General features: G+C 33.3%; 1 protein-coding gene across 2 annotated transcripts; it reads right to left on the bottom strand.

Moving 5' to 3' along the window:
- Positions 1-44,446: 44,446 nt before the first annotated feature.
- LOC149564139 (uncharacterized) lies at positions 44,447-46,532 on the bottom strand. 2 transcript variants are annotated; one of them, XM_089824114.1, is made up of 2 exons: positions 46,444-46,532; positions 44,447-45,967 (listed from the first exon to the last, which is right to left on the bottom strand). In XM_089824114.1, the coding sequence occupies exon 2, from the start codon at positions 45,874-45,876 to the stop codon at positions 44,572-44,574; it is 1,305 nt and encodes a 434-aa protein (XP_089680240.1). In that variant the 5' UTR covers positions 45,877-45,967; positions 46,444-46,532; the 3' UTR covers positions 44,447-44,571. The 2 variants fall into 2 exon arrangements, with proteins under 2 accessions (XP_089680240.1, XP_089680239.1); XM_089824113.1 differs by lacking the exon at positions 46,444-46,532 and adding an exon at positions 46,273-46,390.
- Between the last annotated feature and the right edge of the window lie 97,647 nt (positions 46,533-144,179).

The raw sequence follows: 144,179 nt of genomic DNA, 5'->3' as shown, positions 1-144,179 counted from the left end.
TTCTTCAAAGTGAACACTCCTCTCAAAGAAAATTTCATGTATCTCTAGATCCATGAGTTTGTATGCCTTAATATGTTTAGGATATCCAACAAATATACAAGGTTTACTTTGATGTTCTAATTCCTTCCTTTTCTTTGGAGGTATCCTTGCTCGTGTTGGACAACCAAAAACTTTATAGTGTTTCACACTTGGTTTTCTTCCACATGAAGCCTCAAAAGGTGTAATTCCATCTAATTCCTTATAGGGACTTTTTTTTGGATGTAATTGGCACAACACATAGCTTCTACCCAAAAAACTTGATCTAGAGACTTATGTTGTAGCATACAAGTGGTCAAGTCCTTAAGGGTTCTATTCTTCCTTTCAGCAACACCATTTTTTTCTGGAGTGTATGCAATTAACTGTTGAAGATGAATACCCTCATGAGTACAAAATTCTATAAGCCTTGAGTTCACATATTCCCTTCCATTATCTGTTTAAATAATTTTGATGGATTCCCCCAATTGCTTCTCAACTTGAGCTTTGAAGGTGATAAAGTTATCAAACACTTCACTCTTATGAGAAAGAAAGAAGACCCAAGTGTAGTATGAAAAGTCATCAATGAAGGAGAGAGCATAGCAAGCATTTCCAAATGATGACACTAGAAATGGGCTAGCTACATCACTATGAAACAATTCAAGAACAATAGTAGCTCTCCAAGACTTCTCCTTGTCAAACTTCTCTTTGGGATGCTTTCCTACTTCACAACTTGTATATACACCCTCTAAATACTTGACTCAAGGTATACCTATGACCATATCCTTGTTGCTAAATTGTTGAAGGTAGTAGTAATTGAGATTTCCAAACCTCTCATGCCATAGTTTACTTTGTGAATTTGAGTAGGTCAACAAGGAAAGGAAGTGGACTTAGGCACAAAATGAGAAAAAGAATAAATTCTTGTATCATGATTAGCCTTTCCAATTGCTACCATAGAATCATCCTTTAGATTTTTCACCACAACTAAATTAGGAAGGAACTCTACTTTTTTGCCACATCCATAGTGAGTTATTTTGTAGATTGACAAGAGATTGGTGTTAAGGTTGGGAACATGAATAACATCCTTGAAAACTCCATTGTCCAACTCAACATTTCCTTTTCCTTCAAATTCCACTTGTGTGTCATTTCCCACATAGATTTAAAGTACATTTGATGGTTTCAAAGAGGAAAAATGCTCCCTTGAAGCACCCATATGATGTGTAGCTCCTAAATCAAGAACCCATTCCATGGAATTATTTGTAATTTCTACCAAAGCTTGTCCCATACCTTTTGAAGTGGATGGGGATCCCTTATCCTTATAGGCATTTGGCACATCAATTTTATGTTTCCTCATGTTCATCATGACCATTCTTATTACAATGGGCACAATTTTTCTTCACCCTTTTGTTGAAGTTGTCCCCCTTCTTATTATTGTTGGAAAAAAACATGCCTTGTTGTGAGGAAGATTATTGTGTGGAGGAAGATTGATGTGTAAAAAAAGATTGTTGTGTGTCATCTTGTTGTTTAGCCTTCCACTACTTTTACTTCTTGTTGGAATGTTTACCACGTTGATTCCCTTGATTCCCCTTATTAGCCACCAAGGCTTTGGACTTGGAAGACTAGAGAATTTTCATACTTACTAACTTTTCATGTTCTAAGACCAACATTCTTGTAAATGACCCAAATGAAGGCTTAGTGAAGGCACTTCCGATTGTTAACTTGTAAGTATTATAACTTGAGACAAAAGCCACACATTCAAGAGAAAGATGAGTCATCACATGTTTGATGAACTTTCCATCCTTGATGGGTTCACTACAATCCTTAAGTTGTGACTTATACATGTCTACTTGGGTAAGATAATCTTTGATGTGTCAAAATTCCTAGGAACCAATTTGATAAGATTGTCCTCAATGGTGTAGGCCATATCTTCATCTACTCTCCTATACAATGCTTCAAGTTTATTCCAAACTTCTATTCAATTGGTAATGTTCCTAATGTGATATTTGATAGGATATGAGATATTCTTTAGCAAGGTTCCTATGGCCATCTATTTTTTTGATTCCCAATCTTCTTTATGAGACTCATCAACATCACCATTAGGGTCCTTTGTAGCACTAGCTACATAACATAGTAAACATTTTTCAACTAATGGTTCCTTTATCTTTTCTTTCCAAGTAGCATAATTATGTGGTGTTAATTTAGAAAAAGAACCCATAAAGCAAAAGAAAGAGCACAATATCAAGTAGATGGAAGAACACAAGACACACCCCCCCTTTTCACTCAATCAAAGAATCCCCACCCAAAAAAAAAAATGATTAGGCACTTTATACTTAATGCAGGTACAATAGCCACTTGCCAATTTTGGGCCAAAGTGGAACTTTGATTTTTGATATTTACAACTAAAAATATGAAGCTATATATGACTCAACAAGATAAGATGCAAGACCTCTCAAGGATCTAATGAATTGCAAGTGCCAAAATAGGCCAAACATGACCAAATGTTGGAACTACTATGTCTACTCAAAATTACTCCAAATTGATAATAGATCTAGAAAGTAGACAAAAAATTATGCACTTTCAAAAAAATAGCACCTGAATGTGTGTCCATATGAGCCTGAACGAGGCCTCTAAAGTTGTAAAAATTGGGATTGGCAATTGTTAGAATAATTCAAGAATAGATATCACAAACAACCTACATCAATGTGTAGATCACAAAATTCTACCCCAAAACAAAAAAAAAATGCTCAAAAAAGGGAGTCTGTATGAGGGAGATATCACTGTTTGAAAATCACCTCTATAATTATTTTTTCTGGATCAACTGTTGCACCTCCAAAAATCAAATGACTCTAGATTTCACCTCAGATGTCTGATTTTTATGAAAAAAAGTTTGTTTTGGGGTTTTTTTGACCTTTTGAATGTGATACCAACATCTTATTTGCACTAGGAAGCTCCAATCTTGACCCACAAAAAAAAAATCCTCTCCAATGACTATTCAATGAAACTCCTATGGCTTTGATACCATGTAAGAATTTTCCTAAGGTAATAATTCAATGCCAAGATCAAGAAGCTTAGTAGATAGCACATGAGAGAAAAATGAAAATCAAATGAGAATGGATATTAGATGATTGGATATGAGATAATTGGATATGAGATGAATACACACTAGAATTGCCTTATATATAAAGGCATCTAGAATGAATAGGAGATAGCAAAGAGATAAGGGTTACATCTTAGCACATGTCCACCAAATGTGAATTATCCTCCATTGAGCACAAGAGTTTGTGCGATGATGAGAGGATAAGTTTACATAGGTGTATCTCACAAAGAGATGTTGTAGACACCATGTACTCTAATAAGTTTCTAACTCCTATGTTGTCAACAAGAAAACTCATATGTCTAGGCATATTTCTAGGTGTCTACATGAAAAATAATATAAAAATACATTATCCTAGGTAAAATTTAGTAAAGTATAAATAGTAAATACTTATTTACACCAACAATTATCATGGATGAGGGTTTTATCATGTGCAATATATTTCTACAATGCATCCATAATTTGGAGAATCACACCAACAGTTATGATGGATGAGGGTTTTAGCATGTGCAATATGTTTCTACAATGCATCCATAATTTGGAGAATCATGCCCTATATGTTTACTAGTGTAGCTCTTATTTTGGATTTCTCTCTTAGCAATTTTGCATACATATCAATTAAAAATATGATCATTGTGTAATAGGCAGAGTTGTAACTTAGGTCAAGTTGTAACTATTTTGCACTTTCCTTTAGATCTTCATTAATCTTTGAAAGTTTATCATTTATTTCCTTGGTGAAAATTGAAGTATCACATAGTTTACCGAATAATGAAGTCAAATTATTGCAAGAGGTCTCAAATGAACTTAGAATAGAAAAATAGATCTACTTGATGAATTGCAATCTTTTGTGCAATTAACTCCAAATCTTCATTCCCAAATTTCATCTCTACTCTCTACAAAAATTTCTCCTATCCATTTAAATCTTCATTAAATTTCTAGACTGCCTCTACTATCTAATCCAAAATTAGTTGAGAAGTGTCAACCTCTATGCTGAGTACCTCTAGTAGAATATTCTTTGCATCTTCAAGCACTTGAAAGTCTTGATTTCTTTCTTCTCCAAGCCTCTACTTCTTAGCTTTTTTCTGAAGTAGCTCCCAAAATAATTTTATTTAATCAAGATTAAGATTGGAGATGTCCCAATTTAGAATAACAATCTCCTCATCAAGATCAATTTCCTCTTCTTTCTCTTTGGCTTTACTAAAAATTCTTGTACTTGATTGAGGCTTTGTCTCAACTATCTTTGTACTTATTATTTGCATGCTAGGAATGAAAAATTGGAAGAAATAGTAGGATTAGCTTAAAAAGTAGATATTATACTTATTGACAAAATACCTTGTATAATCAAAATTGATGGAGCAAGTGCTAACTACCCAGTAGATAAAGTGCTTGTCACTTCTATCAATGAAGCATTGAGCTGAATATGTGCAAAAATTAATTGAGTGTTGGTACTTGCAATTTTTAAAATAATCAATCCTACAATAGCTTTCTATGGGCTTGATGTTTTTAATGTTTTCCTCAGAGAATGAGGAAGTGAGGCTATGACCAATGCTACAATTTTCTCTAGGTCGATCTCCTCTATGTTCTAAACTTTAGGTAAATCTTCCTTGGTAGTTTCATGTTCTTGTTCCTATTCCTCATCATCTATGTTATCATAATGTGTTACTTCATCATCATTATTACCTTCTTCTTTATCATCATCCTTGTTACTAACATTAACAACAAAAATACTCTTCTTATGAAGATTATAGATGTTTTTCCATGTTTTGGTAGCATTTTTTACTACATGTTCAATGCTATTGATCAAAATTAGACAAGTGTTAAACTTCAAGGTAATCTTTTCTCTATTCTTCTTTAAGGATTCTTTTACCTCCTTGTCACTTAAGCTTGGCATGAGTTGCCTCAAGGTCTGCTTATAAATGTCTTTAGCAGTTTGCCTTGCATGGTCCCATCTTGGCTTAACTTTCTCCATTAATTCACTTTGAATCTGCTAAACAAGATGGTTTGGAGAATATTACCATTTTCCCATCTTAGACATAACCATGTCTTCAATTTTCTTCTACTCCTCTATAGTTCTTATTTCATACCTTAGTGCTTTGAAGTTTTCCATACCAACTCTAGTCTTAATTTCTTTCAACTTTTATTGGAAAGAGGGTGGGGGCTTTTTGAAGATTACATCTCCACGTTGTTTCTTTGTGGATGCCCTCCTTGTGAATATAGTAGTAGATGGTTTGGTATGTTTGATTATAATAACCTTACCTTTCTTCTTTATATGTTCTTCTTCTTTTGACTTTTCTTCATCTTTTGCTTCATCATCCTTAATGTCATCTCCTTTGGCTTTAGTTAATAGAAGAGTGGAGCTGATTTTCAATCTTCCAATTCTCTTCTTTCCTTTGTTGACTACCTAAGGGATTTTTATTTCAAGTTCCATTCTTGTCTTTGCTTCACCATAGGTGCTAAATTATGCAACTTTAGAGTCAACAAGATCATTTAATAGTGCTTCAATAATGTCTTTGGTTTCATCAATGTTAACCTCATAACCTAGAGGCTTGACCCATACATTTCTCAGTCTAACTGCTTGAATATATACTTTATCATAGTCAACCATATAAAAATATCATCTTTGTAATCATCAATAAGTTTCTTCAGTATCCTAAATTTGTTATTCATCTTTTCCTTAAATGCATCAAAGTAATTATCCATAATGCTAGTACAATTTTCTCCCATTTCAGCTATATATTCATTGATCTAATAAAGAATAGGTACATCCTTCCTCCATACAATGGTACCTTTAGATGGGAAAAAAATTTTCACATAGACAAATATACAAGTTAAGAGTGAACTAAACTTACAAGAATTGTTCTTTAAAGTTCTTATACTCTCCATCTTTTTGTTGAACTGATTCAACATCAACTCAACAAGCTCAAGTGACAAGTTATTTTGACCACTTTGTATGTGAGATCCACTACTTCACATGATACATTGTTGACTCTACTCAAGCTGTATATTTTTTTCATGATGAGATGTACTCTAAACTTCAATTCCATATTTGTAACATAGCTAATCTTCATTCCCCTTCCATCCCACTCAATAAGTGTTTTCTTTTATAGTTTGACCTAACTTAGGGTTTTGGTCATTTTAGCTTTTGCCAACATTGGAAGACTAGTGATCCTATGGATCATCTTCTTTGTTATCATAATGGGTTGCTCCAACCACAATTGACCATTATGCATATAGCTGAGGATAAATTTGATCCATTTGATCTAAAAATTTTGTGGCATGTGCAAAATATGAGTCAAACCTTTGGCTTCAAGGTGTTGATGTTTTGGTTTTATTATGCCATTCACATAGCTTCTCCAAGGTTTCATCCATTTCTAGGGTTCCATTATATTGGATAGCTCAATGAAAATGTGTATGAATATTATTTATCAATAGTACCTTTGATGGAATTCGAGATTGTTCTCTACTCAGATCTAGGGTTTCTACAATAGCCAAACTTAGTTTGAAGTTTGGTGCATTTCATTCCACACCTTGAACCAATACATCCGATCCTTTCTTTGATTTTCTACTAATGGATGCCATTTTTCTTAGTAGGGTTTGAGAGAAGATGAAAAACTATAATATTAATTTGCACAAATAACTTGGATTCACTAAGAACACTCTATATAAATAGCTCTCAAAAATTTATGATGAGAAATGAATTCAATTTTACCCTTTTTATCAAAATTTTCCTTCCAAATGCCATAAATGCCTAGTACAATCACTTTGATCATGATAGTCTATCTTCCACTCAGCTTCAATTAAATGCTCAATAGAGTCATCCATGGCTTGGTGTCCATACAATAGTCTTAGTAACTCCTAACTATGCTCAGTAGGGTCTAAAACCTGACCTTGCTCAGTAAAGACTAACATTTTCTTGAATGCTCGGTGATCCCTTTGCATCCTCAATGTTGATATGGATCTTTTCAATTTTTAGACAAGAACTAGTGTGAGATGTCTTCTTTAGAATCCTAGTTCTAGTTCTCCTTGTGGGAGATCAAGTAGAAATGCTTGAGTCACCCAATTCTTGATTGACATGTTCATCATTGCTCAGACTTAAATTCTCAAAAGATTTTAGAATCCACTGCTGTCTCATCTACTTTTTGATGTTATAAAATTTTTATTTTCATCTTCAATTGTTCCTATATTCATATAGTTCTTGGCAAGATGACCAAGTTTCTATACAAATGAAACATCTTCTGGTAGTGTCTCTTATCCTCATGTGATGTTTTACACAACTCATTCCAATGTGTCCAAATTCTCCATAGTAATTACATTTGCACCAAGTGTTATAGTCCCAACCAAATATGACTTTTACAACATGTTTTGATGGTTTCAATAGCTTTGTTTTGCATTCTGAAAATTTGTGCCCATGCTTCTTACATTTGTGACATTTTCCTTCAAATTTAGGTTTCTCTTTGCATTCATTAGCTTTTTGACCATGCTTATTGTAATTGTAACATTTTCCATTGAATTTAGGTTTCTCATTGTTCCAAAATTTTTTTGATGTATGGCCTATCTTACCATATTGAATGCAAGTAGGCCTTTGATTATTTTGAGCTCCTTGCTTCAATGATTCACCTTCTTCTGTATATCCAATTCCTACTTTTCCTTTTTGGTTTGTAATGGCTTTGCTCATTCAATTGATCCATGTCTACTTGAGATTTCATCATCCTCTCATTGATTTTCTTTTCAATGTTTAGGTCATTCAGAAATATTTCATTTTCTAATCTTAGATTCATGATTTCTTCATTTGTATTAGTGAGCTAATTAATGAAGTCTACTTGCTGAAGGGATAGATGTTGAATTTCATTGTTCTTTCCTTCTATCTCTTCTTTTGTTTTATTTTTATCTTCCATGAATTTACATAATCTTATTGACTAAATTTCTTACTCTCTTCTCATTTTTCCTACTTCTTCTTGAATGTTACCATTTTTCTCTAATAGCTTTTTGATTGCTTCATTGGCTTCATTTGACTTGTCTAAATGGATGTATTCAGTTCTTTCTTCAATGTAGAGTTTTTCATTCATCTATATTGCAATATCTTTTTTCCTTTTCAGGGATTGAGAGAGCTATTCCTTTTCTTTCTTAAGTTGCCCAATAGCTAATTCCAAATCTAGCTTCTCATTGTCAATAGCCTTATCAGGTCTGAATACCTCCATAGCCTCTAATCTTTGCTCAAGATGTTACACTTCTTCCTTGAGAACCACAATGCTCTGATGCCAATTATTAGAAATATATGTGATAGGCTAAGTTGTTGAGAGGGGAGGGGTGAATTGGTAACTTATAAAACTTAATCCTTTATTAGTAATTAATCCTTCTTGTATATTATGATCTAATTGCATGCATACAAAATTGAAAGCATCAAAAATTCATAACACTTTTGAAACACAATATGGTGATCCAGAAACCTTCCAAATAGAAAGTAAAACTAGGGTGGGGATGACACCCACAAGCTTTAGTACTATAGTATAAAGTTGGCCTATTAAGGCTTATAATGATCACTTATCTACCATGTTAGGAGCAATAAGGACTACTAGGTCCACCTTGCAAAATAATTTACAAACATACAATGAAGCATGCACTTGGTAAAGAGATTTACAAAAGACTATTACATCTATCTTGTGAAAGGATTTAACTGACCCACATATTATGATGAAATGGTGGCTGATCTCTAATCTACAAATTTGTTTTTTGAATGAGATTCTTTTAAGTTTAATGATCACCTTTTTGTGATAGATAAATCTTTGCTACTCCTTATACTGTTATAGCCTTTGTACTTCACACTTATGCTCTTCTCTTCTAGTTACATTACTTCCATATAATATTTTGGATGTGATACAATATGTTACATTTATACCAATCCAAATTATAATTCAAAAAATTTAGCTACAATACAAGTTTACACAAGATACACAATGTTGGCCCAACTACAAGAACTCAAGTTCTAAAGACTAGCTTGGTGAGGTTCTGATACTTGGCATCTACTGTCAATGCTTGACATCATCATGAATTTGGTAGATGTAGAAGCTCAATCCATACTATTCACTTCCAAGTAGTCTAAACTTACTCTACACTGGTGACTTAGTGAATACTATGAAACTTGACATATAAACTAAATCACTTGATTCACATTGCATAGCTTTGTCAGTGCTATCACAACAAGCTTGGTATAAACTAAATCACTTGGTTAGCACTAAGTGGCTCCATTAACACCAGATTCACATCATTGTAACTACAAACTTGGTAAGCACTGATGAACTTGGTTTGCATTAAGGAACTCAACATACATTGAGATGCTCAGTTTGCACCGGTGATCACCAACTTGGTAGAAACTACTTAGCACAAACTAAATATTATTCCTTGAACTTGGTAAAAATTGTAGAACTTGGTAAAGCCTAAAATGGTTGGTTAACACTATTAACTATACAATAAGCTTGGTAGATATTATCTATCTAAATAAGTGTGTGTCACTACTAACAAACATGATTATAAAGTCAACAATCCCAACCAAATATTTTGTTCACAATTTGTTTTGTTGGGTTCCACTTCTTGGTCTTACACTCTGAAGATTTGTGTCCCTGTTTGTTACAGTTTTGACACTTTCCTTCAAACTTAGGTTTCTTTGTGCATTTACTTTCTCTATGACCATGCTTATTACAATTATAAAATTTTCCATTCAATTTTTCTTTTCCATTGCTCCAACACTTATTTGATGTATGGCCTATCTTATTGCAATGATTGCAAGTAGGTCTTTTATTCTTTTGAGCTCCTTGTTGAGATGATTCACTTCTTCTATATATCCTAACCATCTTTGTCTTTATGTATATATTGAGTTTTCTCATTCAATTAATTCATGCTTTCTTGAAATTTCATCATTATCTCATTGGTTTGATTCTGCATGCTGAGATCATTTTGCAGTCTTTCATTCTCTTTCCTTGGATTGATAAGCTCTTGATTTGCATTATTGAGTTGATCGATAAATTATGTTTGCTGAAGTCTAAAGGGATAGTTGTTGAGTTTCATTGTCCTTTTCTTCTATCTCTTCTTTGGCTTTTTCTTTTCCTTCCATGACTTTACATAAAATGACTAGTTGAATTTTTTGTTCTCTTTTGAGATTTCTAACTTCTTCTTGAAGTTTAGAATTCTTCTCAAATAGATCTTTGATTTTTATATCGGCTTCATTTAAATTTATTTCTAAGCATAAGTCTTCAATTTTCTCTTCAATGTAGAGATTGGCATCCATTAATACCACAAGATCTTTCCTTCTTTGCAATGATTGAGAGAGTTTCTTCTTTTCTTTCTTGAGTTATCCAATGGCTAATTACAAACTCAAATTTTCATTCTCAATAGTATTTTATAGCCATTATAGCTCCATTGCCTTTGATCTTATCTCAATTTGTTAAACTCCTGATGTGAGAACCCAAATTCTCTGATACCAATTGTTGGAAATAAATGGTAGGTTAGGTTACTGAGAGGGGAGGGGTGAATCAAGAACCAATAAACCTTTAACTCACTTCACCAATTAGTCCTTCATATATTATTCTAATCTAATTGCATATATCAAAGAATGAAAGCAATAAAAAATTCATAACACTTTGACACAAGATATGGTGACCTAGAAACCTTCCAATTATAAAGTAAAAATGGGGTGGGGATGATACTCACAAACTTTAGCACTACGGTATAAAATTGGCCTGTTAAGGCTTACAATTGACCACTTCTTGTGATCTACCCTATTAGTAGCAATACGGTTTGTTAGGTTCACCTTGTCAAAGGATTTATGAACATACATTAAAGTATACACTCTATTAGGAGATTTGGCAAAAGACTGTTAAGCCCACCTGATTAAAGGATTTGACTGATGCACATATTAGAATGAATTAGTGGTTGACCTCTAATTTTCAACTATGATTTGTTGAATGAGATTCCTTGAATTTCAATGATCGCCTAATTGTGATAGATAAGTCTTTGCTTTACCATATACTACTTCTAGCCTTCTTTGACTCGCACTTGTCTGCTTCTTACTTCTTCACATACTCATACTATATTTTATTTGGATATGATATAATACATTTTATATATATATATATATATATATATATATATATATATATATATATATATATATATATATATATATATCCAAACAATACAAAATTCATCATAATTTACAAAGTTGGCCAATTGTTGTAACTTGGGTTCTGAAGTCAACTTGGTGATGTTCTAACACTCGACAGACACTGTGAACACTCAACAAATTCTAGCACTCGGTTGAAGTTGAAGCTTGGTCCATACTAATTACTTTGAGTAGTATGAACTTGGTCAACATTATGTGACTTGGTGAACACGAAGAAACTTGCTAGATACAAAATCACTTAGTTAACACTGAATGACTTGGTCAACACTGCATTCTCTCTATTAACACTATGATCTTAGTAGACACTACAAAAATTAGTTAACACTAAAGGGCTTGGTTAGCACTTGAGATCTTCATTACTTCTACTAAATAACTTGGTAGACTTTTCTATGCTCAAGTGATATAGTAAACTATCTCAGATGCTTGGTAGACACTATTAAGCTTGACATTAACTACAATCTAACTACTTATCTAAGTAGTAACTAAAATACTTGGTAAACACTAGTAGATGAATGATAAGCTCAATAGCTACTACAGAGCTTGATAGCAATGAAACCTATAATAGATAAATTGACCTTAATGTCAACAAAGAAATTAGATAAGAAAGCTATGCCAAATTAAGAGAGATGAAAACCTAGTCATCCTAATGAAGTGTCTTGAGCCCTATCTTAGGAACTAGACAAGAGCTATATTGATGATGGGAGTTAATTATCAAGAAGTCAATAAAGAGGTAGAAAAGGATATTGTGAAAATGATGGTAGATAAAAATAAGTAGTTAGATCACCTCAAGTCCTTATAGGAAAGGATTAAATGTAAGTTGATAGAACTAAAGTGATAGTTGATACAACTAAAGATCCTTTTAAGGATTATAGTGCAAATATTGTTGGAAATTTCTCTACTAGCTTTAAAGAGGATGCAGATGAATAAGAATGGAAAGAGAAAGAGGAAGAATATAAAGGAAAGAAAGAAGAAAAGAAGAAGAATAAAAGAAGAAGAAGAGAAGAATATGAAAGAAGAAGAAGAAAAGAAGATAAAAGAAGAATAAGAGAAGAAGAAGAGATAAGAGGAAGGGAAGAAGAGGAGAAGAAGAGGAAGAGGAGAAGAAGAAAAAGGAGGAAGAAGAGGAAAAGGTTAGTTTACCTAGATCATCTAGTACACCTTTAACTATTACAACCCTTACAAGATCAAATGATGATGATCAAACTGGGCTGATCTCATCATTGAGAAAAATCATTAAGAAGAAAATAAAAATGAAGAGCCTGCAAAAGTATCTAATGGATGTGATAGCAAAGTTACAGATCACCCTTATATTTAGGATGATAGATCTAGATCAAGAGGATAGAGAAAAGGATATGATCTAAGATTTTAATGTTGAATTCACTAGTCTATTTGATATAGTAGTAATTCAAGCTCAAACAAGGCATGATGCTCAATTGTTTGACACTCTATGTTAGAATATTAGGAATGATCTAGGATCTCTTGATGCTTGTATCAGGAGATGAGGAGGTGTGAACAAGAAGGAAAGGCACTATATGCCAAGTGTGCAAGATCATTCATGCTTACCAAGGATAAAAAAAGATGAGCTAAAGAAAAAGCATGAAGATCTACAAGCATTAGTAGATCACCTTCAATAGCCTAATAAAAAAATTGAATATATCAAGGCTTAGATAAGGAAGACTTATAATGAGATAAGTCTTAAATAGACATGAATAGAGAAAGAACAAAAAAGGTTTCTCACTTCTGAGAGAACACTTATCTTTGAATATTAGTACACTTGAGCAGAAATTGGAATAATGTCTTAAAGGAAGGACATATTTTGATAAGTTTGTTTATTTAGATTTGAATGTTTTGGAAATAGCATCCAATGGGTTGTGCACTCTACTTAGTATCCCAGAGGGAGTTAACGAAACATGGGAGAAGAACTTGAAGAATTTGAAGGCAAGTTGTGATGATTGCAATCCATGCCTAACCTAAATGTTGAGGTAAGGATCTACAATTTTTATTGTATATACATTCTAAGACCTTTTTCTTGATGTCAACGAGGGAGTAATATAGGAAAATTGTATAAATATAATGAAAGGGAGAGTAATAGAATAAAATAAGAATATGATGTATATAGAAAGGGGGAGTAGTAATTATGTGAAGGATTATAGGAGATATGAGGAAAGATGGTTATAAATGTAATGATCCATAAGTTTTGAAATTTTGTAAATTTTGGAAAGGCCAAGTTTTGTTAAAGTTTTTACACAACATTTTGGGACTTAGCCAATTTTCCCATATGTTGCCATCAATTCAAAAGGGGGATATTGTTATAAATTTGGCTAAGGATAAGCCAAAATAGTGCTAGTGTTGTCATTAATGACAGCATATACTATGTGTAAAGAAGATACTATGTACAAATGAAGATTCTATAGTTAGACATGGAAATTGTCTAAGTATCAACTTAGTTATCTAGGAGAACAAAGAAAATTTTGATGCGTATGGATCATCAATAGATTATGGGCACATGTGCAATTGGGTATGGACAATACAAAGTGTCAAGACGACATACATCAAAGTGCAAGGCTGTACAAATAGTACAAAAGGAGTTATGGGAATTTTACTAGTTGCAACAATATACAAGAAACACATAGTATAACAATGAATGAGTTATTATGAGTTAAGGAATAATTTTGTTTACAAAAAAATAATTGCTTGAGAAATTAGCGATGAAATCTTAGATGTTAGCCCTAAGAATGAAAGAGTTAGTATTATATTTTTCCAAGTGTGTGGAAGCTTGAAGGCCAACTAGACAGTTTTGTAAATTGTAAAGGTATAAAGGAAATATAACAATTTCCAAAGTTTTGTGCAAGTTACAAGTGATATGAAGACTTATGTGAAATTTGCATGTATGATATACAAACTATATGTGATGTGAATTGTTATTTATGATTAGAGGTATGCAAAGAGCAGAAAAGGATACATCAGATATTGAAAACATTAGCATTGTAAAGTGGATTTTTGTATCTGTCTCTTTTTGTATAAAGAACTATATTATGGGTAAAAGCACAAACATGTGTCACCTTTTATAAAGAAAAAGGATATCAAAGTGTGATTGTTCAACTTTAATGACTAAAGAAATGGTATTTGTGTTTTAGAATTTGAAGATGATTTAAACTGATGAAATGTGTAGAGTTGGATGAATTTTATGTCTATAATTTTTAATAATTTTTTGAGTAATATTTTATTCATTTCTAAATTTTAAAGTCCTTTTTTAAACTGCAAACAACATAGGGTGTAGTTCCTGTGAAATAAGTATATGCAAATCATCTTTCTTGTTCTAATTTGAAAATATCTTATAGATGACATGTATAGTAGGAATTTTTTTATAAAAAAGAATTGATGTATATTTTCTTTGCTATAAGTACTCAAGATTGACCTTATCAGAATACAACAATTTTTTCCTCCCATCAAAAGCTCCCTAGCAAATCTACACCTTTTTGAAAAAAATCACATATTCCTAAAGAAGACTCTCTCCTCTAGAGATAAATATAAATTTTGAATTTTTTTGATATGATTGACTATTTTTTCTTGTTTTTAAAGGGAAAATCTTCTAAAAATGTTAAAATATCAACTTAAAATATTTTGAAATTATAACATATTATAACTAATCAAAACACTCTAAAATTTATATAATGATGATATAAAATCCAAGATCTATAAAAGGGTATTTTTAGTTTTTGAAAAAAATTGAGTTTTGATATTGAAATGAGATTTGACCAAAATAGGTTTAGGTATCCTAAAAGGTGACACAGATGTATGCTTTTACCCTTGTATGATTGCATGTTTGGGTAGTGGGCTCATTTTGCATACATTTTTTAATTAAATATATCAACTCCTAACAATGTTGAGGCTTTTGATAAGGCCTAGTCCTCTAACAAGGACCAAACCATTATTTTCATGTAATTGACTCCTAACAGGGTCAACATACTTAACCTAATACTTTTTCTAATGGATCATTTTGTGGGAAACATCCCCACTAGGGTTTTCCCTTGGCCAGGGTATCCCTAGTTAACAAAATATTGTGTTATGAGTTCTCTTTGGGTATGGTTACTTTTACTATTCATCATAGATGGTTTACTTTCATATGCAAGTTATAAGGAAATTAATAATATTTAGTTTTGGACTAAAGTTTGTATAATACCGATTCACACCTCTCCCACCTCCCTTCCTCTTAATATTCCCTATTTCTCACAAGAATATGGTCTGTGGTATCTTTACAAAGGTAATTTTAAACTTAGTGTCTTTATAGATGTTAATTGGATAGGAAACAGAGATGATAGAAAGAGCACAAATGGAGGTGCATTCTTCCTTGGAGGAAGAATGCTGGCTTAAACTAACAAAAATTAGAACAACATATTGTAATTGATCATTGAAGCAAAATATGTTGTTGCATCTATGAATTTCACTCAAGTCTTTTGGATCAAATAACTACTCAAACGAATTCAAGAAAAAATAGAGGAATTGGTAGTTATCAACTATAATAACACTAATGCTATCAATATATCCAAAAATCTAGTCATGCACTTGAACACAAAGAACATATCCATCAAGTACCATTTTCTCATGAAAGAGATGCAAACAAAAGAGGTCAAGTTGGAATATGTACTAACTAAGGGGTAAGTGCACCAAGTTGTGGTGCCAAAAAGATGACACCCATTTTATGTTTTCTAACTTTGAATAGCACGTACATGTTATGGCTTGAGTATCCTAAGCCATAGTGTGTACACACTTTTTAAAACCCCAAAATATTATAAATGGGCTACAAACCTATAGCCCATTCATTTTTTCATCATTTTGCAACTTCCTCTCCTCACAGCATGTACGTGAATTCAACAAATTGAAGATTTTTCCCACCCACATCATCAATATGCCTCCTCATCATCGAAGTTTGAGATCGTGATCATGCCGTATGTTTTCTAGCCTTCTTTTTGTATTTTTTTGTAGGGCTTTTTAATTTTTATTTAAATTTATTTATTTATTTAGATTGCAATTGGTTTCTTATCAAGAAATGTGAATAATGAACTAGAAAATTCCCAACAAGATCAAAACCAAAACCCTCAACAAGATCCAAACCAAAACCTTCAACAAGATGAGAATCAAAACCCTCCATAACAAGAACAAGAAATTCCACAACCTACACCGATTAGAAGACCTCCTCTTGGCACACAAGACAACATAATAAATGAAATAGAAAGGCAAAAATGAATTAGAAGCATTGATTGGTAGGTTGAAAGATTTTGGACAAACCAATCCACTGAGAGCTCAATTGGCATCCTCCCTTGAGTCCATTATGACCCACATAGCTTTTTTTAGTGGTCAATTGGATATTTGGTAGGTTAAGAGGGATGAACAAAAAAGATATTATGCAAACAAATTATCATATCAAGATGTAAAAAAAAAAGATATACCAAAAGGTAGCATTTGTGCATTGTTTAGAAAGCCTAGTAAACAAAATACTATTAGTAAGACAAACAAATAGTTCCCCATCCATTGGTGCATATATGATGGTATTAGAAATAATTTTTGAGATAGATGGTGGATGGTTTTTGATGCCCCTTCGTACAATAATCACGAGGTCCCAATGTATTTCTTACGAAAATTGTATTATGAGTTTGTCCTTGGGGAGATCTCCAATTATTTTGATATATTAGAATCTCAAGTTAGAGGTGGGGGGTAATCATTTGAGAGGTCGGGGGCACGTCATGACCCTAATGTAGTTAGAGCACCTGTGGTCAAGCCATAGGGTGAGCATGTGACTATTCCTTCAATTGTGAAGGAACATGTAGAGGCCAACACTCTAGGGACTATTAATGCTTTGACACAAACCCTCATTCATTGCATGAGTCCATTAGTTGAGGAGGAGCCTTTTGTGCATCACGGTCACATGTGCACATCATGTAGATCCTTATGCACATTTGGCAGTCATGTTGGAGATAGTGTGGATGTTGGGCTAGTCACTGATTAGTTCCTAAATGAGACATTTTGCATTGAAACATAGGTAAATTACAATTATAATAAACTAATTTGATTACATCTCATATGTATAGTGAATGACTAATTAATTAGCATGTATTGACATTGTTCAAAATTTAGGTTCAGAGTGTTGGTGGCCCTAGTAGTGATCCCCCAACCCCATTTTTCATCCCATCGACAAGTCCATAGGTATATATCAATTTAATCATTTAAATTAATACATATATTTATTAAGTGATCATATGAAGGATTGAAAAAAAATTATGCATGTGCATCAATTCTCTACAAGACTGTCAACATTCACTAGGGACTCCGAGCCTAGACGTGATATGGCGAGCCTAGACGTGATACGAGCTTCGTAGAGGTTTCATGTTAATTTAATTCATTTCATTATATTTGTTTCATGTTTCATGTTACATGTAACCTATATTGTATGACATGTAGCTCTTCACATTTGAGACTCCTCATCTTTGGTAGTCCATTGATCATGAAGTAGCTACAACTATAGCTAGTTCATAGCCATTGACTGAGGTATGAAAGAATTTTCTTAGTTTTAGTTGTTGTTTATAATATTAGTATCAAAATTTCTAATGTTATTTATAAGTGATTATATTGATTGAATTGTTGTAGGGTCTTGTTACACCCGATCATCCATGAGCCTTTGAGGTGGACTTGCAAAGTGACTATTTGATGGTGGTAAGAAAATAATTAATTTTGTGTACATTTATTTGATTTCAATGTATAATAATTATTGATTCATATGTACATTTTTTGTATCAGATCGAGTTAGAGAAGAGCCTCAACAAGAGGATTAGTGAGCATGCGAGGAAGACCCCATCATCCCCATCATCTCCTCCACAAGACAACTGAAGACCTCTAGAGATTTGTTTCCTTCCCCTCATGGGAAGGAGAAGATATAGTTGATAGACACACATGTATAGGCATCAACAGACATACATGTTGGATTTTATGTCAATGGACATATTCAATATACATTTGATGTATATATGACATTTTATATTTGATGTATGACATTTATTTCATGCATGACATTATTAGACTTATGATAGTATTGGCTAATAGATGATATGTTTGTTCATGTATGACATTATTGGTTATCATAATATATTATATTTCCTTCATTTATGACATTATTTTTTAACATAATATATTATAAGTTTGTTCATGTATGACATTATTGTTTATCATAATATATTATATGTTCATTCATGTATGACATTATTGGTTAGCATAATATATTATGAGGTTGCATGGGTACTTGTACCCACACCCTTAGTACTCATACCCATGTATCCAAGTACCAGGTACACATATCCCAAGTACCAGGTACTCGGTGGAGAGCATCATAGCTAAGGACCTTGACAGAGATTTTGGATTTTTTTTTTTTGGTTTTCTGTTTGTGTATCAGCTCATTATTTATCAAGCTTAATTCAATACCTAATTAGTTCAAAACTTTGATAGAATATTGATTAACAATAAAATTTATCACTATTCAAGCATAAGTTTATCATTTCCAATATGTCATCATCATATGATTTATGATCTTGTTCATGTTTAAAATTTTCCTTATCTATTATTTGTTTATCTAGCTTAATTCAATACCTAATCAATTTGAAACTTTGATACAATATTGATCAACAATAAAATTTATTAGTGTTAAAGCCAAAAATTTATTATTTGCAATATATCATTTTCATATGATTTATGATCTTCTTGTTAATGTTTAAATCCTTCCTTCTATGTTATGCATCTAAACATTTATCATAAATTATTATTACAAACATATAACAAATCTAAAACTGAAAACAATATAGTACATTTGCAAACTTTATCATTGTTCTTGATTTGAAAAATCATCGTCATGACTCATAAACTTAGGTTTTCTATAAATATAAAAGTATAATTAAAAATAAAGTTTGACATACCCAAGTACCCTCGTTCCTTATTGTACAAAATAGTTGTACTCGTACATGTACCCTAAGTATCCCAAGTACCTTTTTCCTTGTGCAACCTTGTATATTATATGTGGATCTTGGTGTTTTCTCTACACCTATTCTATAGGATCTCTTTCTACTTAGAACATCTACTAACCTTGCCAACCTCCTTAGTAGGTTAACTAATCCAAACTTGCAGAATCACTCCCTTACTCTTATAGGAACGATATCCCTCCAAAGGTCTTATAGGTCTACTAGGGTACCATAGCACTCCATAGTCCAACCAAGATTTCCATGATGTCCTAAGGTGTTACTGGAACAATTGTACTATGCTTGAATGGATAACAAAAATGGGTTTGTACCCAATTTCAAGATTTGTTCACAAAAAAGCTGCAAGGAGAGCCCCTAATTAGGCCTCCACCTAGATTTCTAGGGAAAATACCTCCTTTCTCTTAGAGTTTCAACACCTCTAGCATTAAGAACAATTGATACATATGACCCATGCTCAAGGATTTTTATGGTCTCAGGGTGTGTATAGGTCATACAACAAAAATAGCAAAATTGAGGGTTTGGTACGATTTTCTTGGCTGCCTACTATCCCCACTTCTAAGAAACTTTCCATACTTCATCAAGACTCCTCCTCCACAAGTTAGAACCTCCTCATACCCCTCTTCAATCCCTCAGAAGGGAAAGCCTTCATTCTTCATGCTTTTCTCTCGAGAGCTCTTTCTTTGCCGATAGTCCCTAGCCAAGCATTGGCTAGCTCACCTAGGGCTTCGTCAAAGAATTCTTTGCACTCACTTTTAGGGCCCTTGCTTGCATAATATAATACATTAGGGTCTACAACCTTGAAATCCAGAAGACCATGGAATTTCCATGGTGGAGACAAGACTTACAACCCTTTCATGATATACAACTCCAAAACTAGTAGTAGATAGGTATCTTTGAAGAAATTTAAAAAACCTTTCAAAACTTGGTCACAAAATATAACTAATGCATGAAAATGGAAAAAAAAATAAGACATCTAAAATATGCAACAAAATGATAATAGCCACATTATTTTCCTCCAAACAAGATTAAAAACTAGTAAAATTTGTGCTAAAACAGTCACAGTTTACTGCATACATTCCAACAATAAGGATTCATACAAGAAATGAGTTGCCAACCCTTGATTAGGGTTCCTCCAAGCATAAATAAGTTGCTCCTCAGGTTAGAGATAGGTTTTATGGATTTTTCAAATCTTATTTACAAAGTACATGAAAATATTATACCTATATTGGAACCCAATATTCGTTTCCATGACAAGAAAGAAGATATTCTTAGTTAGTTAAATATTCTTGCTTGGCAGTCTAGGAGAACTCAAGAATATTAGCATAGAGCTAGTAGAGTTCTTAGAGAGGAAGAAGATATAGATGATATTCTTAGACAACTACAATAACAAAGTCAAAGACAAAACCAAATAACCTCTAGAAACCAAGAATCCAAAATATCTTAGTTTGTGAACCGTTGTTGGGAAAATTGGAGTTTGTATTCTCTAGACAATATAGTAGATCTCAAAAAGGGGAAGGTATCCCTAATTTTATATTTCAATAATTACAAAACCTTAATTTCTCACCAAACCTTATAGTGTCTAAGAGAAAAGAAAAAGCTAGTCCTTCATCTCCTTTGAAGGAAACCCAGTCAACTCCCATCCTACTATTTGGAAAACTTAAACTTTACATGGGAAAAATCTTCTCCCTAAAGTCACTATCTCAACTCTAATTGTTGCAATGGCTCAACCATGTGGAGCGTCCACCCCTTAAGTGCTAATTTAAACAACCTACCCAAAGGAGATAAGGAAATATTGCCCAAGTTCAATGGTAACTCCTATCAAGAGATGGTTGAAAATGTAGGAAATCCTAAATTTCTATTGACTCTATAAATTTTCATCTTGAATATAAATTTGATGTAAAAAAAAGGGCAATATCCTAGTAATGTTAGAATATCCTTCATGCACTATTCCAACAGAAGTTAACAGATCCTTAAGATTTAGGGCAATACTTTGTGCCCAAAGTAGCTTAGTCCAATGACTCCAAAATCTCATTTACTAAAAAAATCCATACTTTTGTAAGTCATCCAAAAGTTAAAATCTCCCCCCTATGAGTACCATAGATCAAACCTTAACAAATTGGACAAGTTGATTGAATATGTCAAAGGTCATCAATTTGTGCCTAAAGTTGTTGATAAATAATTAACTAATGTTTTATCTTTAGAAATTGGTCAAAATTATGCAGTTCATTCCTCCATTGTTAAATTTGAGGCTAAAGTTGGTTCATATGACAATTATGTCTCATTAAATATGAAGCTCAAACCATTCTATATTTCTATGTTCATACACAACCACAAGATCAACAATTGTATAATTGACTCTAGGGCCTCTGACAACACAATGCCTTGTATGTTCTAAAATCCTAAGAACCACCCCCCTCCCCCCTAAATAAAATCTTTGGTAAATGGTCTTTTATGGATTATAAGAATGCCCCCCTAGTACAACAAATAAAAAATGCTCAATTTTCATTAGCCACTCATCCACGCAAGACACTAAAGATAACTATTTTGGTTCCTAATATCCTAGTTAGTAATGACATGTTGAGAAAGAGTTTTGTAGGGACCTAGGAGGAAAAGTTAAATTGAATTGGTCCCAAGATAGTATACTAGTGGGTAAGGAAATTGTGACACTCCAACCAAATGGAAAGTCTATGTACATTCCTTTTATCAGAAGATCCCTAAGCCCAAATTCTATGCACTAGGTGTTAAATTTCTAACTACATTATTTTAGGAGGGGAACAGGTTGTTGAATCTAAACTTAATAATAAGGATTCCCTATAGTATATTGAGTTCAATGGTATATATTCATCCAATAGTATAAGAGTTGTAGTGTTGATATCACCACAAGGTGATAAATTGCCTTATTTTTTAAAACTAGAATGAAACAACACAAATAAAACAATGGAGTACAAAGCCTTGTTGGTAGGAATTGTCAATGCTTTTTCTTAGGGGAATATTAAATGTGAAAAACCCAAGGTTGAAGAAGTGTCAAAATAGAGCATGGGATGAAGCAGAAAGATTTGAGGATTACCTTATTACCATAAAAAAAAAATGTTCACAATGATGTGTATGATCACCCCTTTACCTTCTGTCAGAAGTCTCCATCATTGGATGAGATGATATATCTAGTTGCCATAGTCAAAGATTGTTTCCATATGGCATTTAGTGACCCTTACGGACATTTCAGCTTAGCATGCCCAAGAATGTTTGAGCACTCAACAGGATGGGCTAAGCTTAGGTCTAGTGTTTACATAGCCACCTAGAGCTAATGGAATAGACATTTTGATCCCACGACGAAAGGTGAGAGAGATTTGGAAGTTGGCAACTTTGTACTATCCATAACTACAAGTTTCAGTATCACCCGAGATGGCATCACAAAATCAAAATGGAGTAAGATCTCTAAAAAGTGAGAGAGGTTATTGTAGGTCTCCATAACATGGTCATATAGGACCTAGAATCACATCCATACCTTGCACAAGCTCTAAGATATTCCCTATCAAAGATCACTGCCCTATGGCATTTAGTGACCCTTAGGCACCTTTTAGTTTAGCATGCCTGAGAACATTCAAGCACTCAATGAGATGGGACAAGCTTAGGGCTAGGGTTTATAATAGCCACCTAGAGCTAAGAGAATAGACAGTTTGATCCCACAATGAATGGTGAGGGAGATTTGGTAGTTGTCAACTTTGTACTGGCCAAAACTACAAGTTTCATCATCACCAAAGATGGCATTGCAAAATCAAAATGAAGTAATATCTCCAAAAAGTGAGAGAATTTATTGTAGGTCTCTGCAACATGGTCCTATAGGACCTAGAATCACATCTATACATTGCAAGAGCTCTGAGATATGCCCTATCAAAGATTGCTACCCTGTGGCATTTAGTGACCCTTAGGGATGTTTTGGTTCAGTGTGCCCTAGAAAGTTTGAGTGCTCAATGAGATAGGTCTCTGCAACATGGTCCTATAGGACCTAGAATTGCATCCATACCTCACACGAGCTCCAAGATATGCCCCATCAAAGATTGCTGCCCTATGGCATTTAGTGACCCTTAGGGAGGTTTTGGTTTGGCATGCCCAAGAACATTTGAGCACTCAATGAGATGGAATGAGCTTGGGGCTAGGGTTTACCTAGTCACTCAGAGCTAACACAATAGATATTTTGATCCCATGATGAACGATGACGGAGATTTGGTAGTTGGCAACTTTGTATTGGTCAACACTATGAGTTTCTACATCACTCAAGATGGCATCACAAATCAAAATAGAGTTAGATCTCCAAAAAGGGAGAGAAGTTATTATAAATTTTTTTAACATAGTCCTATAGGACCTAGAATTGCATCCATACCTCACATGAGTTCCGAGATATGCCCTGTCAAAGATCATTGCCCTATGGCATTTAATGACCCTTAGGGATGTTTCAGTTCGGCATGCCCGAGAACATTTGAGTTCTCAATGGGATATGATGAGATTGGGGCTAGGGTTTACCCAACTAGTTAGAGCTAATAGAAAATATAGTTTGATCCCACGACAAACAATGAGGGAGATTTGGTAGTTGGCAACTTTATACTGGCCAACACTATGAGTTTCAGCATCATCTAAGATGGAGTCACATAATAAAAATGGAATAAGATATCTAAAAAGTGAGAGAGTTTATTTTAGGACTCCACAACATGGTCCTATAGGACCTAGCATGGTATCCATGCCTCACATTAGCTTAGAGATATGCCTCATCAAAGATCGCTACCCTATGGCATTTAGTGACCCTTAGGGATGTTTCAATTCAGCATGCCCAAAAATGTTCAAGTGCTCAATGGGATGGGACACACTTGGAGATAGGGTTTACCCATCCACCTAGAGCTAATAGAATAGATAATTTGATTCCATGATAAATGGTGAGGGAGATTTGGCAGTTGGCAACTTTGTACTGGCCAAGACTATGAGTTTCAACATCACCCAAGATGACATAGCAAATCAAAACGGAGTAAGATCTCAAGAAAGAGAGAGAGGTTATCGTAGGTCTTAGCAACATGGTCCTATAGGACCTAGAATTGCATCTATACCTTGTACAAGCTTTGAGATATGCCCCATCAAAGATCATTTCCCTATGGCATTTAGTAACCCTTAGGGATGTTTCGGTTTGGCATGCTTAAGAACATTTGAGTGCTCAATGGGATGGTATGAGCTTGTTGCTAGGGTTCACCCAACCACTCAAAGCTAATAAAATAGATAGTTTGATCCCACAATAAAAAATGAGTGAGATTTGGTAGTTGGCAACTTTGTACTGGCTAATACTACAAGTTTCAACATCATCTGAGATGGTATCACAAAATAAAAATGGAGTAAGTTCTCAAAAAAGTGAGAGAGGTTATTGTAGGTCTCTACAACACAATCTTATAGAACCTAGAATTGCATCCATAACTTGCACAAGCTCTCAGATATGCCCCATTAAATATTTCTTCCCTATGGCATTTAGTGACCCTTAGGAACATTTTAGTACAACATGCCTGAGAATATTTGAGCACTCAATGGGATGGGATGAGCTTGGGGCTAGGTTTTACTTGGCCACATAGAGCTAACAAAATAGACAATTTGATCCCATCATGAATAGTGAGGGAGATATGGCACTTGGCAACTTTGTACTGGCCAAAACTATGAGTTTTAGCATCACTTGAGGTGGCATTGCAAAATCAAAATAGATTAAGATCTCCAAAAAGTGAGAGAGGTTATTGTAGGTCTCCACAACACAATCCTATAAGATATAAAATCACATCCATACCTCCTATGAGCTCCAAGATATGCCCCATCAAAGATTGCTACCTTATAGAATTTAGTGACCCTTAGAGACATTTCAATTTGATGTGCCTGAAAATGTTAGAGAGCTCAACAAGATAGGACAATCTTGGGGCTAGGGCTTACCCTACCACCCAGAGCTAACAAAATAAATAGTTTGATCTCAGGATGAATGGTGAGGGAGATTTGGCAATTGGCAACTTTGTACAAGCCAATAGTACGAGTTTTAGCATCACCCAAGATGGCATCACAAAATTAAAATGGAGTAAGATTTCCAAAAAGAAAGAGAGGTTATTGTAGGTCTCCACAACATAGTCCTATAAGACCTAGAATCACATCCATATCTCACACAAGCTCCAAGATATGCCCTGTCAAAGATTTCTACCCTATGGCATTTAGTGATCCTTAGGGACATTTTAGTTCAACATGCCCGAGAATGTTTGAGATTTCAATAGGATAAAACAAGATTGGGGCTAGGGTTTACCTAGCCACCTAGAACTAACATAATAGACAGTTTGATCCCATGACAAATGGTGAAGGAGATTTGGCAATTAGCAAGTTTGTATTGGCCAACACTACATGATTCATCATCACCCATGATGGCATTGCAAAATCAAAATAGAGTAAGATCTCCAAAAAGTGGGAGAGTTTATTGTAGGCCTCTACAACATGGTCCTATAGGACCTAGAATTGCATCCATACCCTGTATGAGCTCCGAGATATACCTTGTCAAAGATTGCTGCCCTATGGTATTTAGTGACCCTTAGGGATGTTTTGGTTTGGCATGCCTGAGAATGTTTGAACACTCAATGTGATGGTAAAAGCTTGGGTCTTAGGTTTATGCATCCACCTAGAGCTAATGGAACAGATAGTGCGGTAACACGACCCTTTTCCCACTAAGTTGCAAATTTGAGTAACTTTTACAACTTTCAACAATGCAACTTTGCACAAAAAGTGCAATTTTTACATTTTTCACTTGATTCCACTTCTATGACTTGGAAAAGGTTTGGCAACACTAAAATTTTTTATTTCCAAATGCTTAGCCTTTAACCAATTCTCGAATTCCTACCATTCACAAATCAACATAGTACAAGAGGTCAAATCCTTCATGGTACTTGACCTAGGGCTTGATTGGAAAAATCACAAAACACATCCTCTAGTCTTGAAACCCTGGAATCTGAAAAAGGACCCTACTAACTACCATTTTCCAAGTAGGCATGAAATTTCAACCAAGGAAATTGTAGTTAGAGACCCGTTTTTGCTATGTGCACCAAAATGTTGTCCTGAAAACCTAGTTTCACTAAAAAAGCAATAACTTGAGTTAGAAAACACGTAGAACAATGAGACTAGAAAAAAAAAAAAGCTAATTCAAAGATATATCTCAAAAATACATCCCATTTGGTCTAAAATTTCATACATTTCATGCATCATGAAAAAAATAGTAAAAATGATTCGAAAACTGAATTTCTTTCTTTGCAACTTCTTCCAATCCGTATATTATTGCCCTCTAGACGTCACAAATGAGGTACATATATCTCCTATGTATATTTTAATGGTTAGAACCAATATTTAAATATTTATAACCCTTTTCTCATTAATTTACAAATTCGAGCAACGTTTAAAACTTTCAACAATGCAACTTTGCACAAAAAGTGCAATTTTTACATTTTTCACTTGATTCCACTTCTACAACTTGGAAAATGTTCCAACATACCTAAAACCAGCTAAAAACAACTCATTCCTATGATTTCTTGACCAAAAAATTAAAAATACTGAATTTTCCGAATGAGAAACTTTTTCTTATAAATTACATAAAGTGCCTTAAGCATACAAAATGGTGTCTTTCTTTGATAACCATGGACTTCTCATCCAAGGGTTGTTTATTCTAGCCTAAGTAGGTAAAAAAAACATGAAAATGAAAATATAAACCAAGTTGCAAGCACCTATTAGCTTATTGGGTTCAAATTTGGTATAACACCTAAATTGTAGGTTAATGCTTTTTCCTATTAGTATGATGACAACTCTACCATGGTTGTCTATCATTCCATTAAATTATAGGAAATATCATGATGTATTTGAAGAGGCCCTTTGATACCTTAGTATGTCTCTATGAACTTTGTAAAAATCACTTGATTGGGATAGTATCTAAGATCATGGAGGGAACATTGTGTTTACTAATCCTATTTATCATTATGATGGTGTATATTAGCATGTGTATCTTTAGACTAATGTGTATTTTAGACTTGATGATCCATTTGCCTTGGTGCCTTGCACCAGTTTCCTTCAAGAAAAATGGTGTAACCATCCCCTTTCTAATCTAACTATGACTCGAGGATAGATTACTAACATGTATCATATGTAATTATGCATGCTAATGCAAGGAACAATTAGAGGATGTAGATGATTGGTGCAGATTCTATAGCCTTAATCCACCAAAACCTTACTAAGTGCCTATTAGCTACCCAACCCACTGCAAGATGTGAAACAATATTTCCAACCTTTACCCAATGCTAACATATATCTCTTCAAGTGGACTCCACTTCTCCAAGCTCTTACCCTCTCCCTAGGGTTCTTAGCAAACTTGGGCCAAAATAAGGCTTTAGGTACACTAGCCCTCAATTAGGCGAAATAGAGAAAATTAGGCAAAATGCTTTTAGGGGTTCAAACAAAGACTTTTTTTTCATACTTAGTCCTATCCCATTGAAATTCATCCACTTTTAGGGTTCCCACACCACCAATAGACCTATTTCCCAAATCTAGGCCTAAAAATCCTAATAGGTCTATTTTTAGTTTTCCAAGGTTAACTCCCAAACTCCCCAAACAATGTGGCAAAAAAAAAAACCTTTTTGGATACCCTTTTCTAGACTCTTGAAGATTCCAAAGACTCATGGGCTGATCCTACTCTAGTATACCCAAACACAAACTAGGTTCATAGTCCTAATAGGCCTAATTAGACTGGCTTTCCAAGGCAAGTGTCAAGAGATGGGGTCATAGAATCAACATAACCACTTAGGAATCATCCTCACCGTGGAAAACATCCATTCCACCCTTCACCAGGGTCATTATAGCAAGTTTGAAAGTTTTACACCAATTTCTCTTCAAAATCAAGCTGAACACATGATGATGTTCAGCCTAGGGCCTGCAAGAAAAAATATTAAACCAATATTTCTACCCTAAAACTCTATCATATGTAATAATACACCCCTAACTTGATTCTTGAAAAATGGCATCAATATCCCACTATTGGATTGCAAGTTAGAGGGCCATAAGTGCAATCTAGTCAATTTATAGGCTTACTCAAGAAACCCTCAATAAAATAGCAATATCTTAAAAAAATGAATAGATCAAAACCTGAAACAAAATAAAAATGAAAGATACTTCAAATACCTATCCAACCATATCAAATTTTCACATGTTCCAATCTGTACATGTTCATACAACAAAAAAGTATAGGAGAAATGGTAGAAAATCAGGTTTTTATTGCTTCAAAAGACATCAAATCCATACAACCATCACTCACTGAGGCTTGTACATTCATTTAATACATATATTATTCCATTAAAATGGTTATAACCACATTTCAAAAAAAATTTGTAACGTACACTTGATTTTTCAACAAAATTGCATAGTTGTCTACAGTTTTGCAATTTTGCTTTGACAACTTTTGTAATTTTTTGCAATTTTTGACATCTTAACTCCTAGACACCTAAAACTTAACACAATGACCCTAAGGACCTTTATAACCTTATAATAAACATAAAAATCCTTTTTTTACTTAAAAAATCACCTATATTGCTCATTTTTGACCTCTAAGTTCAATTTGGCACTCTGGCTTATAATGGCACCTAGAGTCCAATTGACTTTACATCTTGGGTCTTATTAAATAATTTTTCAACCTTGTTCCTAATTCACAACAAGGATGAGACCTATCTATTTTACTTGGTGCCTTGCACCAATGATCATCCAACTGGACAAGTTTGGAGTGCTTGGGTGCATGGAAATGCATTAAATTTGATGTCATAGGTATAGCAATAGAAGATATACCTAAAGGAGGAAATGGTTTTATATAAAAAAATAAAATTAATCATCATAAACATGGTGTAGGATCAACTAACAGTTCTTGGAAGTGATTTCTTGGTCAAATTTGAAGAGGCCTAGTTTTTGGCCTTGTTTAGCGAGGGTTTCATAAAAAGCACATATAGAGAGTTGATGGGTTCAATCCAATTGAATAATCATCACTTTAGGATCATATTAAGATAAATTACCAAGTTTTATTGTTGGGAAATAATTATTCCATATAGCTCCTTTGTAAATGGAGGGGTTTTTATGCTTAAAAAGTGGCCCATAGTGTAACAACAGAGACTTGGTCCAAAACAACCATACCTCATATTTTTATATGTGGTAGATAATAAAAATGGGTATCCTAATCCTTAATTTATTTTCTTTATGTTATGGAAAAATGTGGAGAAAAATGCAAGAGGACAACATTTAAGGGTTAATTGGGGCTTATAGGCCTAGTAGGCTAGGATTATTGGTTTACCTTAGAGATAGGCTCTTGGTATTTGGTAAACTGGTTATTTATGGTATATTAGGGTATTCAAAACTATTATATTACTAAGAAGTCTTTGGATAAGTCATTTACCTAATTTGGGAAACTTAAGCCTTAAGGTTGCATTCGGAAACAGGTACCTTTAGGTAGATATTTCTTGATGTGTCTCCAAATTGTGCTAGACATATAAAAATATATTAAATATACAAATTATGGTAGTATAGGGATTACACCTTTGAGATTTCAGATATATTTATACCTTTCAAGGTTTCTTTGTCCCTTGTGAGATTGTTTGAAGACTACTTTTCACGTCACATTTTTTCTTGAATAAGTGTTTTTTGAAAAAAATCTTTTTTTTTATTGAACTCAAATATTGTCATATTGTCAAAAATTACTTAATTAATCAAAATGGCAAGTCAAGCTACGTTTTTTAGGTCAAACTCTAGGGCATCTTGCACTTTCAATTTCTTTTGTCAAATGCAATTTTGAGTTTGATTACATAATTCATCATTATATAGCTTGCCAATCTTCTAGACTATCACTTGTATTTTATTGATTTATCACCATAGTTCACCATTAATATGCTTTCTAAGAAGTCTAGTGCCTATCTTCTAGTGATTTATCATGTTGTTGTCATTTTTTCACCTAGTTCACAGATAATTATCGAATGACAGTTGTTCCAAGCCTCTAAAACTTCAAACTTGTTCTTGGTTGGTTGGGGAAAACTATACTTGGTGTTTCTAAATTTTGGTCTATAGTAGTTAGTGGGGTGATAACTTGTCCATCTTTCTTAGAATAACTTTTATTGCTCTTTTTATCTTATTTTTTCTTGCTTCACAAGTTTTGTACATAGGGCATTTACCCATGACTTAAACACCTTTGGACAAGTTATCTTTTCTCTTTTTGCATCATCACTTTGGAAAAGTGGAAATATTAATAACCTAGTTTGAAAATCAAGTCTATTCTAGTTATCCTATTGAATTATTGTATCTTCTTTTATGCCAGTTACAACTAGATATAAGATTTGCCAAGAAAAGTGATCTAAGGCTATCTTTGACATATCACCTAGAAGAGAGTAAGAATTTTTTAGTTTTAATCCATTTTCTACTAACTTTATTGAGTATACACCCTCTTTACCTAGATTTGAAAATAGTACCTCATTGACATTATCTAGGGAGGAGCATGAAAAGAGGATTGAAAAAATCCTATCTAGGATGGTAGAAAAATGGTTATATCATACAAAATGAGGAAAACAAGACTATATGGAAGAAGCATGACAATTTTCTCAAGGATTTACCAATTAAATTTCTATAAATTGTTCACTTTCAACAAGATAAATATTAACAAAAGCTCATGAAAATGAAATTGGATCAAGAAAAAGATAAATTCTTCATGCACTTATTCTCTCAATGAGTAAAATTTTCACACAACCTCAATGTTGACAACTTGATTCAAAAGGAGGAACCTTCACCTTTAGAAGTTTGTTATGAAACAAATGGAAGAAATGAGGAAGGATATGTTACACATGAAAAATGAGCAAGAGAAACCTAAGACATCTTTTTCACTTGAGCCTATATGTCTATTTCCTTTTGACAAATACTTATAAATGTATCCTTTTACTTGTGAGGTTGAATTTTTAAGTACGAAAAATATGATGGTAGTGGAGATCCTCATGATCACATTAGGGATTTTTGTGCACTAAGTATGAAATTCTTACATGAACTCACTTATCTCATAAGCCTTTTTTTCTAGAAGTCTTAGAGGGCAAGGTATGGAATGGTTCACAAAATTATTTCCTCTACTTATGTCATTTGATAAAATGGAAAAGGGTATTCCCAACATTATTCCTATAGTATTCAACATGTGATCACTATGCTAGACTTATGTAACATCAAACAACACCAAGGAAAATATTATATTTCCTTTCTTTAGTGATGGATGAAGCTTTATTCATGATATCCAAGGCAAATCCCTAAAGCTAAAAAAATTGATATATTTATCAACAACCCTATGCCTTAATTGGAACATGAACTTAGAAAACAACTATTTTCCAATTCCTTACAAATTGAGGATGTTTTAGTTAAAAAGGGTGAAATCAATTTGTAAAGGACAAAACCAACAAAAACAATCAAAATAACAATAATGTAAAGGGTAAATCATACTCATGGAACAAGAAAAAGAAATGTGGTAAGTGATGTTATAGTGGACACACCCAAACCTAAGGAGCCTAAAGTGATCAACTTGACAAATGACATTCAAACTATAAAACAATATGCTTCTCCAAGAATATTAACTCAAAAAAATCTAATGACTCTAGTAGAGGTAAACCATTATGGGTTTCCAAATCTAAGCACACTTGTACACCTCTAAGAGACTCACTTGAACTGGTGTTGAATACCTTGATATCAAATAAGATCATTACACTACCATATAACTATAAACCTTATGAACCCAAGGTTAAGCCCAAATTTTGGAATGAGAATCGCTATTGCATCTATTATTGGTAACAATTTTTCAAATGCAAAGAATTATTTGTTTGAGCTTCTAGCAATGATCAAGCAACTTACTAAATGGCTTGATGAGTCTTGGAAACTTCTCCCATTATATCCCTGCTTTAGCTAGTTTCAAGTTTTTGGTTACATGCACACAATCATGAATTTACATCACAAAGCATTCACATTCTAACAATTTTCATGTTCTTTCATTAAATTTTGATCTAAACAAAAAATTCTAAACTTTCACTTATTCAAATGACTAATCTAAAAATGGGTCCTATTAAAGAATCTAATATAAATTCAAATAATGTATCTAAATTCTAAACAAAACAAAAAATAAAATCTGTGATTTAAACTTATCTCATCACTTACACATAATAACAATACCCACCTTGTCATGTGGACAGTCTTGGAGGAGAGGTTGCAACATTGTATTTGGATCCAATTGATCTCTCTCTCTCTCTCTCTCTCTCTCTCTCTCTCTCTCTCTCTCTCTCTCTCTCTCTCTCTATTCAATCTAATGAACCAACTGGATCTGCTCTACCTTTTAATGTCTCAAGTATTGCCTCGTGGTCTGACTCATAAACTTTCCAAAAAATATTATTATGTGGTTTTTGACCATATTTTATCAAGTGGACATTTGATGCGACAACAAGGTTTGAATATTGAAGAATCTTTCTCTCTATTTGCCAATCCTTGAATAACCACAAGTTAGGGTTCTTCATAGAATATTGTCCAAGCCATGTGTTGGTTACAACCACCACACTAATATGGTACTCTAAACCTTCACTATGTATAATCAAGTGATCCAATTTTTTTTTGGCTTGGACACAATGACAAAAATAATAATCTATCCCTTCTTCATTGTCTTTAGGTGCAATAATAGCAAAAACATGTCCTACAATGACAAATGTACAAAATATAGTCATTAATTTAGAAAATACTTAGGTAAAAGTTATAAAGTTACATATTGAAATTACAAAGGTATATAAATATATATATTACCAAGTTGCACTAGATTAGACAAGGGGTCAAAGTCAATAGACGAATCCATCTCTACCATTTCCAGTGCTTGTGTTTGACGATAGGTGTCAATTGGGTCCAAAACCCATATATCCCATTTGTCCACCCATTCAGTTGACTCACTGTCATCCCAAATTTCCTCTACACATGATGGACAATAGCATGCCATTCTTCATGTGTGGATACTCAATGAACCTGCATCAGAGCTTCTAAAAGAGTGCAACTCACTAGATCCTGTTAGTGTGCAACAATCCTCATATGGTGCAATGTTAGTATAATTTATCAACCAAAAAAATCTATGAACTGTAGACTCACCTTTCTTACATGGACCCATTGTAGTGTTACACCACTAGATGATGGATTTTGCATTTGTCAGTACTGCTCCATCTTTGTACTTTAGTTCTTCACGAGTTAAGGCTCTTTTGGTGCATGCACCGAGACCATTGTACTTTCCCTTTCTATGACCAACCTTTGTGAAATTCCACATATATTGAATTCTACACAACCCATGTACGCTACTTAACCAATATAAAATCCATACATTCTTGAATTGATATGCACAATTGTCTAACCAAATAATGTGTTGATGATATGTTATGCCCTTGTTAGCCAAATCTCCATAAAATAGTTGAAAACAACCATGTACAAACTCCATAGAATGTGATCGATCATCGTTGATGTAAAAACGGTACTCCCTCAAAATCTTCCTATCATCTTCTTTACTTGTAGGTGAATGCATGAATGTTAGGTGAACAAATATAGAAACCTATTGAGACGTACAATACTTTGCTTGCACCTTATTTTGTAGTTGTAGCGTGTAGTTCTCTACAAAGTCTACAACTCCAACAATGGTATCTAGTAGAAACGTATCCTTACACAACTTGAATTGCAAATCTAGCCATCGACCTTTATGTGTATGCCTTGCATACTCGTAAATAATATTTTCACAAAAAATCTTCATGAATTCATATATTGGAATCTTTTCAATGACTAAATCACATCTTTTACCCTATTTTCCATCTTTTAGAGCATATGTCACTTTCTTAAATTTTTTGTAATCTACTATTTCATTTCCAATTGCATGTGTACTATCCACATATTCACAAGTTGATAAAAGTTGCAAAGAACCACAAAATAAGCATGTACCATCCAAGCATGATGTCTTGTAAAATTGTTGGCCATTCCCTATTTCACATAAAATGTTGGATATCAATTCCCTTGAAGATCTTGGTGGCTCATTCATGTCACAATCCTACAAAACAAACTTAAAATGCAAAAACACACATATATGCCTAAAATTATCAAAATGGTTAGAAAATTCAATATGTATCCTACAATAACAAGTTGTGCATGTGGGACTTATCTTCACATAAAAAGGTTTACCCATCTCAAAAAATCTTTGACTTATTCGAATTTGAGGATACATACCAATAAATTTTACAAAAGATTGTGTTTGAGTTGAGTCCAAAAAATGTTTCACATGTGGGTTATGATTTTGGCTACCAATCCTCCTTACAACATCTCTTTGATTAGGGGAAACATGTGTGTTATTTTTCCAAAAATCTTTGATCAATGATTTCAAAGCTTCACTAATTTCTTTATCCTTTCACAGTAGTCTACCACTAAATATTCATAACTCATTTTTTATTGGATCTTCCAATCTCTCACAATTAAAGACTTATAATCAATCTTCAAGATTTTTTATTGGATCTTCCAATCTTTCTATTAAAGACCTGCCCTGTTAAAGGCTACAACACATTGTTAAATGTTACCTTGTTAGAGGATTTCACCATATTGTTAGGAATGGGCCTAGTTAAAGGACTTTGGAACATTCACTTGGAATGTCACCCTATTAAAGGATTTGCAACATGGCTATTAAACCAACCTAAGTCCATAGGATTTATCTTAACTGTTACAATTGCTAGAGAGTAACAACAATGGCTTTTGATCTAATACAACTTACAAAATATCTTGCATATTACAGATCATAATTCGGTTCAATCCTTTGCTTGGCTTTAATCACTGCAGCTCTGAAAGCTTTTCATCTCAAGCTTTGTCATCTTGAGTCTTCTTACTCATCATACCAATACAATCATATCTATGGTCACCTATCGAAGTAGAGTATATGTGCTCTCTTCTACCTTAGCACCTTCTTCAACACCTCATAATTTCATGCTTGACCTCTACTCTTTGCTTCGTGACCTTATGACTCCTTAAATAGAAATTTGGAATACCTTTCCCACTCAATTCTCCCTCTCCAACTTTAAGGTTTCAATAGGTTAGGTAAGATACAATGTATCTCTCCCACATCTTGCTCTTATCTAGAAACTTCATCTAGAATCCAATTGTATTTGTCAAAGATGATTTACATAGTGTTTTGTGCCACCAGTTCATCACTCTTATCTTCTATCTTATTCACAAAATTCTAGATAACTACCATGTGGGCTCAGATCTAATGAATCTTCAATTTTTAAAATAATGCAGCAACTCGAGATTATTGATTTACTGATGCTCGACACCTGAAGAAATTTTGTGAAACTCGGCACTTCAATATCACTTGGCACTTATATCTTTCTCAACACTTGAAGACTTACTCAACACCTACTTCTTTTTTTCTACTCGGCACCTGATCTTTACTCGGCAGCTAACGACTGCTCAGCACCTGAAGATCACTCCGCACACACTAAGTTGAACTTGCTTGGCTTCAAATGAGAATCTGTTCGGCACTAACTAGCTTGCTCAGCTCTTTCTAATGAACTTAGTTAGGCTTTACAAATGACTTAGCTAAACCTCACATCTTTGATATGTCTTGGTGTGTCCATCCTTTGTGTTTTAGAGTATGTCATCAATACACTATTTCATCAATGGCTTAGCTAATCCTTATACTTCATTACAACATCATAACTTCAACCTTTGTCTAGGTACTCTAGTTACATCTTATTGATTTCCACCTCCTTGTCTATCAACCAACTTATAGTATTTGGATCATTAAAGCAATTGTCATTCCTGCAAGTAGCAAGTTTGGCATCAATGACAGAACAATGATTGAGAACATTCTTTACCAGTTTCATTACTCTTCACTCATGAGCTTTTCAATCATTTCCAACACTCCCATCGCCTACTCTCTCTCTCTCTCTCTCTCTCCCATCCCCTACTCTCTCACTCTTTATCCTCTCCCATCCCCTACTCTCTCTTGCTCTCTCTCCTCTCCCATCCCCTATTCTCTCTCTCTCTCTCTCTCTCTCTCTCTCTCTCTCTCTCTCTCTCTCCTCTTCCATCCCCTAATCTCTCTTGCTCTCCCTCTCCCACCACCTACTCTCTCTCACCCTCTCTCCTCTCCCATCCCCTACTCACTCCCATCCCCCTCTCTCTCAGGCTACTCTCTCTCTCCCCTTTCCCATCCCCTACTATCTCTCTCTCTCCTTACTCTCTCTCCCCTCTCCCATACCCTACTCTCTCTCTCTCCCTCCCTACTCTCTCCCCCCTCTCCCATCCCCTACTCTCTTTCTCTCACTCTCTCTCTCCCACCACCTACTCTCTCTCTCTCCCATCCCCTACTCTCTCTCACCCTATCTCCTCTCCTATCTGCTACTCTCTCTCTTTCTCTCTCTCACACCTATCCCCCTCTCTCCCTCTCCCACCACCTACTCTCTCCCCCATCCCCTACTCTCTCTCTCTCTCCCAACCCCTAGTCTCTCTCACTCTCCCTCTCCTACTCCCTCTCCCAATACCTACTCGCTCTCTCTCTCTCTCTCTCTCTCACTCTCTCTCTTGTATCCCCTACTCTCTCTCACTCTCTCTCAGGTCTCCCATCCCCTACTCTCTTACTCTCTCTCCTCTCCTATCCCCTACTCTATAGATCTCTCACACACACTCCCATCCCCCCTCTCTCTCTCCCTCTCCCACTCCCTTTCCCACTGCCTACTATCTCTCTCTCACTCTCTCTCTCCCTCTCTACTCTCTCTCTCTCCCATTCCCTGCTCTCACTCTCTCCCTCTCCCATCCCCTACTCTCTCACACACTCTCTCCCATCCTCTACTCTCACTCTCTCTTTCTCCCATCCTATACTCTCTCTCTCTCTCTACTACCCCCTATTCTCTCTCACACTATTACAGTCTCTCCCATCCCCTACTCTCTCTATCTTACACACATTCCCATTCTCTCTCTCTCCCTCTCCCACTACTTAGTCTCTCTCCCTCATCCTCTACTCTCTCTTTCATAGACACACACTCCCATTCCCCCCTCTCTCTCCTCTCCCATCCCATACTCTCTAAATCTCTCTCACACACTCACATCCCCCCTCTCTTTCTCCCTCTCCCACTCCCTCTCCCACCCCCTACTCTCTCTCTCTTTCTCTCTCTCTCTCTCTCTCACATGCTACTCTCTCTCCCCTCTCACATCCCCCACTCTCTCTTTTACAAACACACACTCCCATCCCCCCCCCCCCCTCTCTCTCTCTCTCCTCTCCCATCCCCTACTCTCTAGATCTCTCACACACACTCTCATCCCCTTCTCTCTCTCCCTCTCCCACTCCCTCTCCCATTGCTTACTATTTTTCTCTCTCACTCTCTCTCCCTCTCTACTCTCTCTCTCTCCTATACCCTATTCTCACTCTCTCTCTCACACACACTCTCTGGCATCCCCTACTCTCACTCACTCTCTCTCCCATCCCGTACTCTCTCTATCACCCCCTACTCTTTCACACTCTTACACTCTCTCCCATCCCCTACTCTCTCTCTCTCTCTCTTAAACACATTCCCATTCCCCCTCTTTGTCTTCCTCTCCCACTCCCTCTCCCACTACCTACTCTCTCTCCCCCCCATCTCCTACTCTCTCTCTCTCTCCCCTCTCCCATCCCCTACTCTCTCTTTCACAAACCCACACACTCTCATCTGCCCCCTCTCTCCTCTCCCATCCCCTACTCTCTAGATCTCTCACACACACTCCCATCCCCCTCTCTCTCCCTCTCCCACTCCCTCTCCAATTGCCTACTATCTCTCTCTAACTCTCCCTCTCTACTCTCTCTCTCTCTCACATCCCCTACTCTCTCTCGAGCTACTCTCTCTCCCCCCCTCCCATCCCCTACTCTCTCTCTTTCACACACACACTCCCATCCTCCTCCTCTCTCTCTCTCTCTCTCTCTCTCTCTCTCTCTCTCTCTCTCTCAATGTCGATTTTGAGAAATATATTGCTTACTTTCTTGGAAGAGTGTTAAGGCTTGGTTTTGCCTTGGGGATCCAACCCAAAGGTTCAGAGTCTGTAAAATAGTTTAAGATGTGTTTTGTTACAAACATACACAAAATGATTGATTTTTCTTGTGTACTCTCCTTCAAGATTCCTTGTGGTTGAGCATCAATAAGATCAGGTTACATGACATTGTAGGTCTTTGTGTCAGCTATATAACCATACAATTTATTTTTTATTTGAACTATTTTAAGCCTTTCATCTATAATTTATTTTGAATGTATGTCCATTTTTTGTCAAAAACCAACATGTACTAATTGGGATATAGATTTTAGCCTGTTCATCAAATTTTGCAACAACTTAGTTTTTTATAAACTAGACTCCATTCTACACACTTTGAAAAAAAGAAGTTTTGATTTTAGATTAGTTTTCAATCATTTCTAGGGGGAGCACACAGATATTTCACATTTTTGGGATGTGTCTAGTTAAAAAATTCTATAAAAAAAAATGGTCCACATTATAAAATTACCCAAAAAATCTGGGATAAACTACATAGTGTTAAGTAACCTTTGACTAGAGTGATTAAATAATTTCAAAAAAAAGGTTAAAATTTTAGGGGGGGCACACTTTGTACTATCTTATGTTTTTTGGGAATAAATAGTACCACTTTCTATGGCCCTCTTTTTAAGGACCTAAAACTAAACCATTTTGAAAAAAATTAGTACTTTAGAAACTAGATTCAAAAGACTACTACTTTTCTATTTGTCATATCTTAAAATTTTGAGCATAACTATCTTCAAATTCTTGTTGAAGTTTAGAAATTTCTGATTTCAAAAAAAAGGTGTCCACTTATACCCCCCTTTTGGCACCACAATTTGGTGCACTTACCCTAAGGAGAAACTACCTGATATTTGCACCAAAACTATTTAGAAAGATACATTTGAGTATCTAAAAGAAAGGTTAAGGGTATTACATGTATCTAGCCTAAACTAAGCCATGCTAGGAAGACATCAATCAATGATCAAAGAATGTTGAAAACTCAAAGTGGGTTGATGATAACACAAGACTACTCCATAGGGGTAACAATTAAGAAATAGGAAAGGAAAGATAGTTTCCTTTTTTATTGATGTCAAAGGGGAGAAGTTGAGAGGAAAAAAATGAGCACTAGATGGTCAAGAATGGAAATGTACTATCTTAGGGGGAGACAATGGAGGAAGGAAAAATAAGGAATTTACACACTCAAAGCAAAAAGTGCCAAAATGATTAAGTGTTTCTATTAATGACAAAAGGGGAGATTGTTGGCCCAACTATGAAGACTAATCAATAGATAGATTGGTCTTACAGACTTAGTCATCAAAGGTGATGGAAACATATGCGAATGGATCATGACTAGTAGATAGGTACAACTTTCGAGGCATGCTAATGTGTGACCCTAACTATTAAGGAAAATCAAAAGGGATGAAAATTCAAGTATAAGTAATGAAAAAAGGTGATCCACTTAAATAAAGCATGCTAAGTAAAGTCTATGCAAGTAGAAGGAATCCTAGTCGAAGGATCAACAAAAATAGTAGCAAAATGATTCAACATGATGAGCATGAAGCAAGATACATGTAACTACCTAGTCAAGTAGAGGGTAAGAATGCACTTGACGTCACATTTTAAGGTGATGGAGAAAGGATCTTGGAACAATAAAAAGAATTTGAATTTGATTTTTTTTCAATTAAAGCTAGTCACAAGGAACACATGATATCCATGACTCTTGTATGGACACAACACAACCTGACAACAACAACGCACCACTGCAATGGGCAACTAAGTTGGTAATAGGAAGGGAATTCTTAGATGAAATATTCCAAGTGAATAAATAAGAAGAACATAAAATAAAATGATCTTTAAAGAGAGAAGGTTATATTTCCAAGTAAATATCGAGAGGCCTAATAGAGCCAAGCTTAAGTGGAATCTCATCAAGTGAAGAAGAGTGAGCAAGAAGAGATCATCTTCAAGATAATGATATTGTTGAGAAGAGGAGAGTGAGACTAAACAATGCAAAGAGTAGTGTGTGCTCAATAAAAGAGAGAAAAGCACACAAGTAATCAAAGACTCAAGTTGCAGAGCCTAGAGAAGGTAGAGCATATTTCTAAGACTGGTCAAGCAAGTAGAAGAAGGACAAGACAAGATAATTTTAGTAGCTAAACTATTAGATCATTTCTCTATTGTTTACTCACTTATACAACAATAAATACTATCAAGGGTGGACCTTAACATGTTCTTTGTATAAATCCCTTAACAAGGTGATGCATAAACTTGTGTTTCAAAGTCATTTAAGGAGGTTTCTCCTAATAGATCAAGATCTTCATAGGTCTCATTCAAATCCCCTAATATGGTGGAATCTCAGTGTCATTCTAATCTTTTAATAAGGATAAGAAATTGACTAGGTGCACTTTAAAAGAGTGAAAAATTATGAGGATTGACTCGTACACTATAGGTTTTACCCTAGCTAGGTTTCCATGAGACAAATAATATGTTATGTGTTGTTATTTTCATGTGATGTTTTTTTTTTCTTAACCTTGACTAGTTTAGTTATAGCTTGCACTAACCTATAGAGAAGTAGTGAGTGTGGTTCAAAGTTCAAAGTTGGTTGGATCTGCATTCTATTTTTCATGTTCTCTTTTCTCTCTAGCATCCTGATGATGGATCATGTAATATGATCTGAAACGTTCATGTAAAAAAATTATACACAATCAAATCCAAAAATTTGTGAGCACATTAGCATGGATTGTGGAAACCTAATAGATCTCATCTTATGCACTTATTTTTTTTTCCAAGATAAATGATTTTCTTTATATTATCTTGATATGATACTATTTTCTTTGTGTTTGAATATTAATTTTAATACATATTTTTATATTCATATCATTTATCTTACACAAACATTATAGGACTTTTTAGACACATAAAAGTTGTAGTTAGTTTTGTTTTTGGTTTCTTTTTAGAGAACACCTTAATATAATTACATAATAACCAAATGAATTTATTTTTTTGTCCAAATATCTCCAATTTCACTCATTAAATACATTTGGCATTATTTCATTTCTTTCTCTAGACATATTCTAAAAAAATAATATTTATTATACTTACCATATCTACATATTCATTTCCTTGATCAACAATAAATTTCATATTTCCTAGTTAATTATATTGTGTGAGATTAATTTTATACAAGTTGAATGGTCCATTGAAATTTAAAATACCAAATTCATTTTTTTCCACTCATAATTTACTCTCACCATGAGTTAGCTTGTAGCTAGAAGATTTATCTATAAAGTGATATCTTAGCATTTATATCTTTTTAATTATTAACATATGATGTAATATAGTGTTTAATATTAGGGGCATGTGACATAATTTAATTAATATGATACTAGTAAGTATTGGGAGTTTGGAAAAGGGTATTCAATACCCTTGAGATGGGTGAAAGCTCAATGAGAGGATTGGCCCCTATGCCACCTCACTAAACTAGTGATACATGGTGAGCTATGACAATAAATTAATTAACCAATATTACAGCTTCTTAAATGTGAATCTAAAATAAGTAAGACAAAAATAGATGTTTATGAATTGATGAAAATATTCTAACTACTAGAAAAGAAATCACAACTACTCAAGACCAATTGGTGAAATGTACTAGCTCATTATCTAAGATGTTATTGCAAGCCTAGGACTACAATATGGATTTGAGATACCACTGTGCTACATGTACATCTCCATATAGACAAAATACATAATTTCAACTGAAAAAATGAAAGAACAAAAAATATACGAAAAAAGACTAGAAATACCATAAGTAAGTAACAACACATAAACAATAGATTTCAAAACAAGGAAGCTAAGAAGAAGAACTCATGAACAAAGAAAGAAGATTCCCAAGTTTTCTACACCATCTCTTCAAATCCTACACACAAGATGACATCAAAAAGATGTTGGGTTGTTTTTATTAGATGCATGTTAGAGTTAGACCACCAATTACATATTTCCACCTTCACAAACAATCAACATAGATACATACAATGATAGCTAAATTAATAAAATGATGAAATCAAGAGATAAAATAATAAGAAATCTGATATACTAAATTGAATAACATGAGTGATAACTTAAGATTACGATGTAGCCACAAAGTTAGAATTTGATAGGTTGAAGGAAAGAGTGAGTTTTTGTGCATGAAGGGGATTCTTGAGGTTGTAATCTAATGAGAACAATAGGCAAGAAAGCTATAAACAATGATGCATGAAGAGCCCAAAAAGTGACTGAGCACTAAAGATACCTAAAAAAATATTCAAATTCACTTAAGAAAAATAAGAAAATCTTTACAGCCAAGAATATTTGTATGCTTATTATTTGCAAACATACTATTCCTAATAGCTAGTTTCATAGAGCTTAATCTTATAGCCATTTGATAGCATTTTGCAATAACCCTAACCATTAATACTGAAAAAGTTTGTATAAAATAAAATTACAAAACTTTAGATTAGATATGCTTATTGAAAAATAATCTCACATCAACAAATATTACTTAAAATTACAGATTTGTCTCATAAAATTTTCATTCCATGCATAATCTATTACAAAAGATATATTCAAATTACATATCTTTTAAACAGCCTTATCAAAAATTATGCTGCAATAGATTTATCTATTCAAATCATCTTAAAACTCCATACCTTGATCCATAATATTTACTTTGCAGATTCAATTGATTATTTTCCTTCGCTAACACATTTAGTTACAACATATTAGCACAAAATAGGTCATGATAAATTACTCTTAGCTTCGTCACTATTTTAAAGTCCTGAACACGACAATCACAGCTGTTTTTTTAAAGATTCTGGGAAGCTTTTGCCAATCGTTCCAGAACAGCGAAAAAGATAGACTTGTTATCTCATGTCAAAGAGTTGTTTTCTTCTTGCATTGGACAAAATATATTTCTGTACAAACTTTCTTTGTAATTTTCGAAAGCAACAATAGTTATCCAAGATTTCCATCGTGCTTTGATTCATAGAAAACAAGTCTGAGATCTATTTCTCCCATTAATAGAATACAAGTTTAAATATTTTATTCTTGCAGTATCCGGATAAACTTGAACTTAAATCCTTTATTTAATTACAAAATAACACTATCCAAATTCCAGTAATGGTGCTGATGGTTAAAGATACCAATTAGGGTTTATAAAGATACCCATTAGATATTCTACATCGGCTACTTCGATTTTATCCCTTTAGGGTTTATTAAGATACCCATTGCAGAGAATCACCTATTAGTTATAGTCCAGTTAACCATGTTAATTAGGAAGTTTTTTTCACATCAGGTTGGCAATAGATTCCAACTGTCGAAGAAAGATAATTTGTCCTTACATTTTCTAAGTATCTATACTTATGCATACATGTGTGGAAGATAATTCCTTTGTATATTTTAAACATCTAGAGTTATGCGTAAACGATGTCTGGAGGCATTTTGCTTGCACTTCCCAGTTAAGTGATACGCTTGACTAACTGTCGCACCTCTGAAAGTTGATCTCATGAAACTAGTTTTGGTGTAATGGAGATTTTTTCAATAAAACTACTCAATTCATCAATTCAAATTGCAGTTTATTATGCATTCTAAACCTTGCCGAACATTTTTTTTCCCAATCAGCCACAATCTATATAATCGTTTATTACTTATCTAAAGTCGACTGTGTTAGAGCTTTTTCAATATGGTGAAATATAATATTTTTCAGCCATCAGTAGTCCCCATGACCTTATGATTCGCCTCTACATTCTGTCGTTATTGAAGATTGGTCGAAAATAGCTGAAAACTTTTGAACACATTATACTGTACATTAACCCAAATTGAACTACTAACCTTGACATATGAATCCATAAGTCTATCTCCATGAGATTCATTCTAGGGTTTTTATTTTTCTAAAACTGGCAAAAGACCAAAATGGGTATCAGTGCACAGCCTCTGAATTAAGCATAATTTCTTAAAACTATTAGCACAGAATAGTATTCAATCAACCCAGATGAATTGTAGTATTCAAGGTCACCAAAACAAAAACAACCTGTAATTAATACAGCAATATGTAGTTTTGACATATCCAAATATCTGTTCATGAGGAAGTTTAGATTACTTGTTCTGCATCATACATTTATTCACAACAGACCATCATGATAAAGATGAGAATTGATAGAACTACTGAAGGAGGAGAAGGAATGAAGAGATCCACCAGTTAAGGGGATACCTCCATTAATGGAATTGATCTGCATGTTATCAATCTCACTATTGTTAGAAGCCAAGGATTGTAGAGATTTAACCTGGGTCTGAAGGAACTTGAGGTAGTTAACTGCTTCATCAAGCATGGAAGCTGTATCCATTTTAGTACCACCTGGAACAAGCCTCTGAAGTATTCTGATCCTGTCGCTGATCCTCTCCCTCCTCTGACGTGCTGCTACAGTCTGTGGGTCACTTGAAATCCTCAGATTCTTGCGCTTGGGCTTTTCTGAAACCTCTGTGCTTACATCAACAGGCCTTAAAGCTGCAGCCCTGTAAATCATTTCTCTCATGGTGGCAATGGCTTCCACATCAGGTTCTATTCCTTCAGGATTTATGTGATCAAATACAAGGCATGAAGATGATGTGGAAAGATTGGTACCATGCATTCTAAGGTGGGTATTATCTTTAGAATTTGTGAAATTGATTTTGGATTTGGATTTGGGTTTGGTTTTGGAATTGGAATTGGGAGTACACTTCATAGCCTTGGATTTCATGGTGATGGATTCTGCTGAGCATTGGGAGGCTGATTGATCATAATAATCCTTAAAGATATCAATACTACTAATATTCTTTTCTAATGAACAAGTCATAATACTACTAGTACCTTTTGGTGGTGGGATTGAAGCACACAATACCCTTGATTTTATATTCCCAATGGCATCTTGGTCTGTGTTACTGGTCAGAGGCATCCCATCATCCATTTGTAAACTGGTAATGGGTACACAGTCCAAGGATTCAGAGCACTGCTGGCTAGCATTATGGCTGTAACTGAAGTGTGCTACATCATTGCAGGAAGTAGAATCAACTTGCTGAAGATATGCAACAACTTGATCCAGACTGCCATTTTGATATATCTGAGGTTTGGAGTGCATTACTTGAGTATGATCAGTAGTACCAGAAGAAGAAGCTGGGATTTCTAGGGGTAGATTATAATTACCCAAACCTGTTACAGATCTGGAGTTTGTAAGTATAATTTGATCCACCAAGCTGGGATTCTTCTGCCCGTGTATTTGCTTAAGTGGGTGCTGATCAACAATGGCATTGGACTGTACTAGAGTAGAATGAATATCAAATTGCTTCAGGATCTCCAGAATGTAACTCTCCTCAACATTCCCAGCAGACAGCTCAGGAACAGATGCCATTGGTAGAATAGATGATACATTACTCCACATCAACTCCTCCATAGATCAATGTAATTCTTCCAACTAATGAAGAGATATGCACACTACATTCCTCACCGTAACAAATTCGGCTTCAGATCTGATTTGACTATTCCTGATCATGATAAACAGACACACGTCCTGCGTTAGGAGATTAGATTGAAAAAATGCTTCCTAATGTGATTTGCAATCTAACTCAATATTTGAGTAATTTATTTCTTTTACCACAGCATTAGATAAGCAATTTGCATTCTTGTGCAAATTAAATGTTAAAAGTTTAACAAGTTGTCAAAATGTGAGCTCGAAACATTATATAAATTTGAGCACAAATTGCTTGAAAAGATAAAACCAAAAAGTAAGAATTACATTCAACATGACACATATATTGTGAAAAAACAGACATTCATGAAACAAAAATACCAGCTTAAACCAAAAGATTGCAATCTTCATACTGAAAATTCTATTTTCCAAATTCATGAACTAAGGTAAAAAACAAGTTGCCTGCAGAAGCCACTGATCTCAAACTGTAGTAGCTGAATTCCCTAGGCTTAATCATTCATGTTTGAAACAAAACATGGGTAGGTCTCCTACCCACGTCACTCCAAATTTGTATTCCTAATACAGACAGCACCACCGACACTTCAATAAGGAGTCTGTCAAAGACCAAAGTATCTATAGAGCAAATAAGTTGAGAAATTGTAGCTTTGTTTCATAGTATTCACCGAGAACACTCTTCTATTCATGATTTGACGTGAGCAGAACAAAACAAAATACTCAACCCACCTTTAGTTTAAAGCCTGGTTCTTAACATGCCTTGCAATTCTCAGAAGGGTCCACAGTCATCAATACTCACACCCACATATTCTCACCGGCACAAAAAGATACTCACCAAGAAATTTTATACTAAAGTAAACTTCCTAAGTAGCCAAATCTATTATGAAAAACACAATTGAATCTGCAACTAACCATTTTTCTAACTCTTTCAACATATTTTCAAGCTGATGATGCTTCTCATAGTTACCCAAAATGTTGATGTGAAAAAAATTCCATAAACCATAGAATCTAATAACATAATATTGACAACTATCAAGCCTATGTTCAAAATCCATTTGCTCACTATGATTACGAAAACAGAATGAGCTCTATTGAGTTGTCTGTTTCTCATGTTTTCCTTCTAGAATTTTTTATGAGTCATTCTGCTGTAACAATCTCATTTGTCCCTCTTCTTCTTCTGACTTGTATCTTTCATTCTCCACATGCGTCTACTTGCATACATACCAGAGAGAATTAAATAAATTGTTGTATATGTTTCTTTCACAACAACTATTGTGCAAGTAACATGCCTTTTGTTTAAAATCTTGGTCTCTTTAATGTCATGATAGGTTGAATTGGAGCATTTTTCAAATGCAAAAACACAAAAGAAGAAAAAGTAGAATTTGTTAACAGTTATTAGTAGGCAGTGGACGTTCTACTTTGAAGCATAGTACACTGGGTCACATCCAGAGTTCATTTTGTTGAGGGGACATCTGTTAGTGGGAGGAATCTCACCCATTGCCGACTAAGTAGGTATTGGCCATATGGATAAATGCCAACTTTAATCAAGCGATTGGATTCATATGAAAACGAAATAAAGGGTGGCTTAATGATTTTGGAATCCATTTAGACAGTTTAGTTATTCTAGAATGGGTCCTCCCCAAAACTCACTCGCGAAAATTCTAATGGTTGGATGGCATTGGTGAGTGATCCAATTACATCTCACACCATAAAAGTAAAGGTGAATGTAAGTCCTTCCGGACTATTTTATGAAGCACAAGATTTTCTGTTCTTATCAAACAATGAAGAGAGTTTTTTTTTATTATAGAAAATGTTAAGTCATAATGACTTCCCCATAACCATGGATCTTGCATAAGTGTAGATCTCCTTTTAAAAACTAACTAATTTGGTTGTATCCTCATATAAAGTAGTGAAAGGGATTACAAAAAGGCGTTGAACAATGTCACAGCTATCAGACAAAACATTCAATAATTGTAGTTGTTTATATTCGTAAGCATTTTCAACAATTATATGTGCACCAAGTTTTGCCAAGTTTAAGTTCGGGGAAGGGAGCAGATCAGAGTTAATATCGATAAGTAGGACATGATTTTCACAGCTAGTCAAATTGTGATGTGAATATCAGGATTTAACTGTGTGATTTTGAGTCAAACTCGATGACCCATGTTTCATGAGTAGTGATTCAACATGAATCCATCTCTCATGAGAATAAATGGAACACTTAGCACTCATTGGATCTAGGTGATGCTCACAGGGGTGAAGCACCAGGACTTCCCGGGAGGTCACCCATCCTAGTACTACTCCAGCCTGAGCGCACTTAACTACGGAGTTTCCTCCACAGTTAAACCCAAAGCTTGCAACCCCATTTGCAAAACCTTCACCAAGTGTTGTGCCTTATGAACCATTTATTAGAAAGCCCCTTAAGCTCATCAATTAGAGTTAATATCCTTCAAATTCACCCGTACGTAGGAGATAATATATAACATGGTTCGTCTTGTTCCAAATTGGAAGTGATCAATGTTCTTATGCTCTGGTTCCATTCTTTGTAATAGCTTTCTATATCTTTGTTTTGTATTTTGTTTTGTATTGTTCTATGAGGATTGGTTTTTTTTCCCGCAAGTTTTTTTATTATTGATTTAATATTTTAGACTTTCAATTTAAAAAATAAAAAATTAAACAATCTTTATATAGGATATAGTAATAAAATAAATTTAATTAATAATAAGTAAATGTTCGACTAAATGTACAATTAATGTTAAATTTGATATTATTTGATTATAATGATTAGCATTATTTGAATTGTTTATGTATTAATATGTAAAAATTTATGAAATGAATATTTGTAAATCAAGAAAAGTATTATGTAATATTTTAGTTCATTTTCTTTATCGTAGAAATGATTTTTATATTTGTAGATTTGAATTCTATGTAAGAATTTAAATTATGTATACATGTTCATATAGTTTATCATAACATTTTTTCAGATGTAAATATAATTTGACCTTAATGTTTAGACTTGTGATAATTTGAATTTGTAGTAGTATTTATGAATATATTTGAGAGCTTACTATATGAAGAATTTCTCTTTCATTACTATTCTAGATCTAGTTTATAAGAATAAAGATAAAACAAACAATCACCTCAAATGCCTAGTCATGTTTTACTATCAAAATGTAATACTATCATTATACAAGTATTATTTTCATAAGATAATACAATGATTCTCTATTACCTGGAATTATATGATTGTAATGAATTAGGTTGTCTCCATTTATACATCTTAGAATATGATTTGAATATTTAACACTTATGTCAATAGGTAGTAGGAGATTGGTTAGCATTGGTCTATTTTAAATATTGGTTTAATTTTTAATTTTTTTTGGCAAGGTAGGTGAATATGCAATTATGAATCTGAACAAGGTTCATTTTCACATCCAAATACTAGGATGATTAAGTAAGCTAGATCGTTGGGTGTGTTAGGTTCAAAGAAATCAAATATTAATTACTTTTTAACTTTTAGATTGAATATATAACTTATATGACAATACATAAACTAAATACAAACAAATCAATGTAAATGGAAAACAACAAAAAAAGTATAAATGATCTATAATTTCCATCCTAACATTTTCCTCTTGTTTAACTTCAAAAATAAAACTTATGTTACCTTAATTCATACATTCCTTATTTATTAAAAATATTTTATAAAACATTAACGCAAGGAATAAATCTAACCTAAAATCAACTTGTTATAGATCAAAGAAAAAAAAATTGATAAAGGATGAGAAAAATATTTTTAAAAATATGATTAGAAAGTTATTAACATAACCATAATGTATGAGGATTAAGGTAGCATCATTGGGATCCTTTTTAAGTGTCTTTACTTTATTCACCATGAGGTTGTCATCATAATACATGGTTTCATTTTCATTTTGACTTATTATTTTGGTAAAGTTCTTATTGACTTTGATCGCCTATGGAGTAATTCTATCATGTATTAATTGTATATTCTTTATATATATATATATATATATATATATATATATATATATATATGTATATATATATATATATATGTATATATATATATATATATATGTATATATATATATATATATGTATATATATATATATATATATATGTATATATATATATATATGTGTATATATATATATATATGTGTATATATATATATATATGTGTATATATATATATATATATATATGTATATATATATATGTATATATATATGTGTGTATATATATATATATATATATGTATATATATATATGTATATATATATGTATGTATATATATATGTATGTATATATATATATGTATATGTATATATATATGTATATGTATATGTATATGTATATGTATATATACATACATACATATAGATATACATATACATGAATATGTGTGTGTGTGTGTGTGTGTGTGTGTGTGTGTGTGTGTATTTCAAGAATATATTTTGTCAAAAATGTCACACTATTATCTTATTGGGTGATTTCTTACTCTAACCTATGCATCTCATCTCAACAATGATATGATAAAATGGTTCCATCTTTGTGTGAGTGATCCTTTTTCCCAACCTCTCAATAACTAAGTACATAAAGGGGTTTTCTCATTGAATTCATTTTAATACATCTCAACATTTTTCCATGGATGATGGATTACCTTTATATTTTGAACTAAATTGCTTTGATGATGGTAATGACTAAAAACATATATTAAGTGAATGATAAAAGGTAGGATGTGTTAGGGTCAATGTATTTGTCAACCTTATTAGTAAAATAAATAACAAAAAACTCACATTTGACTATTGAACATATTAAACCTTTGCCTAATAATACAAATAACATTTTCATTCCACCGAGGAAACATACTTGTTTAAAGTATTCTTTCATGTAGTGCCTACATGAATAATGAAGAACTAGTCCAAGGGAGTTATTGTTATAAAAACAAATATTAAGAGATTGGGACAGAGGAAGACACCAAGGTTTTTTGATAATTGTGTCATTAACCAACAATAAAATCAAGATCTTATAGGGGAATCAAAACTATTGTGATACTTCTTCAATTGCTATATCACTACATAAAAAAAATAAGTCTTCCTTTTAATCTTCCTACTAAATAGAAAACTTTAAGCATTACATAAAGATTCTTAGTAACTATCTAATGAAATTCCTAGAAACCTTAATTTATTTTTCTCTAAAATACATACTAAGTAATATTGTTAATAAAAAATCTCATTTATTCTTTAAAGGTTGTATTGAAATATAATAAATTGACTAAAATGAGACTCATGCATTAATAGAGAAGATGAAAATCATAATTAGTATTATTTATCTACTGATAAAAATCTTGACTAGTTATATATAATATTGTCTACTAAGATTTAGGTAGAAATCTACAAAATGAAGGTGACAAGTAGTTCATCTATTTGGGCATATCCATGAGAAATTCAACATGAAATGATCTAATGGACTTGATATTAATGGAAAAGCATGAAATGATCCAATGGACATGATATTATTGGAAAAGAATACATAAAGTATGCCTTTTATTAAATAAAAGAAACAACCTCATACATGGTACATATGAAATATTGGAGAACTTTACATACTTAATTCTAGACTAAAATATTTGAACTAGAAGAATTAGTGGAGACATTTTCATCAATCTCAAGATCAATAGATATGGTGATACACTATCTAGTTAGGAATATCCATGAGAAATTTAGCATGAAATGATCTAATGGACTTGATATTAATGGAAAAGAATATGTAAAGTATGCCTTTTATTAATCAAATAGCAATACTAATAAAAGAAACAACCTCATACATGGTACATATGACATACTTAATTCTAGACTAAAATATTTGAACTAAAAGAATAAATGCATATATTTTCATCAATCTTAAGATCAATAGTTATGGTAATACATTTAGTGGTAATGGATAATTTATTTGAGAGGAAAAAATGCAATTTACTAAACAATTATATTAGCCAAAAGGCATAGAAGTTAGAGAAGATACTCTTATACCCATCTAGAGAAATTAATTCAAAGCCTTAGTTATCTTATATCAATCAAATGAAATCTAGTATATTTATGAATTATCTCTTTAAATACATATTATACCATACAAAATAAAATTGAATTTCATTAATTAGAGTTGAGATAAGATTAAAATCTGAACTTGAAACTATACAATTAGAAAAATATAAATTTATTTTATTGTTTATTCAAACTCAAATTATATAAGTTTCAGTAATATTCAAAAGTTTGATGTATAGATATTATTTCATCATGAATTTAATAAATATCTCTTTTCATATTTTTAATTAAACTAAACATAAAACATTATATAAAATCATGGAACAATTTAACCAAAAAATGATTGTGAATAAATTGTTACTTTTTAAATAAAAATAACAATAGAATGTAACAAGAATGGTTCAAGGATATGGACTAACATTATCAAACTAGAAAATGCCTAAGAGAGCGATTCAAGTGGAACATCTGTGATGGGAATCTAGTTAGATTTTGGGAGGATAGATGGATTGATGATTCCCCTTGAGATTCACCAAGTTTTTTGGTCCAAAGGAACAAGGAGGGAATTCTTTTGGTCTCAAGGTTGCAGCTATATTGGTAATAAAGAGTGGATGGCCTTTAATATTGAAAATTTTAACTTGACTGAAAAGGTTGTGTACACAAAGTTAGTGTCCCTATTGAAGGATATCTAGATTCCCTCATCCATGGATAGAGATAAACTAATATGGGATAGGAACCAAAGTGGAGAATTTAGTGTCAAATAGGCCTACAATAGAATAATTGGATAAATTGGATCCCTAAAGGGTAAAATGGTTTAGTAGTCTCACCTTCTCTGCAAAATTAATTTCTTTTGGTGGTCAGTTACACACAAAATTATCCTCACAATTGATAATCTCAAAAGGCTTAGAATCCAAATGGGGAATTGGTGTGTGTTATGTAGTAAGGAAGAGGAGACTATCTCTCATCTTTTTAATCCATTGCTCCTATTATAATCAGATTTGGAAAGATTTGTTTTTTCAATTGGGGATTGCCTAGGTTTTGAATAAGGATGCTCATCAATTCATATTGGGTTGGAAGAGTCCATGTACTCACCTCCTTATTAGACTGATCTGGAAAGCTATCCCCCTATGTTTGCCTATGTTTTCTAGAATATATGGAAAGAGAGGAATAATCGACCATTCAAAGAGAAATTATACCATCCCCCCCTTGCCACCCAACAAAGGTGGTGGCTCAAGTAATGATGGATCTAATAAAAGAGGGTACTCAAGTATTGAAATGGAAATGGTCTCCCCCCACAACCCCCCCCCCCCCCCCCCCCCCCACCTAACCCTCATATGACCAGATAAGTATTTGGCACAAATATGGGACATCTCACACTTAGTGGAGAAAGTGGATAGCACTAAGATCCAAAAAAGATAGGGGACCAAATGGAAGGCTTCCCCACCGAACTAGTGGAAACTAAAATTTGATGGCTTAAGAAGGAGTGAAAGTGTGGTTGCTAAAGGTATTGTCAGGGATGAACAGGGTGTGTGCATGAAGGGTTACTCATGGAAACATAGGGAAATCTTGAGCAATGAGGTGGAAGCACTTTCTCTCCGATGGGGTCTGGAAATTGCCCATAATAGTACAATTCAAAATTCGATAATCAAAGGAGATTTATTATTAATTATAGAAGCCATTAAAGGCGTGAATAGAATGAATTGGCATGCCACGTCAATAATAAGGGATGTCCAAAATCTTTTCAAAAGATTTAAAGAATTCAAAATTCAACATTTGTATAGAGAAGGGAATCAAGTGGTAGATAGCGTGGTGGGGTATGAACATGAAGTCATTAATCAAAAAGTTTGGAATAGCAAGTACAATTTTCCAGTAGTAATTAGATTTCTTGCTAAAAGAGAAAGCCTTGTGAAATAATGATTAAAATATTAATTCTTAAAGATGGGGTTGTCCTTTTCATTATAGTAATTTATTTAATGGGGATTTTTGCAATAGAATGTTTCAATTTGAGCACATTTTTACTTAATAATCTGGGGGACTTTTCCTTTATTCTGCTAATTTTGGGGGTGGATTCAGAGAGGGTTAATTTAGATGGAATGTGAGTATTAATAACTACGATTATGACACTTTATGTGAAGTGCAGGCCCACTACCCTAGGCAAAATTTTGGGTGATTTTTTGCAGTCCCAAAGAATCCACCTTTTCTATTTTCAATGGGTTTCGAGGAAAGGCTATAGAAATATGATGATATAGTAGCAAGAGAATAAATGTGATTTCAATGAATTAAGTGGGATTCACAAGTATTTCTCAAATTATATGGACCTTCATTTTTATTTTTTAACATGTAGGTGAGGAAGGGTTTGGCTCAGGTGTTCTTGAACAATTTGTTACAGTGTGTGAGTGGTAAGGTTGTGGAGTTGAAAGAGGGGGAGGAGGATCTAGTTGTGGATCTTTATGAGGAAGAAGACATGGAAAATACTAATGCTAGGATCGAGCCACCAAGAATTGAAGAGAATGCCAAGGATGTTAAGGTGATGTGGACATACTTAAAATAAGGTGGGCTCATCCCTTTTATGGAGAGCATTGAAGGACATGATGAAAAGGTAGCATGGAAAAATATTGACTCATGGAAAAACTATTGGGTGAGCATTGTTTGGGTCACCTTTGAAGTTATAGGGGAGTTGATTTCTAATGCTACGGGTCTAGCTATGGAGGGTAAGATTTGGAGGAAGCAACCTAGGGTTGCAAATGAGACAATCCTATGGAAGTTCTTCCATATCAATGAAGCTCCTATCCATTTCTGTGGGGGATTTGATACAGAAAAAATTCCCCTAAAGCTGGAATATGGTCTATTATGTTATGATGAGGTATATAACCTTGGAGGATAGAGTTAAGGTGTGTCACTACTATCACTTCCCTATCCTTAATCACTTTAGGAATAGGGAATGTGTCTCTATTCCTTACTTGTCACTACATTCTATGGAGGATTATGTATGGAATATCCATAAAAAGAGAGGGGAAGGAAAACTCTATACCATTTGCTACCAAGCCCTCATGTTATGTCTGTTCAAACTATATAAAGGCTTCTATCCTCAAATCTTAAGCCCGATCCCTCTCCCATTAAAAATTGTTGAATTAGCCCAAGATTCATCCCTATCTACTAAAACCTAAACTAATAGGGATCCTTTAGCTATTGCTCAAAAGATAAAAATGGAAGACATTGAGGTCCTAGATGTTGAAAGTGCTAGCACCACTACTAGAAAGGGTAGTAGTAGGTCTAGTAAAATATTGAGAGAGAGAGAGAGAGAGAGAGAGAGAGAGAGAGAGAGAGAGAGAGAGAGAGAGAGAGAGAGAGAGAGAGAGAGCATGTGGCCACCCTTTGTACAAAAAAACAAGTCAATTTTGAGTCTATCAATAACTTAGGTATGAAGAATGGCCCAAGACCCAAAAGGAAATAAACTAGGAGGAAACATGGAGAACAAGAGGAGGAAGAGACTGGTAATAAAGGGAAAGAGAAAGATGGTATGGTAGAAGTACATGACAACTCTCTTCCCTCTAGTGTTTTTGACACTTTCAAAATTGAGGCCAACACTTTGGAGTCTACAAATTATGGGGCTATGGGGGAACAAGGTATATTCACGTCATCAATTAGAGTGGATAATCTTGGTGCCCAAACTCAAGGGGGGGTTCATGTGGGATGTGATTTTCGGAAGGTGGTGAACATTGAGGGGAGTAACATCCAAAAGGAGACTAGCACAATAGGGAAAAATAATTAATCAAGAAATCCATAATTACACTGATCAAGAAGAATGAACACCTTGAGGAAATTTTTGGTAGAATTGCTAACTTTTATTGTTAGGGTTATGCATTCTACTACAACCACTCTTTACATGTTATAAACTGGCAAGGAGGGCACTACCAATGGAAAGGACATGGAGAGTACTTGGTCACTACATGGATTTCTAGCAGATGACTGGTTGCACTTTCTACTAGAGAGCCTAAGGAACAAAAGAAAGGAGAGTTAGCTCTAGCCATTGTGCTACTTTTTTGGTTTTTTGTTATGATAGTCATTTTCCTTTTAACCCACAGGGCTTTTTATGGTGCTACTTTATGGACTTGTTCATGCCCAACAAGAATTTTTGGGCTAGAAATATGTATAGTGGCGATATTACTATAGTTATTATTAGTAGTAATTTTAGATACGTCTTAATTTGAGGGTTTTGATATTAAGGAAGGGAGTTGGTTAGTTTGTTGGTAATGAATTTCAACTTGTTTTAGGTTAGCCCCCATTTTGGTTGCTTTTTAATATATAAAACAATAGAGTGTAACAAAATATTTTTAATGTGAATTGCTAGTTACTTTTTACATACTTAAGAATTTGGTGTACAACTTATTTATCTTATTTGTATTTGATTAGTGGGCATTCCCTTTGTTGTGGCTTCTAACATATAATGAAAGACTAGAAGTTGGTTGTATGGAATTTGTAGGTTTATGAGGATCCCATCATGGGCTAGATGACTGTAATGTCCCCGTCTTTTTAGCATCTCAGTGGAGTTCTTAGCCTTTACATTCTCCAAAGGCTAACTGGAGAAATAAGTAAAAATTGATTAAATTAATTATTATAAGCACAACTAATTATTGTATTGGAAAAGGGGAAGCTTCTAGAGAGTGCATTTTCTCGAAGTACAACTAATTATTGCCTTGGAAAGGGGGAAGCTTCTAGAGAGTGCAATTAAATAATATTTTATTTCCTTCTAGAAGGGTGAAGGAAAATAATAAGTAGAGGTAAGAGCTTCATTTTTATTCATCTAATTATTGTGAATTGCATTTTATATGAACTTGGGAGAAGAAACTAATGGTTTCTGATTTTAGTTAGCCATTAGAGAGTGTCAACTCTTTAGTGTGGCAACCATTTGAGGTGGTGAAATATCCACTACATTTGACATTAAGAAGAGCTTCATTCTAGAGTTCTATTTGTGCTTAAATTGGAGAATACATTTATTGTTGGCTACTACAGTATCACTACTACAGTGACGCTGCTACAATTATTCACTATAGGAAATTCATATGTTTGGAGCAATTCTAGGTTTCTTATCTACTACATTTTGCATTTTTTGAGATTAGATATTTAGGGCATTGGGAGGGTTTGTAAAATCTATTGTAATCTAATTTATATTAGAGTTTTATATAAAAAATTGTTGCCCTAATGTCTTATTGATGTAGATGTATATTTTTCGATTCATAATTAGTGTTATTCAAAAATAATTGCATCTTTATTGTTAGATGTTTGGCATGTTCTTTGAAGGCATATTTATTAAAGTTTGGCATTTAGAAAGCAATCAAAATTTAGATATGCAATATATCTCTTTCTTGCAAAGTGTTTGATGAAATGTAAAACAAGTGAATTAGAGAGGACTTTGTGTTTGATGAAGTTATAACCTATTGGGGTTATTACACTGGTATCAAAGTTAAATCTTGCCATCTTGAGGGTTTAGAAATCATATGCAACCACCTAGGTTTAGGTCTCACAGATTTTGTACTCCTAGGAAAGCTTTGTTTGATAGGGAACAAGTTTTCAATAGGTAGCTAGACACCATGGGTGACAGGAATGAGCATAGCCCACCAAGAGACAATAGGAATGAGGATCAAGAAACAAGTGAATTCTATAGAGCAATGGTTATAGGACAAGAACAAATGGCTCAGGATTTGTAGGAACTCACCACCATGGTTGAGCACATGAACCCACAAGAAAGACAAAATTAGAAACAAGGGGATAATAGGAATGCAGTAGGATCACCTAGAGCTCATAGAGCTCTTTCCAGAATAGTAGACAAGAACACGCATCCTGCCTTTGTTAGAGAGGAACTAGTATAGGAGCCAACAGAGGAAGGTGAGGATGGGACATTTGTTGATATCCTTATCGTTGCTAATGATGAATGGGAATTATTGGTATTGTAGGTACAAGAGAGAATGAATGTTGAGAGGTTTTTGAACCAAAGAAGAGAATATAGTTACCATGTAGTTAGACTAAATAAGAGACCTTGTGGCAAGGATATTAATTAAAGTGGGCTATAGGGAAGCTTTCCTTAACTACATTTGATGGGAGTAGTAGAATGATAGTGCAAGCTTGGATTCACAAGCTTGATACCTTCTTAACACTGAGACTTGGTAAAGGCAATAAAATATGCCACACTACATTTAGAGGGAGTTGTACATGATTGGTGGTACCATGGGATGGTTACCCTTCAACATAAACAAGTGACTTCATATTAGGACTTCGTGGATAGGTTGGTAGAGAGGTTTGATAAGAAAGATCCAAAAGTCTACTTTAGGGAGTTGGCATAGTTGTGACAAATAGGCAGATTGATTTCATTAGTGATTTTTAGAAGCTATATGTTATGGTGCCAGATATATCAAATAGTAGATTGGTTTTTTTTTTGATGGAGGGATTATCCGAACCACTGAAGGGTTGGGCAAAAGCCTTTAATCCATTCAATTTATAAGAAGTAATTAAGAAGGCTGGAAGTATGGAACAAGTAGCTCCAATAAATAAATTTTAGTCAAAGGGTGCATCATCTAGCAAAGACAAACCATTGTTCAAGAAACCTAACAGGAATTGCTCCTTTGGATAAAGAGACATTGAATGATTTAAGGAAGAAAAAAATAAATTATTGTAAAGGACTTTATAACATGAACCATGACTATCCTTTGAGGCCGAAGGGGAAAGAAAATAGAGTTATGTGGGCGTATTATGAGGATTCTAATTCTAAAAATTCAGACCAATAATCTAAAAATGAGGAATCAATTGAAAAAAAGGAAGCCATAGATGAAATAGGTGATGAGAAGACTAAGGGTAGACTTAAGGAGGCTCATCTCACTAGTGTACAATAGGAGGGATCATTCAGGATGAGAGGGGTATTGGCTGATCAAAAAGTTATTACTTTTCTTGATATAGGTGCTACTCACAATTTTATTGATTCTAGATTGATTGAGAGGCATGGGATCTAGACCTGGAGCAATTTGAGGGTCTGAGAGTGAGGGTAGTTGATGAATACATCCTCAAATGTGATAGGAAGATTACAGGTCTTCTCCTAAAGATCAAAAACTTTGATTTCAAAGAAGATTTTTATGTTGTTAACATGGGTGATACAGATTTAGTTCTTGGCATGACTTGGTTACATGATATAGGGGAGTTCACTCTCAATTTGAGAGATGGAGATGAGGTTTCAATTAGAAGGGAAGACCCACATACTTAAGGCCATTCATGATAATGGTTTTAGGATGATGTCTTGCAGATGCATGGAGAGCACATGACTAGGTTGAGTGGGCAACCCATTGTACTTTAATTCCATCATAGGGGTAGAAAAAATCAAAACATCACCCAAACATACGTGAATTGAGAATCAAGCATTACAAGGTTTTCACTGAAATACCACCAAGTAGACCTCTAAATAGAGGTATTGAGCATATTATTGACTTAGAGGAGGGTGCTAAACCCATTATAATCACACCCTATAGGAATCCAAAGAGATTGAAGGACGAGATCAAAAAAACCATCAAGGAACTACTTGCTATGGGGCACATTAGACTAAGTAAGTTGCCTTTCGCTTCTTCTATGGCGTTGGTGAAGAAGAAGGATGGAACTCTTAGGATGTGCATAGATTGTAGGTTCCTAAAAAAGAAGACTATAAAAGATAGGTACCCCATCCATGGCTTAATGAGTTATCAGATGAGCTATATGGAGCATGTTTCTTCTCCAAAATTGATTTCAGATTAGGCTATCATCAAATCTAAGTTAGAGAGTAGGATATAGAGAAGACAACATTTAGATGTCATTGTGGACATTTTGAGTTTGTAATAATGTCATTTGACCTAACTAATGCTCTAGCTACTTTTTAGTCCACAATAAACAAGGTTTATTATCATCAATTGAGGAAATTTGTGTTAGTCTTCTTTGATGACATCCTAGTGTATAGTATGATATGGGATGAGCATGTGCATCACTTATACACCATGTTGAGAATTCTGAGTAGGGAGTCCTTGTATGAAAAGGAGTCCAAAAATGATTTGGGATTATCAAAGTTATTATATTAGGGTCACATTATCAGTGCTCAAGGAGCACGTATGGATCTTGAAAATATTGTTTCTATTATTGAGTGGCCTACTCTAGTGAACCTAACATAGTTGAGAGGATTTTTGGAGTTTTGTGGGTTCTACAGGAGGTTTGGTAGTGGATATTACAAGCATGAAGCACCCTTGATGGACTTGATGAAAAAGGGGGCTTTCTTATGAACTCCTCAGGCATAGGAGTGATTTGATAAATTTAAGGAGTTGATGATTTCTTGTCTAGTGCTAGCAATACTAGATTTTACCAAACCTTTTGAGTTGGACTATGATGCATTTGAAGAAGGTGTTGGAGCAGTGCTTATACAAGACAAGCACCCAATTTCTTATGAGAGTAGGAAGCTTAGGGGGCCTAAGAGGAGTTTCAACATTTATGATAAGGAAATGTTGGCCATAATACATGCTTTGGCCAAATTCAAGCAATATTTAGTGGGTAGCACATTCAACATAAAAATTAACCACAATAGCCCGAAACATTTCTTGGGGTAGTGAGATCTTAATAAGAGGGAACAAAAATGGGTAAGTAAATTATAGGCATATGATATTGATATTACCTATTTCAAGGGAACACATAATGCATTAGTAGATTCCTAATCATGAAGACCCCACTTGAGCGTGATGATAGATATATCAGAGGATTGGAGACATTTGATCCTTCTAGAGTATGCAAAGGATACAAGGGCATTTGGGTTCATAAATGGATTGATCCAGGATAGTGATTTCACCCTTGTGAATGATATTATCACTTACAAAGGGTGCATTTATTTGGTGCTAGGGTTAGAGGTGAAGAGGATGGTGTTGAAATTTTATCATGACTCACCAATGGTAGGACATCCAAACTTTTACAAAACCTACCACAGATTTGTGAGCATTTTTTGTGGAAAAGGCTCAAAGATGAGGTGTTGCAATATGTTAGAGAGTGTCCTACTTACCAATAGAATAAATAGGAGCACTCTTACCTAGCTAGCTTACTTAAGCCACTTCTGATTCCTAATAGGAAGTGGGAGTGTTTATCCATGGACTTCATCATATGACTACCAAGAGCCCAAGGTAGAGACTATATCTATGTTGTTGTTGATCAGCTTACAAAGTTTTCCCGCTTCTTTCCAATCAACACTACATAAACTACTACATAGGTAGAAAATTTATTCTTTAGAGAGGTATTTAGGTTGCACAATTTAGCTCAAAGTATTGTAAGCGACAACAATAATAGATTTATGAGTCACTTCTGGTACGATTTTTTCAGATTAAGCACAATAGAGTTCACTTTGAGTACTAGCTACCACCCCCAAATAGATGTTTAGACATAGATAGTGAACAACTGGGTGGAGGGATACCTTAGGAATTACATAGCAAGGCAACAAAAGGCCTTAGTTAAGTGGATATATCTATGTGAATATTTTTATAATTCCACTTATCACATGTCTATCTAGATGTCACCATTCATGGCATTATATGGATATGAGGCACCTAGTTTCATGAATTTGTTGATATCAGATAGTAGAGTGACCAGTACTAGAGACTTATTATAAGAGAGCCAAGACATTGCAAAGGCTCTTAAGGATAATATCACTAAGGAATAAAATCAACAAAAGTAGTATGCTGATTAGAAGAGGACTAAGTAAATGTTTGAGGTAGGTGATATGGTATATTTGATGTTGTGGCCTTACCGCTAGTCCACTCTCAAGAAGAGTGGTGCTAAAAAATTTAAGCCATTTTATTATGGGCCTTTTAAGGTGATCAAGAGAGTTGGAAAGGTGGCTTACAAGTTGGATTTACCAGCAAAGGGAAGAGTCCATAATATTTTTCATGTCTCGAGTCTCAAAAAGGCATTAGGACACCAGATTGTTCCTTCTACACTACTTCCACCCTTGGATGATGAGGAAAAATTGGTTTTAGTACCAAAGGCTATCGTTGAGTTTAGAGAGAGGAATTTGAAGAGACATCCTATCACAGAGTACTTGGTGAAGTGGAAGAACCTACCAATAGAGGATGCCACTTGGGAGAGTGAAATTTTTTTGCAACATCCAGAGTTGAGATTGCTTGGGGACAAGCAATTTCAAGAGGGGCAAACTATAGTATCCCCATCCTTTTAGCATCTCAATGGAGTTCTTAGCCTTTACATTCTTTGAAGGCTAAGTGGAGAAATAAGGAGAAATTGATTAAATTAATTTCTTATAAAGTCATTAATTAAATTAAAATTAAAAGATGGATTTATATTTAATTAATTTAATTTTCTAGAAGCACAACTAATTATTGTATTAGAAAGGGGGAAGCTTCTAGAGGGTGCATTTTCTAGAAGTACACCTAATTATTGCCTTGGAAAGGGGGAAGCTTCTAGAGAGTGCAATTAAATAATATTTTATTTCCTTCTAGGAGGGTGAAGGAAAAAAAAAAATAGAGGCAAGAGCTTCATTGTTAAGCATTTGATTATTGTGAATTGCATTTGATATGAACTTGGGAGAAGAAACTAATGGTTTTTTATTTTAGCTAGCCATTGGAGAGTGTCAACTCTTTAGTGTTGCAACCATTTGAGGTGGTGAAATATCCACTAAATTTGGCATTCAAGAGAGCTTCATTCTAGAGTTCTATTTGTGCTTAAATTGGAGAATACATTTATTGTTGGCTACTAGAGTATCGCTACTACAATAATGCTATCACAATGATTTGCTACAAGAAATTTATATTTTTGGAGCAATTCTAGGTTTTTATCTACTACATTTTGCATTGTTTGAGAGTAAATATTTAGGGAATTGGGAGGGTTTGTAAAATCTATTGTAATTTGATTTATATCAGAGTTTTATATCAGAATTTGTTACCCTAATATCTTATTCATGTAGATGTGTATTTTCCAATTTGTAATCAGTGTTACTCAAAAGCAATTGCATCTTCATTGTTAGATGTTTGGTGTGTTCTTTGCAAGCGTATTTATTAAAGTTTGGCATTTAGAAAGCAATCAAAATTTAGATATGCAATATATCTCTTGCTTGCAAAGTGTTTGACGAAATGTCAAACAAGTGAATTAGAGAGGCCTTTGTGTTTGATGAAGTTCTAACCTGTTGGGTTTATTACAGTGACATTGGCATGAACACTGGTGAAATATGGATTGGATTAAGCTCTGAAATGATTAATTAGATATTTTCTATAAGAATTATATCATGAGCTAAGGAATGTATTAGAAATATCTATTTAAGTCTTTAATTATGCCCTCCATGCATGATAAGGAGAGTGTAAAAATCATAGCATGTGCGATTATGCAGAAATATTTGTATAATATTATATGGCTTGCCATGTAAATGAGGACACATACCTTGCTGAGCTTAGTTCATCTATTTACTACTAATGCCTCTGTGAGATGAGTTGTAAATAGGTTTAGAATTTATTGTATATTATGACTTAGGTCGTTTACGAGAAGAAAAAGTATTAGAAGGCTACCCATAGAGACTATCACACTTGACTTTATTCCTTTAATCCTAGGCAAAGCATTTATTGTAGAGATATTTCACATTGAGTCTATCATCAATATATAGAATGAAATAGAGATGATGTATGTTATGTGTGAACTACTTTCATATTATTTATGAAATGATATAAAAGGGGTTATCCTCTATTAGAAATGTGTAAAATCACAATGATTGAAAATAAAATACATGTCCACTTTAATCAAAGTAAATATCATTGTATTTATTTTTCAAAAGGTGTTATTTCTTGATATATTTCTAATAGTTTATTTTTAGATAATTCATACTTTTATGCTAATCTAGAAATTATGTCAACTAAAATTCAGTCCATTAAAATTGAATGTTTCTTGTAAGCTGGCCAAAGATGAGGACTTATTGGATCTAAGACCAGTTTATCATAAAGAATTCGATTGATAAATTCATATATTACCTCTCCATCCTTAGCTAAAGATTTTTAAAAAGCTAAAAGTATTTAATAATTAATAATATAAAATCATCCATACAATAATCCCTCACATCCATCGTATTATGTTTGTTAGGATCACATTTCTTTCTAATTTCGATGAACAATCTCTTATTTTGGGTGTCATGTTCGAGATACGAAGTGGGTTCTTCCCACAAGCTTTTATCAATTTGTTTTTATCCAGTTAAAAATCAGTTCTAAAGTCTAAAGTAAACAGTGATGACCTTGATATTTTACAACATTTGCTTTGAAAGGACAATGTTTAATTGGTTTGAATGGATGAAGCGCATGCACTAAGCAACTGACGGCTCTGGCACTGCTAAGTCACGCTTCATATGTTTTGATGGTCGTCACGTGGGTGTAAAAGCAAATAGCTCAAATTGTGAGAAACAAAGCAGATGAATCCTGCAAAACCTTCACTAGACTCGAAGACGTGCGTTATAAGCTCTAATACCGATCACACTTTCCCCTCTATTTTTTATAACTCTGTTCCTTGCGCCAAAAGAATAGGTCAATTTTGTTATTATTTCTCTTGTCATATCTTCATAAAAACTTGTAATTATGTCTCTGACATGCAACCTTTTGAAACCCTAGAAATACAATTCTGTGTATAACAAATTCATTGGGATTGCTACTAAAGTTCGCATTCTCTTTTAGTACTGTCAATGTCTTAGCATTTCAATATGCTGACATCCCCGTTGTTACCACTATTTTGCTCATGCCGTTTAGTTAGTAAGAATATTTCAATGGCGGCCGGCCCTGAATTCTTTTATCCCCCGGCCTCTTATACGTCTTTTTTTGTTAGTAAGCGTCTATATTATCATTAGTTTTGTATATGTCCAAGGAGAATGCTTTGTACTGTAATCGTATATTTATAATGCTATGATTTTGTTACACATATGCTTAGGGTTCGCAAAAGGTTGGTTCAAAAGAATAAGGATTAGGGGCTGGTTAAAGTTAAAGTTAGAATTGGATTAGGGTTAGCAATAAGGTTGAGGTTAGAATAAGGTTGGAGTTAGGATAAGGGTTAAATATGTTAAGATATAAGGATAAATATAATTAGGGTTAAGGTTAGAATTATCATTAAATTGAGAGGGGATATAATTAGGAGAAAATTTTATTTAAAAGAAAAAATATATAAAGAAAGAAAGTGATTATTATACTTCAGTATCGTACTTGATTTAAGGCTCACTTGACCAAATAATCAACAACATCATTTCACTCTATAGAGATGTGAATAAAAGTAATAGAGGTCCAAAGATCTACAAAATTGAGGAATTTTTCTAAGAAGTATAACCAAGTGCAAGCTAACATGACCAAGCTCATGCCTTGTTAAAAAGGTCACTGCCATATGAGAATCAAACTCACGAACAACCTTGTGTTAACCCAGAGCACAACATCATTCAACATCATACAAAATGAAAAAAGCCTCCATTAAATTATTCATATGAAGACCCTTTTAATTTTAAGTTTTTAAAATTGAATTTAACTTCAGGAGAACTATCCCACCCAACTCCACAAATACAAGCATGCCCAAGATTTTCTCAAGATGATTCATTGGTATTAATTTTTAAAACTCCCTTAGGAGGGGGAAGCCAATAACCCTCTTGATTGATCTTCCACAAAGGATGTCTTCCTCTATGACTATCTACATATTAGCTTGATATTGTCTTAATAGACATTGAATTCAAAGCCTTACTATCATTAATAATAGCAATAATGTTAGGTTTACTTGATACAATATCTTCTCGATATCAATCTCACCATATTCAACTTCACCTCCCAATGGATCGAGATTGAACTCATAACTTCACTGAACCATAATCACCAATTGTTGTTTCATGTTTATTGCTTGGTGTATCTCATGCAGGTCACCCATGGCCTGACTGCTCCCACCACCTCATAGTTAAAACCTTGTCATCACTTTTTCCATTTCTATGGCTGAGTTGCACATGGGTCAACACTCAATGATCTCATCTTTCATCTCCTTCGTGTAAGGAAGCAAAGGTGTGCAAAATTGCTTCCTACACTAATCTTGAGAGGACGATTATGCAAATTCAACTAGAACTATCGTAGAGATCTCAAGAAATGCATAATAAAATAATCAAAATAACAATGAACACATAGCACAATGATTGCCATGGGGAAACCCTTTTGGGAGAAAAACCCCACCCTCCAAAACCTACACAATATATTCTCAAATCAAGAAGATTACAATACACTTGTAATGCAAGTTCTTACAAGAGCGCATCACCACAACTTGAACTTAGACTCAGACTCTGAGACTCCTTCTAGCATGTAGTCTTGCAAATAGAACTCAATGATCCAAACACCCTCCCAAGCCCTCCTTTTATAGTGATTTATAACTTGGAAATCATTTGTGGTTTTACAAAACCATGGGCAAAACAACCATGCCACATGTTAACCACTTGTCATTTGTAACTCTAAGAATAGCATTTTTGTCCATAGTTTCATCCTCTAGTTTAGGACCCCATAAAAATCATATAATGAGTTATTTATAATCTAAAAATAACCCTCCTATATTGTACTAGGGACAAGACACATTTTTAACAACTCATACACCTAATGGTCTAGAATCTTGCATATTGAATCTTCTTAGAATATTACCAACATACATGCTCTGGACTGGCCAAAAAATAATATTTCCTATCTCTTATAATCTCCATTCCTAGAATTTACCTTGCTACACGAAGATCTTTCATTTCAAACTTTGCTAAGAGCTGAGATTTTAACTCTGTAACCAAACTTTTTCCATTGCTAATAAACAACATGTCATCAATATATAAGACAATAACCAAGAAATAATTACCATCAAATTTGTAGTATATACAGTGATTAGATTTGGATCACACAAATCCCAAACTCAATACATATGTATCAAACTTTTGGTACCACATCCTAAAACTTTGTTTTAAACTAATCAAGGATTTCTTCAATTTATAGATCAAATGACTTTTACCTTTAACCATAAAGTGCTCTGGCTATTTCATATAAATTTCTTCCTCCAAATATTCATGAAGGAAAGTTGTCTTCACATTCATCTACTCAACTTCTAGATCATAAGCTACTACAATAGAAAGTAAAAATTGAATGGATGTCATTTTTGCTAAAGGAGAAAAAATTTCACCATAATCAATTCTTGCAACTTGGGAGTAACCTTCGCAACCAATTGTGCTTTATACTTCTTAACACTTCCATTTGAACCCATCTTCCTTTTGAACACCCATTTACAACCAACATACTTCTATCCTTCAGGTAATGGTTCAAGGTCCCATGTGTCATTCCTTTTAAGAGTTGCCATCTCTTCTTCCATGACTATTTTTCAGGACTCTGAATCATTCATACCAAGAGCCTCTTCTATAGATTTTGGTTCATTAATCCTACCATTCAAAGAAAATATACACCTCCAATCATCAACAAAATATCCATACCTTTCTAGTGCTTTCCTCTATCTACTAGACCTTCAAACAAGATTTGGTGCATGTTTAAGTTCATGATCATGTTCTCTCTCTTCCTCTGATGATTCAGAAGTCATAGAACTCTTTTCAACATCTTATCTTTCTAAGGGCCTCAATTCAACTTTCTTAGGTGTAGTAGGAAGATGAATCACATCTTTCTTTTCTTCCATTTATTCTAGTTTTACTGTAATAGAATAAGGCTTAGCTTCTCTAAAAATAACACTTCTGGAATAAAATACCTTTTGTACAACATGATCCCAAAGCTTGTATCCTTTCACACCATAACTATATCCGATAAAGATACATTTGACAACTTTTTTGTCCTATTTTGTCTGCTTCTTTGGCACATGATTATATGCCTCACAACCAAAACCTCTCAAATGTCTAAGCGAAGGCTTGTGGCCCAACCATGCTTTCATTGGTGTCTTATCAACAAGAGCTAATGTAGGAGACCTATTTATCATGTAGCAGGCAATGGCTATAGCTTCAACCTAGAACATTTTTTCTAGTCTAGCTCCACTCAACATACTCCTAGCTTTCTCTATCAAGGTCTTATTCATTCTTTTTGAAACTCTATTTTTTTGTGGAGAATTTGGAATTGTCTTCTCTCTTTTAATACTACAATCTTTACAAAATGTGTCGAAAGCATTGGCATAATATTTACCACCATTATCAATTCTCAAAAAAAATTTCTTCTTTCCAGTCTGCAACTCAACCATTGCTTTAAATTCTTTAAAATGACTAAAAACTTCAACTTTACTCCTAAGAAAATAAACACATGTTCTTTTACTAAAATCATCAATGAAAGAAACATAATAAACTGATCTACCAATAGAAGGAACATCAACTGGACCAAATACATCTAAATGGATTAGATCCAAAATACATGAAGATTTATGAGAACTTGAGTAAAATTGAACACGATTTTTTTTATCATAGATACAATGCTCAAAAAAATCAAACTCAATTTTTCAGTCATTCAACCCATCAACAAGGTTTTTATTTTTTAAGGTTTGTAGATCCTTCTCACCTATGCATCTAAGTCTCCAGTGCCATAACATAGTCTTCTTTGTAGGCAACTTTAATTTACTAGGTAGAGAACCCTTGGATACCTAATAACCATAACCATCTATTGAAAGGTAAACCCTCTTCTTCTCCAACAAAGTAGTTCTCTTCACAAACTTATCAAAAGCACTTTTGCACTCAACCATGCATTCATCAAGCTAGTACAATGCACCCAATCTTCTTCCTCTTGCTATTACCATAGCACCTCTCACCATTTTGACACTTGCTTCAAAAAACTACACATGCACACTTGCATCTATTAGTTTGCTAACAAATAACAAATTCCTTGTTAGTCTTGGGATATGAAAGACACCATCAAATCTTCTAATTCTACCATTAGAAAAAATCACATGAATACTTCCATGACCAACAATATTAAGAACTCAGTTATCACCCAAATGCACCTTACCACCATTGAACCTTTCATACTTACTAAACCAATTTCTATTAGGAGTCATGTGAAAATATGCACCTAAGTCTATCAACCATGCATTGTCACCTTCATGAGTGGCCAAGGCTATGATGAAAACATATTCATCTTCCTTCTTGGACTCATAACAGAATCTTGCTTCTTCTTCTTTTTCTTCTTCTCCTCTTTGTAGTCCTTTTGGAAGTGTCCAAGTTTTCCACAATTCTATCAAATCGCCTTGGATTCACTAGGAGATTTTGATCTCCCCTTAGTCTTTGACTTAGAATGTCTATGTTGTTTTTCATTATTTCCTCTTTCTTTTGGTCTTCCTCAAAAACTCAAAGCCTCTTTGGCATTCATAGAGCCTTTCCTTCTCATCTCCTCAAAATGTAGACAACCAATAACATCCTCCATCTTCAAGACAATTGAAATACTCGTTGTCCCATGAGTCTGGCAATGAACATAGAAATATTTGGCACCTTTCTTCTTCATCCATCAACACCCCAACTAAATTCAACTGAGTCACCAACATATTAAAAATTTCAAGATGCTCAAAAATCTATCCGCCTTCTTCCATTCTCAAGGAAGACAAATTTTTCCTCAAGAAAATCTTGTTCATAAGTGATTTCACTTCATAGATCTCACTTAGCTTCTTCCAAAGTTTCTTTATGGTAGGTTCTTCATGGACATTAATCAAAATCAAGTTTGCAAGACACAATCTGATTAGACCTTTAGTTTTATTGTCTATCACATCATATTGTGTAGCTAAAGTTAGATCTATAGGCCTCAGCTTATTCTCATCAATTGCATCCCATAGATCTAAATCAATCAATAGATCTTGCATCTTCAACTTCCACATCTCAAAGTTTGTGCTAGAAAAATTCCCTATATCAATCGTCCCTAATATGCTCGCCATCTTTGTAATCCTGCAACATAAAACCTCTACACAAGTTCCCACTTAAACCTTGATTAGCTCAAAAAGCCTTGTACCCAACAAATAGAACCAAAACTGGCAAGGTTGTGATACCACTTGTAAGGAAGAAAAGGTGCATGGAATCACTTCCTACACTAATCTTGAGAGGATGATTATGCAAATTCAACTAACTATTGCAGAGATCTCAAAAAATGCATAATAACATAATCAAAATAACAATGAACACATAACATGATGATTACCATGGGGAAACCCTTCCAAGAGAAAAATTCTACCCTCCAAAACTTGCATAATGTATTCTCAAATCAAGAAGATTACTTGATACACTTGCAATGTAAGTTCTTATAGAAGTGCATCACTACAACTCAAACTTGGACTTGAACTCAAAGAGACTCCTTCTAGCACCTAGTCTTGTAACATAACTCAATGATCCAAACACCTCCCCAAGCTCTACTTTTATAGTGATTTACAGCTTGGAAACCATTTTTGGTTTTAAAATACTATGGGCCAAAACCATGGGCAAAAAAACCATGCCACATGTTACCCACTTGTCATTTGTAACTCCAAGAATAGAATTTTCGTCCATAATTTTGCCCTCTAATTTTGACCCCTATAAAAGTCATATAATGAGTTTTTTATACTCTTAAAATAGCCCTCCTATATTTTACTAGGGACAAGACACATTTTTAACAACTCGTACACCTTTTTCCAACTCATAAACATGTGGAAAACTACCACAAACAAATCCTATAATTTTTTGGCAAAAACTTGTAAGGTTGAGACACAATTCTCAACACTTTGCAAGGTCTTCAAACATTGGTTGAAACCACATCAAGCATCCTCCCGAATTGGGCTGTTAAAATTTGGACTCAAGTGAAACGTATTTACAATCTCTTAAAGAGAGATCAGATTCATCAAAGAGACTCACACCTTCACTAATGAAAGTACCACCTTTCTATTATGCTCATAGTGATTGTAGGACTGAGGTAATCTCCTTGGCTTTGAAATCCACATGGGGTTGCCCATTCTTGGTGATACATGCCTCTGTCTTCCCATGTACAAAGGCATTCATAAAGTAAATAAAGAAACATTGAGTACCTTCCTCTAATGTTATCGAGTCTTTAATTTTCCATTATTGATCCCAGATGAGACCTCGTTGTTATTCATCATCCACCACCTTTTGTCCCTAAAGTGAGTGGTTCTCCCCTCTTCAAAATTGCATATTAGGTTTTGTAGTCAACCCTAAGCCCTCTTCTCAACCAAGTAGCCTCCTCTTGGATCATGGTCTATCAGTTTCACAACTAATCTATGATTTCTGCTCACATTGTCAATTTGGAATAGAACTTTCTATATGGTTTTTATAACTTATTTCTCTTCTTCTACAATTATGTTAAAAACTAGCAATCATGAAAAAGTTAATAAGAATTGGTAGAATATAACTCATTAAAGCTAAGGTGCCATTAAATATGAACATATATACTTCCATGAAGATAATATTTGCAAATTTCAATAGTATGTGGCTCTTTTCTACCCCTAGAGAGCCATTGGAGGTTCTAATTAATCACTCTAAAAATTATTCAACTTCCTATAAATCTTCTTCTCTATATCATTGATTACAATGGTGTCTCTTTTTAAAGAGAAGAGTTTCTTGGGGGTAGTTGTTTGGGGTAGTTATAAAACCACCCATCTACCTAATTACACTTGATATATAATACAATTGATTTTGAATCTACCCTATTATATTTAACATGTAATATAATGTTTAGGGTTTTCCCAAGAATAGATGAATAATGTACCATTACAATTTTACTAGGCAATGATTTTAATGGGATTCTAAGGTGACTTAAAATATTAAATTTGAGAGTGGAGCTGGTGCTCCTGCACCATGTACTCTTGAAAATGCAAAGTACAAAAATTACAAATAAGTACATCCCTCATATCCACACCTCAACCTCATGACACTTAGTCAAAATAGGCTTAGAAAGAGAATGGACAATTTTCAACCACAAGTACATATTACCCATCCTTATATCCTAAAAGATCCTCTTGTTCCTCTCTAATTATTCATTGCAAATAATAGAAAATATGTCAATAGCCCAAGTAACCTAAAGAAAATAGTTTTCATTAGAGGCTTTATTCTAATAAGTCCAAAAAACTGTGAAAGAGGAGATATGCCAACAAGGATAACCCCAAGCATCCACCTAGTGTCAGGTCTCAATAGAAGAATCATACCAAAGAAGAGTTGATAAACAAACTCTTCACTATAACAACACAATACACATCATGAGGCACCATGAAAGCCTAACTTGCATATATTGTCCCATGTAAGATAGTAGTTATGAAGCACCAAACACATGAAAAAATTGCACTTAGACCAATAAAATTTATTCCAAACTTTTTTCCACAAAGGAACCTCAATACATGTAAACAATTTTCTATTAAGCTTCAAAAACCCATAGAAATAATGTAATTACAAAAAATTCACTACCCCATGCCAAAATAACCCCCATAATTAACTTCACACTAGAGAATTCAAAATCTAAGACAACTTATTTTGGTCTAGTTCAAAGCCACTTAATGACCATTTAAAAGAGTCCTTCTATTTGTATCCCATATCTAGACCTAGATTCCAAGAAGACATATAATGCATAAATTTGTCCCACCCCACTACTAAAAATAAATTATAGAAGGTTTGTAGATGAGCATATAAGAAAAGAAGAGGAGGATACAAATTCTAAGAATATATCTAGTAGAGAGAAGAGGAGCTCGTATTGTAGATCCAGAAGAGGCCCCTCTCCACAAACTATGCTCCTAATTTTATGGTATGCCAAACCATAGAGCCCCCACCCTTCAAAGGGTAACAAGAAATATCCAAATTATTAATTCCATGTAAATACTTCCACAAGATAATGCAATCCCAAATTTGATTCCTAGTAGTATACCAATGCGAAAGTAATTACATAGTAAGAGCCTACCCTCTCAAGATAGAATAATAGTGACTGAATCACCCTTTCATCATTGGTTGACACATCAAATTCCATTTAATTAGGCTCCACTTACAATTCTTCAAGTTACCATTCCAAAGAGATGTTGGAAATGATTGAAAAAGATCATGAGGGAGATTGTTGGAAATGACTAAAGAGATTATACATAAAAAGTAATGGAACTGGTAAAGAATGTTCTCAATCATTGTTTTGTCATTGATGTCAAACTTGCTACTTGCAAGAATGATGATTGCTTTAGTGATCCAAATACTATCAATTGGTTGACTGACAAGGAGGAGGCAATCAATAAGATGTAACTAGAGTACCTAGAGAAAGGTTGAAGTTATGATGTTGTAATGAAATACAAGGATCAGCTAAGCCATTGATGAAAAAGTGTATTGATGACATACTCTAAGACATAGAGAATGGGCACACTGAAACATATCAAAGATGTAAGGTTTTAGCTAAGTCATTTGTAAAGTCTAACTAAGTTCATTAGAGAGAGAGAGCCGAGCAAGCAAGTCAATGCCGAACAAATTCTTAGTTGAAGCCGAGAAAGTTCACTTTTAGAGTGTGTCGAGTAAATATCAAGTGTCGAACAAAAAACAAGTGTCGAGTAAATATCAAGTGCCAAACAGAAAATAAGTGTTGAGTAAATATTGAGTGCCGAACAGAAAACAAGTACCGAGTAAATATCAAGTGCCAAACAGAAAATAAGTGCCGAGTAAATATCAAGTGCCGAACAAAAAACAAGTGCCGAGTAAATATCAAGTGCCGAGCTGAAAACAAGTGTCGAGTAAACATCAAGTGTCGAGCATGAAATAGGTGTCAAGTAAAGATATAGATGCCGAGTAGGATACAAGTGCTGAGTAACACAAAACACACTGAGTATCAGTAAACCAATAATGTCGAGTTGCTACATTATTTTGAAAATGAAGATTCGCTAGATTTGAGCCGACAAGGTTGTTACCTAGAAGTTTGTAAACTAGATAGAAGATAAGAGCGATGAGCTGGTGGCACAGAACACCATGTAAAAAGGTTTTTAGTGAATACAATTGGATGCTAGACAAGGTTTCTAGATGAAGAAGAAATATGGGGTAGATACATTGTATCCTACCTAATCCATTGAAACCCTAAAATTGGAGAGGGAGAATTGAGCGGGAAAGATATTTCAGATTTCTATTTAAGAAGTCATAAGGTCACGAAGCATAAGTGTGGTGGTGAGAAAGTATGAAATCATGACCTGTTGAAGAAAATTGCTAAGGAGTAAGAGAACAAAGAATACTCTGTTTCGCTGGATGACCACAGATATGATTGCATTGGTATGATGAGTAAAGAAGACTCAAGGAAACAAAGCTTGAGAGGAAGACAAGCTAACAAAATTGATTTGATTAAAAACCAATCAAAGGATTGAACTAAAGTGTGATCTATAATCTGCAAGTTATGTTGTAAGTTGAATCAGATCAAAGCTATTGTTGTTACTTTCTAGCAATTGTAACAGTTAAGATAAAACCTATGGACTTAGGTTGGTTTAATAGACATGTTGTAAATCCTTTAACAGGGTGACATTCCAAGTGAATGTTCCAAAGTCCTTTAACTAGGCCCATTCCTAACAGTTTGGTGAAATCCTCTAACAAGGTCACATTTAACAATGTGTTGTAGCCTTTAACAGGGTAGGCTTTTCACAGGGCAAACCATCAGAAGTGGTCAAAAATCAATTGCACAATTATTTTGTGGGTATCATCCCCACCCCAGTTTTACCTTATTATTCTTGGAGGGTTTCTAGGTTATCAAATTCTTAGTGTTATGGTGTGATGCATGTTTACTTTTCTTAGTTGTTTCAATATTTAAATTGCATGCATGATAAGTTTAGTTATGCACCATTAAGAAATTGTAGAGAAAACAAAACAAGTTTTATCATGGCATTTGGACCTTGAATAACTAATTCACCCCCCCCCCCCCCCCCCCTAGTTATTCTAAAGAATTATAACAATTGGTATCAGAGCCTCGGCTGTTGATTTAGTTTAAAAGACCAGAGGCAGAAAAGATCAAAATGCCTAAGAGAGAAGCTCCCAAGCTCAAAAAATTCAACTTTGTTGCTTGGCAAAGCTTGATGAAGCTACATCTTGGATCCATACGAGATTATGCCTGAAACTCAATTGATACTGAACATGTTGATCCAACTGGTGCTCCTACTGCAGAAGATTTAAAAAACAAATAGGAACACAATCAAATAATGCTGGAAATTGCTTCTGCACTCAACTATGCTGAATTTGATGATATCAAAGGATGTGACACTACATTCAAAATGTGAAAAGCCCTATCTGACATTTATTGAGGAGATCAGAATGTCCAAAGAGCAAAAAGATAAAGTCTCAGAGGAAATTTTGATGATATGAAAATGGAAGAAGGTGAGAATGTTGTTCAGTATGATGCTAGAATAAAGGAAGTGGTAAGTGCAATAAGATGTTTGAATGGTCAATTAGATGATGATACTGTTAATAGTAAGTTTTTAAGAACCTTGCTCCCTATTTATGCTATTAGAGTATCATTTATATAAGAGCTAAGATGTGTGCCTGAAAACAATCTAAGTTTTGAAGGCATCGTAGGTAGACTCACTGCATTTGAGTTATCTAACTTTGATAACTACAGACCTGAGAATGTTGAATCTAATTTCAAAGCCAAGCTATCATTAAAAGATGTTGATCAGGTGAAATCAAAGAAAGAAAGAAGAAAGATGAAATATGTATCCAGTGATAGTAGCACTGATGAGGAAGATGTGGAACAATTGGAAGCACTACTAGCTAGAAGATTTCACAAAGGCAAAGGAAGATTCAAAGGTAAGATGCCTATCATTTTTTTTAATTGCAATGAAGTAGGACATATTGCTGCAAGGTGTACACATAAAAAGGAATACAGGGAAGGAAAAAAGTACAAAAATAGAAGAGAAGATGATAAGAGAGATTACAAAGAAAAAGGCAAGAAGTGCTATATTGCTAAAGAGGATTTTGATGATAATGATGATGAAGTTGTTTATGTGGCCATGAAGGACCAATCTGATGAAGAAGAGCCAACAGCACTGGTAACATGCATGAACAATAATGATAAATGGATCATAGATAGCGGATGCTCACATCACATGATAGGAGACAAAAGTAAGTTTGTTAACTTTACTAAGTATGATGGAAATTGTGTTAGATTTGGTAATGATGCTCCATGTCAAGTCAAAGGAAAAGGTACCATTAAGCTTACAGAATAAATTTCATGTGATAATGCATACTATGTTGAAGGACTAAACTACAATTTTCTAAGTGTCTCACAGTTAGGCAATGTAGGTTACAAAGTAGAATTTGGAAATAAAACTGCAAAAATCTATGATACTAATGATAGACTGATAGGAAAAGGAGATCAAACAAGAAGTAATCTATTTTATCTTGATCTAGAAAATACCTCTTGTCTCATTGCAAAATTTGATGATGTGTGGTTATGGCATAGAAGACTATGTCATGTCAACTTTGATAATCTGGTCAATATCAATAAAATGAAGAAAGTCAGAGGTTTACCTAAATTGAAGAAACCTAATAATATCATGTGCAAACAATGTCAGCTAAGAAAGATGACCAAGTCAAGTTTTAAAAGTAAAAACTATACATTTAAAGAAGTACTTGAGTTAGTCCATATTGACTTATGTGGTCCAATGGAAGTACAAAGCTACAAAGGAGACAAATTTATAATGGTGTTTGTTGATGATTATTCCAGGATGATGACTATTATGTTTTTAGAGAAAAAATCTAATGCTTTTCAAATGTTTAAGTGGTATGTGGCTAGAGTTGAAAAGGAAACAAGAAAAAGTTTGAAATGCCTGAGATTGGACAGAGGTGGTGAATTTACATCAAATGAATTTGAGATATTCTGCAATGACAAAGGAATCAAGAGACAAACATCAGCCCCAAGAATTCCCCCACAAAATGGAATTGCTGAAAGAAAAAATAGATCTGTGATTGACTGTGCCAAAACATTAATGATGGAAAAGAATGTTGCTCTAAAATATTGGAGAGAAGCTGTAAGTGTGGTTGTTCATACACTGAACCGAGTACAATTCAAGAAAGGTACAAATGCCATGCCTTTTGAATTATGGTATGGTCATTCACCCAATGTAAAGCATGTCAAAGTATTTGGCTGCAAATGTTTTATCCTTAAAAATGATAGAAATGGAAAATTTGATGCAAAAAGTGATGAAGGCATATTACTTGGTTACTCCACTAGAAGTAAAGCATACAAGTGTTTAAATACAAACACTGACAAAATTGTGGAAAGTGCAAATGTAAACTTTGATGAGCATGCAGATGTCCAAGTTGAAAAACCAAAGAAAATGGATGACTACAGAAATTTTGTGTATTCTTATGAAGGAATGCCCATTGACAAAGATACCATCAACCAAACTGGGATTCAACAACAAGTTTCAGTTTTAGCCAACTCACAACTAGTGAATGTCGAGTTGCATTCAAAAGCTGAGTTGCAGAATGAAGAAAATGCTCATTCTGACTCTAAAGTTAGTAGACATGATAGAGATGTAGAGCTACCTGAAAATGAAGTGCATAGTGATCTTGAATCTGAAAGATCATCAAATATGGAAACAAGGATAGAACCAAGATTGTCCAAATATGTGAAGAGGCATCACCCTGCTGAATAGATAATTGGTGACAAAGATGCAAGACCAATGACAAGGAATAGACTAAGAAATGAATCATGTTTACTAAGCAAAATTGAACCTAAGACAGTGTATGATGCATTACAAGATGGTGATTGGTATAAAGCTATGGAAGAAGAAATTGATCAAATTAAGAAGAACAAAACTTGGAATTTAGTTCCTAGACTAGTTGACAAAAATGTGATTGGTACCAAATGGGTATTCAGAAACAAGCTAGATGAGAATGGAGAAATTACCAAAAAAAAAGCCAGACTAGTATGTAAAGGTTATGCTCAAGAAGAATGATTAGACTATGGGGAAACATTTGCCCCTATTGCAAGAATGGAAGGAGTAAGAACCTTACTTGTATATGCTACATATAAAGGTTTTAAAGTCTATCAAATGGATGTAAAGTCTACTTTTTTGAATGGTATATTGGAAGAGGAAGTCTACATTGAACAACCAGATGGTTTTGTTGATGAAAATAACAAAGATATGGTTTGTAATCTACATAAAGAACTCTATGGTATAAAACAAGCACCTAGAGCATGGTATGAGAGACTTCACAAGTATCTAGTGCAAATCGAATTTGAAAGAACTGATGAGAACATCAACATGTATATCAAATCAGAAGAAGGTAAGGACATTATTATAGCTGAAATTTTTGTAGATGACATAGTGTTTGGAGGAAAGGAAGTGCTTTGCAAAAGTTTTGCTGACAAAATGAAACATGAATTTGAAATGTCTATGTTTGGAGAAATCAAATTCTTTGTTGGATTGCAAGTACATCAACTAAAACATGGTATATTTATGACACAATCAAAGTACATCAAAAAGATACTTAAAACATTTGGATTAGAAGATTTCAAACCTGTCAGCACACCAATGGCAACATGAAATAAGCTATCCAAAAATGATGTATCAACTGAAGTTAATCAAAAAATGTACAGATCCATGATTGGAAAACTACAATATGTTGTACATAGCAGACCAGACATAGCATTAGCAGTTGGAATAGTGGCTAGATTCTCTGCTAATCCCAAAGGAAATCATCTCATAGAAGTAAAAAGAATAATGAGGTATCTCAAAGGAACTAATAACTTTGGTCTATATTATAAAAAGAATGAAAAGTTTGAGCTCAATGCATACACAGATGTAGATTGGGGAGTTAACATTGATGACAGAAAAAGCACAAGTGGAGGAGCACTATTTTTAGGAAAAAGATTAGTTACTTGGACCAGCAAGAAGCAAACATGCACGTCTCAGTCCACTGCATAATCAGAATACGTGGCAGCAGCAATCAATTGCACAAACATTGTGTGGCTCACACATTTATTGAAAGAAATGAAAGAAGAGGTCAGCAAACCTATGATATTTTATTGTGATAACACAAGTGCTATAAAAATATCCAAGAATCCAATAATGTATGCAAAAACCAAGCATATTGCAATCAAGTATCACTATGTCAGAGAATTGGTAGAAAACAAACAAGTGAAGATGGAGTATATTCACACAAAGGAACAAACTGCATATATCTTCACCAAACCATTGCCCAAGGATGCTTATGAATACCTTAGAGGAAAGTTGGGGGTAATACCCCTAACTCAAGCAATATAAAAATAACAAGGAAGTTTCCCTGCATGATGTAGAATGAATCATTGAAATATCAGAAGAATGATGTAGAGGATGATAGTAGGAGTAGAAACTCCAAATTAGTCACAAAGCATGGTGACAAAGGGAGAAAATATGAGATGCAAAGCCTATATTTAACATGTTAAAGATGTTACATCTTTGGCATTTATGTCAAAGAGGGAGATATAAAGAAACTGATCAAAATAAACAAAATAATAGAGAGATACTCATGAGGGAGATATATATGAAAGAGGGAGACTTATGAGAAATTGAAAAGTAAAGATATATGATTAGTAGTAAAAGTACAGCAAAAGAGGGAGAAATAGAAAGTGGCTAAAAAATGTCTGTAATTTTGATGGTAACTAAGTTGATCAAATGATGAGTTTGGTTTTCCATCAATGCCAAAGAGGGAGATTTTTGGAAATGATTGAAAAAGATCACGAGGGAGATTGTTGGAAATGACTGAAGAGATTATACATAAAAAGTAATGGAATTGGTAAAGAATGTTCTCGATCATTATTTTGTCATTGATGTCAAACTTGCTACTTGCAGGAATGATGATTGCTTTAGTGATCCAAATACTATCAATTGGTTGATTAACAAGGAGGAGGCAATCAATAAGATGTAACTAGAGTACCTAGAGAAAGGTTGAAGTTATGATGTTGTAATGAAATACAAGCATCAGCTAAGCCATTGTTGAAAAAGTGTATTGATGACATACTCTAAGACACAGAGAATGGGCACACTGAAACATATCAAAGATGTAAGGTTTTACCTAAGTCATTTGTAAAGTCTAACTAAGTTCATTAGAGAGAGAGAGCTGAGCAAACAAGTCAGTGTCGAATAGATTCTTAGTTGAAGCCGAGAAAGTTCACTTTTAGAGTGTGCCGAGTAAATATCAAGTGTCGAACAGAAAATAAGTGTCGAGTAAATATCAAGTGCCGAACAGAAAAAAAGTGCCGGGTAAATATCAAGTGCCGAACAAAAAACAAGTGCTAAGTAAATATCAAGTGCCGAATAAAAAATAAGTGTAGAGTAAATATCAAGTGCTAAACAGAAAAAAAGTGCCGAGTAAATATCAAGTGCCAAGCAGAAAATAAGTGCTGAGTAAACATCAAGTGCCGAGCATGAAACAGGTGCCAAGTAAAGATATAGATGCTGAGCAGGATACAAGTGTCGAGTAACACAGAACAAGCCAAGTATCAGTAAACCAATAATGCGAAGTTGCTGCATTATTTTGAAATCAAAGATTCACTACATCTGAGCCGACAAGGTTGTTACCTAAAAGTTTGTAAACCAAATAGAAGATAAGAGTGATGAGCTGGTGGCACAGAACACCGTGTAAAAAGGTTTTTAGTGAATACAACTGGATGCTAGACAAGGTTTCTAGATGAAGAAGAAATATGGGGTAGATACATTGTATCCTACCTAATCCATTGAAACCCTAAAATTGGAGAGGAAGAATTGAGTGGGAAAGATATTTCAAATTTCTATTTAAGAAGTCATAAGGTCATGAAGTAGAAGTGTGGTGGTGAGAAAGTATGAAATCATGAGCTGCTGAAGAAAAGTGCTAAGGAGTAAGAGAACAAAGAATACTGGGTTTCGCTGGATGACCACAGATATGATTGCATTGGTATGATGAGTAAAGAAGACTCAAGGAAACAAAGCTTGAGAGCAAGACAAGCTAATAGAACTGAAGTGATTAAAAACCAAGCAAAGGATTGAACTGAAGTGTGATCTGTAATCTACAAGTTATGTTGTAAGTTGAATAAGATCAAAGCTATTGTTGTTACTTTCTAGCAATTGCAATAGTTAAGATAAAACCTATGGACTCACGTTGGTTTAATAGCCATGTTGTAAATCCTTTAATAGGGTGACATTCCAAGTGAATGTTCCAAAGTCCTTTAACCAGGCCCATTCCTAATAGTTTGGTGAAATCCTCTAACAAGGTCACATTTAACAATGTGTTGTAGCCTTTAATAGGGCAGGCTTTTCATAGGGCAGACCATTAGAAGTGGTTAAAAATCAATTGGGCAGTTATTTTGTGGGTATCATCCTCACCCCAGTTTTACCTTCTTATTCCTGGAGGGTTTTTGGGTTATCAAATTCTTAGTGTTATGGTGTGATGCATGTTTACTTTTCTTAGTTGTTTCAATGTTTAAATTGCATGCATGATAAGTTCAGTTATGCACCATTAAGAATTTGTAGAGAAAACAAAAAAAGTTTTATCATGGCATTTGGACCTTGAATAACTGATTCACCCCCCCGCCCCTCTCAGTTATTCTAAAGAATTATAACAAGAGATTTCCACAAGAGAAAATCAAATTCCTTAAGTAACTAAATAGGGTTTGCATGAACTAGACCTATTTAAATAGTAAGTGCCTAAATCATTGATTGAAGTAGGGTCACCTAGGGAATACTAGAAACCCATTGATGATTCCAATTATTGGCCTTCCTACATAATTATTTAAGAAAGTTCTACAAGAAAATTTTAGGATTCCTACCAATCGCAATAGGAATGCCTGGATAAAGAAAGGGATGAGGCTGAATTTGAAACCCTAAGATAGTATAAATTGCCCTCTTCATAGATTCTAGAGTTTTGAAAAAAGATATTGAAGAATTATTATCATTAACCTTTTGACCAAAGGTAGCTAAATATATATCAAAATGTTCATCTCAAGGAATACATGAAGTCAATTCATTCCTATAATGGGATTGTCATAAAAAACTAAACATGAAAAACCTTTGGCACCCTAATCACCCAAATCCAATAATGAATTATATTTAGGAAAATCCAAGACTTAACAAATTTTCTAAGCCTTTCAATCATAATAATAAAAAAATAGGGAGAAAGAGGGCCACATTGATGAAGGCTCTTATAAGCACAAAATAACTTAAAAGACTCTCTATTGAGAATGGAATAGAAGGATGAAGAAGTCAAAAAAATTGTTACCCGACCAACTCATTCCAAGGGCTATATTGTAAATTTTTTACCAAGTATAGCTCCCTCTTACAAGTATCTTATGTGTCATATTAGATTTGTCCCCCTCTCATGTGAGATATCTCTCTTTCTTATACATCACAACTATTTATTAAATGTTTATTTTTACCTTAATCTAGTTATTATAGAATAATAACAACACATTCCAATCAACTGGTGATTATGTTACAATCATTAATGTATGAAAACACATAAAATGATCAATGATTATGTTACATTTATGATTTTTAAAATGACTTTTTTTTGCAAATAATCCATCTTTTCTCTACTATCTCTGACATTTTTCAATTGATGATAAAGAATGGTGGTTATGTATTGAAGCTCAACAAGCTAATTGTGTTTTTCTTCTTGTCTATATTCTTTTTGTAACAATTATTTTTTCTTCTACACAAAATTTGTGACCACTTGTGATCAATTTTTTATCTTATTTTTAACATAAATGTTTAGAGAACTTTTGATCTAATTTTGTTGGATAGAGTAATTTTAAACTACTGATTTCTTTAATGGAGTTCCTAATAAATCTCAAGGTTCTCATTTAGGTGAACAATTGCCAGGAGGTCCACGAATACTAGCTGATAAAGTTTATTTCCATGAGGTCCTAATCGATCTTGACTAATAAAGTTTATTGCCAATCAATATTGTATAAAAAATTCAAACTAATTAGGTATTGAATTAAACTTGATAAACAAATGATAGAGAAGGAAAACTTTAAACATGAACAAGATCATAAATCATATGCTGATGACATATTGCAAATGATTAACTTATGCTTAAACAATGATAAAGTTTATTGTTAATCAATATTCTATCAAATTTTTGAATAGATTAGGTATTGAATTTAATGGCATACATAAACATATCTAATTTAATGTCATACATGCACATATCTAATTTAATGTCATACACGAACACATCTAATTTAATGTCATACATGAACAAACGTATAATATTAAATGATAACCATTAATGTCGTATATGAACAAACATATCATATATTAACCAATAATGTCATAAGTTGAATAATGTCATACATCAAATATAGAATGTCATATACATCAAATGTGTATCAAATATGTCCACTGATGCCTATATAAATGCTTAAAAATATAGAGTCATGATTGTTTCTACAAGATAAATGCTTAAAAATAAGATAAAAATATCTTAAAACAATGGCATTTTAGAGGCCCCCCAATTGAGCTATTGATGTCCCTACCAACCATGAAGTTTTTTATTCTAGCCTGAACTCTCCAATCACCAGCTGTCCTCTTCCCTGGCTCATTCTTGACATAGTAAAAGTACAAATAATTTTCCTTGAGCCTTTTCTATTGCCAAAATTGTGTTTCCATATCACGATCCTCCACATTGTCATTCACTACTAGTAATAGTTGTAGGAGAATAGGGGGTTGATAATTTAATGGAAGCCAACATTTTCACTGATTCCTTCCTAAATCAATATACTATGGAATCTAATAGTAGAAAGAGTTAAATTTTGAGGAGAGTGGGGTTCTCTTATCTTCAGGTCATGTGGCATTTGTGTCCACCTTTGTCTTGAAGAAACAATAGTTTTCTCAACATCTTGAGAGGAGTGTCATTCCCAATCTGTAAAGGCTTTTTCTTTGACTAAGCATACTTTGCTAGCTTCAGTAGGGTTACCTAGAATAGAAATCCAATCTAGAAATGTCTATCTAGAGTGTTGAACTTCTAGTCCCATGAGTAGAGGTAGTATCATTTCACTATTCCTATAAGGTGAAGCTTGACATTCCCTACTTATCTCATTTTGCATCCAAGACATCACTGCTCTTAACTGCACATCCCCTATATACATGAGTGATTTCCACTCTATGTCATTAGGCATTGCTAAATTATGGAGATAAAATTCACACAATATATTCTTTAAAGATAATTGAACAAATTAGAATGCATCATAAAACTCATACAAAGTTGCAATAGAGGGATTAAGCCCTTCCATAATTCTTGTCAACTTAAAATTTACAAGTTGCTCTTTGAGAAACAATGAATAAACTAGTGAGGGTGATTTGCATTGCATTAGTTCAGGAATCAAACCTATAACTTGTTCAATCCTCCCTTTTAAAACTTTATTCTAGTCTAATTTTTGTTTCAATTGATAGCTCTATTTATTAATAACATGTTTCAATTTTTCTTTTTCTAGCTTCCATTAACCTCTTTCCCATAATATTTATTGAAACAAATTGATTCTTATGGACAAAGGTGTAGAAAAATTGGCTGGTGGTAATGATTCCTAGTTAAAAAATTCTATACATTCAAATGTCAAATGAGGAATTATGTTGACACTTTGTAGTGTGGAGTATTCTCCTTCTCTTATGACAATTTTTGTCACCACATTCTCTTCCTTACTAGATTCAACTATAGCTATGGCCAATGTATCTAGCCTATCTTGATTGAGCTTTTCCACTACTTCCTCAAAAATTTCTTGCCTAAATTCTAGATAGTCCTTAGAAGGAAGGTCTTCTAGATCTTCACTAGAAACTTTCATAATAGGGCTTTCTTCAAATTCATCAAATTCTTTAGGCTCATCAAACTCCTTATCACTATAAAAAATCACATAGTTAATACTAAGGTCAACTTTAGGTTGTGGACTCTAGTTATTACACTCATTATCAGTAGCTATGTTTTGTTGTAATTTTTCCTCCAAAGAGGACTCATTCTCAACCTCAAAAGATTCTAAGTTAACCACTAGAACAAACACTCCAGTAACCTTATTTCCCTCAAAAATCCTTGCACTTTTCTTCATAGGAGGTTTAGTAAAGCATGGAGGATTCTTTCACTTCAATAATAGGTATTTTAGGAGGTTTTTCTAAAACTTCCTCTCCTTGTGAGTGTAGGGTTTCATTATCATTACTTTTATCATCAAGTTGTTATTCTAATTCTTCTTCCTCAAGTTCTATGGCTTTTACCTTTTCCTTCCTTAATGATAGACCTAGTCTCAACAGATGATGGGGTCTTGGGGACACTGGCAGCTTCCCTATTTTGGCTTTTATTTTGCTAGAGATAGGGGCATCAACTTTATAGATTCTCTTCTTAGCTAGTCTAGAACTAGAGGGATAGGCTTCAAGAACATTTTTAGTCCTTGGAATGACCTTACAAAAACTAGTAGATGTCTTTTCCCTCTATCCAACCCCTTGGCCTCTAGAGCTGACCAATCTAGGCTCTACCTCTTTTAACTAAGTAAGAACTCTTCCCATGTCCCAATTGATTTTTTTTTCAATTCTATTTCCACAACTAATTGTGGCAAGAAATGATGGGAAATAGATTGATCTTTTCTTGATTATACTAAAGAAGCATACTTCTTTACAATGTTAAATAGAAATTTAGGAAGATTTACCTATCGATAATCATGTCATAGATGGGCCAGAATCTTGAAATGTAGTGATGCAGGTATTTGTAACAACTTTCACAAGTGAAGTATTGAATTATGAATAATGTTGGCTAGATAAAATCTAACAGAAATGATAGTCAAGAGGTACCATGCTTCTTGTCAATATCTAATGGAAGGTTAGAATGCACACTAAGCTATGCCCTAGCCATTTGTAGGTCGAAATGTTTTTCCTAATTTTCTCCTTCTTGAGGTAACCTAGTGACTTTGAGTACCACATCTTCTTTAAATTCAATTCTAAGGCCCTTAACCATTGTAAAACCATCTTATAGGGTGTTCAAAAATTGAAGGGCAACCTCCTCATCAAATCCCTTAAGACTAAGGCAGTAATCTAACCATCCCCTTCTCCAAAATATTTTGCAAATGGATGCATCACCCAAAAAACTTTATGATCAATTGGTTCATACCTCTGGAGACCTCCACCCATTGTTACTCACAACAAAATTTTGGTGAGATCATGGCATTTTCTAGAGTTCAACAATGGCAAGTTAAAAAATTTACAATATTATGGCATTAGATAGAGAAAATGGTGTACTATCACTTCATGCTTCATAAAGATTTTAAATGCACACAATCTCATGATATCCTTCCTTACATCTAGTCTCATAATTTTCACTCGTGTATAGGTCTATCACCTTGAACACATTGCCAATTATCATTAAAGGTTAAGCTTAACTTTAATGTCCTTAGCTCCTTTAATGACACAACCATAGAAGGATAGGTCATCAATGTGTGATGAAAAACATTACATAAGACAATAACTTTTAAAGTTTACATGCAATTTCAAATTATTATTTTTTGGAAAAATGAAGATCCCCCCAACTAAGTTCAGGTGTGGGTCCCACTAGGCCAGGAAATGCAAGAGGAATAAATTTAAACAACATGAAATTCTAAATAAAGAGTGAGTAAAATAAAATATATGCAAGAGTATGTGGCATGTACCTAGTAGGTACTACAGGAAAGAGTTCTTAAAAAGATCATAAAAATTGATGAAGTGATGGAATGGGGTGGAAGGATGGAAAATAGAGAAGGTGAGATGAAATGCAAGATGGAGAAATTAATTTCAAGAAGAAAGTGTTTATTATGAAAAGCTTGAAAGAATTCAAGATTTGGCAACAATCAAGGTAGAAGACCCTGACTGTTCAGTTGCAGGGATGAGGATATCTTCAGTATATTGAAAATATCGTAGTATCTACTTATGACTTATTGGTTTTTTGTAGAGATTGAGGTGATGCCCATTGACAATTAACTTGAATCAAATAGGATTAATAGTGGACAACTAGACTGCTCCATTTGGAAATAAAACAACAATTTATATGGTCCTAACTAGTGAGTCTAAAACTTTCCTAGATTGTGTTAATACTTAGAATCATAAAGAAGTGCCCAGTCTCCTACAAAAAACATTTTATCTTTGATAGAATTATCATGCCATTGTTTTTTCTGATGTAGAATGAGTTCAATGTTGTTTAATGCAAATTTGTTCCATTCATCAAGACCATTTAAACTCAAGATTCAGTCTTGTTGTGCAATAGTGAGTTCTATACCAAGCTCCAAAGTAGTCCTCAATGTTTTATATTCAAACTCTACGAGCATTACAGTTCACCTTCCATAGATGAGCTCAAAAGGAGTAAAACCTATGGTAGATTTCTAGGTGGGTCTATAAGCCCAAAGATCTTCAGGAAGGCATGTGGCCCAATCCTTCCTATGAAGTACTACTATTTTGGTGAGAATGGCTTCTAGCTCTTTGTTGGTAACTTCTACTTGACCATTAGCTTTTGGGTGGTAAAGTGATGATTTACCATGCCAGATAGTATATTCTTCCATGAGAGCAGCTATCAAATTCAATGAAAAATTAGCTCCTTGGTTAGATGTCAACTCCCTAGGAACTCCAAACCATGTAAAGATGGATTATACAAGAACTTTGAAACATTGTTATCCCTTGGGTGTTTCATGGGTTTGGCCTCCACCCACTTAGTTACATAATCAATGCAAACTAAGATATATGATTTGCATTGTGAAGATGGTTTAATAGGGCCTACAAATTCAATCCCCCATTTATCAAAGGGTGCAACAACTACTTGAGGTTGTAGGGGAATTTCATTGAATTTAGTGGGTCTTCCCATTCATTGACATTTATCACATTACTTGGCATGTCAGACTGCATTCTTATGTAAAGTTGACCAATAGTACCCACTTGTCAATATTTTAAAGGCTATCCTTTTGGATGCCAAATGACCTCCATAGGGTTCATTATGGCATGCTCTCAAAATATCATATGGTTCATCTTCTCTTATGCATTGTCACATTACTTGATTAGGGCCAATAAAACATATATCCAACAATCCAAGAATAATGAAAACATTTTTTTAGAGAGTAACTTACTTTCTCTGGTAGAGAAGTGAGTTGGCATCTTTCCTATTGTGAGATAATTTGCAATATCTGTATGCCATGCATTTTTTGTTGATAATAGGAAAAGATGTTCGTTTGGAAAACTATCATCAATGGTTGTAGGATCATCAAGAACATGTAACTGAGAGAGAATGTTAGCTACCACATTGTTCCAAAAATGTTTGGTCAGCTTATTACTTTAATAACAAAGGATGGGACATCATCTCACAAGGATTTCATGGTCAAACAACATCATGTGTTTACTTAAAATAGTATACTGACTTCATTTAATTTCTCAACCTAGTAGCATAAACTTGAGAGGATGACTACAAAGTCTATGCTCTAATTCTCCTTCAAATCATTACAAGTAATGTGAAGGAAATGTTGAAAGAATTCTATGCTAGCAACTAGAACAGCAACTCAACTTAAAGAGCTTGAAAGTAATGTTGGAATAGTAAACTTATCTATTCACCTATGTTGAAGGAACAATTTATTGTTTCTTTTATCAATGGCTATAGGAGCAACACAATTCTATCTTGCAAGGAAACAAACAAGGAAATGAAATCTATTCTAATATAACATTTCACTCACCAAGTGGGGCCCCTTGGATGAGTGAATAGAAAAGACAATCAAGATAAGAGGAATAGACTTGAACTGCTCATTCTATTCATTCATGGTGAAGAAATCACACTTGACTAAAAATGAAATCACGCTCGACTACTATGAAAATCAGCCTATATTTTTCTTTTTTTCAAAAACCTCTCTTGAAGCTACAATAGATGTTATTTAAAAGGAAACTACAACTACTCCCTAAATCATTGCTCACTCCATTAATAAGGATCAATTACACACTCATAAAGTTTAAAACAAAATCACCATTAACCATGAATAAATCCTCTAAGAATATAGCAGATTGTGACAACTACGTTCATGCGCTGCTCCAACAGAAAGCATATAATGACTTGCCCCACTCATGATGATTTAGCAATCTGGTTGGCTCTAACTTTGATGTTGAGGTGTTGACTCTTGTATATCTATGACAAGTACCTTAAAATCATTCAACATGCACACCACTTCCACATGCATATATTTATTTTATCATCAATATTAGAAAAGTTGTAAGTTCGAATTAACACTCTTGCAAATCCTATGGCTACAAGACAAAAACTACCCAAGACATACTATAAATGAGGAAAAATTTATAAACATGCAACATCACTTCATTATAGCTTTTTTGTCCATAGATTCAAGAAATTATAGCATATTTGAACAATTCATAATTCTACTTAATGTCTCATCATAAGTTCATTTTCCTAAACCATAAAGTCATGATTGTTTCTACAAAATAATTGCTTAATAAAAAGATAAAAAGATTTTAAAACAGTGGCTTTTTAGAGGCCCATGAAAGTGTTCTACCTAATATATTTTAAAGATATAAGATACCTATATATGGAGCATAAATGGAAATTGTCAACATCTTATACAATGATTATCTAAATGATTATCTAAAGAATTAAATATGGCCAAATTCTTATGGAATGCTCATTAAATTGTGGCCTTGTATGACTACTATCTTTTTCAACACATTAAGGCATTCTATTGAATTAGAAATCTCTAGAATTTGGTGCACCCTAAAATAATTAACTCTCTCAAGTGCACATGAGCCTATTTAACATAAAACATTCAAAAATTAGTAAAACATTTAACATACAGATTTAGCAAAGTTGAAAAGGAATATAGTTACATTGATGTCACCTTTCCATAAATATTTTAATTGATGTTTGTGTGATAACTATTATTCATAGAGATTTTAACCTCATAATTGCATGAAACTCAATGTTAAAATCAAGAGATTTTTTCTTTGAAACTCATCTACAAAGGTTTGCAAGTTAAATAGGAGCACTCACCAAGATGAAAGAACCACAAGTACTCCGAAAATCTGCAAATATTTCCATGTAACCCTTCCAATAATGAAAAAGAGAGTATTAAATGAGTCAAATACACAATACATTTAGCACAACAATGAATCCAAGAACAATTTGAATAAACTGTCATATTGCTCTCCATAAAAAATAATCAAATCATCAATTAGTCCATTAGTCTTATTTAGATGAAGTTTAAATTTTTTTTTCTACATTTTTCAATGCATTTTTAATCTTTCATCATTTCCTTTAAGTTTTAGTATGACTATAATACCCAGAGAAGTATTGGAGGCAAACAATTTCTAATCCTAAGTGAATAGTTAAGATTCATAAGCTATGAATACCAATTAAACATTGGTCAAGATAAATGGTTCTAAAATGATAAAATGATGTTACATAAGTCACCCCATGAGGACAATAGATGGTTCCTATGGAACATATCTATGAACAAAAGCTTTCATCAAATGGGTAACAAGCTCTAATGGCATAAATCTACAAGAAGCTTTGGGGTATAATATACACTTCATGGATGCTAGATATGTTACATATATGTGACCAAAACCTTTTGTCACATGGGGCAGCAAGTTATAATAGGCATAATTTTTGAGGATACTTGTAGTTTATAACTTTATCATGCTTTTACTTTTAAGGAATATGTATTTGTGATAGAGAATTTTAATAGTCTTGTACTATCTGATTATCTCATATTTATATATTGGTATTCTTCCTTGAATAAATTATATACATATATGATCAAACTTTGTATTATATATATATATATATATATATATATATATATATATGTCGTAATTGTTAATATATTTATTTTGAATTGTATTGATAATATCTTCTTAATCTATGACTTTAATGATCACAATGTATTGCCTTGAATAATAATGAAGTATGGTATATTGAATGACTATTGTAGATAATAGTATTGCCACTTTTATTAATCTTGTCTATCCAGAAGTCATCAATGTTCATAATATATACATTGCAAGGGGTTAAGTTAATGAAGAGACATGACTCCCCCCATGGCTTATGCCATGAGGAGTCATGGCCCTTATTGGCCTTAACCAAATGTTATGCTAACTAATGAATATCCCAAAAAAATTGATACTAATCTTGCTTGTTATTGAATCATTGTTATTATGCATGATCACAATGTATTGCCTTTAATTATACTTCACACACACACACACACACACACACACACACAGCGCGTGCTTCAATCCAAATGAAGTTACATTCTTAACATTATTTAGACATTATTTAGAACAGTACTTAGATAATGACCTTTATGTTGATATTACAGTCATGTTTGTTATTAGTGAAAAACACTTACTTAGATTGTAAGTATCTACTAAGCGTATTGTATAGTTGACAGAGTTAACCAAACATTTCAGACTCTATTGAGTGCTACAATTGCTATCAAGTTCAAGAAAGAATAATCAGTTTGCATCAAGCAATTTTTACCATGATAGTGATTAGTAGTGTAAACCGAGCCTCATAAGGTTTACCAAGTTCTTCAGTGCAAACCAAGTTTTGCAATGTTCACCGAGTTTGTAGTTGCAATGATGTGAATCTAGTGTTGACCAAGCCACTTAGTGTTAACTAATTGATTTAATTTATACTGAGGTGATAGTGAAAGCATTTACCAAGCTATGTAATGTGAATCAAGTGATTCAGTTTATATGTTCAGTTTTATAGTATTCACTGAGTCACCAATGCAGACCAAGTTTAGACTACTTGGAGGTGATCAGTATGGACCAAGCTTCTACATCTACCAAATGTATGATGATGCCTAGAATTGGCTATGGATGCAAAGTATTAGAACCTCACTGAGCTAGTCTTCAAAACTTGAGTTCTTGCAATTGGACTGACTTTGTGTATTTTGTGTAAACTTGTATTATAGTCGACTTCTTTTATTTTTAAATTGGATTGGTATAAATGTCATGTATTGTATCACATCAAATATATAGAATAAGAGTAATGTAATAAGAAAAGGAGAGTAGAAGTGTAAATTACAAAGGCTACAATAGTATAAGGAGCAATAAAGATTTATCTATCATACCAAAGTGATCATAACACTCAAAGGAATCTCACTTTGCAAACCAAGTTGTAGATTAGAGATTAGCTACTATTTCATCCTAATAGGTGGATCAGTTAAATCCTTTTACAAGGTAGACTTAACAGTCTTTTGTAAATCTCTTTATCAAGTGCATACTTCATTGTATGTTTGTAAACCCTTTAGCAAGGTGGACCTAGCAGCCCTTATTTCTCCTAACAAGGTAGATCATCAGAAGTGATCATTGTAAGCCTCAATAGGCCAAGTTTATACTATAGTACTAAAGCTTGTGGGTATCATCCCCACCCTAGTTTTACTTTCTATTTGGAAGGTTTCTAGGTTAGCATATTGTGTGTCAAAAGTGTTATGAATGCTTTAATATTTTCAATTATTCATGCATGCAATTAGATCAAAATACACATGAAAGATTAATAGGTGAATAAGGATTAAGTTTTATTAGTTATTGAGTCACCCCTCTGCTCTTAGTAACTTAGCCTATCATATATATTTCCAACAATTGGTATCAAAGTTTTGTGGTTCTCAGAGAAAAGTTTAATAGCTTGAGCAAAGATCAAAGGCTATGGAGGTATTTAGACTTGACAAGGGTATTGACAATCAAAAATTGGATTTGGAATTGGCTATTGGACAACTCAAGAAAGAAAAGGAGAAACTCTCTCAATCCTTGAAAAGAAGAAAAGATCTTGCAATCTAGATGAAGGACCAACTCTAAATTGAAGAAAGAACTGAAAATGTTCATTCAAGAAATTTAGATGAAGCTAATGAGGCAATCAAAGAACTATTGGGTAAGAATAGTACACTTCAAGAAGAAGTAAGAAAATTGAAAAGAGATAAAGAAATTTAGTTAGTAAGATTATGTGAAGTCATGGAAGAGAAAAACAAGATAAAAGAAGAGATAGAAGGAAATAACAATGAGACTCAGCATCTATCCCTTCAGCAAATAGACTTCATTGATCAGCTCACCAATGCAAATGAAGAAATCATGAATTTTGTTAAAATTTTAGTCATGATTGTTATTAGTGATATACACTTATTCAGATTGAAAATATCTACAAAGCACATTGTATAGTTAACAATGTTAACCAAGTATTTTAGTTGCTATTGACTTCTACAGTTACTACCAAGTCCTCTGGATAGTATTTAGTTTGCACCAAGTAGTTACTACAAATTTTTTGATCAGTAGTGTAAACTAAGAATCATAGTGTATATTGATTTTATCAGTGCAAATTGAGTTGTGTAGTGCTTACCAAGTTCACAGTTACTGTGATAAAAGTCTAGTGTTAACCAAGCTACTCGATTGTAACCAAGTGACTCAGTTTATACTAAGATCATAGTGATATCATTGACCAAGCTATGCACTGTGAATCAAGTGATTTAGTTTATATGTCAAGTTTCATAGTATTCACCAAGTCACTAGTGCAGACTGAGTTCAAGACTACTTGGAAGTGATTAGTATGGACTGAGCTTCTACATCTACCAAGTGCATGATGATGTTGAGCATTGATAGTGGATGCTAAGCATCATAACTTTTTGGTTCTCAAGAGAAAAGTTTAACATCTTGAGCAAAGATCAAAATCAATGGAGGTATTTAGACTTGACAAGGCTATTGACAATGAGAAACTAGATTTGGAGTTGGCTATTAGACAACTCAAGAAAGCAAAAGAACAACTCTCTCAATCCCTGAAAAGAAGATAAGAACTTGCAATCCAAATGAATGGTCAACTCTACATTGAAGAAAGAATTGAAGACATCAACTCAAGCAATTCAAATGAAGCTGATGAAGCAATTAAAGAACTATTTGAAAAGAATAGTACTCTTCAAGAAGAAGTAAGAAAACTAAGAAGAAGCAAGAAATTCAATCGATAAGATTGTGTGAAGTCATAGAGAAAAACAAGATAAAAGAAGAGATAAAAGGAAAGAACAATTAAATTCAAAACCTATCCCTTCAATAGGAAAACTACATTAATTAGCTCACCAATGCAAATGAAGAAATCATGAATCCAAGAATACTGAATGAAAGACTAAAGGATGATCTAAACATTGAAAGGAAAAAAAAATGAGAGAATGATGAAATCTTAAGTGGACATGAATCAATTGAATGAGCAAAGCCATTATAGAAAAAAGGGGAAAGTAGGAATTGGACATATAGAAGAAGGTGAATTATCCAAGCAAGAAGCTCAAAGGAATCAAAGACTTACTCCTAGTCACTATGGTAACATAGATACATCAAATAAATGTTAGAGTAATGGGAAAGCTAAATTAAATGGAAAATGCTACAATTGTAATCAGCATGGGCATAGGGAAAATGAATGCAAAGAGAAACCTAAATTTGAAGGAAAATGTCACAAGCGTAAGAAGCATGGGCACAACTCATAAAAATGTAAAACTAAGGTATTGAACCTAGTAAAGAAAATTGTAAAAGCTATATTTGGTTGGGAATATAACACTTGGTGTAGATGTCATTACTATAGAGAATTTGGGCAAATTGGAATGGATTGTGTAAAACATCATATGAGGACAAGAGATACTACCAAAAGATGTTACATTTGTATAGAACTTGGTCATCTTGCCAAGAACTATATGAATACTGGAAGAATTAAAAATGAAAAGAAGGCAAAAGCTAATAACATCAAAAAGCAAAAGAGACAGCAATGGGTTCCAAAATCTTCTAAAAATACAAGTCTAAGAACCAATGAAGATTTCACTCGAGAATTGGGTGACTCCTCCATTTTCACTTGATCTCTCATAGGAGAATTGGAACTAGGATCCTGAAGAAAACATCTCATGTCAGTTCTAATTAATAGGTTGAATGAACCAAATCAGCATTCAAGATGCAAAGGGATCACCTAGTAAAAGATGCCAGTCATTACCAAGTAAGGTCGAGTTACTATCTTACTGAGTGAGGTCAAGTTGCAGGCCCTACTAAGAAAGGTCAAGAGTAACTAAGTTTTGTGTGGTACCGAGCATTCAATACAAGCATAGTGGATGACAGCCTTTCATTTGAGTGAACAATCATTCTAGGAATTTATGACAAAATTTGATGAAAAAGGGTGAAATCGAAATCATTTCTCACTGTGAATTTTCAAGAGTTATTTGTGTAGAGTGATTTTTAGAGCATTCAAGTGAATTTTTATTGAAGATTTTTGTATTCTCTAAAACCCTATTGAGAAAAGATGGCATCCACCAGTAGAAAATAAAAGAAAGGTCTAGATATGTTAGTCCAAGGCATGGAATGGAGGGCACCAAACTTTGCATTGACTCCTATTGTTGCAAAAACACTAGGTCTAAGTGGAGTTCAGTTGCAAATTCCACCAAAGGTACTATTAATCAATGATATTCATTAGCATTTCAAATGTGTTATTCAAGACATTGGAACATTGGAGATGGATGAAGTGTTGAAATATTTATGCATTAATGGTGTGTTAAAACCTAAGCACCAATATCTTGAAACTACAGGTTTAACTCACATTTTGCATATGCCACAAGAATTTTAAGAAAAATGGATAAGATATATTCTTAGTCATGTGCATAATGGTTAGCTATGGTTGGAACAGAAGATGATCCACAGAATCACTGGTCTTCCCATGTTGACAAAAACTAAAATGACTAAAACCCTAAGTCGGGTTGAGCTGGAGAAGAAAAACCTTGTTGAGCAGGATGGAAGGAGAATGAATATTAGTTGTGTTATAGACATGGAACTCAAGTTTGAGATACATGTCATCACTCACAAGATATATAGCTTGAGTACATTAAATAGTTTATCATGTGAAGTAGTATATTTGGCTTACAAGGTGGTCAAGAATAACCTATCACTTGACCTTGCTAGTTGATGTTGGACCAATTCAACAAAAACATTCAGAGTATAAGAACTTCCAAGAACAATCCATGTAAGTTCGGTTCATTTTTGAATTGCTTATTTTTCTATTTTAATAAGTTCTTCCCATCTAAAGTTACAATAGTTTGGAGGAAATATGTACCAATTCTATATTAGATTAATGAATATATTCTTGAAATGGGAGAAAACTATGTAACTATTATGGATAACTACTTTGATGCATTCAAAGAAAACATGAATAACAAATTTAGGATTCCTAAGAAACTAGTTGAAGACTACAAAGATGATGTTTGTTTCATGGTCAATAGTGATAAAGTATAAATTCAGGCATGTAGACCAAGGATAGTATGGGTAAAGCCTCTTGGTTATGAGATAAACATTGATGAAACTCTATCAATGATAACATTCTATCCCTTACTAGTATGTTAAAAGCCAAAGGCTTTCTAGATGAGAGTGAGGACAAGGACATGGAAAGAGCTAGGGGGAAGAGGATGCGGCAACTGAAATTACTTTCAGCAGCCTAGATCAGGAAGTCCAAAAGAGTCAAGAGCAGATTGATGAGGAGACTCACAAAGTCTATGAAGTAGCTTAGATGATGTAGGAGCTTGAGAAAAAGACAAAAGAGTAATCGTGTTTTATTTATTCATGTCTTTAGCTATTAGTTTACTACTATTTTGTGTCAAGTTAGCTTTTTCTTGTTCTAGCTTTTTCAATATAAGTTGAACTGGCCTTTTCTTTGACCTTTGTGTTTGGCTACACTTTAATGCTTATTATCAGCCATGTGACTTGTCTATGTTTGGCTGGGCTTTATATGCTTATTATTAGCCTTGGATTTTGTTTTAACATTTGGGTTTCAAGATTCCTATAAAACCTATTTTTCTTATCAAAAACATTGATGAAACCAAGGACATTATTGAGACATTGATTAATGAGCCTATTCATCCTAAAGTTTCATACTTTGGCACTTATGGTGAGGCAAATGCTAGAATTGAGCTTGAAATCAAACTCCCTTAGGCAGCCAACAAAGGAAAGAAGAGAATTGCCAAACTAAAAACTAGCACCACTCTTCTATTGACTGAAGGCAAAGGAGAAGATGAAGAAGTAGAAGATGAAGAGAAATTAGAGGATGAAGAGCCATTGAAGAAGAAAGGAAAGGTAATTATTACCAAGCTTGCCAAGAAATCTACTATTGTGTTTACCAAAAGATTTAGGAAGAAAGTAAATAAAGGAGGAGATGTAATTTTCAAGAGGCCTCCACCTACATTTGAGGAAAGGGTGAAATATGTAGAATCAAGATCTAGCATAAAAAATTTCAAGGCACTGAAGTATGAGTCTAGGACTATGAAAGAGAAAAATAAAATAGAAGATATGTTAATAACTAAAATGGGTAAGTGGAAATACTCCCTAGACTAGCTTACTCAATAGATTCCAAATGTTCTAATGGAAAAGGTCAAGCCAAGATGGGAGAATGCCATGAAGATTGCAAAAGACATATATGACTAGACCCTGAGGCAACTCATGATGAGTTTAGATGACAAGGAGGTAAAGGAATCTCTAATGAAAAATGAAGAAAAGCTTACTTTGAGATTCAACACTTGTCTTGTACTATTGAATGACATTGAGCATGTAGTTAGAAATGTTACAAACACATGGAAGAATGTTTATCTTCTTCACAAGTTGAGTGATTTTGTAGTTAGTCTTAGTGACAAAGAAGATGATGATGATGAACTAGAAAAGAATGAAGAAATTGATGCTGAAGAAGTTAGACATTTTGATAATGTAGATGATGAAGAGGAACAAGGGCAGGAAGCTACCAAGGAAGATGTACAAGATAGTGAGGACACCAACCCAATGAAAATTGTTGTAGTAGTCATAGGCTCACTTTCTCATTCTCCAATAAAAGTTATGAAAACATCAAGCTCAAAGAAAGATTCAATAGGATTGATTGTGACAAACACAATTAGGACAAGAACTCAGTCAATTTTTGCACCCATCTAGTTCAGCACCCCATTGACAAAAGTGAGAAGCACTTCATCTACCAAGCAACCAGCACATTCCTCTACCTCAATTTTGGTAACTCTAGGTATTTCTAATATTGATATTTTGGTAATAAATGTGGTATCTACATTTTCAGTGAGTCCTACCACTTCTACAAAATTTTTCAATCCTAGCATGTAATTAATAAGTGCAAAGATAGTTGAGACCAAGCCTCAAGTGAGCACAAGATTTTTGGGTAAAGGAAAAAAAAAGGAAGAGGACATAGATTTTGATGAGGAGATTGTTATTCTTAATTGGGACATCTCAAATCTCAATCCTAATCAGATGAATATTTTTGGTGAAATTCTTTAGAAGAAGGCTAAGAAGAAAAGGCTTAGAGAAGAAAGGAATAAGGAATTCTAGATAATTAAGGATGCTAAGAATATCCTAGTAGAGGCTCTGAGCATAGAAGTTGATACTTCTCAACCAATTTTGAACTAGTTAGTAGAGGTAGTCCAAAATTTCAATAGTGATTTGAATGGACAAGAAAAATTATTAAAGAGAGCTAAGAAGAAATTTGAGGACAAAGTTTTAGAAATTGTTTCTCAACAAATTGTTATCCATCAAGTAGAATTATCTACTATTCTAGGCTCACTATTTACTATTTGGTAAACTCTATGATATATAAATTTTCACTAAGGAAATAAAAAATAAACTATTAAAGATTGATGAGGATTTGAAGACAAGTGCATAATAGTTGCAACTTGAGCCAAGCTACAACTTTAGCCATTATACCAAGATTAGATTCATGATTAATATACAGGCAAAATCACTGAAAGAAGAGGCAAGAATAAGAGCTACATTGATAGATATATAGAATATGATTCTCCCAAACATGGATGCATTGCAAAAATACATTGCACATGCTAAAATGCTCATCCATGACAACAACTTCTCCATTGTAGACCATATGATAGAACTGTCAATAGAAGTGCATATTGCATTGCACACATGCAAGGTGTTGTAAGAAAATTGGGACAAGACTTTGGCACTTATATTAAAGGTAATTTAGATTTCTTGTCACATTTTGGAATTATTGTATAGTATATATTGCATAAATATTTGGCATTAATGTCAAAAGGGGGAGAAGATTGAAGATTAAAGAAAAGATGTATATTGCATAAAGGTGAAGAAGATGTATATAGATGAAAAGAGGAGAAAATTTATATATCAGATGTGAGAAGATGTAAAGTATACTATGTATTATGTATTGGGGAGCATTACTATATTATTAATGTACAGAAATACATCACTTACAAAACCAAATTTGAAAAATCTCAAAAATAGTATAGTCTACCAAGTTGGAGACATAAGGTGATGGTTCAAGGTGTTCTTGAACATTTTTGAATTCAGTTTTGACCGATAAGAATTTTTGTCACTACTGCTAAAGGGGGAGATTGTTGACATTTCAGTCATGTTCGTTATTAGTGACATACACTTATTCAAATCGTAAGTATCTACCAAGCATATTGTATAGTTAATAGTGTTAACCAAACATTTTAGTTGCTACCGAGTTCTATAGTTGCTACCAAGTCCTTTGGATAATATTTAGTTTGCATTGAGTAGTTACTACAAAGATTTTGATCGATAGTGTAACCAAGTATCATAGTGTATGTTGAGTTTATCAGTGCAAACCAAGTTATGTAGTGCTTACTGAGTTTGTAGTTACTATGATGAGAGTCTAGTGTTAACTAAGCTACTCAATATTAACCAAGTGACTCCATTTATACTAAGCTCATAGTGATAGCATTGACTGGCTATGTAGTATGAATCAAGTGTTTCAATTTATATGCCAAGTTTCACAGTATTCATCAAGTCAACAATGTAGACCGAGTTCAAGACTACTTGGAAGTGATCAATATGGATTGAGCTTCTATGTCTACCCAGTGCATGATGATGCCATGCATTGATAGTGGATGTCAATTATCGAAACCTCACCAAGCTAGTCTTTAGAACCCAAGTTTCTTCATTTGGGATGACTTTGTGTATTTTGTGTAAACTTGTATTGTGGCTGATTTTGTAATTTGTAAATTGGATTTCTATATATGTAACATATTGTATCACATATAATATGATAAAATAATATAATGTAACAAGTAGACAATAGAGAAGAGAAAATTACAAAGGCTACAATAGTATAAGGAGCAGAAAAGATTTATCTATCATAGCAAGGTGATTTTTACACTCAAAGGAATCTCATTCAACAAAACAAGTTACAGATCAAAGATCAGCTACTATTTCCTCCTTATAGGTGGATTATTCAAATCCTTTAACAAGGTAGACCTGATAGTCTTGTGTAAATCTCTTTACTAAGTGCATACTTAATTGTATGTTTGTAAATCATTTTGCAAGGTGGACCTAGCAATCCTTATTGCTCCTAATTGGGTAGATCATTAGAAGTGATCATTGTAAGCCTTAACAGGCCAAATTTATACTATTGTACTAAATCTCATGGGTATCATCCCCACCCTAGTTTTACTTTCTATTTGCAAGTTTTCTGGGTCACCAAATTGTGTGTTAAAAGTGTTATGTGTGCTTTAATGTTTTTAGTTTCTCATGCATGTAATTAGATAATATTACACATGAAGGATTAATTTATAAATAAGGATTAAAGTTTTATAACTAACTAATTCACCCCTCCCCTCTTAGTAACTTAGCCTATCATAATATTTCCAATAGAATCTAAGATCAGAAAATGAAAGGTTGCAGAATGATATAAACACTAAAAGGCAAACCAATGTGAGGATGATGAAATATCAAGCAAACATGAATCAATTGAATGAGCAAAGCCATTACAGACAAAAAGGAAAAGTAGGAATTGGATAAATGGAGAAGGTGAATCATCCAAGCAAGGAGCTCAAAAGAATCAAAGACCTACTTGCAGTCACTATGGTAAGATAGGACATACATCAAACAAATGTTGGAGCAATGGGAAAGCTAAAATTAATGGAAAATGTTACAATTGTAATCAGCATGGTCATAGAACTAATGAATGAAAAGAGAATCCTAAGTTTGAAGGAAAAAGTCACAAATGTAAGAAGCATGGACACAAATATTTAGAATGCAAAACTAAGATATTGAACCTAGTAGAGCATATTGTAAAAGCTATATTTGTGATGCAGAGGCTAGTGGAATGTTATGATTCCTTCATAGTTTAATAATTTCTTTCCTTCTTTGTTTGATAGAAACTTTCCCCTTCTCCAATAAATGATCACTCTTGGACACACTTCTCTCTATAGACCTATCAAAGGTCAACTCTGAACACCTTAGAATCCACTAGACTCTACATACTAGAATGTTTGTAATCTTTGAAATCTTCCTCTCATGCAACAATGCATATTTGATCGTATGTATTGTGACTATCCTTAGAATACTATTGCTTCAACTTCTTCCAAAGACCTATACACTAGGGTCAATATTAATGGACCCACTACTCCTTATCACAAATTAGGACTCTCTAAAGATCCCTATACAACATCTAATCCCTTCACAAAAACTCCCTTAACACATTCATGGGAAAATTCATCACAAACTACCATGTCATTGCCCCTTAGATAGACCCGACAATAGTCATTCATAACTTTTGAACAAAACCTTATTTTCTCAATCCACCTATTGATATTTGGCACAATTTGGCTCTCTCAAACATATCCAAAATTTGGGAAGATCCAATAGTTAACTTTAGAGAAATGGCCCCCACACTGAACTACAATTTACTGAGACAAGCATTCCTTCCTCTTGTGACTATCCAGTCACTTCTCTACCCTCCAACATGACCAACCTCTCTTATTCTCCTAAAAATGGGGTTCATTCCTTCATAATCATTGTTAGGAAATTATATTACAAGTGTGGATCCATCCCCAAGAAATAATATGTACAAAAGGGGATGGATCTCATGAATCCATGACTGGCACTAAAACAAAAATTAGAGATTTCTACAGAATAGTTAATATTAATGATTGAATCTTATTAAAAATCACTTGGAACTAGATTTAATGGAATTTAAAAAATCATTACACATCTATCTCCAAATCAATAGATCAATACAACATCAAAAGACTTCAAATTTGTAAGAAAGTAACTATTATTACTTTTAATATGGACACAATCCATACAATCTAAAACTCCAACTTCCACCACTGTACCCTTATGCCTTCTAAGGCTTACATATACTTAAAATAACTCCCTTAAATAATCCAAATAAGTTGGATCCTCTAACAAAGAAACTAATCCTTATTTGGTAATTTCCCTCTAAAACTCATTTGACAATTACCTTTCAAATATTTAAATTTTAAAACTTATTTAAATAACTTTCTAGACTTTAGGACTTCAAAGTTTTTCCATGTAGGATCTTGACATTACTTTAAATTCATTATTATATTCTAAGATTTATCCTTTAGCCTTCTAGGCTTCCTATACTATCTAACTCCTATTACATTAACTCATGCCTTTATAGATTTAGGCTTATTATATGACATTCCATCAAATTCACAAAATGGACCATAAGCCCAATTACATTGATATATTCCTGTTTTGATCTTTTAGATCTTATAATATTTAGGATAATTCTTCAAGAGCCATTCAAATGAACCCCCTTTCCATGAATTTGTTAGGGGGCCCTGCACCAATTTGGTTGGGACTATAACACTTGGTGCAGATGTCATTACTATGGAGAATTTGAGTACATTGGAATGAACTGTGTAAAACATCACATGAGGACAAGTGACTCCACCAAAATATGTTTCATTTGTATAGAACTTGTTCATCTTGCCAAGAAATGTATGATTACTAGAAGAATTGAAAATGAAAAAAAGGAAAAAGTTGACAACATCAGAAATTAGATGAGATAGTAATGGATTTCAAAGTCTTCTGAGAATGAAAATCCAAAAAATGATGAGCATGTCACTCAAGAATTGGGTGACTCTAGTATTTCCACTTGATCTCTCAAGGAGAACTAGAACTAGGATTCTGAAGAAGACATCTCACATTAGTTCTAGTTAGCCGAATGAAAGATCCATATAAGCAGTCAAGATGCAATGGGATCACTAAGAATTTAAGAAGATGGTAGTCATTATTGAATGAGGTTGGGTTGCAGACCTAACCAAGTGAGGTTAGGTTGTAAGACCCTGCCAAGCAAGTTTGGGAGCTACTATATTTGTTGTATGGTTATCAAGTCATGGATGACTCTATCAAGTACTTAATCCAAGAGAAATGGATGATAGTCTATCGTTTGAGTGAACAATCATACCAGGCATTTATGGTGATCAAAAGACAAAATTTGATAAAAGGATGAAATCAAACTCATTTCTCACCATGAATTTTCCAGAGCTATTTGTGCCAAGCAATTTTTGTTCATCCAGGTGATCTATGCATGTTACTATTGAAGATTTGTATGTTCTCTCAAACCCTACCAAAAAATATGGAATCCACTAGAAAAAAATCAAAGAAGGGATCTAATATGTTGGTTCAAGGCATTGAATGGAAGGCACCAGAGTTTAAGCTGAGTCTAGTTGTCATAGAAACCCTAGATCTAACTAGAAATCAATCAAAAATTCCATCAAAGGTATTGTTGATTAATGACATTCGTTCATATTTTCAGTGTACTATTCAAGATATTGGAACTTTGGAAATGGATGAATCATTAAGAGAATTATGTGTGAATGGTGTGTTAAAACCAAAGCATCAACACATTGAAGTGAAGGGTTTGACTCACATTCTGCATATGCCATGGGGATTTTAGATCAAATGGATAAGATTAATTCCCAATCATTTGCATAATGGTTTGTTGTGGTTAGAACAACCTATTGTGATAACCAAGAAGATAATCCATAGGATAAATTTTCTTCCTATGCTGGAAAAAGCTAAATTGACCAAAACCCTAAGTTGTGTCGAGCTTGAAAAGAAAACCCTAGCCTAGTGGAATGGAAGGGGAATGAAGATCAGCTATGCTATAGATATAGAACTAAATTTTAGGATACATGTCATCATGTACAAGATATATGGCTTTAGTAGACTCAATAGTGTTTCATGTGAAGTAGTGGATCTTGCATACAAGGTGGTCAAAAATAACAAATCACTTGACCTTACCAAGTTGATGCTAAATCAATTCAACAATAATATGGAGAGTATAAGAACTTCAAAGAACAATCCTTGTATGTTTAGTTCACTCTTAACTTGTCTATTTTTTTATGTGTAGAAGTTCTTCCCATCTAAAGTTATAATCATATAGAGGAAGGACATACCTATTCTTTATCAGATTAATGAATATATAGTTGAAATGGGAGAAAACTATGTGAGTATTATGGATAATTACTTTGATACATTTAAGGATAAGATGAGTAACAGATTCAAGATCCCAAAGAAACTTTTTGATAATTAAAAATATAATATTTGTTTCATGGTTGATAGCGACAACGTGTACATTCAAGCAGTGAGACCAAAAATTATATGGGTTAAGCCTCTAGGTTATGAGGTTAACATTGATGAAACCAAGGACACTATTGAAGCATTAATTAATCAGCTTGTTGACCCAAAAGCTACATACTTTGGAACCTATGATGAAGTAAAGGCTAGAATTGAACTTGAATTAAAACTCCCTCAAATAGTCAACAAAGTGAAGAAGAGAATTACAGAATTGAAAACTAGCTCCACTCTTCTATTGACTAAATGAAAAGGAGATGATATTGAGGAAGATGAAGTAGAAGATGAAGAGAAATTAGAGGAAGAAGAGCCATTAAAGAAGAAAGATAAGGTTATTATAACCAAGCCTACTATGTTGTGTTCACAAGAAGGTCATCTAGAAAGAAACATGATAAAGAAGGAGGAGATGTGATCTTTAAAGGGCTCCACCCACATTTGAGGAAAGGTTGAAAGAAATAGAGTTGGGATCAGGCATACCAAACTTCAAATTAATAAAGTATGAGACTAGGACTATAGAGGAGCAAAAGAAAATAGAGGATGTGATAATGTCTAAAATGGGTAAGTGGAAGTATTCCCCAGACCAACTTGCTCAATAGATTTTGAGTCATCTAGTGGAGAAGATCAAGCCAAGATGGGAGAATGATATGAAAATTACTAAAGACATATGTGTGAAGACCCTAAGGCAACCCATACCAAGCTTGAGTGACAAGGAAGTAAAAGAATCTTTAAAGAAGAATGAAGAAAAAAATACCTTGAGATTTAACACTTGCCTTACATTGTTGAATGACATTGAACATGGGTCAGTGCAAGAAGTTGGGTCTCACTTTTGGCCAAAAAGTGGAAGTGTTTTTCCTATTTTTGAATTTTTTTTTGTCAATTGATGTCAAAATTTGAGGTATTTAGATATTGAATATAAAAAAACTCCAAAAATAAAATTTTTAGTGTTCAGAATCTAGTTTTTGAATATGTAATTGATTTGTGTACCCATATGATAGATTTTTTTTTTGGTATGGATCTTTAAAAACCACTTTTTCAAAATGCTTATTTTAGGACCATACCACACTTGTGTATGGACACCATAATTTGACACAAATAAATGAATTTATGCAAATCCTTTTAAAGGGAGTTACCTAATACACCTAAGATTGATGATAATATTTTTCCTTAATTTTTTATTAAATAAGTTTTTTATTATTAATTATTAATTGGCTATAAAGGTAAATTTTAAAACCTCTCATGTATGGACCACATAATTTGATCAAAATTCACTTTTTTCAAAACAAAAAAAATTAACATCAAAAGAATTGTATGTAGATTGATGACATATAAATTAATTTGAGAAACTTATAAAATAAAAAAGTTATTAAAGTTTTAGTGAATGTCACTTTTTAATGTTTAGGAGATATTTTTGATTAATAAATAATGAAAAAGTAGCAAATAAACTAATAACACTCTAAAATATACATTTTTGGAATCAAAACAGTAAGACCTAAAATGGGTTTTTGTCTCATCAAAAAATTCAATGGGAACGACTATAAAAAAAATTATGACAATACCAAAAATTGTCAATTAAATGCCTTAGAAAAAAAAAGGATCATAAAGGCATGGCTTGGTGGGACCAAGCCTATGCCATGCCTTTCCCCAAGGCAAAACCCCATACAAAAGTCGGGAGCCATACCAAATTCTCGCTCATGTCTCAAGAATTGGGCACTTGATTTGTAATTCAAAAATTGGGTGCCTAATTACTTTCAACCATTGCACCCAATTGTTTAAAAATTGGGTACCTGATTCTTTTTGAAATTAAGTACCCAATTTATAAATGGGTACCATATTTTTAAAGAATCTGGTACCCAATTTTTAAGCAATTGGGTAACCATTTCTAATGTACCTGTTGGGCCCCAAAAGTTGCCCCACAAACCGAGTTTCAATGATTGAAATGATTGAATAATAGTTTCGATCTGCAACAATGAATTATGTCAAGCTTATTCTATTTTCTTATCCTCTTATACAATTTGTAAGCTACTGGTTCAAATTCAAAATTGGTGCAAACATGGGATCAAAACAACGAAGAAAGAAGAAAGCAAAATTTTTGACAGATGAAGAGATTGCAACAAATAAAGAGAATGAAGCATGACATCAACGAGAGAGAAGACGGAGAATTGGAGACTTGAACAATGTTTCAAAGGAGAAATACATTGAGGATAGCACGATGGATGAAAAGGTCAAAGAAGAGAACCCAATACAAAAAAATTCAGGTGCACACTCTAATCATGAATTCAATACAGGTGTGTCTCCAAACCCTTGAATTTTATCTCGTGATGAAATCGATGATTTTTTAGAAGCAGGTTACAATTTAAACGATTTAGATTTTCTTCATGAGAAGCAATTGTCAAACAATCACGTACAAAACACTCCAATTGAAATGCATGCCCTGAAAGAAATACCAAGAAAATTTGAAAATGATATTGAAATCCCAAATAATAGTGAAAATAGTAAAGTGTTTGAAAATAAAAATTGCATGAATGTAGACATAGAAACACCAACTACTAAAAAAACATGTCAAGATGATAGTAAAGTGTTTGAACATAATTTTCATATTCCTAATGATGTGTTAGATAATCTTGAGGGATTGGTTTCATGGAGACAAATTAGGACACTAGATTGTATAGGCATTTTTTTATAATAAGAAATTTGGGTTTCAATGTTAGTTAATGTTGCAACTAATTAAAATGTCTAAAATGCAAAAAGTAATGAGAAGGTTGGGAATGTATATAAAACTCAAGAATAAAAATGAGTCTTTAAAACAAGTTGTATCGATTGTTGCTAGTGCCTTTGATGTTATTGGAAAGAGAAGTCAGTCTAAAGATAAGAATGCATCATGACGACCAATAACAACAGCTTTAGTTAACAAATCAACATCTGAAAAAAGATTGATTACCAACATAAATGGATATCTTAATGTGAATCATAAGACTTTAGAAAGAGCTATAAAGAGAAGGGTTAACTTTGAATGTGATCCAACAAATATTTTATGGACTTCTAGTGGTAGACTCTTGAGATGTGATATGAAACTTACTACGAAGTCAAAAGTTTGATTGAAATTTTTTGGCATGATAATACAAGAGTATCACCTAATTCAAGAGATGTTCTTAAATTGAGAATTGGGTCAAAAATACATGATCCACATCCTAAACACCTTTTGGACATGACTCAAACTGAATTGTTTAAAAAATTTGTAGATGGTAAGGTATTAAATATTACCGTTAGTCAAAGATCTTTTGAAAAGTGTAAACCATGGTATGTAAGGATTAACAAAGAAAGAATCACATGTTGTAAAACTCATATTCAATTTTGTTACCATTATGATGTATTTTGATCTATACGTGGTACCATGCATACTAAAGAAATTTTGTAAGAATGTGGTATAAAAATACCACCTCAAACTATAAAAGATTTCATATCAGATTTGTTTTGTAAGCCACTTAATGATTAGTACTTTCTTTTCAATGCATGTCTTTCTAGTACATGTGATATGTGCAACAATCTTTCTTTGTTAGATGAATGTTTGCATGAAAATGCTTTGACTACTTTTGGACAAAAATTAGTTGAGGTAAAAAGATTCAAAACTATTGAATATCCATTGAAGGGTGGGAAGATTGGAAGAAGGTGTGATCTAGTTACAGATAAAGTTAGTTTTCATGCATTTATAGATGAGTTTAAGAGTGTGATCATACCAAAATATGTTAAACACTCTCAATATTCTAGATGGCTTGATGGACAATTTCACATATGTAAGAATACATTTTCAATTGGTACTATACTTTTAGTTGTTGACTTTGCAGAGAACTACATACTTGCACTGCAAGGACAGGTACAACCACAATATTACAATTCAATGCAAGTAACAATTTATGTTCATATAGTTTATAGGCATGCACCTGATAGTACAGAGGAGGATCAAAAAATATTGAGAGAGTACCATTTTTATATAAGTGATAATAAACTCCATTCATATGAGTTTGTCCAATCTTGTTTCAAGGTCTTTTATGATAATTTAAAAGAGAGACAGATTCAAATGACACAATATTGGATATGGTCAAATAATTGTACAGGACAATTCAAGAATGCTAGAATGTTATATTGGTTGAGTAGGACACATAGGAAGACTAACATCCAACATGTGTGGAGTTTTTTTGAGGCTATACATGGTAAAGGAGAACATCATGGTGCTGGTGCATGCGTGAAGAGACCCCTTAGTAGAGAGCAATTAAAATTTGAGGGAAAAGCTAAATTCAAAAATGCACATGAGATTGTCAAATGGTGTAACAACTATTTATACATGAGATCAAGTCAGAACTCTACAATCAAACATTTCTTCTACCTACTTGAAGAAAATAATATCCCTTCAAGGTATGACTATGATACAATTAGTGGGTCAGCTAAATGACATTCATTTAGGAGTTCAAATTCTAACACTTGGACTATATGGACTAGGGAGCTTGCTTGTTTTTGTCAATTTTGTCTTGCAGGTGAATGGGAAGAATGTGAGAATATAGAATAGGTTGAAGATTGGCAACAAATATAATTAGCACCTATTGACACGCATTTTGAAGATGATATAGTAAATGAAGGCTAGAATGTTACTTTTGCATCAGAAGACTATGATTGTATTTCAAACCTCATAGAACCTAGTATGCACAGTTTAATTAGATTTTTTTGTGATCTCATGCTTCAATTTATATAATTTGCATGTGTAAACTCATGTGATTAAAGTATTTCTATACTTTATCTTATCTTGTAGGACATGTTTATGTTGTTATTACACCTAGTGATAATGATGAATAGACTGAGTATTGGCTAGCTAGATGTGTGAAACCTAAGCAAAAATTGACATGTCATCAAGTAGACAATGATAGTTTTGAGTATCCAATTGGGTCTGTTGTTGTAGCTAGCACTTGGCTACGTAGATACCTAACAAGAAGAAATGGTTTGCCAGAATTTGAAGACTGCCAAACCGAAAAGAAGATTTTACACTATTCTCATTTGGTTGTGGCAACAAATATCAAATTAGAAAGATACAAAGGGAGACCCACCAATAAGGTATTATGGACAATTTCAATGGATGAGCACAAGAAATTCATAGATGCATTGCAAAAGAGAGAGGATGCAGATGGTACAGTGGGATGACTACATTTAAATCAAACACATGTTTTTTTTTCATTATTGTATTATTTATATATATATGTACTCATATAATTTAATTACATGTATGTTTGTGTTGTCAATACCAATTTAGAGAACTGTATATACCTCTTATTCAGGTCTCAATTACAATTTATGCAAATTTAAATGTTAAAGTGGATCGAACATCAACATCTTGTGCAATTTCACATAGTAAGTACATACAAATTACACATATATTTACATAGTTCAAATACATTGAATATTAATTTATGTGTTTATTAACATGTGTTTTTGTTTTACAATTTTATTCTATAGGACCTCATTTGAAGAGATGTGTTGAACCAATTTTATGTTTTGAGTTCACTAAATTATAAATATATCATTGACATTGTCTTACATATATTGTGAAATATGTTGTACAAACTAATTCAAAAATGAGAGTTTACTTCTGTTTGAAAGTTAAAGGTATGAATCTCAATGCATAAATTTGATGCGATATTTATCCAATAATGTTCTATAGATAGTTAAAATTATTGTTCATCTAGCATATATACTTACAAAATGTATCATATGTTCATGAATAAAATATGTCAGAATAAAGAAAATGGTTTGAATATACTTAAAACATGGTGAAACATAATAATATATACTACATACACAAGCATGATAAGAAGTTGTAAAAAAATAGTACATGGTCTAACATACATCATAACATGATCTATGAAGAGAGAAAATACATGGTCTAACATACAATTTTAACTGTCCTAACACAAAGTGTATACATCATAAATAATATACATCATAAAAACACAATCTACAGGTGCCAACAAGACCTAATCTATCTAATTAATTTCCTCTTTACTCCACATGAAGAGGACTTAGATGGATCATCATGTGTAATATGAGTCATCTCGTCATGTCAGACACCCTGTGAGGTAGATGGATCACCCTGTGTAACATGAGGCACGTCTCATCATGTACATGCTTAGTTAAAATGGGTCTTAAAATCTATCTTGCAAATAAATTAAATATTCACTACATAATAAAATAAATACCACATGAGATGGGCGTCCCTCAGTAACAGGAGGAGGCACACTGTCAAAACTATCAAATGCAACAATGGTGAGGTCCTATAATTTACAATACATACATTTTTTAAATTTGATTTTAGAGCATAATGAACTATACATTATGAACATAAATCACAATACTGACCTCAAATGACAATGTAGGTACCTCCATCTGGCTAATTCCTATGCTATTAGCAACACTCGTGGTGACGTAGTCCTAAAATTATGGATACATAAATGTTCAATTAAAATTAAATATACATGACTAATTACAAAGTACATAATTTGTACACTACATTTTTTATACGCAATAAATTTAACATGTGTGTGTGTATATATATATATATATATATATATATATATATATATATATATATATATCATACCTAAGTGGTAGCCAATGTCACAGATGTGTCTACAGGTATGCTAGCACGATAATCATAAGATGGAGTTGAAAATAGACTATACCGAGGCTTGTATGGATGAGTATGATATGGCTCCTGTTCGTAAAATCAAAACACATAAAATATATATACATGTGAGTCAAAATTGTTCAGATTACAAGTTAATAATAATTTACATACATAAAAATAATACAAATTATTTGTCTTCAGTCAAAAGTTCATACTACATGTATTTGAGGCTGTCCCTCAGTGGTAACTGGAGTAGGACTTGTACTAACATCAATCTGTGTAGATGCAAACAATCCCTACAAAGTCAGATAAAAAGAACATATGAGCACATGTTATTAAATTTAAGTTTGAATGTACATTTTTACAGTGTAATTCAAAGTGCATACTGTATAAGGGATGCCAACGTTTGTAGGTCTTGGAAAAAGACTATACTGCCTCCTAGGAGGAACAATATCATCCATCCTCTATTATTTCAAAAGTACAAATTAATATAGTTAATACAATTACACATGCATGTAGAAAGTAAATAATTATGTGTACTTTATATTTATATTAAAATTAAAATTTTACCTACTACTCTTGACTCTCTCTAGGCTCTCCCTGTTGCATGAGGTCAACAAATGATGACACATCTATCTCATCACTACCATCACCATGGGCAGCATATACATCATCATCAAAATCTACACCCTCAGCATAATGGCCATTGTGTGTTGCATCAAGATCACTCTGGGGGCCTTTGCATATGCCTCCATAGCTAGTACAAACATGTCTAAGTGGAGGAGCATGTACTGCCTGAGTCCACTATTGTAGTAAATTTCTCGAAAGGGCACTCAAATGGGTAAAAGTAGATGAAACTGCTCAATGGTGCTGAGGAGTAGGCACAATAGGCATAGGAAGAGGTACAAGGGGCTCAACTCACCTACAATTTCTAATTCTATCACTCAGCTTTGCCCCAGGCCTATCTTGAGGCATCCCTCTACCAACCCCCTCAAATTCTTTCATATCAAAATAGTGGGGTTTCAAACCCAACTCAAACTCAGCCCATAAATTCCTAAGGAAGTACATGGGCACCTCATGGTTAGCATGTGATGGATGGTCAAACACCATCCACCACCGCTCCCAAAAATGTGCTGCTATACGTGGATGTGTAGACCACCTAATGAAAATGCGAGGCTTCTTATCATTAATTTCTTCACTCATGTTAGGGTTTACAAAATAATGTTTAAAATCCCCTTTAGCTATATGCAGGTTATAAACCTCTCTGTATGATAAGTTGTCAGAGTAAGAATACAAATATTATCAACAAACTATACATTAGATACTTATTAATTATTTGGAGAGTAGATCCTCTAACTTTTAGAGACAACTTAATGTAAAGAGTCAACAAGAATAAAAAATAAAGAGGATGCAAGAGGACACCCTTTCATAATTGATCTAAAGAGTCCTAAAAATTATGATCTAACCCCATTAATTTCTTTACTAGAACCCTGACACTAATCATAAGAGAGGACATCATTTGACATAATATTGGATGGAATCCTAGGCTTGCAACATCATCATAGTGAAACTCCATTCCACCCTTTTGTAGACATTTTCATAATCAATTACTTGAGCATGCCTACACTCTATCCTAGAAATTTTTCCCAATCCAAAGTCTTCCAATAGGTTATCAAGTTCTCCAATATGCATAAATATCCTTAACAAAACACTTGTGTGTAGGTTTCATGATCTTGGGTAGGATATCTTTGAGTCTAGAGGCTAAGACCTTGGAAAGAATTTTGTATGATATGTATTTAGGAGTGTCCTATCTCTAATTTTCAATGAGATTCTTATCTCCCCTTGGGGATCAATTTTATGAGCCCTCCATTGATTACTTGAAGTAGGGATTTCTCATTACTAATTTTTTGGATGGTGGGGCTAATTTATGATAGAAATGAGTTTATCATGGAATAATGCATCTTCATTCTAGGAATGATGGTTCTCATTTTATACATATCTTCTAAATCATTTTGAACTATCATCATCTTCTAACCAAAAAAATTGATAGTAAAATTAGGAAAAAGATCTTACCATATATCACTAGGGGGTGGGTATTTCTTTTTATAGAATAAGGCAACATTTTTTTATGTGGCCTTCCATTCTACAAAGGCAATAAACATTTAGGCTACCCATACAGGAAAATAGGAAACAAATAGGGGATCTCTAGTCTCCAAAAAGATACTTTTAGGCACTTCCAACCCAAAATAAATAGAAATTAGTCCACCCTAATATAATTATCTAGTTAGGGATTGGGGTGTTAGAGTGCTTCAATACCCTCCTAATTAGATATTACATGATGAATACTCACTTAGGATATAAAGCTTTAGGCATCCAGTGGAAAGACAAGTTATTCACTTCTTTAGATATATTCTTAGGCATCCAAGGTTGTAGTCTGGGCTCCTACTCACACTGATGTGGACACCTCCACATCTTGATGGTGAGGGAGGGTTACTTAATTAGATGCTTGATTCGTTCAAGTCTCTTCTAATTTTTTTATGATGTATCATTTTGAGACCTTGATATCAATGTTTAATTAGTTTTAGGATTAGGGTTCAATTTGGTTTGTACTGTTTGATTAAGTTTACATGCTTAGGTTTCAATTAGGACAAGAGTTAATAAATTGAATTAAGTTTTAAAGTGCTAAATTTGGTTTTAGATATATAATTATAGTTAGAGCTTTTAGATTAAAAAGTAACATTAATTCAAAAAAGTTAGGTTTGAATTTTGTTTTAAAGTGTTGAATATATTATTAAGTTCTAGTTTAGGGTGATCTGGTTTAGTCTTAAGGTCAACGTTTAACTTAGTTCAATCTTAGGGTAACGGTTCAATTTGGTTAATGGTTGGGGAGATGATTCAAGGTTAAATTCAAGGTTTCTACTATTAAGTTGGGATATATAATTAGGTTTATGATCATGGTTTAATTCAATTTGGTTTATAAGTATAATATTAATTAGTTAAGGGCCAGGGTTACCTTTCAATCTAGTTTGATATATTCAATTTTGTTTAGGTTTACCCAAGGGTTAGTTTATTTTAGTGTTAAATATTAGGATATAATTCTTTGATATCACTCATTTTTTTATATTTTGATTATATCACCCCTATACATTGATAACTTGCGATGAATCTTACAAATATTATTTGATCTCATTACATGTGTCATGGTAATTTTTTTAAGTTTATGTACATGAGATGCTCCTATATATGGTGTTTTTCTTTTCTTATAATACATAGTGTTATATATAAAAATTTACCTAAGTTACCCTTCTTGATTATCTATGATGGACATGTCATAAATGGCATCTCTCTATATGATTCTTTTGATATGATATGCATGGATAATATATATAATAAAAAATTTAAGTCATTCCTATGCAATAAATGATGTAATTAGATATGTACAAATATTTTTAGATTCACATGTACATGATATGTAGATGTATATACGATGCTCCTCTAGGATAATTTAGTTTATCATAAATAAGGTTACAATTTTAGGGTTTGACATTTATAAAATTAGTACTCAAGGTAAGATAGGAAAGTTATTTAATTATTTATACATTACTTGGTGTAGGTTTTAGCAAATTAAGATTAAGGTTAAAATGATAGTAAGGGTTATGATTAGAGTTAAATTCAATACAAATTGACATTATAGTTAATCCTAAATGACGCCCAGCCAAGGGATCCAAAGAACTAATCAAAAGTTTTACTAAACAAGCAATAACATACATACAATAATTTACATTTATAAAAAACATAAGAGATTGCATTCTTTAATGAGCACATTTACATTTCATTTTTAAATAATTATAAGTACTAGAAGTAAAATAAATAACACATCCACATGAAAGAATATTAACTACTTCAGTTCAATCCATTTAAATAATATATACATTTGTTCTGAATGCCACTTGGCAAATTAATTCGGAATACACAATCATCCACTATAAATGTCATAGGGTATGAAAGGCTAAAAGAATATACATTTATAAAATAGTTTACATCATCCATTTTCAATCCATGAAACAAAGTACAATACAATTTAAGTAAAATCATTTTAAATACTAATTTTTTTGTTTGGATCCCTTGGCGGGCTGTTATGTGATTAAGTACTTAGTTATATATGTTTAGGGTTTTATTGTACACAACTATATGGTTAGGTCAAGATTATAGTTTAAACAATGAATTTAGGTCAAGGTTATATTTATTTGTAAAATTACATGTTTAAACAATGAATTTACATCTAATCTAATCATTCAACATTGTAATAAACACATAAATTAAATACATTTCAAAACATCTAAAATAATAATTTTTTAAATAAACATTTACGAAACTATATTTTAATTAACAAATATAAAAATTTAAACATCTACTCATTAACAATGTAAATTTACAATTTTACATATATTAAAATTGAAAAAAATAATAAATTAACATACATATAAAATTGAAAATTGAAAAAAAAAAGTAAAATAGTACAAAACATATTAAAATACCTGGTATATCGAAAACTAGCAGCAGGTGGGTGGTCAATAGGGCTGAAAATCGAGCTCCCATTTTTGAGGTCATGAAAATGACTTCAAAAATGCCAAAGAAAGGGGTTTAATAAAGTCTTCCAAATCAGGTACCCAATTTTTAAGAAATCGGGTACCCGATATTTAAAAGTAATCAAGTGCCCAATATTTGAGTGCCTCGGGCACCCGATCCACTTTTGAATATCGGGTACTCAATTTTTGAATTTTGACTCGGGTGCCCAAAGCTTAATTTTATAAATGGGTACTCGATTTTTTAAAAATTGGGTACCCGTTTCTAAGAAGTACAATTTCGCGGATCTGACTTTTGTGAAATTGCGACCCAACTTCTTGTGATCACCCACATGTGGTAAGGAATACTACCAACACATGGAAGAACATTTATGTTCTTCACAAGAAGAGTGATTTTGTTGTTAATGTTAGTGACAAGGATGAAGATGATGATGAACATGAAAAAGATGAGGAAATTGACAATGAAGAAGTAACACATTTTGAAAATGTAGATGATGAGAAAGAGGAACAGGGACAAGAAGCTACTGAGGAAGATTTACTTAATGTTTAGAACACTAAGGAGACTAGCTAAGAGAAAATTACAGTAGTGGGCATAGCCTCAATTCCTCATTCTTTGAGCAAAGAATTAAAAACATCAAGCCCAGAGAAAGCTACTATAGAATTGATTATGACAAACATTATAAGTACAAGCACTCAATCAATTTTTTCACCTTTTTAGCTTAGTACTTCGTTAAAAGAAGTGACAAGAACTTCATTTACCAAGCAGAAAAAACATTTTTTCCTACATTAGTTTTGTTTACTCTAGGTATCTCATCAATAAGTGCAGTATCTACTTTTTCAACTAGCCCTACTATTTCTACCATTGTTTCCATTTCTAGCATGAAAATAATAGTTGAAAGGATAGTTGAGACCAAGCCTCAGTCAAGTACAAAATTATTTAGTAAAGGAAAAGAGAAAGAAGAAGAAATTGATCTTGATGAAGAGATTATTATTATTCCAAAAATGGGACATCTCCAATCTTAATCTTGATCAAATGTATATATTTGGAGAAATTATTTAGAAGAAAGCTAAGCAATAGAGGCTTAGAGAAAAAAGAATTAAAGAATTTTAAATAATTAAAGATGCAAAGAATATCCTAGTAGAGGCACTAAACATAGAGGTTGACACTTCTCAACCAATTTGATTTAGTTAGCAGATGTAGTCTAGAAACTCAATAAAGATTTGAATGGATAAGAGAAATTGTTGTAGAGATCTGAGAAGTTTGAGAATAAAATTTTGGAACTAGTAGCTCAGTAGATTGCTATTGATCAAGTATATCTATCTACTATTCTAGGCTCATTGGAGACCTCTTGCAATAATGTGTCTTCATTATTCGGTAAAATCTATAATATTTCAATTTTCACAAAAGAAATTAAAGAAAAACTATCAAAGATTGATGAAGATCTATAGGCAAGTGTACAATAGTTGCAACTTGACCCAAGTTATAGCTCTGTCCACTACACAAAGATCAAATTCTTAACTAATATGTAAGAAGAATTGCTAAGAGAAGAAGATAGAATAAGAGCTACATGGATAAATATATAGGGCACGACTCTCCCAAAAATGGATGCATTGTAGAAGCATCTTGCACATGCCAAGATGCTCATCCATGAAAACAACTTCTCAATTATAGATCACATGATAGAACTATCAATAGAAGTATAGATTGCATTGCACACATGCAAGGTGTTGCAAGAAAATTGGAGCAAGACAATGGCACTAATCCTAGAGGTACATTTATATTTCTTGTCACATTTTTGCATTACTATATTACATATAGCATACATCTTTCACATTAATATCAAAAAGGGGGAGAAGATATATATTGTAAAGAGGAAAAGTTATAATAAAAGAGGAGAAAATGTATATAGCAAAAGAGAAGATGTGAAAAGATGTATAGTACATTGTATATATATGTATGGGGGAACATTATCATATTATATATGTACTAATACTTAGAGATGCATCTCTTACAAAAGCAATTTTGAAAAATCCCAAAAATAGAGAACTCTACCAAGTTGGAGACTCAAGATGGAGTGTAAAAGATGTTATTGAACTTTTTTGAATTAAGTTTTGATAAATAAGTGTTTTTATCACTAATGCCAAAGGGGGAGATTGTTGACATTATAGTCATGTTTGTTATCAGACACTTATTCAAATTGTTAGTATCTATTGAGTGTATTGTACAATTAACAGAGCTAACCAAGAATTTTAGACTCTACCGAGTGCTACAGTTGCTACCAATTTCAACAAATAGTATTTAGTTTGTGCCAAGTAGTTTCTACCATGATGGTGATTAGTAGTGTAAACCAAGCTTCATAAGGTTTATCGAGTTCCTCAGTGAAAACTGAGTTGTGCAGTTCTTATCAAGTTTGTAGTTACAATGATGTAAATCTAGTGTTGATGAAGCCACTCAATGTTAACCAAGTGATTCAATTTATACTGAGCTCATAGTGAAAGCATTTACCAAGCTATGCAATGTGAATCAAGTGATTCAGTATATATGCCAAGTTTCATAGTATTTACCAAGTGACCAATGTAGACCAAGTTCAGACTACTTGGAAGTGATTAGTATGGACTGAGCTTCTATGTCTACCAAATGCATGATGATGCCAAGCTTTAACTATGGATATTAAGTATTAGAACCTCATCGAGCTAGTCTTCAAAACCTGAGTTCTTGTAGTTGGGCCAACTTTGTATATTTTGTGTAAACCTGTATTATAGCCAAATTTGTTGATTTTTAAATTGGATTGGTATATATGTAATGTATTGTATCATGTCCAATATATAGAATAAGATCAAAGTAATAAGAAGAGAAGAGTAGAAGTGCAAATTAAAAAGGCTACAATAAGGAGTAGCAATGATTTATCTATCACACCAAGGTGATCATAACACTTAAAGTAATCTCACTCAGCAAACCAAGTTGTAGATTAGAGATTAGCTACTATCTTATTCTAACAAGTGTATTAGTTAAATCCTTTCACAAGGTAGACTTAACATTCTTTTGTAAATCTCTTTACCAAGTGCATACTTCATTGTATGTTTGTAAATCTTTTAGCAAGGTGGACCTAGCAGTCCTTATTGCTCCTAATAGGGAAGATCATCAAAAGTGATCATTGTATGCCTTAACAAGCCAACTTTATACTATAGTACTAAAGCTTGTGGGTATCATCCCCACCTAGTTTTACTTTCCATTTAGAAGGTTTCGAGGTCACTATATTTTGTGTCAAAAGTGTTATGAATTCTTTAAATTTTTCATTTATTCATGTATGCAATTAGATCAAAATAAACATGAAGGATTAATAGGTAAATATGGATTAAGTTTTATTAGTTATTGATTCACCCCTCCCCACTTAGTAACTTAGCCTATCATATATGTTTCCAACACTCTGAAGTTTGGGTGTCTCACAATGCATGTGAAGGGCAATCATAAAACACTAATCATGAAAAATTTAAGGGAAGTAAGGGTGCAGGAGAGAGAGAGAGAGAGAGAGAGAGAGAGAGAGAGAGAGAGAGAGAGAGATTTTATAAAAGAAGACTTTATAGAGGAGGCAAGAAGACTGAAAAGATGTGCATTAAAACCTCACAATTTGTTCATGACAATCAATTTCCTTAAATATGTTCTTTCCTTAGATATGTTCTGTTCTAATACATTTAATCATTAAACATGTAAATTTATATTGAAAATCATACAAATCCTATCTTTTCAGTCAAAAGATATAGATGTTTTCTGCCATTAAATCACACATTGGGATGTAACATGAATGCAACATCTCATACCACTATAAAGACAAATAGTTTTGACAATGACAGGTCAATATCCCTTGTTCAACCAAAAAAAATCCTATGCTCTAAGAAAAGTATTGCAATTGCAAAAATAATCTTTCAAGGAAAACTAACACCAAATGAAATTTATGATTAGAATGGTGAAAATGTATACAAGTCCTTTACCCTTATCTTAGAGCCCAACTTTATTATAGACATAAATGCAATGATCAACCTATGAGTGGCATAATTGTTCGTGACATTGGCTGACATCCCATAGAAAATCCCTTTTGTCATTGATCCCTAGATTGACATTCCAAATTTCTTGATACATTATCACACACACTAGATCAAATCCTCAACTTCTAAACTCATATTTTATAAAGTAGTAACATAGTTAAGCACTCTTGTAATAAATACATTTATTTTCTTGCATTTAATTGAGTAGATAATTTTAATATTTTGAATTCTTGGCTCCTCCTAGTTAATCTAAGTTTATTTATATTTGGATGCATTTCTTTAATTAGCCATGTATTTAATGAACAACTATCAAAAGCATGTAAGTGTCTATCAGCTATCTGGAGTAATGAACCAAATTATCAAATTAATATGAATAGGAGGTCACTTGTAATAAATAAATTGAATGAAGAAGGCATCTCTCACACATATAAACATATATTCACACATATCATAATATAAATTATATGTTTATATAATTTAATTAGTAAAACTTGACATAAAATATCAAGATTGCAATATACCTCTTTGTACCAAGTGCCCTTGAAGCATGAGTTGTGCCCTGTGCTTTATGAATGATTCTCTATAAGATCTAAAATTCATATATTGCAAGAATTATTATGAAATCAATATATCTTTTTTATGAATCCATAATTAAAAACTTTACTTCATTCTGAAAGTAAATTAAACTAGAACATGTTGAGCAATTCAATAGCCTACTAGACTACTTTAACATGTAGAGAAGAATATAGTAAAAGGGCTCTAGGATAAATGAAGCAATCAATCTTTTCCTAGGTGTATGAATTGTTGAATTTAATCTTATCATGCCTTCAAAGAACAAGTTCAAATACTTATTTATGATATTAAAAAAATTACTTGTGCTGTAGTAACTAAGAGTCAAAATGAAACATGAGAAAAGTAAGAATGAGGAGTCCCTAGACAATTACTCAAAAGAATCAAACAAGAAATCACCATTAAAATGGAGGAAATAATTGTTTGATTTAGTAAGATATTCACTCTCAATCCTATGTATAATGGTCTTGTCTCTTTTCTTGTCCCCTTCCTTAGTGTAGTCTTTTTGGTGGAGCACTTAGCCTATTATACATCCTAATATGCTAATGTTTGTTCAAAAGGGATGTTGGGTGGTAACATTATGTGTTTTAATGTTTGGGAAAATTATTTTAATTTATTCTCAGCAAGTTACTTAATGACAAGTTCCTAATGTTTGTAATATAAGGTTTCAGCCTCTATATTTAACAAGTCCACTTTATTTCATAACATGGGGCATTTTTTCCTTGTTGCCACCCACTAATACCCATTTCTAACACAACATACAATTTTGCATGCATAGTGGTTTTCAAAAGGCATCACTTCTAAAAGGAGATCATTGTAGAAAAATTCTCTTAGAATATGCTCTTGTTACATTCCCTATGACTGAAAGTTTCTTCAAGATGCAAACCTTCAAGGAAAAGATATGTTGTAGCTCCAATCTCTCGGTGTCAGTCTTCTTATGGGTTCATCATTGAGACCACAAGCTATTTGGAGAATTTGAGATGAATAAAATGGAATAATTCTAGGTGTTCAAATGTGAGGTTGTGTTTGCAATCTCAGTGACTATTGCTTTTCAAATTTATGATCACTTTTTCTTGCTGAGGAACATTGTCTAGGTGAAAGGTTATGTAGCTTCTATGAGCTTAGCATTTTTTTTTTGATGAGTTTGAGATGATTTAAACACTTGATACCTTCAAGAATTGACTCCTTTACCTTAGAATTGAGTTTATTCTTAAAGCATAATTGGGCCCAAGTTGCATACATGCATGAGATGCTTGCTATGGTAAATTGATGTTTTTGTAGTTATTCCAAACAAAGGAGATGAAAGTAATGACTTTAATACTTTAGTTTAGCCCAAATTTTGGAGCACAATAATTTGTCTCATATTAAAATTACATCTGGAAGCCTTGGTTACCTAGCTCCTGAGTGTGTGATGATAAGAAGAACAAGCCCTAAATCAAATTTTTATAGTTTTCAAGTTGTGGCCTTGGAAATTGCTATAGGAAAGTGAGCAGTAGATGTGAGCTTGCAACAGCATCATATGAGGCTTGTGGAGTGGGTATGGGATCTCTATGGTCAAGGAAAAGTTTTGGATGTTGTAGATATAAGTTAAATGGGGAGTTTGAGAAGGCTGAAATGGAGCCATTGGTAGGGATATGGTTGTGGTGCTCCCATCCAGATCTAGCTACAAGATCCAAAATGAGGCAAGTGGTAAAGTTGTTGAAGGTAGAATATTGTGTACCTAATATTCCTCTAGAGATTCATAACTATACCATAGAGTATCATCCCATCATTCTAGACCTACAATGAATAAAATTGATTAATTAATGAAGGTATGTTAGTTTGATCTTAACTTCATTTCAAGAATACTTTAATATTCTCTACTTAAAAAGGCCAATCACATGAAGGTGGTGTTGGAAATATAAGAGAAGTAACTAATAGGGGAGAGGAGAATTAGTTACCACTAAAATAAATCCTAGATCCCTTAGATGATAGTACAAAACAACTCTATGAAAATTGAACTCTGCTGATGCTCGGTAAAGACACAGAAAAAATGTTGTAACTTAGTAAACACTAAAATAGCTCGACAAATGCTTAACATGAAAATCATAAAATGTTAACTATGTTTAATATTAATTTAACTTTATTGGAAACACATAAGAGAGATATCATGAACAAATTTGACACCAAGATTTAATGTTGAAACCCAATTTGGAAAAAACCACCAAGTGCAACTAGTTGCTGATTTTCATTCTTTTGAAGTGAGCCCTGTTAGAAGCCAACCTTGTTAAAGCTTACAAAACACACTATTATGTGTGACTATACTAGAGTATTTAATCACCCTATTAGGAGTGGCCTTGTTAGAGGTTTCTTGATAATTCAATAGAAATGCCACCTTGTCAAAGGATTTACAAATAGTTGTTAAGCCAACTCTATTAAGAGATTTAGATCACTGCTACAATGGTTAGAGAGTAAAAATGAGATGACATGATTTCTGATGTAATTGAATTGTTGATTATAGATCTCAATTTTGGGTTGTATACTTGATCTTTCTCAATCAAATGTATCTTTTTAGATCCACAAGGATATTATGCTTATCCTTCTAATTTGCTTCCTCTTAGCACCATTAAATCTTCAATTTATCTTCCATGCATTTTCCTCTATTTTTTAAATTCTCAAGTTGACCTTATATTTATATCTTTCATATTGTCAATTTGGCTAGAATATAACTTAAAATAATCAATATTCATCTCCTCAATCAGCTAGAACCAACAAACAATTCAATTAAACTCAATATGCCAAAACAAGAAAATCCTTTGTTAGTCAACCCTGCTTGGTAGACACTAACTCAAAGAAATTTTACTTTGTTAAGTAAGTGAACTCAATTAACACTGCATATTCACAAATTTCCTTTGGTAACTGAGTGAGCTCAGTTAGCACTAATTCCATCCAACATTTTCTTCATTAATCGAGTGAGCTTGATTAACACTCAACTTCTACAAACTTTCCTTTGGCACCTGAGTGAGCTCAATAGATATTGCCTTCTGAAGTAGGAAAACTTTGGAATACTCAGTAGACATAGAAAAACATCCTTAATGATCGAGTGAGCTCAACATATGTTGAATAGAAATGATATTATATTTTGTCTAACATCAAAGATAATACATAATTAATCAATTATTTCAACAATCTCCCTCTTGCTCATTGATGGAAACACAACATGTCATAATGCAATGAAATTTTAGAGCAAGAATAAAGTAAGGAAATATCCTTGGTCTCATTTGATTCTCATTCATGAGAAATCCCTCTATCAGTGTGAACTATTTTTGCCTTCAATTTCTCCATTTATCATAAAACTTTTTTTTACAACAATTTCTTGTTGATCTCAGATTGGTTATGACAAGTGAGTGTTAACACACTTGAGCTATTTACTTAGTTCATGCCAAGCACAACATGTATATATTAGATCATGCCATATCATAGTGAGTTTTGAGCCACTCATGTGTCGAGTCATTCAAGTTCCAAGTAGATAGTATATGTTGACTAACATAGGAGTCGAGTAGACAATGGATGTCAAACAATATAGGTGTCGAATCATAGTATAAAGATTAGTGTATGCTAAGCATCAGAGACTTCAGATGCTAAGTAAGATAGTTTTGACATATTTGTTTGTAAAGGCACAAACAACTATGTAAACCATTTTTAATTGACTTAGATTGAATTTTGATATTTTGGAGATAAGGACAAATGTCAAGTTGGATTCCCTATGTAATTATATGCAGCAAATTAGAAAATGGGAAGGATTAAGTGGAAAAATGGATGAATCTTAGTCATAGATTCATACCTAACCCTAAATCACCTAAGTCTTCATAAGGAGGACAAACCCTAAACTCTTTAGCGAGTGTGTAATGCATAGAAGGAGTAAAGAGAATAGTTTTCATGTGCAAACAGAGCATTCATGGTGGTTTAGAAGTTATGAAGTGAAACTACATTGTAAAATTAGTTAGAGCGTAATAGAGGATAGAGAACATGATATAGCAAAGAGACATCTGATCAAGAAGGATCAAGAAGACATTGTTTAGAGGTGATTTGTTCTCAACCAATTAAGTGCTAACCACATGATCAAAGATGAGACATTCTAATAGGTTGTATGAAATCCTTTAACAAGGTGCTTACTTAGTTGTGAGCTAAAGTCCTTTAGCAAGGCACACTTCTAACGGGATGTTGAAATCCTTTAACAAGGTGAGACCTAATAGTCTTTGTAAGCCTATAACAAGATAGATCATGTATCATGATCAAAACATTGTAACCTTAATTGGGTACACTTTATTACTATAGTACTGAAGATTTGTGTAGTCACTCCAATTTTACCTTCTCACTCAGAGGGTTTTTGGCTAATTATAACTAGTTTCATATGTGTGTGATTGCTTACATGTTTTACATGTTTTAGATGTGCATGCTTTACATGTTATTCTAGTTTACTCATTGAATGTATGAGATGGATGTGTGGTAAAAGTTCCCCCCCTCCCTCAAAAGTTTATCTTTCCTATTGTGATTCCAACAATCGGTATCAGAGCTTTGTTCTCTAAAAGAGAAGCTTTGTAGCTTTGAGGAAAGATCTTGAAATGGAAGTCTACAAGTTGGAAAATGCTATTGAAAACCAAGAGAATGAAATAAATTTCATTCTAAATCAACTAAATGAAGCAAGAGAAGAACTAAAGAAATCCTTGAAGAGATGGAAGGAAATTGCTATTGCTAAGAATGACACACAATACAAAGAGATAGACACTACTAGGTTATTTATAGATGGAGATTCAAATGAATTTGATGCAGCAATTTCAAATCTAATGGAAAAGAGTGGAGCTCAAGCTAAAGAAATAAAAAATCTCAAGTTAGAGGAAGAATCACAAGCTATACTACTATGTGAGGTGATTGAACAAAAAGAGAAAGCCATGGATTAAAAAGCTATGATTGAAGAAGACAAAAGAGTTTTGGCCAATAGACTAGAAGAGAAATTATTAGAACTAACCAAGATATCCAACATTCAATTATATACTCTAATTCAAATGGTGAATGCCAACTATGAATTGAATGTCAAGGACATTGAGATAACAACATTGAAAGTGTAGAATGAGCATTTATAGAATGACCTAAGGAAGGAAAAGGAATTTGCAAAAGGTTTCAACAAACCAAATGAAGTCATTAAATACTTTGAGCAACTATTGAGATCCCCTAGATCTAATAATGATACATCTAGACTAGGATACAAAAGCATTCAAGAAGGAGAGTCATCCAAAAATGTAGAAGAAAGGAACAACAAAGGTAAGATCTACAAACCCACTTGTCATAATTGTGGTAAGAAAAGACATATTGCTAATGTGTGCATGAGCAAGTCTACAAATTAGAATGTCAAGCCTAAGAACATGGTTCACTACCATAAGTGCAATAAACAAGGTCATCAAGCACATGAATGCAAAACCAGAACCATACATACACAACGATTTGAAGGATATTGCTACAACTATTAAAAGTATGGACATAGTGCTTTTGAGTGCAAATCCAAACCCATGTGGTCATCAAACAAACAAGAAAGGGTAAGGAACAATAGCAACTCTTATAAATGGGATTATAATACAAGATATAACCATCATTATTGTCAAGAATATGGACATGTTCCTGAGAATTGTATTAGGAAACATTTCAAAGGTAACTACCAAAGGTGGTTGAGCCAAACCAAATGTGTTAGCTGTTTGAAGATTGGTCACATTAGTAGGTATTGTCCAACTAGGTCAAAGGCACCAAGTTGTGAATTTGATAAAGGCAAAGGGAAGGAAGATATTGAACACATCAGAGATGAAATGAACAAAACATGGAAGAGAAAGGATGATTGCAATACATCAAATAGAGAAGGGAACACTTGACCCAATGGGTCAAGTGATCACACCTCATCAAACTAGGCAATCAAGAGGTATGTGGGACTGATACTTAAAAGTTATATCATACATCAGTTCCAAAATGACTTAGCACTAAAAATATTACATTAGCATGAATAAAGATGCAAGATGTTATTAGAAATTCAAGATAAATATTTAAGTTTTTCATGTTGTTGCCAAGCATAAAATATTTTTTATGTGTGCCAAGTGAAATGCTAGTTAATGTTGAGCTTGTAGTGGTTGTTGAGTGATTGAATGTTAATGGATGTCAAGTGAGGTTGAAATTGGTTGATGCCAAGCTTATAGCTATGTAAGCCCTCAACATTTATTGCAAGATTTTCAAAGGGTATTTGATCAATTTTAGCTCATTTATCATCACTTCAAATTTGAGAAAGAGTGAGTAGAGCAGAAGGTGATATAGAAATCCATTCAAAGCAGCTGTAGAAGATTTGAGTAGTGATTCTTCACCAGTTCGATAGATTTCATAAGGTATTTATCAAGTGCTGAGCTACATAGTTTAAATTTTTTAAACCCTAGTTTTACATTATGGCATGAAGTTTAAAGAATGTAGAGGGGAAGGAAGTTTTGAATGTTTAGTTAGTTAGTAATGAGGTCAAGAAACCCATTTTCAAAGTAATTCCCAAAATTTCTTATAAGCAAGACCCTTCTAGTGCATTATCAATGAATCCACCGAATGTGATAATGGTACAAGATGTAAGAAAATGCTATAACTGTAAGATAGGAAGCACTAGTGATATGGAGATTAGGGAAGAATATGGTAGACTCTATGGTAATGGTGTTTTGAAAGAAGAGTTCAAAATTATAGAGGAATGGATTGACACAAGCCCTAGATTTTCTAAATGTGTTTAAAATATAATGGATAAGGATAGTGCTTAGCCAAATTCATGATGGTTCATTATGGATGGACAATGGACCTATCAAAATTACTAAGAGAATAATTCATAGGGTTACTAGTTACCCAACCCTAGATCAGCCTAAGACATTGAGAAGTGATTCAGAGGAGGTGATTGCTGGAGCCTTCTAGAAAAAAGGAGGCATGAAAATTGATACAATTACTGATCCATTGATTGACTTTTCTATAAGGGTGATTTCACTCAAGTTTTACCAATCTAGTAGATTGAACAATGTGCCCTATAGAGATGTGGATGTGGGATACAAAATTGTCAAGAAAGATCATACATATGATCTAACAAAGGTACAATTGCAACAATTGATGGAGAACCTTGGAGCAATCAAAAAGACTAAGAGTGAACAATGAAAATTTGGTTCTATATTTATTTATATATTCTTTTATCTTGATAAAAAATTCCCTTGATTTGGCATTGTGGGATGGAAAACCAACAAATTAGTAGTAGTACAGATTGGTGAATACATTGAAAAGTTAGGACAGAATTTTGAATCCTTAATGACAAGTTATTTTGAAGAATTCAAGAAGTCAATGAAAGAAAGATTGAGAATACCAATGTCACTAATAGAGAAACACTATAATGATGTATGTTTCCTAGTGGATGTTGATTATGCTTATGTACAAGATGCTAAACCAAGGGTAAGATGGTTGGGACCCTTAGGTTATGAAATTAAGGATGAAGCCTCTATAGCTATTAATGCTATTAATTGCATTACCATGGAATTGAAGACTAACTTTTCCATGAAGAAAAAGGAGAAGATAGTGAATAAATTGAAGGCCACATTTGGAAATGGTGCCAAGTAGAAGGAAGAAGAAGAAGAAGAAGAAGAAGAAGAGGAGGATGAAGAGGAAGAAGACTCTCAAACACATGCACCACTAGCTTTAACACAAGGTATGAGAGAAGACCAAGAAGAGGATGAGATTAAAGGTTCTAAGGGAGAAGAAGCTAAGAAAGCACCTACTCCTACCAAGACAAAGAAGAGGAAAGCTAAGGTTCAACCAATGATGAAAGCTAAGAAGGTAGCCAAGCCAAGTTAGCCCAAGCCCACTGCACCTACTACAAGAGCTAGTACACATGAAAAAACTCAAAAGGCCTAGGAAAAGACCAAACTAGTAGAGGAAGGATGCCAAGAAGAAAGTATGTGGCACAAGTCAAGTCAAATGAAGAGAAAATAGAATGAGATGACAATAGCCAATTTAATTTGGTGAGTCACAATCCTTTATCAAATTTAGAAAATATATGTGAAAATGTTAAGAATAGTGAAGACTTATCAGGATTTAGTCATGTTGATTTTGATAATTTGGGTAAAGTAGAGAAAAATCAAGTGGAGGATGCCATATATGCCATGATGGAAAAATTCAAGAAAACTCCATTAGAAATTGCCAACTCAATGCCTAAGAGTCTATATAATAGAGTTGAGAAAAAATGGCACTATTGCCTAAAATTGGAGAGATAGATTAGAGAAACATCTCTAGCTCAAGTGATGCCTAAAATTAATAAGGCATAGATTGCTAAGGATATGAAGAAATATGTAGTTAGGTTTGTACCTAAATATAAAGCCTTCAACATTTTGTAAAATAATATTGAGGATGTTGTTAAAAAGACCACTCAGATGTGGAAACTTACTTATGGATTAACAACAACAAAGGAAGGTGAGGAAGAACCCATTGAGGTCAAGGATGATGAAGAAGATGATAAGAATGAAGGCACTATTGAGGGAGGATCAAAAATGACAATAGATGACAAGGAAACAATTGAGGAAGTGTAGCAAGAAGAACAAAGTATGCAAGACACACAATTGTCAAGTGTCAGTACTCAACATGTAACAAGAGAGACTACTAAGATAATAATTGTTAAGAATGTTTCTAATCTATTAGCTTAGAACATCAATCCCCTTATAGAGGATGATTTAAAGAAGATACTAGATCAATCTACACTCCAGGCCTAAATTTGTGACAATCCTATTTTGGTCAGTGTGGATGAATTACAAAAGACATTGACTAATATTGAAAGGGAGAAGGTGAATCCACAAGAACCACCTTCTACCATCCCTTAATTCACTACTATATAACCTTTGGTTAAGATACCAAAAGCCAGATCAAACAAGGTTGATACAATCACTAATATTGATACGGTAGAAAAGAGCATAGTGGAAGCACAAGTTGCTACTATAGAACAAAAGAAATAGGTTAGATGGACTTATTTACACCTACAATACAAGATCAAGGTGCAAGTTAGGTCATTGTTGTAGGATAGGGAAAGCCTGAAGAGATTGAGATGACACCACAACTGAAGGAGAAAATAGCTATTCAAGCCATTGTAATCTTACTAGTATCTGGCACTCCATCAATTCATACTCTTCAAAAGATGAGCATAGATGCTACACCACTATAGATCTCAGTGTTGAGCCCAAGTTCATCAAAGGCTAAAGAAGTAATTCAATATGGAGATCTAATCCTTGATGAAGGAATCATTTTTCCAAAATATGATTATGATACCATGACCATAGAATAGATGGACATCCTATAGCAAGCCCTAGCAAGGAAAAAGCATCAAGAAATGCTTAGAAGGGAGGACGAGCAAAAGTAGGCACTACAAGATATTAAAGACATCTTTTTAGATGCATTCAATGTTCTCACTCTAGATGAGACCAAGCCACTAATGGAACAATTGATATATATATATATATATATATATATATAACGGAAAAGGTCAGTAATGAAGACCTAGATACTAATGCAAAATTACTTGAATGGTTAGAAAAGAAATTCCAAAACAAAGTGAATGAAAAGATATCAGGTGACATAACACTAACACAAGTTTCATTGGAAACTAAGATTGAGGATGTGAAGAAGGTACTTGAGAACATATTCTCATTGTAGACTAAATTGTACAATCCATCACTCTTCAACCAAGAGACCAAAAGTCACATTTTAAGTCTAGACAACCAAATTACTGCATCGGGTACAAAACTACCAATGAGTCTAGCTCAAAGTGAGAAGAACTTTAGAACATTACTTCAAACCCAGAGTTAGTTAGCTATATTAATAGTAGATGAGGCCAACATTAGGCCAAACTAACTAGCATCCAAGCCACTCTCACCCCCAATATGGAAATTTTTCACAAGGAGCAAGGCTATGCCAAAACCTTAATGAAGAAAGACTAAAATATTTCTACCTTAGATGGTCCAATTCACCTTGCTATCAAGCTAGAATGAAAAATCAAGTCATTGGACATAGCATGTGAGAATTGGGATGCAACTCTCAAAATAATATTGGATGTCCATAAATCTTTTCTAGATAAACATATAATATGTGTGTAGCCCATTTGACATAAGTGTTAAAAAGGGGGAGAGTAAGATAAAGTGGGAGAAATATTTTGGGAAGAATGAGAGAATGGGGGAGACATGAGGAAATTGAGAAATGGGGGAGAGAAAGCAAAGAGGGAGAAGTATCAAAATACAAGAAGTGTTAGATGAAAGAGTATAAGAAAAATAGAGCATGAAGTCAAAGTTTATTAGTAGAGATACATTTACTGAATAGGAGTACAAAATTTTGGTTATAGAATAGACATATTAACTTAGGGGAGTTATCAACTTTTGAGGTATATAAAATGTTACAAAATTTTGAAATTTTGAAGTTTTCTATATAAGTTAAGTTGAGATATGTTATGTTTATAAGATTAATAATGTTAATGCATACTCAAGTATTTTTTACACTCATGTCAAAGAGGGAGATTGTTGATCTCAAATTGGTTTTGAGAAGTAAGTATCAACACAGTTAAGCTATTTACTTAGTTCATGTTGAACAAGTAGTACATGTCAAGCACAACATGCATATATTAGACCATGTTGAGTCATACTGAGTGTCGAGCCATGTTAGGATTAAACCACGAACAGAAATAACAATTACATGCAAAATATAACCAATATCAAAAAATAATAGATCACATAGAAAAGAACACAAGACACCAAGATTTAACATGGTTCACCCAATCCCTAGTCTATGTCCACCAAATAGAAAGTCCAATATTATTATGATCTAGAAATTACAACCTAATTACAATCTATAATCCCTTACAACTTAATACTGCCACAAGAACCAATTTTGCATCACAACTATGAAATAATCCCTAACCCTAAGCTCTTTTATATAAGTATTTTTACCACTTTAGGGTTATAATTAATAATTACATGTCAGCCCAAAATCTTGATAAAATAAGGCCCAAAATTTTTTTTTCAGGGCGATGCTCTGAGCACCAAAAAAATTTATGAAGTATGTATAGTACTTATTAGTCACCACAATCTAACAAGCCACTCATGTGCTCATTCGCTCAAGTGCCAAGAAGATAATATATGCTAAGTGACACAGGAGCCAAGTAGATAGTGGATATCGAACAATACAAGTGATAAGTCATAATATAAAGTTTAGTGTATGCCAAGCATTAGATACTTCAAATGCCAAGTAAGACAATTTTGACATATTTGTGTGTAAAGGCACAAACAACTATGTAAACCATTTTTGAGCTGACTTAAGATTGAATTTTAATATTTTGGAGATAAAGAAAAATCTCAAGTTGGAATCCCTATGCAATTACATGCAGCCAATTAGAAAATGGGAAGGATTAAGCAACAAAATGGATGAATCTCTGTCGTAGATTTATACCTGACTCTTAACTCTTTAGCAAATGTGTAAGGTGTAGAAGGAGTGAAGAGAATAGTTGGCATGCACAAACAGAGCATTCATGGTGGATTAGAAGTTATGAAGTGAAACTACATTGCATAATTAGTTAGAGAAGAATAGAGGATAGGGAAAAGGATATAGCAAAGAGACATCTTATCACAAAGGATCGAGAAGACATTATTTAGAGGTGACCTGTTATCAAGAAATCAAGTGCAAAACACATGATCAAAGATGATACATTCTAATAGGTGATTTTAGTCAAAATCTCTTAATAGAGTAGTCCTAATAGGTTGTATGATATCCTTTAACAAGGTGCTTACTTAGTTGTGAGTTAAATTCCTTTAGCAATGCACACTTCTAACAAGGTGATACCTAATAGTCTTTGTAAGCCTTTAACAAGGTAGACCTTTCATAGGGTAGATCATGTCTCATGATCAAAACATTGTAACCTTCATTGGATACACTTTATTACTATAGTAGTGAAGATTTGTGGGTGTCATCCCCACCCCAGTTTTACCTTCTCGCTTGGAGGGTTTCTGGGTAATCATATCTAGTGTCATATGTGTGTGATTGCTTATATTTTTGACATGTTTTAAATGTACATGCTTTACATGTTATTCTATTTTACTTATTAAATGTATGACATGGATGTGTGGTAAAAGATTTATGGGTTCAAGTTTAAATTGCTGATTCACACCCCCCTCCCTCAAAAGTTTATATTTCTATTGTGATTCCAACACTTCTCCTAATAGAAAATCCCACCTTTGATATCAGATCAATTTCATTCTCCCTTTTGACATCTCTTTCTCTTTATTTTCACCAAATTTCCATTAGATATGATAACATACTTCTCCTTCATTAACATCTCATGCCAAAGACAATATTTAGTGAGTACCAATGTACCTAAAGCACTAATTCATTTGTAATATGACCTTTTCAATATTGCACCAATAGATTGATATTCAACGTGCTTTACTTGATGCATCACTAAACTTCATTTAGTGAGTTTTAGATAGGGGAATGACCCCTATCTTACTTCTTAGATATAAAAGTGCATCTTTAGGTAATGGCTTGGTGAATATGTATGCAATTTATTCTTTTGTATTTACATATTCCAATCTTACTTCTTTATCTTGTACCAATTCTCTCAAAAAATGATATTTTATAGCAATGTGTTTCATTTTGGTATGCATGATTGGATTTTTTGTTATATTGATTGCACTGGTGTTATCACAATATATAACCACTAGATCCTTGATCACTATCTTCATACCTATCAACACTTGTTTGAAGCAAACAATATTACAAAAATTAACTACTATTGCCACATATTTGACCTCTACTACAGATTGAGAAATGCAATTATATTTCTTTCTTGTCCAAGAAACTAGTCTTATATTAAGAAAGAATGCTCCACTAGTGGTTCTTTTTCTATCATCAATACTTTTTGCCCAATTAGCATCTATGAATACTAGTAAATCCAAATTCCCTCTTATTTTGTACAAGTAACCATATTCTTTAGTATCTTTCAGATATCTCATGATTCTTTTGATTACCATCATGTGATTTTCTTTGGGATATGTTGAGAATCTTGCCACTACATCGACTGTTGATGCAATATCAGGCCTTGTATGCACTACATACAAATTTTTTTCCAATTATTGATTTGTATGTGGTCTAATCTACCACTTTGGAATCATCATTTTTGGAAAGCTTATGTCTAGTAGACATAGGGGTTCCAACTAGTCTTGAATTTTCCATTCCAAATTTCTTTAGTAAATCTTTGATATATATAAATTAAGTAATGTAGATACCATCTTTCTTCTGTTGGATCTACAATCCAATGAAGAATTTTATCTCTCCAAACATAGACATCTCAAATTCTTTACTCATTTCTTCTAAAAATGCCTTGCACAAGTCATCATTTCCTATGAATAAAGTGTCATCCACAAATATTTCTACCAACACAATCTTGTTGTCTGATCCTTAATTTGATATGCAAACTATAGTTATCATTTATTCTTTGAAAACCAATCTATATCAAGTAGTTATGAAGTCTTTCATACCAAGCTCTAGGAACTTTCTTGAGACCATATAATGCCTTGTGTAATTTTTAAGCCATGTCTCTTTTCTAGGATCTACAAAGCCTTTAGGTTGCTCTATGTAGACTTCCTCATCAAGAATTCCATTCAAGAATGTAGATTTTATATCCATTTGATAAATTTTAAAACTTCTATGAGTTGCATATGCTAGTAAAGTTCTAACACCTTCTAATCTTGCAATAGGAGAAAATTTATCAACATAATCAATACTTTCTTCTTGACAATAACCTTTATATACTAACCTTTCTTTGTTTTTGGAAATTTCACCATCTTCATTTAGCTAATTTCTGAATACCCACTTTGTGCCAATTACATTTTTATCCTTGGGTCTAAGAACAAGAGTCTAGATTTTTTTCTTCTCTATTTGTTCTATTTCTTCATTCATTTCTTCAATCCAACTTTCATTATCCAAAGCATCTTTAACATTTCTAGGTTCAAATTCAGCAATTAAACATGTACATTTTAATTTGTTTCTTGTCATTGTACCATCTAACTTGTATTCAATGATCTAATCTGGTGCATGATACCTTCTAACATATCTTGCTAACATAGGTTCTTTGGATTTAGAGTTTATTTCATTGGTTTCTTCATAAACTTTAGTAGTAAGCTCAGGTCCCACTATTTGTAACTCAAGTCCATCAGACTCAGTTTTCTATAGTAACGGCTCAGTAGCTTTTGACTATGACTCAAGTCCTAAGACTACGACTCAGGTTACATTGATTGTAACTCAGTAGCTATTGGAGATTTTGGGGACTCAAGTGGTGAAGCCTCCTATCTTCCAGATAGATTTTTTAGGGCATTAGATTTGTAGTAAACAAATCTTTTGTAATCCTCAGTCTCTTTGTTGCTTTCTTATTCAATCTTTTCTACAAACTCATCAATTCTCACATCTACAATTTTTATTATTTTATGAGTAGAAAAATTCAAACATTTGTATGCTTTACTTCTACAAGAGTATCCTAGGAATATGCCTTTGTCACCTTTGACATCAAATTTACCTTTTCTAGACTCTTTCAAGATATAACATTTTCTTCCAAATACTTTCAAGTAACTTACATTAGGTTTGTAGCTATACCATAGTTCATAAGGAGTTCGATTTGAGTCTTTATTTAGTTGTAATATGTTCAAGGTATGCATTGCAGTGTTGATTGCTCCCTTCTAGTATTTGATTGCAACATTCTTTTCTATCTACACAAACCATGATGGATTTGTTTCTTCTTTTAGCTATACCATTTTGCTAAGGTGTTCCAAGGGCTAATACTTGTCTTTTAATTCCTTTTTCAATGCAAAATTCATTGCATTCATTGGAAATGAAATCACCACCTTTGTCTAATCTCAATTTAATTTTAGCTTTTTTCTAGTTTCTTTTTCTACTCTTGCCAAATACCACTTGATTTTTTGAAAAGCTTCAAATTTTTCTTTCAAATACATTACAATCATCATTCTAGAATAGTCATTAGTAAAAAGAATGGAAAATTTATCTCCACTTTATGTCTCTATTCCAATAGGTCCACATAAGTTTGTATGAACAAGTTCTAAGACTTCTTCAGAGTGATAGTTCTTTCTTTTGAAACTAGTCTTTCCCATCTTACCAATTTGATAGTTTTTGCATAGACCCATATTAAGTATCCTCAAGCTAGGAATATCTCTTACTCTTCTATTTTTGCTTATCTTAACCAAGTTATCAAAGTTCACATGACATGATATTTTGTGTCATAACCATCTTTCTTCTACTTGAGAAATAAAATATGAAATTTCACTGATATCTAGATAGAATAGATTATCTTTTGTTTGTTTGCTAGATCCAACCAGATTTTCTTTTTCATCTAGTAGTTTGGCCTTCCCATTCATAAATTATACCTTGAATCCAATTTTATTCAACTATCCCACACTTAGTAGATTGTTCTTTAGTCCTTCAACCCAATAAGCATCGTCACATATAAGTTTATTGGTTAATGAGATACATCCTTTTCCTTTTATACAACAAGGTTTATTGTTTCCAAATCTCACACTACCACCATCATAATATTTAATGTGCTCAAACTTTTTTCTATCACTAGTCATATGATGTGAGCAACCACTATCAATAATCTAGGTATCATTTTTTCTAACATGAGAGATAAGTGTCATCTTATCTCCTTCATCATTAGATTCATCTTTGACAACAATATATACGATTTCATCTTCATTGTTATCAAAATCTTTAGCCATAAAACAAGATTTTTACCTTTGTTCATATAGTCCTTGTAGTTTTTGAATTATTTCTTGTCTTTTTATTTATTATTTTTATTTTTATCTTTTTTCTCTCTTTTTGGGCACCTAGTAGCAATGTGACCAATTTCTTCACAAGAGAAGCATATTAGAGGAATGTTACCCTTGTACTTTCCTCTATTTTTGGAGTATTTCCTTGCAAGTAGGGATTCAATAACTTCAAGATCATTTTCTAAAATTTTTTCTTCTTTACTTCCTAATTGATTAGCCTTTGATTTCTTACCCATTTTCTTGAGTGAAAACTTGGCTTCAAATGAAAACTCAATATTTTTAGAACTAGGAACAAAGTTATCATAGTTATTCAACTCAAAAGCTATCAGTCTTCCAACTAGAGCATCCAAAGTTATATTTCTATTTGGATCACATATCATTTCTTAAATGGTAGACACTCTAATTGCATAGATAGGAAGAAGGGTTCTAAGTACCTTGCTTACAACTATTTTGTCATCAATATGTCTTCCAAATGTCTTGATTGCACTCACACTTGTTTTGATTCTTCTAACATGTTTTTTTCTTCTCTCATCTTCATTTTTTCAAATTGTCCTCTAAGACTTTTTATTTTGGATCTTCTTACATTTTCATCTCCTCCATAGATGGCTTTGATTTTGATCCACGTGTCATGAGCTATAGTACAACTTTTGACTTATCAAATTCAACATAATTAAGAGAAAATACAATGTCAATCATCATAATGCTATGATTTTTCTTTTTAGCAATATCTTCAATTGATAATGTTCTAGTAGGTGTCTTGTATTTAGTGTCAATATACTTACAACCTCAATCACGAATAGTTTCCACATGTAACCTCATAAGTCCTTTCCATGCTACAAAGTTGTCTTGGTTCAATATGGGAATCTCTCTTTTGCAAGACATCTTGATCTTTACCTTAGGTCTTTAAAGCCTTCTCTACAAGCACCAAAAGCTTTGATACCAATTTTTGAAAATATAAGAGTAACTAAGATGGGAGGGGTGAATCAATTAATACTAAAATAAATCTTAGGTCCCTTAGATGTCAATACAAAACAATTATGTAAAAACTGAACTCTGTAGATGCTCAACAAACACATAGAAATTTTTTGTAACTCAGTAAACATTAAAAGAGCTTAGCAAATGCTTAACATGAAAATATTAAGATGTTAACTATGATTAATATTAATTTACCTTTTTTAAAAACACATAAGAAAGATATCATGAACACATTTAACACCAAGATTTAATGTGAAATTCCAATTTGGGAAAAACCACCAATTGCAACTAGTTACTGATTTTCACTCTTCTGAAGTGAGCCCTATTAAGAGCCAACCCTATTAAAGGTTACAAAACACATTTTTAGGTGTGACCTTGTTTGATAATTTAATCACCCTATTAGGAGTGGCCTCATTGCAGGTCTTTTGACAATTCAATAGAAATGCTACATTATTAAAGGATTTACAAATAGTTGTTAAGCCAACTTTGTTAAGAGATTTAGACCACTACTACAATGGTTAGAGACTAACAATGAGATGACTTGATTTATGATGCAACTAAATTGCTGATTACAGATCTCAATTCTAGCTTGTATATTTGATCCTTCTTAATCAAATGTAACTCTTTAGCTCCACAAGGATATTCTTCTTATCCTTCTCATTTGTTTCCTCTTAGTATCATTAAATCTTCAATTTATCTTCCATGCATTTTCCTCTTTTTTTAATTCTCAACTTGACCTTAAATTTATATCTTTCATATTGTCAAGTCAACTACAATATAACTTAGAATAATCAATACTCATCTCCTTAGTCAGCTAGAATCAACACACAATTCAATTGAACTCAATATGTCAAAATTAGAAAATCCTTCATTAGCTAACCCTATCTAGTAGACACTAACTCAAAGTGATTTTTCTTTGTTAACCAAGTTCACAAAGTTCCTTTGTTAGCTGAGTGAGCTCAGTTAACACTGGTTCCATCCAACATTTTCTTCATTAATTGAGTGAGCTTGGTTAATACTCAACTTTTGTAAACTTTCCTTTGGTGCCCAAGTGAACTTGGTAGATGTTTTCTTCTAAAATGGTCAAACTTTGGAATGCTCAATAGACACAAAAAACTATCTTTAATGCCTGAGAGAGCCCAGCATACACTAATTGGTAATGATATGGCATTTTGTGTAGCATTGATCAATTATTTCAATAGGTGGAACCTTATCTAGCGTCACCTCCCCTCCCCCTAATATCAATCTAAATTCCCCATTAAAATTGAATTATGTACACATCATTCATTCATTCATTCATCCATTTATGAACTATAACATTCAATCAATACAATCACATAACATTCATTAATATGATATAAAATTAATTAATAAGAAATACTAATCAAGACTTATTAACAAATAACAATATTCATTAACATAACATAAAACTCAATATTAATATGCAACATTCATAGATAATTACTTAAAACAACATTCTTTCATTATCCAACAAAGTTTATCAAAGAGAATTTTTTTTAAATTATTTATTCTTTTTGTTTTTCTTAGCTTTCTTAAGGAAAAGGCTGATAGGAGCATCAATATATTCCTCATTTTCCTCTTCTTGTGACACATGTAATGTCAAATTATGATGTCTCCTCCTATTTTGAGGAGCACAAGGCTATTGCACTAAGGGGGCTCAATTAGAAATGCTTTAGAATAACTGAGAGGTGGGAGGAATCAGTTATTCAAGGTCCAAATGTCTTATTCAAACTTTTCACTAAGTGTAGCGAATCCATTCAACCATTTATTCATCCAAGTTTTAATCTTTTCTAATCAGCAAGTTACTATAAATCAACATGCAAGGATAACACACAAGAAATCAACACATAACAGAGTGATTTACGTGGAAACTCAATTTGGGAAAAACCACCAATAATATGCTACTCCATTCTCACTCTTCTAAAGTGATGACCTATAAAAGGCCTACCTTATTAAAGGCTTATAACACACTATCAAATATGACCTTATTAGAGGATTTAACCACCTTGTTAGAAGTGGGCTGGTTAGAGGACTTTTGAATGTTCACTTGGAATGCCACCCTGTTAAAAGATTTATAAATTTCTATTAAACTAACCTATATCCATAGGATTTTTAGATCTAATACAATTGCTAAAAAGTATTAGGAAAATATTTGACCTAACTGTAGCATACAACTTATCTTACAGATCTCAGATCACTTTTCAGCTCATACCCTTGCCTAGCCTTTAATTTTTATAACTCTAACAGCCTGCCCTCCTTTCAAGCTTAATCTCCTTGAGTGTTCATGCTCAATGTACTAGTGTAATCATCTCTTCATGACCACTTGTAGAAGCAGAGCCTCTATGCTCTTCCTTCTTCTGGATGTCTCCTTCTTGACACCCTTCTAACTACTTCGTAGATTTGGCTCTTCAGCTACAATAGTATTAGCAACTCTCTACTTCTTCGCCTATGACTCCTTAAATAGAAGTCTTGGATTTTCTTTTCCCACTCGATTCTTCCATTCTTTAATTTCAATTTTTATGGATTAGGTAGGATTCATTGCATTTAACCCATATTTTTTTTTCTCTAAAAACTTCTTGAATAGTCTTCTTGAATTCACTAAAAAATGGTTTACATAGAATTCTGTGCCACTAGCTCATCATCCTTATCTTCTAATTCATTCAAAAAATTCAAGACAACCACTTTGTTGGCTCATATTTGGAAAATCTTCACCATTTGAAATAATGCAGTAGCTTGATATTATTGAAATACTGGTGCTTGGCACATACTATGTTACTTGGCATCAACTGTGTTTTTCCTAATGCTCGACACTTGGAGATCACTTGGCACCAAATAAGATTTTCTAATGCTCAGCATTTGATCTTTACTCGGCACCTAAAGATCACTTGGAACACACTAGAATGGTTAGTTACTCAACTCCTACTAAAAATTTTCTCAGCTTCAACTAACTTGCCTAGCACCCACTAATGATCTTAGTTTAAGCTTTGTAGTCAACTTTGTTACAACTTCTTCATCCAATGTTTTCAAGTGTGACCAACCTCTATATCTTTGAGTATGTTATCAATACATTATTTAACCATTGACTTAACTAATCCTTGCACTTCATTACAACATCATAACTCAACCTTCCCCTTAGGTGCTCTTGTTACATCTTGTTGATCAAATCTTCTTCATCAATAAACTAAGTGATAGTGCTTGGATCTTCTAAGAAAATGTCATCCTTACAAATAGTAGGTTTGACATCAATGACAAAAGAATGATTGAAAACAACAATATTATTTCTTTGCAACAACCTCCCTCTTTGATCTTCATCAATGAGTTTTTCAATCAGATTTCCAACAATCTCCCTCTTTGGCATTGATGGCAAACCAAACTAATCAACCATCAGACTAAACTATTTAACCAAATGCTAACTAGGTTAGAATAGTAAGTTAAATGCCAAAAATTAAATTGTATCTTCACATTTCCTTCTACTATTTTGATTGCTCCATTCCAGCTTCTCCCTCTTTGTTGTTGCCTCCTTGTTATATTATCTTTCTCCCTCTATATTGCTCATCTTCTACTATTTTGATCAACTTTAGATTACTTTAGTCAACTTCTCCTAATTATTAGTTTCTCACAATTTCTTCCTCTTTGACAACAATGCCAAAGACATATTAGCATCTTATCATGTTGGTGTAACTTATGCAGGTTGATTCAATTTCTCCTTTTGTCACCTTGCTTGTGACTGATTTGGAACTTTAGCACATCTACTACTTTAGGCATGAATCCTAAAGTAAGCATCCTCTGCATCAATGTGTAAGATTTTCAACAATCAGCTTATTTGATGCAGGTCATTCTTGCTTTTGTTTCAAGTAGCCTTAGCTAGGGGTATCACCCCTAACTTACTTCTAAGATATTCAAAACCATCGTTAGGTAGTTCTTTTTTGAAGATGTTAGCAATCTATTCCTTTGAGCTAACATATTCCATCTTCACTTTTTTGTCTTCCACCAACTCTCTTACATAGTGATACTTAATTGTAATGTGCTTGGTTTTAGCATGCATTATTGGATTCTTTGATATATTGATAGCACTTGTATTATCACAATAAAGTATCACAGACTCACTTACCTCTTCCTTCATACCTTGCAACAAATGTTTGATCTATACAATATTGGTGCAATTTATAGTAGCTACAACATATTCAGCATCTGCAGTGGACTACGAGGTACAACTTTGTTTTTTGTTGGTCCATGTAATCAACCTTTTTCCTAAGAAAAGTGCTCCTCCACTAGTGCTTTTTCTATCACCAATGTTTCCTCCCCAATCTGCATTAGTGCAGGCTCATAGTTCAAATTTTTCACTCCTCTTGTAGTACAAACCAAAGTCATCAGTTCCTTTCAAGTAGCTCAATATTCTCTTTACTACCATTAAGTAATTTTCTCTTGGATTTGCAGAAAACATGACCACTATTCCAATAGCTAATGCAATGTCTAGTCTACTATGTATAACATATTGCAGCTTTCCAATCATTAATCTGTACAATGTCTAATTCACTTCAGCTGATTCATCATTTTTGGATAGCTTATTTCTAGTTTCCATTGGTGTGCTAACTAGTTTTGACTCTTCTAACTAAAATGTTTTGAGTATCTCCTTGATGTATTTGGATTGGGTCACAAATATGCCATGCTTCAATTGATATACTTGCAATCCAACAAAGAATTTGATTCCTCCAAATAATGACATCTCAAATTCATGCTTCATTTGATCAGCAAAATATTTGCAAAGAACATCTTTTCCTCCAAATATTATATTATCAAAAAAGATTTTTGATATCAAAATATCTTTACCTTTTTCAACTTTGATGTACAAGTTTTTTTTGTCATCTATTCTCTCAAATCATATCTTAACAAGATATTTGTGTAGCCTCTCATACCATGCTCTAGGTGCTTGCTTCAATCCATAAAGTGCTTTGTATAGTTTGTAGACCATGTCCTTGTTCTTCTCATCTACAAATCCCTCTAGTTTTTCTATGTAGACTTCCACTTCTAGTATACCATTCAAAAAAGTAGACTTCACATCCATTTGGTAAACTTTGAAACCTTTTGTATGCAACATATGCAAGTAGTGTTCTTACTCCTTCCATTCTTGCAACAGGGGCAAATGTTTCCCCATAATCTAGTCCTTCTTCTTATGCATAACCTTTGCAAACTAGTTTGGCTTTGTTCCTTGTTATCTAACCATTCTCATCTAGTTTATTTTTAAACACCCATTTTGTACCAATCACATTCTTATAAGCTAGTCTAGGAACTAGAGACCATGTTTTGTTCTTCTCAATTTGATCTATCTCCTCTTCCATGGCTTAACCCCAATCATCATCTTGTAGTGCATCTTTCACTATTTTAGGTTCAACCTTTCTTAATAGACATGATTCATTCCTAAGTCTATTCCTTGTCATTGGTCTAACATCTTTGTCACCAATGATTTGATCTATAGGGTGATGTCTTCTCTAATACTTGGCTAATTTGGGTTCTATTCTTCTTTCCATGTTTGATCCTTTAACTTTAGAGTCATTTTATTCTTCTTCATATAGAACTTCATCATTTCTCTCATGTATATTGTTTTTAGAATCAAAATGTACATTTTTTACATTTTGCAGCTCAGCTTCTAAATGTAGCTCGATATTCACAGGCTGAGACTCGGCAGATACTAAAATTTGTTGTTGATTCCCAACTTGATTTGCAGCATTGTCTTTAGCATTTATTCCTTCATAGAAGTACGCAAAGGATTTATAATCCTCTATTTTTTTGGATTCATCAACCTGAACTTCTACATGCTCATCAAAATTTACATTTGCACTCTCCACAATATTATTAGTGTTAGTATTCAAACACTTATATGCTTTACTTCTAGTGGAGTATCCAAGGAATATGCCTTCATCAATCTTTTCATCAAAATTTCTATTTCTAGTATCTTTAAGAATATAGAATTTACAACCAAATACTTTGAAATGTTTAACATTGGGTGAATGACCATACCACAATTCAAAAGGTGTTGCATTTGTATCTTTCTTGATTTAAACTCTATTCAGTGCGTAGACTGTAGTACTTACAACTTCTCTCTAGTATTTTAGTGAAAAAAATTTCTCCATCATTAAGGTTCTAGCATAGTCAATCACTGACCTATTACTTCTTTCAACAATACCATTCTATGGTGGAGTCCTTGGTGCTAATTTTTTTCTTTTGATACCTTTGTCATTGCAAAATATTTGAAACTCCTTTGATGTGAACTCACCTCCTCTGTTTAACCTTAGGCACTTTAGGTTCTTTCCTATTTCCTTCTCAACTCTAGCCAAATACCACTTAAACATTTGAAATGCATCAGATTTTTTCCTTAAAAAAAAGAAGTCATCATCTTGGAATAATCATCTACAAATAGCATTATGTATCTATCTCCTAAGTAGCTTTGCACTTCTATTAGACCACATAAGTCTGTAAGGACCAACTCTAGTACTTCTTTGGAAGTGTATTTTTTGCTTTTAAAATTGGACTCAGTCATCTTCCCTAGTTGACATTGTTTGCACATTATCTTTTTAGATTTCTTCAACTTGGGAAGCCCTCTGACCTTCTTCTTCTTGCTTATGCTGATCAGATTATCAAAGTTAACATGACACAACCTTTTATGCCATACCCATACATTATCAAGTTGAACAACAAGACATGTTGCATCTTCCATATCTAGGTAAAACTACTCCTATTTTTTTCCACCTTTTCCTATCAAAATTCTATCAATGTCATAGATCTTGGCAGTTTTGTTTCCAAATTCAACTTTGCAACCTACATTACCTAACTATGATACACTCAACAAGTTGTAGTTCAATCCTTCAACATAATATGCATTATCGCATGAAATTTTCTCTGTAATCTTAATAGAGCCTTTTCCTTTGATTTGGCATGGAGCATCGTTACCAAATCTAACGTTATATCCATCATATTGAGTAAGGGTAAGGAACTTACTTTTATCTCCTATCATGTGATGTGAGCATCCACTGTCTATGATCTACTTGTCATTCTTTTTCACATAGGTAACCAATGCTGATGCTTCATCTTCATCTTTATTTGATTCATCCTTCATGGCTACATA

The sequence above is a fragment of the Cupressus sempervirens genome, chromosome 4 (assembly GCF_028749045.1).
Source record: "Cupressus sempervirens isolate cs-2001-9-10 chromosome 4, ASM2874904v1, whole genome shotgun sequence".
NCBI lineage: Eukaryota > Viridiplantae > Streptophyta > Pinopsida > Cupressales > Cupressaceae > Cupressus > Cupressus sempervirens.
This window is presented reverse-complemented; position numbering and strand designations above follow the sequence as displayed.

What these genes read in the sequence shown, in the direction of transcription:
- LOC149564139 (XM_089824114.1), bottom strand. Translation starts at nt 45,876, where the DNA reads ATGGAGGAGTTGATGTGGAGTAATGTATCATCTATTCTACCAATGGCA.